This window comes from Rhinolophus hipposideros (genome assembly GCF_964194185.1).
Source record: "Rhinolophus hipposideros genome assembly, chromosome: 21".
NCBI lineage: Eukaryota > Metazoa > Chordata > Mammalia > Chiroptera > Rhinolophidae > Rhinolophus > Rhinolophus hipposideros.
In genome coordinates, this window is record NC_138067.1 from 34,975,148 (window position 1) to 35,097,043 (window position 121,896).

Consider the following 121,896-nt stretch of genomic DNA (forward strand, 5'->3'; position numbering starts at 1 on the left):
GCTGTTTTAACCATATTACCCTGGGTGAGGTGTGGTGAGGCCAGATGCAGATCAAGAGAGAAACTGGCAAGAGTTTCACAACTTTATTACTCCACAGTTCCCTACAGGGGAATGCGGCACACCATGCAGGGCCACTCAGAGAAAGCACCAGCGTCGATCACAAGGCAGAGGGACAAGGGGACCTGTGGGCAAGGACCTCTATTGTGGAAAGGGAAGGATGAGGCAGGGTAGGCAAGCCTAGCTAATTTGAATCATTTCAGGGTGGCCCTGGGGCATTGGGCCTGCCTTTAGTTGTCAAGTATCTCGCCCAGAGTGTGAGAGCCTGATAAGGAAGGTCATTGGATACCTGGACTTAAAGGGTTGTTCAAGAAGAGGAACTGACCTGCCTCTATTCAGGACCTCCAAACTAGATTGACAGCATTTTTAACAACTCTATTAAATCTGCAAAGCCTAAGATATTTACTATCTGGCACTGGACAGAAAAGTTTGCCGACTCCTGGTCTAAAAAGGAAGCCTGGACATCCAGTCTAAGGTGGAGGTCACAACACATACCCTAAATGCGCTCTCCACAAGTGCTTATAGAAATAACTCAGAGAATTTAAAATAGGTAAAAAGCTGAATCCAAAGTGGGAATGAGGGAAATATGCTCTTAGAAGTCATGGGGTCAGTTCTCAGTCCCACGGGCCACAGAGAATCCAAAGACTCAGATCACAATGGGCCCAGGGTAAGAGGGCTAGATGCTGTGACTATCACCATGGCAACAGAGCCAAGAACTTAGGCTCTGAAGTGTAACAGACCAAAGTTCAAATTTTAGCTCCACCACTTATCAATATCAAGAGCGTACTCTTGAACAAGTTACCTATATTGGTTATCTACTGCTATATAACACATTCTGCCGAAACTTAAGCAGCTTAAAATAATTATTCATTATCTCAAACAGTTTCTGAAGATCAGGAATCCAGAAGCAGCTTAACTGGGTGGTTTGGGCTCAGGATCTCAGTATTCCTTACCCCATGGGCCTCTCAATAGGCTGCCTGAGTATCCTTACAACACTTTCCCAGAACATGTGATCTGAGAGAAAGAAAGCAACACAGTGCCCAAGAAGGAAACCACAGTTTTTCATACCCTAATCTCAGAAGACACATACTCTCACTTCCATTGTATATTATTGGTCCCAGGGACCAGCCTTGGTATAAGGTTGCAGGGAACTACCTGAACATATAAATAGCAGGAGGTGGGGATCATTGGGGACTATCTTGGAAGCTGGATACTACATTTACCAAATTTCTCCAAGTTTCAATTCTATCATCCGTAAAGTTGTAATAATAATGGTACTTGGCTCATAAGGTAATTTATAAGGTTTAGGTGAGAGAATGCATTTGAAGCCCTCTTAGCTTGGCAGTCAGTGAAGCACTCAGTAAATGCTAGCAGCAGTTATCAACCTCCTTTTTGTTATTCCTACTGGTGCTACTTCCATAACAATAACAAAAGGGAAAAAACTTTTCCACACCTCACAGGGAAGTTCCCTGACCTTGGCTACTTTCAGGGAAGCTCTCTTCCTACTCCACACTGGCCATTGTAACTCTGTCTGAAAAAATAAACAACCCCAAGCAAATCCAAACTATTCTCTTCTCCTCTCATCTTGACCTGAAATATTTGAAACAGGCACCCATAACATAATAACTCATCAAACCCATTATTATTATTTGAGCATTGCTCAAACACAGTTCCCGCTATAAAGATGAACCAAAAAGTTGTCAGAGAATAAAATATCCAATAGCTTAAAATGAGAGGGATTACCCCCTTTCAAATAAACTCATTGAAGAAATTGGAGAAACTTCAGAAAATATCAACTTGAATATTTAAGACACTTATTTATTTAACAAATATTTATTGATCGATTGCTATGCAATAGGCACTGTTCTAGGAGATATAAAACAACCTGAATAGAACAGACAAAAATTATGGTATTTGCAGGCCAGTGGAAAATAAGCAAATATATAAATAGGTTAAAAAAAAGGGAGGGAGTATGTTAGATGGTAGGTAAGTTAGAATGTAAGGAGGTAAGTGGATATACAAGAGGAGAAGTCTGAAGGGAGGATATAAATTTGGACTTTCCATTTCAGAGATGACATTTAAAACCTTGAGACTGGATGTGATTACCAAAGGAATGAGGGTAGACAGAGAAAAGAACAGGTCCGAGGTCTAATTCCTGGGTCATTTCAGCAGTTACAGATAGGAAAATAAAGAGAAAGCAGCAAAGGATTCTGAGAAGAAGTGGCCAATAAGGTAGAAGGAAACCCAAGAGAGTGGTGTCCCAACCAGAAGCCAGTGAAAAAAGGGTATCAGGGAAATGATTATCTGTGTCAGACACCATTAATAGGTCAAGTACTATGAGGAGGTGAATTCACCAATGGATTTAGCAACACAGAGGTTACTGGTAACTTTGAAATGAGATATATTGATGAAGTGGTGAGAGGAACAACAGACTGGAATGGCTTCAAGAAGGAATGGGTGAACTGGAGATAGTGAATATAATAACTCAAGGATTTGCACTATAAAGAGAAGCAAGAAATGCGTAATAGAGGAGAATATGGGGCAATGAAAGGATTTCACTCATCATAATGGGAATAATCCAGTAGAGAAGAAAAATTTGATGATGCAGGAAAGAAAAAGAGAATTGCTGCAATGAGTCCTTGAGAAGGTGAGACGGGAAAGGATTTAGTGCCCGTGGAAGGCTGGTCTCAGACAAGCGCAGAAAGCCCATCCACAGGAATAGGGGGGAAGGCAGAGTGCATGGGCAGCAAGACAGGAAGTGGGGTAGGTGTGTCCCATAGAGCCCTGCTCCTCCTTATTACACTGCTGAGGGAATAGGGTTGGAATGACCCCTCTGTTTGCCTGCATGCTTCCCTAAGACCTGTGAGAGAGCAACCATGTTGAACAGCATCATACCATCATTGCCTAGAACAAAGCCTGACACGCAACAAAAATATGATTGGCTCAATGAAACAAAATGAGTGAACGTGAATTTTGTTTTAAAGACATAAAAAAACTGCAAAGCTAGAAAATTTAATACAAGTGTGGTAACGGCACAAGACAAAACAGATGGATCAATGAAAATGAATTTAAAAATCTAAAAACAAACCCAAATGTAAGTATGTGTACACACACTCACCATGTGTACACATATCACATATGTACACACACAAATTACAATAAAAGTGGCATTACCAATTACAGTAATAGCATAAAATACTTAATAAATGCTATTACTACAACCTGTTAAATACTCAGGAAAAAATAATATTTGTTATGTTACATACACTACATGCAAAAAGGAATTACAGATGAATTAGAGGTTTCAATTTTTTAAATGAATATATGAATAAATAAATAAATATTTATTTATTTATTTATAAATTTTATTTTAAATATTTATTTATAAATTTATAAATATAAATAAATAAATATATGAATATTTGTACACACTTATATCAAACCAAAGCCCTGGCTATAGCTGCGACTGCAGCTCTGCCTCCAGCTCAGGACCAGGCCACAGCTCCCAGAGGTGCCCAGGCCCCCAGGAAGCCTCCAGAGTAGACGCCTCTGTCTGCCAACGTCAGAACAAAAGGACTCATGTGACCCCTGATTTGCTATCTGCATGAGGCTGGTGTTCTCCTGTACTATTTGTACAAATAAACCCAAGGGAGGATCTGTCAATCAAAAAAAAAAAAAAGAAAGAAAGGAAAAAGAAGACAAATATCATTTAAAAAAAAAACAAGAAAAATTTAAATGCAAATTGTAAAGCGGGAAGGTCACTTCTAATATACATGAGATTCTAACATATTCTCTATTATATATAAAGAATGCTTAAACATGCATACCAAACACATATGTGCATATATGTGTGTATGTGTATGTATACGTGTATGTACATCCACGTTTCCTAGCAAATTAAAAGCAAAACACCCCAGTAGCAATGAGTATACCTAGTGTCCATATCTCGGTCACTAACACCATTCCACATTATAAAGAATCATGGGTCCTTGGAGAAATAAATGAATTCTAGGACTGGGAAGGTTTATAATGCGCCTGGAATATCCTGTTAAACCAGAAAGTAAGGAAGTGCTCGCCAAAAATGATAGAGGCTCAGAAAAACTAGGAGACAGATTGAAGCAGCTACGACAGTCCAAATTTAGGATGATTTGAGCCCCCTAAAAAAAGAAATACAAATGAATTATAAATCGTTGCAAAAAAAAATCCATGAGTGCATATGGAAGATAGATAGATAGATAAGATAGATAGATAGATAGATAGATAGATAGATAGATAGATAGATAGATAGATAGATAGATAGATAGATGAGGAATGGAGAGACAGACAGGAGAGAAGGGAGAATTGTGGCTTACAGTACCAACTATATGCTGAGTACCAACTAGAAAACATGGCGGGAGTGCTACAGTTGGAAAATCATCATTTTAAAACCATAGAAAAGACTTGTTAGGCAAGGATCATCAATGGATGCTAAATCCATGGGGAAATTTTGACAAGGAGCACATATTTGCATAGTCTTAAAGTGTTTCTTCATAGATGGCTTACTAGTTTTAAAGGGAAAAATAGTTACTATCTAGTGAAGAAATAGGACAACAGCTTGATTACATGACCAACAAACATAACGTTGCCGTTGTGGGGCTATGGATATGCTCAGGACACATATTATATAAATGGCATTCCAACCAAGAATGCATTTCCTAATCCAGTCATAAAGAAACTTCAGAGCCATGAAAAATCAGGAACATTCTAATAAAAAAAAAAAGAAACGAGGTATCATATTTGCAATGATCTGAATATTTACATCCACCCCAAATTCCGGTTAGAAATTGAATCCCCCAGGTGATGGTATTAGGCTGTAGGGCCACTGGGAGGTGATTAAGCCACAAGTGCAGAGCCCTCACATGCGGAGACCCCAGAAAGTTGCCTCATCTCTTCCACCAATTGAGGACATAGTAAAGTAAAGAACTCCGCAATCCAGACGAGGGCCCTCACTGGGAATCCAACCATGCACTCACCCTGATCTTAGATTTCCAGCTTCCCAAACTGTGAGCAATAAATAGCTGTTGTTCATAAGCCACCAGTCTGTAGTATTGTGTTATAGCAGCCCGAATGGACTAAGACTCTATTCTTTGAAATTGTCAATGTCATAAAAGACAAAAGCTGTAGAAATGTTCCAGCTTAAAGGAGCCTAAAGAGATATGACACCTAAATACAATATCTGATCTAGACTGAATCTTGAGGAAAGGAAAATAATGCTATAAAGGACATTACTGGGTCATTTGGCAATATTGGGATGCTGACAGTAGATGAGTTGAAAGTGTGACGCAAATTTACGGAAGTTGCTCATTGCACTTTGGTAATGTACAAGAACATTCTTATTCTTAGGTAATATACACAAACATATTTGGAGGTAAAGGGCCATAATGTATGCAACTTTACTCTCAAATGGTTCAGAAACAAAATCAATGTATAGAGATTTAATAATTTAAAAATGGACAAAATATTAATAATATATGAATCTGGATAAAGTGTATACAGGTGTTCTTTGTACTAGATCGAAACTTGCAACTTTTCTATAACTGTGAAATTATTTCTGAATGAAAAGTTGGGGGGGGGGCGTTTGTTTGTTTTTTAAATCAGAACAAAAAACTAACAACCCAATCAGAAAAATTGGCACAGGACATGGACAGACCACGCACATAAGAATAAATATGTGTGCTAAGTGAAATAAATCAGTCAAAGAAAGACAAATATCTTATGATCTCACATATATGTGGAATCTAAAGAACTGAATAAACGAGCAAAGTAAACAGAAATAGTATCAGAGATATAGAGGAAAAACTGATGGTTGCTAAAAGGGAGGAGGGTAGGGATGAGGGAGAAGGGGAAAGGATTAGACAGCATAAATTGGTAACTACAATATTGCCATGGGGATATGAAAGACAGTTTGGGGAATATAATCGATAATGTTGTAATGATTTTGTAGGGTGTCAGATGGGTACCTGTCTTATTAGGGAGACCACTTCAGGGACGGTGTAGATGCCTGACCATGGAACTGTACACCTGAAGCTGACACTGAATATAATTGTATGTCGACTATAATTTAATATATATATAGTCATGGGATGTGGAGTATAGCATAGAGAATAGAGTCAATGGAATTGTAATAGATATATATGATGTCAGAGAGGCAATAGATTGGGGAGAGAGGTTATCACTTTGTGAGGGGTGAAATGTCTAACTATTGCATTGTTTTGTACACCTGAAACTAATAAAAGAGAGAAAGAAAAAAAAAGAAGAAATATATGAAAGAATATTTAGCCTTAGTAAGAATAAAAATGCAAATTAAAATGTCTGTCACTTCATTCAAGTCTAGCAATGTCACCTTATCAGTTAGGCTTACCTCGACTTCTCTAACTAAAACTGCACCCTTTTCATTCCTATCCCTTACCCGCTCTCTTTTTTTCAATAGCACTTAATTGCTTTCTAAACTACTAAATGATTTGCTCATTGATTATATTTATTATGTATGTAATACATACATATCTCCTCCCCTAGAATATAAGTTTCAAGAGGTCAGGGATTGTTTTTCTTCACTAATCGAACTCACGTACTAAGAATAATACCTGGAACGCGGTCAGCAATCAATATATAGCTGTGCACTGAAGGCAGCACATTAACAATGTTTGGGATGGATTGGAAGAATCAACATAGTTAAAATGGCCATATTACCCAAAGCCATATACAGATTTAATGCAATCCCCATTAAAATCCCAATGGCATTTTTTAAAGAAATAGAACAAAAAATCATCAGATTTGTTTGGAACCACAAAAGACCCCGAATAGCCAAAGCAATATTTAAAAAAAAGAACAATACTGGAGGTATCACACTCCCTGATTTTTGCTTGTACTACAGGGCTACAATAATCAAAACAGCTTGGTATTGGCGGAAAAAAAGACACATAGACCAATGGAATAGAATTGAGAACCCAGAAATAAAACCACATAAATATGGACAGATAATTTTTGACAAAGAAGCTAAAAACATACAATGGAGGAAAGACAGCCTCTTCAATAAATGGTGCTGGCAAAATTGGATAGCTACATGCAAAAGAATGAAACTGGACTGCTATCTGTCACCATGAACCAAAATTAATTCAACAAAGTTTGGGGTGTTGTTGTTTTGGGGTTTTTTTTTAGGGGAACAGGACTTTATTGGGGAACAGTGTGTACTTCCAGGTCTTTTTCCAAGTCAAGTTGTTGTCCTTTCAATCTTAGTTGTGGAGGGCGCAGCTCAGCTACACGTCCAGTTGCTGTTGTTAGTTGCAGGGGGCGCAGCCCACCATCCGTTGTGGGACTCGAGGAATCGAACCAGCAACCTTGTGGTTGAGAGTCCACTGACTGGCCCATGTGGGAATCGAACTGGCAGCCTTCGGAATTAGGAGCATGGAACTCTAACCACCTGAGCCACCGGGCCGGCCCAATTTTGGGTTTTTTTTTTAAATAATAATAATGTCCACGGTAAACAAGTGTGTGAATAACCCAGGCTCCCTCAAGTACTGCTGATAGGAGGGCAAACTGATTTTAAATGAACCACATATATTCATACTCATACTATCAAAGGCTAAACAATCATTAAAAGTGTTGATGTGCAATGCAACAAGATGCTCATTACATTGTTATGTGAAAAATACAAATTACAAAATAGCATGAACAGTATGTTTCCACTGTATTTTTGGAAAAGAAAAAAAAATTGAGAAAAGCAGAGAGTGCATATAACAAAATCTTATTTATGAGGTGAGATTACAGGTGTTTTTTTACTTTCTTCTTTTGCCATATTTATTTTCTATAATGAATATGTATTAGACGTGTAGCAAGCCGGGAAAACCTTTTTTAAAAGGAGAAAATAGGAACTACCTAGTCAATATAAATATGCTTTCCTGTTTGAACAAGGATACCAGAAGAGTAAAAAAATATTTTGAAAGCTTCAATATATAGTTATATTAAATGGAAACTAGCAAACAAAAAGAGATGGGGAACCAAATATATACGAAAATGTCTTCACTATTGTCTATTGTTTTTAAACTGTGAGAAGTATAAATGTGCATTAAATAAATTTTACAAAAGTTTCTAAATAAAGAGGCCATCCTCTCTTGATAAGACTAGATACTCTTTTGTAACAAAATTCACAAATTCTGATCATCCCTGAAGCCACACCTAATCTGCTGGCTGAGCACGAATCTGACTTTGGGCCTGGGCTGGGGGCATGTGATGCTGTGTGAAAGCCATTCACCCCTGCCAACCAGGCTAACCACTGGAAACAGCACAGTTTAGTGTGAAAATTAATTCAGGGAGGCTTAACCACAAAACGGAATTGTTAAAAAAAAAAAAAAAAAAGGTCTGCAGTTTATAAAATTATAGATTCATTATGACTCCCAACACCAGGTGCATTATAACAACTAAACATACATAAGACATCTTTTTTAATCTATCAGATAATTACGCAGACTATGAGGACATTTTGGCAACTAATATAAAATACCGCCCTCTGGTGTTGAGGTCATTCCATATTTATTAACATAACGAAAAGAAAAAAGAAAAGCCTTTCTAAGTATAAATACTACTATCTTGAGGAACTTGTGGTTCTGGCTTGCAAAACTCAGAACACAAAATCCCACAGGATTTTACTGGAATATATTGTAGATACCTTCCCTATTGTGTCTGAAAAATATCAAGTAATGTTATTACAAACTGTCTTAGCCAGCTCATATCAGAGCATCTTTCCAGTAATTATATTCAACTATCTCTCTGAAGAAAAAAGAATTCTTAAGAGTTTCTGCTAGGAAGGGGTTTCTGGAAAATAAATCAAAGATTTTTTTAAACAGGAAAATTTCTATTAGTTTTGGTAGAAAGAATAAAAATAAAAAATACATATATGTAATATATGTAACATATTATATATATATATTATATATATGATATATATAATATATATATAATATATAATATTACATATTATATATTATAGAAGTCTTAAAATGTGAGACAATTTTTATGAATAACTTTTAAAAATAAAATCACTTTTAAAAATAAAAGTGATTATATATATTATATTATATATTGTATTATATATTATATATGATATATGATATATGATATATTATATATTATATATTATATATTATATATTATATATTATATATTACATATTACAGAAGTCTTTTACAATGTGAGACAATTTTTATGAATAACAAACAACAACCTTTGTAAAGAAGCTGGATTGACTATCTGTATATTGATCATCCTACTCCTGCCTAAAGGTACTTCAAGAAGATAATTTGGGAAGGAGGTTTTGATAGTTACACATACAGGAAATTACCTGTGCAAATTCAGCAGAAAAATTCAAAACAGTAATGAAATATAAGTAACACTGTTATCATTGAGCTAAACACAAACTTGAAAGAGGTTATTTTAATGATGGGGAAATAATATTCAAGTTTTTTTACGTAAATAGAGTTTACAATGTCTACTCAATCTGGATATATATGTATATAACAAGCTCAAGTAACTACAATTTTTAACTTATCAGATCTGAGACTTAGAATTTATAGATATTGTGATATTTATTTTAAAAAATTATCTGAATTTCACCATTTTTGAAAGAGTTGTATTTTAAGCAAATTATTCCTGTATTCTACTCATTTTGTATTTAAAACTTCTTAATAAAGATTTAACAAAGTGATTGAAATTAATAAAAATAATATCAACCAAACGAATTTTTGACATAAATTTCTGAAAGAAATGATACTAATACTAATTATGGCTAATTTTTATTGAATACTTCATATGTATCAGGCACTAACACGTACTTTGCCAGAATTATCCCATTTAATCATCCCAAACTTCATAAGGTAGGTGTACCCCTATTTTATAGAGGAAAATGAGGATGAATATACAGAAGTTACTAACTTTGCCAATATCATATAGCTAGAAAATGGGAAGTACCCTTAAAACCCAAGAATTCTGACTCCAGGAGCCATGTTCTTAACTCTCTAGGGAAGAGTTGATCACTAGGGAAGAGTGTATTTGTAACAATCTGGTTACCCAAGTTTGAACAATATAAAATGAACTAATTTTCTACACTTGTACCATACATAACAAAAGATTAATACCCAGAATTTGGAAAGAGTTCCTACAAATAAGAAACACAATCCAATACAAAAATAGGGGGCAAATATGCAGTCATCAAGTGTATATCACTTGTCCTAATCTGTCCCCTAAATTCCAAATGCTATATACCCATGCCTACTTGTTACTTCCACTTTGGCACAGCTGCCAAAAACTTATGTAAGGTAGCTGTATTAATTTCCTAAGGCTGCTATAACAAAGTACCAAAAAGTGCGTAGCTTAAATCAACAGAAGTTTACTCTCTCACAGTTCTGGGGGTTAGAAGTTCAAATTAAAGATGTCAGCAAGACCATACTCCCACCATAGTCTCTAGAGAAGAGTCCTTTTTTGCCTCTTCCAGCGTCTGGTTGTTGCTGACAACCCTTGATGGTCTTTGGCTAGGGGAGCATAACTTCAATCTCTACTTTCACCCACATGTGGCCATCTTCTCTCTGTTACTGTCTCTCTGTGTCCAAATTTCCCTCTTATAAGAACACCAGCCATTGGCTCAGGGCCCACCCTAATCCAGTATGATCTCTTCTTAACTTGATTACTTCTGCAAAGATCCTATTTTCAAATAAGGTCAGAGTGGCAGGGTAGGACTTATCTTTTTAAGGGATACAATTAACATATCTTTTTAAGGGATACAATTCAACCCAATAAAGTGTCGTTTCAAGTTCGTAAGAGTTTCTAATTCCACCAATGGGCTGTAAGTGTGTACGTTTCAAACATAAATTTAAATACATTTGCATACATACAACACATAGGCATACATCCACAAATATATACACATATAAACAAACATGTTCAAAAAAAGGACAATTTCTATAAAGGATAGGCTCTAGATTATACTGAATGTTATACTAATTTTAATATTACTTCTATCCATTCATAAAGGAAACCTTTCTAAGAAAACGCATTTAACAAAAAAAGTTTCCTGTAAGATTATTCAAAGTACTAAATTCTCTGGCCAAATGGTTCCTTAAAAAAATATTTTTGAAAACAAGCAATGTGCGAGTTCCACACCCAAACGTGACAGAGTGACTAGAATTAGACTTGACTTCCCACTGTAAACAACTGAAAACTTGGACAAAATATATAAACAAACTGTTTTCAGACATTGAGCAATCAGCAGCACAAGACTGTGACCCCAGAAAACAGAGAAACAAATAGTGTGAGCCTTACAATTATCCTGATTTTTTTGCCTGGAAGTATTTACCAAGACCCTAAAAGCTTATAGCAACCTCGCTGAGGTGAAAAGAAAGATAAGAGTTTTGCAAACATGAGGTAAATGGAATTTATGGGGCAGTGTACCACCAGAGAGGAGGGAGTCATACAGAGAAAGAGCTCCAGATATGTACAGTGTTCCCCTTGAATTGCTGGCTGAATTCCAAGCCATTCAGGCATAAAGTGAGACACAACAAAGCAGAGCAAAGAAAAAGCTCTTGAGAAAGGACAGATACCAGACAGACATATACTGAAAAATTACTGGAATTCACAGTGTTTGGATGTTTGATGTTTGGATACCAATCAACTAGAAGAAAATGACCTTGTTGAAAATTCTGGACATGGAGCAGATATACTAGAAAGGCCACAGATAGGTAGTAAGTGGACTAAACTAGCCCTACTGTAAAGGTTCTTCTAGAGTCACTCTCACAAAGTTTAAAGACAAGATTCAATAAGATCAAGTTAATCCATAGATAAATCATTCAGCTTCCAAAACAAAATAAAATTCAATACAGAATTAAGGAAAATCAAACGAAATCAATACTAAGCAAAATGATATTTACATCATCTAGCATCAAATTAAAAGTTACTAGGCATAAAAAAAAAAAAAACCAGAAAAATGTTACCTATAACCAGGAGAAAAATTAGTCAATAGAAACAGATCTACAAACTATTGAGAGGATAAAACAAGCAAACAAAGAATTTAAAAGAGATTCTATATATGTTCAAAGACTTCAAAGAAAACCTCATCACAATGAAAATAAAATTTAAAAGAACCAAATGGAACATCTATAGATGAAAAATACAATATCTGAAAGGGGAAATTCACTTCATGGCCTTAAGAGCAGACTGGATACTGTAGGAGAAAGGATTGGTAAACTTAGAGACAAAGCAGTAGAAACTTTCCAAATTAAAGGACAGAGAAATTTAAAAGCCGAAAAGAAGAAATTAATAGAGCCTGTCTGATCTTGTCAGAAGTTATGACATGTTCTGACATATCTGTAATAGAAAGGTGGAATGTGGGCAGAAAAAATATAGACTAGTGGAAATTTTTTTAGATTTTTCTGAAACTATAAACTCACAGATACAAGAATCTCACCAAACTCTAAGTATGAAAAACACAGAGAAAACAATGCAAAGAATCATCATAGTCAAATTGCTAAAATCCAAGAAGAGAAAAGCTTAAGAACACCTAGAGAAAAAGAGTCATTAAGGACAGAGAAATAAAGATAAGAATTATCACATGCTTGTCTTCAGAAACAACGCTAAACAACGCTAAGCTGAGAGACAATGGACTAACACCTTTAAAGTGCTAAATATACAGAGGGTGCTGAAAAAATGTATACACATTTTAAGAAAGAAAAAAATTGTATTAAAATTGTAATAGTATATACTGATAACAAAAGATGAATACACGTCATGTGTATACATTTTTTGGCACCTCCATTATATATTCAACCTTAAAAAAAATCATTAAAAATTCCCCCTAAGGCTAATATCCAAAATATACAAGGAACTCATGAAACTCAACAACAAAAAAACAAACAACCCAATTGAAAAATGGACAGAGGACCTGAAGAGACATTTCTCCAAAGAGGACATACAAATGGCAAATAGACATATGAAAAAATGCTCAACATCGCTAATCATCAGAGAAATGCAAATGAAAACCACAATGAGATATCACCTCACCCCAGTCAGAATGGCTTTCATCAACAAGACAAATAGTAACAAGTGTTGGAGAGGCTGTGGAGAAAAAGGAACTCTCATACACTGTTGGTGGGAATGCAGACTGGTGCAGCCGCTATGGAAGGCAGTGTGGAGGTTCCTCAAGAAATTACGAATAGAATTACCATATGACCCAGCAATCGCTCTCCTGGGTATCTACCCCAAAAATATAAAAGCATTTCTCTATAGAGACACGTGTACTCCAATGTTCATTGCAGCTTTGTTTACGGTGGCCAAGACATGGAAACAACCAAAATGTCCTTCGATAGATGAATGGATAAAGAAGTTGTGGTACATATACACAATGGAATACTATTCGGCGTTAAGGAAAGATGATATAGGAGCATTTGTGACAACATGGATGGATCTTGAGAGTATAATGCTAAGTGAAATAAGTCAGACAGAAAAAGCAGAGAACACTATGATTTCACTGATATGTGGTATATAAACCAAAAAGAACAAGACAAACAAATGAGAAACAAAAACTCATAGACACAGACAATAATTTAATGGTTACCAGAGGGTAAGGGGGTGGGGGGTGGGTGATGAGGGTAAAGGGGATCAAATATATGGTGATGGAAGGAGAACTGACTCTGGGTGGTGAACACACAATGGGATTTATAGATGATGTAATACAGAATTGTACACCTGAAATCTATGTAAATTTACTAACAACTGTCACCCCAATAAATTTAATTAAAAAAAAATTCCCCCTAAAATATCATTCAAAAAAGAAGACTTAACACATATTTTTTCATATGAACAAAGCTAAGAGAATTAGTTGCCAGAGACCCACAATATGCAAAATTGTAAAAAAAAAAAAGTTTCTTCAGGATGAAGAAAAATGATTCCAGATGGAAAATCAAATCTACAACACAGATTAGAGATGATCAGAAATGGTAAATATTTGAATAAACATAAAAGACTTTTTCCTGTTAAGTTTCTTTAAAAGATAGTTGACTTTTAAACGCAAAAATAATAACAATATAGTATAAAGTTTATAAAATATATAGAAGTAAAATGTATAATAATAACAATAGCCCAAAAATAAGAGGTACAAGTGGTATAATGTGAAGTGGTATTTGATAAGTGGTATAATAGTTTAAAGTAGTCTGATAAGTCAATGATGTATATTGTAAACTCTAGAGCAAATACTGAAAACAAAACAAAGAGGTAGAGCTTATCAGTCAATAGAGAAGTTAAAATGGAATATTTAAAAATAACCCAAAAGACAGCAGGAAAGAGGAAAAAAGAAAAAGGATAAGAAAACAGATGAGATAATCAGAAAACAATTAGCAAAATAGATTTAAAACAATCACATCAATAATTATATCAAATGAAATGACATAAACACACCAATTAAGTCTGAAAGTGTTAAAAGGAATAAAAAGCAACTGTATGTTATCTACAACACTAAGCATAAGAAAACTGGAATCACAATATTAAAGTAAGATAATGTAGAGATTGGACCTACAGAAAGAAAAGGGGGCCTCTGGTGGGTCAATTAGCAAGTAAGTAAATATATTTGCAGAGTTTATCAGGAATATGTCACATTACATTCGGTAAATCAGAAAGTATGAAATGGTGATGAAGACAGGAAAAACTGCTAAGTACTCTGCCTCCCCAGGCAGCAAGGAAGCGTGAAAACACGAAGCTTGCCATGTCAGAACTTTTAAGGTTTTCCTTATGCTACCAATTACAAATGACAATGAAATTCCTATTGAGACCTGAATAACCTTACCAAAATGTTCAACCCCACTCTTTGTAGCCCTATTCTCAGTTATTTTAGTCAAAGGAACAGCTTTTTATTTCACAAGCTAAGCAAATATTAGCTGGATTAATCTGCATTTTAAGACTTAATATAATCACAAACACAACATTTGGAAAAATGAGTATTTGCAAACCATATTGTTTCATATCAAAGGGATTTTCTAACTCAGAATCAATTAGAAGAACTCAGTTATGTAATACACCACATGTGTGTGGGTGCACACATATGTAGGTATGTTTCTAAATGCTTAAAACTTGAGAGTAAAACTCATTTTATGTAAATAAATTTTTACATACTGGTAAATGGTCTGATTTTTAAATTTGTAAAGTAATTTTTAAAGTTTGAAATCCTTCAGGGGAAGGAAAAAACTAATACTTATTAAGTACCTCTTAAAAGGCAAGCACTGTTTAGAGAGATCCAAGATGGCAGAGTAGATAAATACTGTGTGTGGTTCCTTCCATAAACACATTAAAATTACATTTCAATTATAGAACAACAAACCTGGAAAACCATCTGAAGTCTGGCTGAACAGAAGTTTTATAACTAAGGATATAAAGAAGCCACATCGAGACTAGTAGGAGGGGCCAAGGTGCGAAACGGGCTGGCCCCAGACCTCCGTGTGGTGGTTGGGAATCAGGAGGGATATCTCAGCTGTGAAGGTTCCCACTGAAGGATCCAGGGAGCCCACAGCCAGCCCAGAGTACTGGTGCCAGGAACAGGAGCCCCTATAAATCTGGCTGTGAAAAACCGTGGAGATTCCGACCATCCAACTGGGACAAAAGTCTACGGGAAACCCAGACATTTTCTTAAATATGGGAAACCCAGACATCCTCTTAAACAGTCTGCGCACAGACTCTCACTTCCAGGCATTCACCATGTGCTCCTTTGGAGAGATGGTGACTCGAGGAGTGTCAGAGGCTACAAGGTGGGAGCAGGGGCAGACCGATGTGTGTGGCTTTGAAGCAAGGGCTGGAGAACAGTCGCCGTTTTTTCTGTGTGGGATCCTCCTCCCAAGCAGCCAGCAGGCGGGCAGAGCCTCCCAGATAAGGAAAAGCTAAAGGAGTTCATCACCACCCAACCAGTACTACAAGGAATATTAGAGGGACTTCTTTAAGACGGAAAAAAAAAGATCAAAATTATGAATAATAAAATGGCAATAGCTACATATCTATCAACAAATACTTTCAATGTAAATAGATTAAATACCCTAATCAAAAGGCTGAATGGATAAGAAAACAAAACCCTTACATATGCTACCTACAAGACACTCACTTCAGATTGAAAGACACACACATATGGAAAGTAAAGGGATGGAATAAGCTATTTCATGAAAATGAAAACAACACACACACACACACAAAGGAAAAAAAACACAACTAGGGTAGGAATACTTATACCAGACAAAATAGACTTTAAAACAAAAGCTATAACAAGAGATAAAGAAGGACCCAGTAAGCCCACTTCTGGGTATTTATCCGAAGAAACCCAGAACGCTACTTTGAGGGGACGTGTACATCCATATGTTCACTGCAGTATTGGCCAAGATGCGGAGGCAAGCTGGGTGTCTGTCGATGGATGAATGCATAAAGAGGAGGTGGTACATATTCGTATGTACAATGAAATATTGCATGGCCAGGGAAGGGAATGTGTTCTTGCCATCTGCGTGGCATGAATGGACCTGGAAGGTACTATGCTGAGTGGAGTGTCAGACAGAGAATGACAACTGCAATGTGATTTTTCTTATAGATGGAATCTAAAAACAACATAAACAACAACAACAAATGGAAACAAACTCATAGATCCAGAAAACATTTTGATGGCTGCCAGATGGGACAGGGGTTGAGGGAGTGGGTGAAATATGGGGAAAGAATTAAGAAGTACAAATTGGTTGTTACAAAGTAGTTATGGGGATGTAGTTATGGGGATGTAGGGTATAACATAAGGAATATAGTCAATAATATTGTAATAACTATGTATAGTATCAGATGGGTACTAGATTTGTTGGGGATGATAGATGGGAGGGGGTTGGGGGGGGCAGGATGAAAAAGTTGAAGGGAGTAAGAAGTACCAATTAGTAGTTACAAAATAGTAATTACTAATTGGTAGTTAAAGTAAAGCACAGGGAATATAATCAATAATATGATAACTATGTATAGTGCTAGGTGGGTACTAGAGTAGTCAGGGGGATCACTTCTTAAATTATATAAATGTCTAACCACTATGCTGTACACCTGAAATTAATATAAAATAATATTGAAAGTCAACTATAATTGATAAATTTAAAAAGGGGGGAAAGGGGAAGGGGAATAAGAGGTCCAAATTTCTAGATGTAAAACAAATAAGTCATGGGGATGTGATGTACAGCATGGGGAATATAGTCAATAATATTGTGATAGCGTGGTACAGTGTCAGATGGTTGCTGGACTTGACATGGTGATCACTTCTTCAGGTATGTAAATGTTGAATAACTATGGTATACCCCTGAAACCAATATAATATTGTATGTTAGGTATATTTTAATAAAAATATTTTTAAAAGAAAATATTCACATCTTGATTCAAAAATAAATCAAGCACTGTTTTGTATGTAGTACGTCATTTAACCCTTACAACATCACACAAGCTATGCATTATTTTATATACCACAACTCAGAATGATTCATTGATTTGCCCAAAGGCATACTGGCTAGTAAATGTAGGCCCAGAAACTTGAATCCACATCTCCCTGACTCCAAAGCCTGTAAATACCACCCCTCGAATAACATGCCTCCAGTAAATGTATGAAGAACAAATGTTTAAAAGCCTTAATTTGGAAATTTGGTGATTCCTCCATTCTTTCTCCATGTAACAGGGCTTGTAAGGACATCTAACTTCCCTGCCACACTGCCAGTTCCTCAAGGTTGGGGAGTGTGCCTTCATCACCTATGCTTAACACAGAGTAGGGCTCCTATAGTCATTTACCACTCACACTGTAACCTAAATAAATCCTAAGGAATCCAGTCATATCTGTTTGCTGCTGTGAGTTTAAACGAAGCCCACCGAGAATAGTGAAACAGTAATCCAGTTTTTTGACAAAGTCGCATTTCTGGATGCGATGGGAAATTTTTCTTTTGGGGTTATTTCACTGCAATTTAAGAAATTTTAGGAACTGGACATCCATGTTTTGTCTTTCTTGTCCAATAGATCAAAATGCAATGAATGCATCGACATCCCAACCCAAACCAGCATCCCCTCCCGAGTTCCCTACCTTCCCATCCACACAGTCCCCCAAGACAGAAGACCTGGAGTCAGCTCTGAATGCTGCATTAGGCACCACAGGGCAGCAGACCTCTCCTGACGAGCTATCTGGGCTTTCCTCTGCCCTCACTGACCTCTGGGGCTTGGTCTCCTTCACAGACTTCTGATGCCCACCCCAAAGGCTGGCTAGGGCTTCTTTCTCTCAATCTACATTATCTCTTATAGAGGACAATGCCCAGATCCCCTCAGATTCCTTTATACTGCTTCTTCACACGTATTCAGCTACATGTGTCTTTGATCCCAAAGGTAGCTCCCGTGCCTCTTCTTTAGAGAACTGCCCTTGGTCGCCAGAGGCATGTTGCCCACTGGCACAGAAAACTAGGAATGCCTCGGAGATTATATCAACTTGGACCTTTAATTATGACTGATGAAACAGTAGGAATACCCCCCACTCCCTTGCCTGAGGTTCACACAACTCAGAGGCAAAATGACCTGCACAAATGCCCACTTCAAATCAGGCAGAATTAATTGTGGGGCTCCGGCCTGAGATTGCAGTCTTGCTTGCCTTCCTCCCCTTCCATGTTCTGCTTCCCACAATCTCTCACTCATCTTCCCTGGGAGCAGTTCCTTAGTAACATCTCACTTGCACATAAATCCTTGTCTCAGGATCTGCTGCCAAAGAACCCATTTGGGACCAGGAATGGAGTATTAGGAAGCAGATTCTAAGGTGGGATTTTAGAGTTGGATCATTCACCAGTCAAATGGCAACAGAAACCCCATTATTGGTGATAAGTGGATTACTGATAACACATGACAAGCTGTATAATTGTTTAGCTTATAATAACTAGTACTCTCATGTGTGATAAATTGGATGGGATACAGGTGAAAGAGACACACTGGCTCATGAGCTGTATCTCATGAGTTGTACATCATGTAATATTTGATAGACATAGGGGAATAGTTATGCAGACAGAGCATCTGATAGTTTAGCTTGTTGCCTAGTGCTATTGAAGTGCTGAAGAAAGAAAATGACAGGTTCAGGTCAGCCAACTATCAACTCACAGCATGGTATGAAAGTCATGTGGCCTCCATGACAACAGGTAATGCAGCCATTTTAGCTTTCTTTTCATTGGTGTTACATGGTATATCTTTTTTCATCATTTTAATTTTAATCTATTTATGTCCTTATATTTAAAATGTGTTTCTTGTAAGCAGTATGTAACTGAGTCTTACTTTTCATCTAATCTGACAATCTATGCCTTTTAATTAGAGTGTGCATAACATTTCCATTAAATCTGATTGTTAAAAAAGAGACTGAATTAGTAATTTTAAACTTCCCACAAAGAAAAGCCCAGAATCCAAGGGCTTCACTGATGAATTCTACCCAACATCTAAAGAAGAATTAATATCAATTATTTACAAATCTTCAAAAAAAAATAGCAGAGGGGAAATCCTTCCCAACTCATTCTATGAACCCAGTACTATACTGATAGCAAAACCAGGCAAAAGCATCATAAGAAAAAATATGTGAAATACTAGCAAACAAAATCCAACAACTTATACTACTGATTATACACCATGAACAAGAGGGACGTATCCCAGGAATGCAAAGTTGGTTTAACATCCACAAATAAATCAGTGCAATGCACCATATATCATTAATAGAATAAAGGACACACACATTATCATCTTAATAAATGCATAAAATTTATTTGACATAGTACAATATCCTTTCATTATTAAAAACATCAAAAAACTAAAAATGGAAAGTAACTTCCTCATCCTGACCAAAGGTTTTTATGAGAAACCCATAGCTAACATTATAATTAATGGTGAAAAATTGACTGCTTTCTCCTTAAAACCAAGACCAAGACAAGGACAGTTGTTCTTATCATTATTATTCAACATTTACTGGAGAGTCTAGGCAGGGCAATTAGACTATAAAAAGAAATAAAAGGGAACTAGATTAAAAGAAGTAAAACTACCTCTATTGTCAGATACCATGAGTATACAAAAAATCCTTTCAAATCTGCTTTCAAAATTACTAGAACTAATTTAGCTAGGTTGCAGGATACAAAATGAATATAGATAATCAATCGTATTTCTCTACACTATCAATCAATAATCCAAAACTGAAATTAAAAAAAAATTACATTCATAATACCTTCAAAATGATAAAATTTCTTATGAATAAATTTAACAGAAGTATAATATTTTTACTCTGAAAATATGAATACAAAAAATATAAATATAAAACATGTTGAAAGAAATTAAAGAAGACCTAAATAAATTGAAAGACATCCCATGTTCATGGATCAAAAGACTTAATATTGTTAAGATGACAATACTCCCCCAAATTAGTCTACAGATTGAATGCAGTCCCTCTCCAAACCCCAGCTGCTTTATTTTAGCAAAAATTGACCAGCTATCCTAAAATACATAAGGAAATGGAAAGACCCGGAACACCCAAAGCAATTTTGAAAAAGAACAAAGTTGGAGGACTCACACTTCCCATTTCAAAATTTACTACAAGGCTACACTAATTAGGACAGAGTGGTACTGACATAAGAATAGACGTGTACATCTACTGAGAGTCCAGAAATACAATTAGAGTTCAAAAATAAACCTTCATAATTATGGTGAATTGATATTTGATGAAAGGGCCAAGACAGTTAAAAGGGAAAGAATAGTATTTTCAACAAATGGTGCTGAAACAATTGAATATACACACATAACAATGAATAAAGAGCATCTCAGCCAGTCTGCAAGCGGCCTCAGGTCAACCGGCTGCTTTTCACCAGTCTTCAAGCCTTAAGTCTTTCTTTTAGTCAAAATGATGATAAGCCAGACTTGTCTGAAGTGGAGAAGTTTGACAGGTCAAAACTGAAGAAAACCAATACTGAAAAAAACACAATACTCTCCCTTCAAAGGAAACTATCCAGCAAGAAAAACAGTGTATTCAAACATCATAAAATAAGGGTCTTCTCCCAAGATCAAATTTCAACATTGCCTGAGTGTCTTGGTTTAAAGCTTGTTTTTTTTGTAAACCTATGTGTTTGTAGAGATTTTAGGCATCTTCTGATGTCTTCTCACTCATACTCTCTGGGTAAGAGGTCAGGGAGTAGCCAGTGTCCTCTTACCTTCATTTTTAAACTTTCCATTGGTGAGTAAATTCCAGCTGGCAGATGCTGTCCATAATCTCACCACTGATGAATGACCTTTGTATGTGTGGTCCTTGCATCCCCAAAGACTAAGCCACTTTTAACCTTTACAATTGATGTCTCCATTGTTCTATAATCTTCATAAAGTGGCATGCATTTATAGCTTCTCACAGTTTATTTTCATTTCTTACGCAGAGATAAAATAATAAATATAATCATTATGTTGGAAAAAAATGAATAAGGATGAATCTCTTCTTTATACAGTACACAAAAATTAACTCAAAATGCACCATAGACCTAAATGTAAATGGTAAAATTATAAAACTTTCGGAAGAAAACATAAGTGCAAATCTTCATGATTTGGGGTTAGACGAAGCCTATTTGGATGTGACACTAAAAAAGTACAAGCAACCAAGTGGAAAAAAATAAATAAACTGGATTTCATAAAAATTTAAAACTTTTGTGCTTGAAAGCACACTATCAGGAAAGTAAAAAGACAACCCATGAAATAAGAGAAAAATATCTGCAAATCTGATAAGGGACTTGTATCCAGAATATATATAGATTTAAAAGGTAAACTCTTATAACTCAATAGTAAGAAGGCAACCCAATTTAAAAATGGGCAAAGAACTTGAATGCTAATTTATCCAAAAAAGACCTATAAAGGACCAATAAGTACATGTAAAGATGCTCAACATCATTAGTGATCAGGAAAACGAAACTCAAAAGCACAATGAGATACCACTTGACACCCACTAGGATGGCTATCATAAAAAAAACAACCTAATAATAGCAAGCATTTATGAAGATGTGTAGAAACTGTAACCCTCATAAACTGGGAATGGAAAATGGCACAGCAACCTTGGAAAACAGGTAGTTTCTCAAAATGTTTAATGTAGACTACCCACCCACGATATGACCTAGCAATTCCTAAGCATATATTCAAGAGAAATTAAAATATATATCACACAAAAGCTTGTATATGAATGCTTGGCATTATTCATAATAGCCAAAAAGTAGAAACAACCCAACTTTCCATCAACTGACAAATGGATAAACAAAATGTAGGGTATCCATATAGTAGAATATTATTTGACTATAAAAAGGGGTGAAGTACTCATACATGCTACCACATGGATGAACCTTGAAAACATTATGTTAACTGAAAGAAGCCAGTCACAAAAGCCTACCTAGTACATGACTTCATTTATATGAAATGTACATAGCAGGAAAATCTAAAGACACAGAAAGTAGATTACGGGTTGCCTACAATTGGGGGAGCAGGCTGGAGGGCTAGGGGAGTGATAGCTAAAGGGTACAGGATTTCCTCTGCAGCTGATGAAAAGGTTTTAAAATTGACTGTGATGATGGTTGCACATATCTGTGAGTATACTAAAAACTACTGTATTATTATATACTTTAAATGAGTGAATTGCATGCTCTGAACTATATATCAAAGCTTTAAAAAAAAAAAAAAGAAAGAAAAGCCTGATACCTGATGTTAAAACGTTAAATAAGAAAGCAGTATCCTAATCGCATGTTTGGGGTTTTTTTAAGTACAAAGGTAATTACTAGAACAAAAATATCAACCTTCCTAAACATCCAAATAAATTTAAACAAAAAAAATATCAAGTAGAGAATACAGCAAATATAATACACATAATAATTATAAAATAATATGACAGCATTGAGACCACTAATGTGACCATCACTGTGTATGGGCCTAAGTCCATTGAAAGAATTAATTAACTTATTAAAAGAAAAAGATTTCCAGTTTGGCTCCCAAAGCAAGATTCAACTATATGCTGTATATGAGTGACACACATGAACAAAGTGGTTGAGAAAAGCTAAAAATAAAGGGATGAGCAAAGGTATAACAGGAAAACGAAAACAGTAAGAAAGCAGTGAATTGACAAGGCCTGATTTGCATTTTAAAAGCATGTCTTAGGTTTGTGTATGGAAGATGGATTGAAGGGTGTTATATAAATAGGCCAAAGATGACCTCTGTGCAGTGGCCAGTAGGTTGTTTATTTCTTTACCATAGGCTGAGACTGGTTAGCTCAAAAGCCCACTGGCACCAAGCTCAAATTTGTACAAATCCAATCATATAAAAATAGTCTGATCAAGCAGATTTTCAGCCCTTTGGGGCCTCCCTGCCTTTCATAGTCAACAAAACTATACCCAGCATCTGAAGGCCATTGATAAGACAGAGCCTTATGGTTCTGAGACTTCAAGTTGCTCTGACCCAGAGACTCCCCACTGGGCTGCTGAGGGACACCACTTAGATATGTAATCCCCCCAGCCCCTAGAGGCCCCTTGCCCCACCTCTCTGTCTGAAGAGCAACTCCCAGGTTCTGGCCTCTGGACAGACTCCAGCTGAGAGGGACTTCCTTGGCTGGGAACCATCAAAGAATCGCCCAATAGAGCTTGTGTGTGCCACTGCCACCTTGTGGTCATATCATTTTCCTTGCTCAGCCCCCAAGTCCCCCCAGCTCTCTGTAAGGGACAGTCTCTCAAATGAAAGATGTCATTGGCCGGACTAGAGTGAGGGGATGTGGACGTGGAGAAAGGTGGATGGGCTTGGAGCTCTAGAGGCAAATCTATAAAAGAATCGTAATGTTAGCACAGATAAGGAAATTAGGAAAAGTTGGTCGTGCCCCTCAAAAATCGCTATGTCAGTAGGAGCTGTAGACCACAGGTAAAAAGCGGGGGTTCCGTTTCCGTGGTAAACATGGAAGTCCTACTCAGAGGGCCTAGCACACAGAATAAGCTCTGCACCTTTAAGCCAGTCTGCTTCTCAGACTTCTTTCACATCAATCCCTGGTAAGAAATACATTCTCTATAATGTTCCTGTGTGTGTGTGTGTGTGTGTGTGTGTGTGTGTGTGCGCGCGCACACGCATGCATGTGTACACACATATACCTATAAAAATTCACAAAGCTATAGTTATCTTCATTGTTCCATGTATTTGTATTTTCTATTCACTTCTTTTTCTTTTAATGCAGGTCATGAGCCTTTAAATTGATTTCATGATCTAGGTACCAACGGTAACAGCCTGCAGTTTGAAAAACACTGCATTTAGTGATGATTGTTTATTTTTCTCCTCCTTGACTATTTCCTTGGATTTAAGATGAAAATGAGGAAAAAGTGATTTTTCAGAAGTTTCCCTTCTTTCGTCCATGTTGCTGGTCAGCTCCAGATTTTCCTGGAAGTCCACACGTTGATTTGTGGGGGCCAACAAATGCTAAATTAAAGGAGTGGCTAGAACTTCCTGGCTAGGACAGCCCTGAAACAGAAGGAAAGAGAGTTCTGGATGGGTGTTTCCACCTGGTAATCAGGAGTGCTCCTAGCACCCCACTCACCCCTCAGCCCTGTGATTCCTATCAGACTACATCCACACTTTCTGGGGAGTCTATTATAAATGGAATTTAGGAATAAGGGAAATTGCTTCAAAAAATAAGAGAAGTTTGAGATACATTCATACACTCTTTTGTATGTATGCAATAGCACATAAATGAAATATATGTAAGAACTCTGTAAAAGTTCTTTACTTTAAAAAGATGAGAATCTCACTATTAATTAACGTTACTGAGACCAGAATAAACAAGGATCCAAATGCTTAAAAATGTCCCTTTATTTTTTAGAATAAAAACATTCCATAGAAAAAGAATATTTTATAAATAAATACATCAGAACAAGTGACCTACAGTTTGACTCCTCTACAGCCTGCAGTATCCAGAGTCATTTTTTGAACACAATGTATTTTACGAATAAACTTCTACACTTTTAAAATTGAGTTTTCTCTTTTTGAAGTACAGCTTCAAGCAACTACAAGTTTCCATCCTGCTAACCCCAGGCAGCAGTTGCTTTTAACTTCTATCTTTTATTTAAAAAACTTAATTGGAAGTTTTTGTAGCCAGAAGGAGCACTTCAAAGAAAGGGGGGGGGGGAATGCCAAAAATTAATACTTTATGTCAGAGGTTAGAAGGGAAAGAAACAAAGATTACAGAAACGAGGGGTTAATGGTATATAAGAAAGTGGTGGAAGAAGGAAGAAGACAGGAAATGGACTAAACAAAGAGGGAAAAGGGAAACCCATTACATTGAAACAAGATGTGGGGGGTACCATTATCCTCACCCTGAGCAGGATGAGACAACAGTAGGCTTAGAACAGCATTTATAATTTCCCCCACAGGCCCTGTGCATGGATCCACCCCCCACTCAGTCATTTACCCCTGTCCACAATTACACATCAAGGGACCACAGCTCTCCTATGCTTTAATTTTTAGAAATTCCTATCACTGGAGAGCCTAAATCAACTCTGACAAAACAATATTAAAACTTCAAGCATAATTTAGTGCTCTGCCTTCGAGGAGAGTATGATCAGAGGAAGATGGCTCTGGACTGGGAGAGTTAAAGGACCAGGGTCTTTGTCCCACCTCTGCCACCAGCTGAAGTGAGACTTTGGGCTGGCCCCTTCCCCTTTCTGGAGCTCAGTTATCCTATGGTAAAGTGAGAGGGCTGAAGGACATTTCCTAGATTCCTTCCAGCTCTGATAACCTATCATTAGGTGATTGAAGGTTAGTGAATCTCCCATATCACTCACCAGGCGTCTGACAACAGGTAAATGAGACGAATATCCAAGACTTGCTCACAGAGATCCTTAGACATGAAGTAAATAATAGATTCTAATCATGTCGAATAAGGAAATTTTCCCACACTTGGACAGGTTCTCAAGATCAGAATAGCTATGTAAGAACCTTACTGGTCCCAGACAGGCAAGACTTCTCTTACATTAAAAATCATAAGAGCCTGTTTTCCATGCTCTGCTTTAGAAGACTTTGCCTAGCAGCCAATTTAGGAACCAATTCCCAACATGATCCAATAGGCTCCATCTGTGATAAAAGGAACTTTGGGGCAGGTGACTGGAGTGATGGGGGAGAAGGCCCGATAACGAACACTGAGCTGGCTTGAGAGGCAAGGGCACTGATCAGCCTTTCCTAAACGTGAATCACAAGCCTTCCTCAGAGCCTAGCAAATGCCCCGGCTTCCAGATGGGCTCTGTAAATGCAGGGAGGCACCGTGCTGCAGTGCAATGAGGCAGCAGATTCTGAACAGAATGCTCTTTGCCACAGAAACTGAGGCTAACAACCAAACAAGGACCAGCTCACTAACAGCCCACCGACAGAAAACCAAATTGGCCAGTTTGCCATTCCACAGCCCTCTGGATGTAAAACTGCCCAGCACACAGACCCAGTTAAATTAGCGATGGGCATGTGTCCCAAGGGCCGCTAACTCATAGGCAGGCCAGGTCTCCTATGGTGACATCCGGAGCAAAATGCTAAGCTAGGCCAATCAGGGTCCCCTGCTGGGCAATGTGAATGGGAACTAGAAAAATAATAGAATCATAAAATGAAATGCTATCTAACTACTACTAATAATAAGAATTACTTTTAGAACTCATGTTCTAAAAAATATTTATTAATAAGGAAAAATGCTCATGATACATTGCTAAGTAAACAGCGGGTTATAAAATAGCATTATGATATGTAACAAATATACCCTATTTGATACACACACACACATATATATGTATATATATGTATATTATATCTATATATATATATATATATATTATATTATACAAACACATTCACCAAACATGGGTGGAAGATGGAAGGATACTGATTAAACTATTGAGTCCTTCCATTCTCCCCTCATTGCTGACAAAATCCACCAACGGATTCTAAAACTAATAGGCAAGAGTTTAAAGAGAAACAAGATTTTCATAGTTTCAAAGATATTTACTAATACAAAGGGAAAGGCAACAACTTTACAGTAGAGAAACCCAGCAGACACCACCATAACGAAGCGATCAAGGTGAATAAAGCCAGTAATAAGATATGTTGAGAGGTCACGAACCCTTGGATATGATGCATTATGAAAAGCACATTACTGTGGTATTCTTGCCAATAGTACATAACTTCATTGAAATCATATAGGAACATCTATCAAACTCAAGTGGTTATATTCTACAAAACAACTAGTCAGTATTCATCAAAAGTGTCAAGGTCATGAAAGACTGGGGAACTGTCACAGATTAGAAGAGGTTAAGGAGACATGATGAGTCAATGCACTGTTTAATCCTAGATCAGAGCCTAAAACAGAAAAAGGACATTAGTGGAAACTAAACTAATTATTTGAAATTCAAATAAAGTCTGTAGTTTAGTTAGTAGTATTGTCTCAGTGTCGATGTCCTGGTTCTGATCATTGTACTATCATATGTAAAATGTTAACATTAAGGGAAGCTGGGTGAAGGATATACAGGAACTCTTTGTACTATTGTATTAGTTTTCTATTGCTGCATAATAAACTACAATAAATTTAGCAGCTTACAACTCCCAGTTCCATAGGTCAGGAGTCTGCATGCCATGGCTAGATTCTCTGCTCAGGGTCTCAACAGGCTAAAATCAAGGTACTCATGGAGGCTTTGGCTCTCATCTGGGACTCAGGGAACTTTTTGCTAGCTCACTCGGGCTGTTGGTAGGATTCAGGTCCTTGCAGTTATAGAAAAAATGTTCCATTTCCTTGCTGGCTATCAGCTAGGGGCCACCCTTATCCCCTAAAGTCCTGTCTCCAGTCCTTGCACACGGCCCCCTCCATCGCAACAGCCAGCGAAAATGTGTTGAGTCCTCATGCTTTGAATCTCCCTGACTTCAGCTAGAGAAAGTTCTCTGCTTTTAAGGACTCATATGATTAGATGGACCCACCTGGATATTCCGGGCTAATCTCCCAATTTTAAGGTTCGTAACCTCAAATACATCTGCAAAGTTTCCTTTCCCATATTACATAATATATTAAGAGGCTTCTGAGATTAGGGAATGAATATCTTTGGGGACCAGTTTTCCTACCAACAATTATTTTGCAACGTTTCTCTAAGACTAAATTAGTTCCAAATTTTTAGTTTAAAAAGAGTGATTATCTCTTGGTATTGATATTTGGAAGGATTCGTTTTTCAGTCTTCTAAGTTTTCTGCACTGAGTATATAATATTTCTGCATTCATAAAGGGGGAATTTCTCTGTTGTCTTGAGAATATGTATGCGAGTCAGACAATTAATTTCACAAACTTGTTACAACAATGTTGCTAACCCTTTTTGATATCAGAGGGAACATTCATTATGAATTTGTACCAACTGGACAAACAGTTAACCAAGTTTACTATTTGGAAGTGCTGAAAAGGCTGCGTGAAAAAGACGAAAAAGACCCGAACTTTTCGCCAACAATTCATGGCTCTTGCATCACGACAATGCACCAGCTCACACAGCACTGTCGGTGAGGGAGCTTTTTGCCAGGAAACTAATAACTGTATTGGAACACCCTCCCTACTCACCTGATCTGGCCCCCAGTGACTTCTTTCTTTACCCGAAGATAAAGGAAATATTGAAAGGAAGACATTTTGATGACATTCAGGACATCAAGGGTAATACAATGACAGCTCTGATGGCCATTCCAGAATAAGAGTTCCCAATGGCTTTGAAGGGTGGACTAGACGCTGGCATCGGTGCATAGCTTCCCAAGGGGAGGACTTCGAAGGTGACAGTAGTGATATTCAGCAATGAGGTGTGTAGTACAGTACTTTTTCCAGGCTGAGTTCGCAGACTTAATTGTCACACCTCGTGTGCCTTGAACAATGCTGTGCAAAGTCACACTGCGTGACACAATCCTGCTGACTTCTTCACAACCAGACTGGTTCAAGGAACAGCGAACAGGAATGCTGCCCACCTGTGACTTCCCAAACGGTCCTTTCTTTCTCAGGCAAACACTGCTAAGAATTCAAACAGAATTCTAAAACTCACTTTTCCGGTCACATACGTAAGTCACTTCGTTCTAAGGCCGTATCTGGCACAGAGATTCCCTTCAATATATTTTCTGAAGATAATTTGTCATTTGAGAGGTTGAAGTCACTTGAACTGTTTTTAGTAATAAGTCAAAATGTTTGAATCAGTTGTTATAACCAGGGCTAGAGATGTCATTTTCACTGAGCATTGGATCAATTTAGATGTTGTTATTCATTGAATAATAACAGCATCATGCTGTCTTTCTAAAACTCCAACACAGTGTAATGAGACCAATTACTGGGTAAACAGCCCTGAGGAGGCCAAGAGGGCGGATAGTCTCGGCAGCTGTCCAACTTGAAGAGTCTGGAGAAACAGCAGGTGTTATACAGAGGCTGCTGATGACGCAGGGCTCAGCCGGGAGGTTTGAAGTATGAAGGGTGTCCTGGGAATAAAATAAGGTGTTCGTTTTTCAACAAAAAGGAAGCAGGGGAGGACAGATTTAAAGAATTTGACAAATACAAAGCAATTTCAAACCCTTCTATAATTCTGCAAGGCATTAACTCTTAGTCATTCAATAAATATTTATTGGGCATTGTTGCAGAGCTGGAGATACAGAAGTATAGCGCTTGCAACCTAATGGGAGAGACAGACATTAAATTAATAACCACTCAAATAATTACAAAACCATGACAAACGCTCCAAAGGAAAAGTTCAGGGTTCAACAAGAATGCTAGTCTGGAGGGTCAGAAAAAAGGATGCAATCAAAATATGAAAAATTTTTTTTAATTAAACTTTTTATTTTGAGATAATCATAGATTTACATGCAGTTAAAAAGATAATAGAGATCTCTTTTTTTTAATGTTAAGTTTTTGAGAGTTCTTTATATATTGTAAATACTAGTGCTTTGCTAGATATGTGGTTTGCAACTATCTTCTCCCGGTCTGTAACTTGTTTTTTCATCCTCTTCATATGGGCTTTAGCAGAGCAAATGTTTTTAATTTTCATAAAGTCCAATTTGTCAATTTTTCCTTCTATGGACCATGCTTTTGATATCAAGTCTAGGAACTTTTTGCCTACTTCTAGATACTGAAGTTTTTCTCCTATGGTTTTTCCCTAAAAGCTTTATAATTTTTCATTTTACGTTTTGTGTTACAGGTCAAGATTCATTTTGGGCCTACAGATGTCCAACTGCTCCAACTCTGTTGAAAGCTATGCTTCCTCCATGAAATTGTTTTTGCACTTTTGTCAAAAGGTAAGTTGGGTATATTTGTGTGGGTCTATTTGTGGGTTATCTATTCTGTTTCATTGATTTATGTGTCCATCTCTTCTCCAATACCACACTGTCTTGATTACTGACACTATATAATAGGCCTTAATATTGGGTTAGCGTGATTCCTTCATTATTCTTATTTTTAAAAATTGTTTTTGCTATTCTAGAGCCTGTGGATTTCCATATAAATTTTAAAATAAGAATTATCTGCATCTACAAAATACATTGCTGGGATTTTACTAGATATTGCATTAACCGTATCGACCGATTTAGGAAAACTAACATCTCTCCTATGTTCTGTTCTATGAATACAATATGTCTCTCCATTTATTTAGGTTTTCTTTGATTTACTTTATCAACATTTTACAATTTTCAGTATACGGACTCTGTATGTATTTTACATTTATAGCTAAGCATGTCATTTTTTTCGGAGCAACAGTAAATATAATTGTGCTTTTAATTTTGGTTCCCATTAAATTTCCTAGTATTTTGTTAAGGATGTTTGTATCTAAGTTAATGAAAAATATTGGTCTGTAGTTTTACTTTTTGTGGTATCTGTGTCTGGTTTGGGCATCAAGGTAATCAGCTTCATAAAATGAGTTAATCCCTCTTCTTTTTTTCTGGAAGAGAGTGTATAAAACTGGTGTTAATTATTTTTAAATGTTTGGTAGAATTCTCCATTGAAACCATCTGGGCCTGGAGATTTCTTTTTGGGGAGCTTTTTAATTACAAATTCAATGTATTTAATGGTTATAGGACTATTCCAGTTGTCTATTTCATCTTGGTTGAGTTTGGTTAACTTGTGCTTTTTAAAGAATTGATTCATTTATTCAAAGTCATTCAATTTATGAGATTGTTTGTAGTCTTCCTTTATTATCCTCTTAATGGCTGCATGATCTGTAGTAACGTCCCGTTTCATTCTTGATATTCGTAATGTATGTCTTCTCCTTCAATTTTCCTTGAGATTTATTAATTTTATTGATGTTTTTTTAAAGAACTTGTTTTTGTTTCATTGGCTTTTCCCATAATTTCCTGTTTTCAATTTCACTGATCTCTGCTCATCATTATTTCCTTAATTCTGTTTTCTTTGGGTTTATTTTGCTCTTTTCCTAGTTTCCTGAGATAGAAACTTAGATTATTGGTTTTAAATATTTCCTCTTCTCCAATAAATTTCCCTCTTAACACTGCTTTAGCTACAGTTCACATATTTTGATATGCTATATTTTCATTTTTATTCAGCTCTGTATATTTTTTTTTCATTTCTCTTGAGATAATGATGTGAGATTTAAGCTGCAACTTGGAGGATTAGTTAGTCAAGAGAAGCGGGGAGTAACAGAAGAGGGCATTAGGTTGGTGGATTGAAACGACATCACCAAATCTTCCTCTCTCAATACCGAACAAATTAAATAAAAACTCCAAAAACCATTAATCATAATCTCCATCAGGAAACAAACAGGTATACGCTCCTAATATAACATAATACAGTCACCTATCATGTTTCCCTGAAAATAAGACCTAGCCAGACCATCAGCTCTAATGCGCCTTTTGGAGCAAAAATTAATATAAGACCCAGTCTTGTATCATATTATATTATACTATATAAGACCTGGTCTTTTTTATAGTAAACTAAGACTAGGTCTTAAATTAATTTTTGCTCCAAAATACACATTAAAGCTGATTGTCCGGCTAGGTCTTATTTTCAGGGAAACACTGTAATATACCACAGTAACTTCAAAAGCTAGTGGGCCATGGACATCGAGTCCGGCAGAATACCATCAGTCTGGCAGGCTTCATGGCCATTCAACCTGTGTAGTCACATAGGGCCCGTGCTCAGAAGGACCCCAAGTTTGTTTTAATGCTCTGTTGTCACCCTCATGAAATTCTCAATAATTTTATCTTTGAAAGTGAAGTCAGATGGGACATGAGCAGAGGACTTAATGCAATATGCTTGCTTCCCATTTCTTGCTCTTCATTTACAAATAGTGTTCATGATACCCCGTAATGTTTGAGAATTCAGTGAGAATCAAAGCATGTATGTTATTTCTATATACATACAAGGTAAGTACGTTATTTCTATAACTGAGTAAGCAGGGGCACTAATAACCCTAAGAGGTCACACTTTCCATTCAAATTAGAACTTGCTTCAAATGCAGAGAGACGGCAATGATGTTCTAAAAATATGAATGACCAAGAAACCTTACTGTAACCTTTCTTATTTGTGTAATTACACAAATATTAGCCATTACCCTGTATTAGCCAACCACTTATGCTGAAAATGATGACATAGAAGGAAGAGAAAGATAAGGCAATCCAAAGTTCCTTTTCCTTTTAATCCTCTTTTACTCATCAGCAACCTGAAGGTTGAGAATGTTAGTAGAATGTGCATATAAAGATAAGTGAAGCAAAAACAGTTCAGTTAATTGTGTGCAGTTTTTCCATTGTTCTGGTAAGAACAAAATACATATGCATGTACAAGCTATGAAATATGAATTGTATAGTTTTGGCGATTCCACATTAAATATTTGTATATTTGCATTTAAAACTAGCATTGTACAATATAAAGACGAACAGTAAAATGCACTAATAATTTAAATTTTTTTATTTTCTTTACTTAGTAGATTAAATATTTAACGAAAACAACACCGTAAGTCAAGAAAGAGACCATGGAAGGAAAAAGTGTTATATTTTAGTATGATTAATGGCACTTTTATCCTACTTTTTTTGAACACAGATCCCCATATTTTCATTTTGTGCTGGGCCCTGAAAATTATGCAGCCAGTCCTGGTTGTCACAGCCTATAAACTACTCTTAACAGTTCCAGTAACCACCGCATCAAAAGAAAGCTCTGTCTCAAAACTTGAAATTATCAAACATTATGACACCAAAAAGATTGCTTTCTATCATTTGTAAGTTTATGTTGTTACTCACGTACCACTATTACCCCTATTAGGTGTGATAAGTTATAAAAAAAATTTTAAAGGAAAATACTTTATATTTTGGTACTTTTAGTGGTACATTTTTTTCCTGCTTTTTGAACTAAGGGCCCACATTTGCATTTTGCACTGGGCCCCACAAATTATGTAGTCAGCCTTGTTTGCAGGTCAAGCCCTCAATTGAGCAATTGCCCCAACTCACACCTCCACGACACCTTCATCTGTCACTTCTTCAGGGCACAGAAAAATGGATAACACAGGCAATATCCAGGCCTCACTCTGCCTCCCGAAGGAAAACAGGTTGCCCAGGTACTGTAGAAAGACTGCCAAGAAGTTACTTCCCTTGGGTCACCTCACTGATGGAGGAGCAGGCCTGCCCAAATGCAGAGCTCCCCAAGCATGAACAGGCTGATAAGCATGCAATAAGCAAACACACTCCCAGGAGCTTGGCATACAAAACTAACCCTGAAAAAAAGTAACTCACAGGACACAGGAAGACTTCCCCACAACTACTCCTTACTATAGCAAATCAAAAAGAACATGAATTCAATAAAGCTCAAGGACAAGATGAAAAACAACAGAATGGTATGAAAATGAAGTTCTGCAAACTTAACAAAACTGAGGACTCAAATGACATTGCAGAACTAATCAATACATTAAAGATGGTGAGGAACTGACTCAACCACAGCTGATGATCACATTAATGATGGGGGTTGGAGGTAATGGTTTACAGGAACAACAGTGAACAAAGATTCAAAAGTCAAACAACCAAAGCAATTAGTGGGAAACTTACAGCTATGGGAGTCAGTGGAGATGATCCTATATTAGGATGATTGGTGTCCCTGCAGTGAAAAACCCAACAAATGGAACAGAAGTTTTCCAAGATAAAACACAAGATAATTTCCCTGAATTAGGAAAATTAAATTAAATTAAAAGTCTGCATATTGAAACTATGGATAAATCACAGAACAAGAAATTTGGTATAAAGAGCTCAGTGTTCTACTAAAGCCACTGACTTTCAATTATAAAGACCTCCTCAGATAACCAGGTAGAAGAATCAGGATGAGCTCGGAGTTCCCGCAGCAGCATTTATATCCAGAAGACAACACTGAAATGTCCTCCAATAGTTGAACAACGTGTGTGTGTCTGATTTGATGCTCATTTAATGTGAATGGGAGTTATTCCTGAGCAGTAGAGTTTGTGGAGAGTTACGCAGTTTCCAAATTTTATTATTGCAATTTTTCTGCCTTATTTAAACTCTTTAATAAAATGAACAAATATCATTGTTATCAAACCAATGGTGGTTTTTCTTAAAAAAAAAAAAAATTTAAAGCCAGTAGGCAAAGATGTTAGCAATGGATGACCCTAAGTGATAGGAATGTGGATGATTATTGTTTTCCTCTTTGACTTTATTAATGTTCAAAATTTAATAAATAGATAAATATGAGCAGAGGGAAGCCTGTTCCCAGCTAAAGAACTGGCATATACGCAGAACCTAGGGGAAGGAGGAGCTTGGTATCAGCCAGGAACTAAAAGGCCAGTATGGAAAAGAAAGTCCCACAAAGTGAGGCAGAGGGGAAGGAAGCCACCACCAGAGAGTACCAGCCACGCAGGAGACCTGGAATGTCACATAACAGCTTTGCCCTAATCAAAGTTTAACCCACTCAAAACTGCACTTTCCACCCTCCGCCCATGACTGCAAATATTTTTTAAATACTTAAAATGTACAATATTCAGTGCTGTCTGCACACCTCCATTGCCAAAGCAGTGCACTTCACAGACAACTCTACAGTTCGGTCCACCATAGCACCTTTCTGTCTTCAAATAGCCTTTCCTGTGTTCTAGGATAGTTTGAGTAAGACAGTTATACTGAAGATACTAAACATGTCACACAATTAAAATATTGTTAAAACAACACCAACAAGCTGCAAGTAAAAAATTAGTTTCATCCTACATGTCAGTCTCTGAGTAGTGTTTCAGAATGTTTCTCCAGAAACCATTCCCACTGTCAGCAAAGACAATAGTCAAACATATAAAACTAGATGGCAGCACTTGCCTGCCTTTTCAGGACACAAATGGAAGTCACACTGCTATCATCTTTCAAACATCAAAAATAGGAATCAAAAGAGAAAGTTTTGTGCATTGACAGAAACAATTTAATCTTGGTTATAAATTCCAAATAGTGTACATATTAGTACATAGTTAAGTTTTAGGGGAGTTGAAAGATATATGCAGATTTTTTTACTGCATGGGGGGTCAGCACCCCTAGACCCCCCATGTTGTTCAAGGATCAACTATATACTTTAACTATTCAGTTTGCCTACATGAAGTGTAAGTTCATGAGCTTTTAATAGCAATGTTTGCTTAGATATGAGAGAAAGAAAAGATCCACGAGGCCAAAAGGATTTTTATTAAAACCATTATGGATCTATAACCTCCCAGAGCAGAATGCAGACACTAAATGATGAATTGGTGGCTACTCTCCTCCCACCTTAGAAGTCCCCTTAACCTGACCTCTGTTTCCTGGCTGCTAGGCAGGCAGCTGCCTTCTCAGGACAGACACCCAGAGAATGCCAGTAATCCAGAAGCTCATATGACCCAGGTGTCTGCTTTGAGGTCCCACCAAAGGGGTCTGGTTCGCAAACATCATTACTGCATGAAATCCAAGCAGTCATTTGAGAAATAGAGTTACATCATAATTCTAGAGCTCTCTTGAATTACCAAACATTTCTTTTCATATGCATAATCTCATTTAACTTTCACTACACTATAAGGCAACCATTACTGTCTTCATTGTACAAGTGAGGTACTGAAGTTCAGAGATACTGAGCATTTTACATGCTCATAGAAGCAGAGCTGGATACAGTCCAGGTCTCGTTGGCTCTAAATTCAGGGGGCTCTTCACCTCACAATACGTGACAAAAGTAGTTGACACCCGTTCACTATCCCTACTTCACTCCACCCCATTACTATCCTATCACCCTATTACTTCCTCCCAAAGTTATTTTATATGTTGTTTGTCTCCTTCCTCCCTCAATACTTAACAAAATGGACATATGTTCATTTTGAACGTATCTTCTAGAACATATGAGTATATTCCACCAGGGTAGGGGCTATTCTGTCTTGTCCTCTGCTCAATCCCCAACAACTACAGCAGTGTCCAAAGCATAGCAGGCATGCTTTAAAAATGAAATGAATGCATGAATGAAAGATTGACGAGACGTGTTCAAAGGTCCTAAAACCTAGAGCACACCTAGGATTTACAGTCACATGGGGCATTAGGAAGTGATACTTTTGAGACTCGTGGTTGGATCAAGACATCAACCCAATGTTACTGTCTTCCAGCAAGACTTGTTTTTCAGAAGACATGGCGTCCTCAGTTCTGTACATCACCGTATTACGTCTGGCTCCAGAAAAATTCAGTTCTGTTTTTTCTTATGAAAATCTGGTTTTGTAAGGTACCCTGGATGTTTCCTGGCATATAGTTTCTTTATCTTCATTTTTATGTTAATTAACACACATTCTTATTAAGGACCTATTATTTGCAAACCATTAACTTAATATAATACTGAGACATAAAAAGTAACTTGATTTGTCTAAAAAGTAAAGAGAAAAAGATATAAATAACAGTCTGATATAAAATATCACGTGGTGGCACAAGATTCGTTGCCAAATTGAACATGAACAACTTCTTTCTACGGAAATTCACAGGAAGAAAAACACTTGAAGCTGGGCTGGTAAGAAAAAACTTTAGGGAAAACAGAAAATGAATCTGAATCAGTTCTTGAAGAAGGAGCAGGATTTATAAATGCATAAAGCATGAAAACGTCATGAATGCTCAACTAAACTAGTTTTGCTAAAATAAAGAATATGGTTTAGTGAGCAGTCAGAAAGAAGGCTCACATCAGAATGAGGTCAACTCAGTGAGGACCATTAATGCCAGGATGAGAAGTCTGAAATTTATTTTATAGGTAATAAGAGCCACTTAAAGGTTAAATGCAGGGTTTTCCAAGCTCAACGTGGTATTTTAGGAAGATTATTTATTCTGGCATGGTGTAAAACGAAAGATGAGAGAAAGCTGTCACTAATCCACTCTGCCTCCCTGCAGGGAGCTTTCCCTTTTTTTACATAAACTTTGAGAAGAGAGTTATTCCCCGACCACAGTTTCTGGATGAACACCTCCAGGATGTTAGCTGCTGCACATACCTTGTTTAATTGCAAGAGACTACAGATAGTTAAAGCACAGGCTGACACATTCAAGCTCTGCTTCACAACAAGGCTGAAGAAGACGTCTTTACCCAGCCCGTATCCACTGATCAGGCAAGAGGTGCCCTCCACTCTGCTCCCTCCTCCTCTACACACAGACAAAACTTCAGCATCTCTAGGCCACCTCATTTCATTCCATTCAAGTCCAATTGTTAATTTTTATTTTTATTATTTCAGGTGTACAAAACAATGTAATAATTAGAGATCTATCATTTATACCCCTCACAAAGTGATAATCCTCCTCCCCCCATCAACTACCCCTCTGACATTGCATACAGCTGTTACATTTCCACTGTCTCTATTCCTAACTCTGTACTCCACTTCTTGTAACTAATTACAATTATATGTGTGTGTGTGTGTGTGTGTATAAACATATATATAATTATAGTTGACAATCATTATTATTCAGCTTCAGCTTCAGGTGTATAGCGCAGCGATCAGGCATCTACACCATTTCTGAAGTGGTCTCACTAATAAGACAAGTGTCCATCGGATACCCTACAAAATCTTTACAACAGTGTTGATTATATTCCCCAAACTGACTTTCATATCCCATGGCAATCTTGTGGTTAGCGATTGTGCTTTCTAATCCCCTCACCTTCTTCCTCGTCCCCACCCCCTCCCATCTAGCAACCCTCAGGTTTTCCTCTATATCTCTGAGACTGTTTCTGATTAGTTTGTTCATTTATTCTTTTCTTTAGATTCCACATATAAGTGAGATCATATGGTATTTGTCTTTCCCTGTCTGACTTATTTCACTTAGCATAATGTTCTCTAAGTCCATCCATATCGTTGCAAATGGTAAGATTTCATTCCTCTTTATAGTTGAGTAATACTCTATTGCATAAATGTACCGTGGTTTCTTAATCCAGTCATCTACCAATGGGCATTTCGGTTGTTTCCATGTCTTGGCTATTGTGTATAGTGCTGCAATAAACATAGGGGTACATAAATTTTTTCAAATTAGAGTTTTGGATTTCTCTGGATAGAAACATAGGAGTGGAATTGCTGGGTTATAAGGTAGCTCCATTTTCAGGCTTTTGAGATACCTCCATACTACTTTCCATAGTGGCTGCACCAATCTGCAATCTCACCAACAATGCGTTCCCTTCTCTCCACATCCTCGCCAGCACTTGTTGTTTGTTGATTTATTGACGATAGCCATTTTGACTGGGGTGAGGTGGTATCTCATTGTGTTTTTTATTTGCATTTCTCTAGTGATTAGTGAGGTTGAGCATTTGTTCATATGTCTGTTTTCCATCTGCATGTCCTCTTTAGAAAAATATCTCTTCATGTCCTCTGCCCATTTTTTAATTGGGTTGTTTGTTTTCTTGGAGTTGAGTTGAGTGAGTTTTTTATAAATTTTGGATATTAACCCCTTATTGGATATATCATTGACAAATATCTTCTCCCATTCAGTAGGCTCCCTTTTTGTTTTATTGATGGTTTCCTTTGCTGTGAAAAAACATTTTAGTTTGACGTAATTCCATATGTTGTTTTTTTCTCTTACTTCCCTTGCCCGAAAGAATATGTCAGTAAAATTATTACTCTGGGTAACGTCTGTAAACTTTCTTCCTATATTTTCTTCTAGGAGTTTTTTGGTTTCAGATCTTACATTTAAGTCTTTAATCCATTTTGAATTTATTCTTGTATATGGTGTAAGGAAGTGGTCCAGCTTCACTTTTTGCATGTGTCTGTCCAGGTTTCTCAGCACCATTTATTGAATAGACAGTCTTTACTCCATCATAAATTCTTGCTTCCATTGTCGTAGATTAAATGACCACATAGGCATGGATTTATTTCTGGGCTCTCTATTCTGTTCCATTGATCTATGTGTCTGTTTTTATGCCAGTACCATTCTGTTTTGATTACTGTAGCCTTGTAGTATAATTTGAAGTCAGGTATTGTTATACCTCCCACTTTGTTCTTATTTCTCAAGATTGCCAAGGCTATCCGTGGTTTTTTTATGGTTCCATATAAATTTTAAGATTATATGTTCTATTTCTGGGAAAAATGTCCTTGGTAGTCTGACAGGAATTGTGTTGAATCTGTATATTGCCTTAGGCAATATAGAAATTTTAACGATATTAATTCTTTCCATCCATGAGCATGGTATGTGTTTCCATCTATTTGTATCTTCTTTAGTTTCTCTCTTCAGTGTTTTATAATTTTCTGAGTACAGGTCTTTTACTTCTTTGGTTAAATTTATTCTAGGTATTTTGTAGTCTTTGAAGCAATTGTAAATGGGACTTTTTTCTTAATTTCTACTTCTGATATTTTATTATTGGTATATATAAATGCAACTGATTTCTGAATATTAATTTTATATCCTGCTACTTTACTAAATTCATTTATCCATTCTAACAGTTTTCTGGTAGTGTCTTTAGGGTTCTCTATATATAGTATCATGTCATCTGCATATAATGACAATTTTACTTCCTCCTTACCAATGTGGATGCCTTTTTTCTTTTTTTTCTTGTTTGATTGCTGTGGCTAGAACTTCCACAGAACTATGTTGAATAGAAGTGGAGAAAGTGGGCAACCTTGCCTTGTTCCTGATCTTAAGGTGAATGGTGTTAGCTTTTCCCCATTGAGTGTGATGTTAGCTGTGGGTTTATCATATAAAGCCTTTATTATGTTGAGATAGGGTCTCTCTCTTCCCACTTTCTTAAGAGTTTTTACCATAAATGGCTGCTGGGTTTTGTCAAATGCTTTTTTGCATCTATTAACATGATCATATTATTTTTATTTTTCATTTTGTTAATGTGGTGTATCACATTAATTGATTTGCAGATGTTGAACCAAACTTGCATACCAGGAATGAATCCCACTTGGTCATGGTGTATGATCTTTTTCATGTATTGCTGAATTCTGTTTGTTAATGTTCATTTGTTAATTTTTAAATGAGATCTGTGAGTATAATGTCAAGATCCTAATACTGTTCCTTAACCTCTGCTTGTACCTGCCATCAGGTCAGAAGACTTTGGGGCTTCAGAACCTTTGCTTTGCCTTTCTTTGACTGTGACAACAATGATCATCTCTTTACCCTAAGACAAAGATCAATTTTTTGCATGTTAGTCTCAGCACTTAACCTTTTAGGGCTTCAGCCTCTGGGGCAGATGCTACAGAAAAAAGAATGCAGAAATGCTATTGCTACTAGATGACAATAAGTTGTTTCTACTCTTCAAAGTGCTGTAAATGTGGGGGCAAAGCTGTGCATTTTGCAAAACAGCCTCTTGGGAAAGAAGCTTAAACCGCACTCACTCCCACCCTGCAGGTGGCATAAAATATACCTACCAGCAGAAAACCAGGAGATCGCAACTCAGTCTCAGACTTACCATTATACTATTAAACATTTTAAAGGATACAATAGTTAGTGATATATCTTCTGCTTAACTATTACCAATATCTCCTAATATCTCCAAATAAAATCCTTTGGGAGGAAGGAAACTAATATGTTGGGAGGTGTCTTAGGTACCAGGCTCCCTTCTAAGTAGTTTTCAAACATTATTCATTTAATCTTCAAAACAATCCTTTGAGGTGAGTATTATCCCCATTTTACAGAAGAGGAAGCAAAGGTTGAAGAAGGTTTAAGTGACTTGGCCAAGGTAACACAGAATGTAAGAAGTGGACCTGGGATTCAATCTAACCCCGTCTTCATGGTCTTCCCCGACCCTCCTTGCCTTCACATGGCGTTCAGGCTCTGAACAGTGTTGCCCCAAACTGCCTCTCCAACCTAGTACACATATTCACATCTTTTATTTTGTTATGTGTAAATTAAAGTTGTTTCTCCCATCTAATTTCATTATTTCAAAAAAAAATAACATCATAGAAAACCAACTAGCAGTAGTTGTTAAAGCTGAATATACACGTACTCTGCAACCAGCAATTCTAGTCCTCCGTAAGTGCCAACAGAAATATGTGTATACGTTCATCAAAAAACAGGTACAATATTCATAGCAGCACTACTCATCTGAGCCAAAAACAGAAAATAGGCATAACCCAAATGTGCATCAATAGCAGAAAGAATAAATATTTACACAGGAAAATATAAATAGCAATGAGAATGAACAAACTGGAACAACACACACGTATGAATCTCCCAAACATAATGTTGAGTGAAAGAGGCTGGGTACATAAAAAATACATACTCTATGATTCCATTTTGATGAAGTTCAAAAATAGGCAAAACTTGTCTATCATATTAGAAGTTAGGATAGGGGTTATCTGCCCCTGGGTGGAGGAGAATTGATGAGTGGGAGTGAGCTGATATCTTAGTATAAATCAAGGCAGTGGCACCAAAGGGTCATTGTGTTCTTCACAGCCATGCCTTACATTAGAAGGGGGAAAAGGCTTCAAAAAAAAAAAAAAATCCAGTTTCACTAAAGACTGTGTTTTTTTTTTAAAGACTGTTCTTGATGAAGCAGTAAATACGATTCAACTTTGTTAAATCTTGCCGTCGAAAACACATCTTTTTCACATTTTGATTTAACATGTAATATGAGATAAAATGGGAAATATAAGGAAGCACTTGTTAACATACTGAGCTACAGTGGTTGTCTCAAGGGAAATCACTTGCGGACAATCTGAGTTGCAAGCTGACCTAGCCTTTCTTTTGAGGGAATGTCATCTTTACTTAAAGAACGATTGACAAACAGGTATTCAGTCTTGGGTATTTAGGATACATTTTCTCAAAAATGAACTAAGTGAGCCTATCACTTCAAGGAAAACAACGGACCGTATTTGTTGGCACTGATAAAATTCAAGCTTATAGCAAAAATTATTTTGGAAAACATTCTGAACACAAAATGCTTGACAGCTTCCTACTACTTTTAACGCTCTTCTGATAAGTCAGTGAAAAAGTCTTTAATTAATTTAGGGTTTTTTGCTTTGTTTTGTTTTGCTTTGTTTCATTTTTGTATAATGAAATGTGTCATCATTTGGAAGATCCACAGAACTCAATGAGCAGAGGTCAAGAATGGATAAACCCTTAGAGACAGAATAGTGGTTGCTTCGGGCCGGGTCAAGTCGTGGGGCAGGAATGGAGAGTGACTGCTAATGTGTATGGGGTTTCATTTGGGGGCACTGAAAATATTCTAAAATAAGAATACGGTTGTACAACTCTGTAAATATACTAAGAACTGCATTGTTCAAATGGGTGAACTGTATGGTATGTGAAATAGGTATCAAAAATGTTGTAAAATAAAAACTGTATCACTGTAATATCATAAGATCTGGAGAATTTTTAAAAACAAACAGATTGTGAAAGCATAGGCCATGGTTTGCTGATGCCTCTTTTACTCTAATCATGTACCACTATTTTTGAGTTTCTCATTCTAGACCATCGTTGATGTCCAGTATTTCAAAGTCTAACTTTAATTTACTGTTTTTTATTTTCCCAACACGCTCTCCTTTCATCTGTATATCAAAACAACTTTCTTTAATTATTAGAATTGCCTATATTAGTAAGATGTGCTTACTTGCAACCAATATCCCACAAAGAACAGAGAGAGAGAGAGAGAGAGAGAGAGAGAGAGAGAGAGAGAGAGAGAGAGAGAGAGAGAAAGCAATAAAAGATAACAGATGGGGTACAATCATCTGGAGACTTGACTGGGGCTGAAGGATTAAGCTCACTCGTGTGGATGTTGGCATGAGGTCTCAGTTCCTCAACTCAAGGATTTCTCCATCAGTTTCCTGGGTTTCCTCATGACATGTCAGCTGACTTCTTCCAGAAGAGCGATATGAGAGAGAGCAAGGAACAAGCCAAATGCCTTTTATGACCTAGTTCCTAAAACATACAACATTACTTCCATTTTATTCTATTTGTAACAAATAACTAAGTCTTGCCCACACTCAAGGAGAGAGGAATTAGTCTCCATCTCCTGAAGAGAGGAGTGTCAAAAGATTTGTGTTTCTCTGATGTTGAAAACTCTACCCATTGATAAATCATCCTCTTGCTGGGCAAATGCAGGTTGGAGTAAAACCAAATTCATACTGAGAGGAGAAATTGCTCACTGTTCATGAAAGGGACATGGCATCTGGGCTACAGGCACATATTAATGTTTGGCTGTTTGGTGGGGGGTGGAGCTGCAAAAACAAGAGAATGAACGCAAAAACCCCATGCTTGTGATAGGAGTGCCATCTGATAAAGCAGGTGGAACTGCCAGGTTGACTTCAACTCCATGCAAACTTTAATCTACAGGGAGAAATGTTTGATAGCACCCAAAAGAGCAAAGGGCAAAAGCAGACAAATGGCCAGCAGGTCAAGCAGGGCTACAATGACAACAGTTTAATAGGATTTGGGGTCACCGATGAAAGGTTTAAGAAAGCTCTCCATATGTGTCAATCCCAGGCCAACCCGAGTCAGACAGAAACTGTATATGGACCGAGAGTGCTTCAGTGAATACAAGTCTACACTGGAGCCTGACCAGTGTCCTCTGCTGCCATCTAGTGAAAACTGATGGGAATGCAAACATCTTCTAAACTGCCAGAGGAGATTTTTAAAGCAATTAATTGGTTATTTTAAAGGCCTATTGTCTCCTTCAGACTGAATAAAAACCCTTGATTTACACATGGTATATAGGGAAAAAAGAAAATTTTTTTAAATGGTTAAATAAATTTTACTGTAGTATTTTTGGTTTGCTAAAAACTACTGTGTTATATCATTTGGTGTGAAATGCCAAGAATTCCCAGAATAAAAAGGGTGCTGTAGGCACTATAAAGACAGATGGCCAGAGACTATTCCAGTCACATAGGATATGAAGGGGACATCCTTACTCCACTGGGTAAGGATACAAACTTTGGTGATCGCAAAAATGTACTAACTTGTCATTTTCTACATTAAAAGTATTAACTAAAGTCATGGGGTGGACTATGGGCAAAGGTTTAACAAAACTTCTGCACGAGAATCTAAGCTTAGGTTTTTTCCTCTGAATGTATGTATCAACTATGTTTTTAGGCAACATTGCTTACAGTAAAAATGATCATTGGTAAATTGCATCTGGACTAACAGACCTATAACTACCTGATGGGGAAATCACTGGTTTTGGCTTCCTGAGTTTAGACCTCGTACAACTGGACATGTCCCTAGCAGAAACCCTGGAACTATGCCTATGGAATTATGAGATTGTCTCCTGTGAGACATGGGGCTTTTAAATCAGAGCAGCTCTTGTAAAGGCCCGATATGGACCTCAGCTCTTTGCACCTATTGAGTGAATTGTGGCAAGGATCCTGGCTGCAAAGAATGCCAGAAGCTGCCCTGCTGATTGCTGTGGTTCCTGCTCTATATCCTTCTAAATAGATGGTGTGTGGTCATCTTATAAGCCTGAATAAACCTAAGAACACCACTGATGGACCTTGCGTAGGTAATTACATCAGCTACCAAAAAATGACCATTTTTTTCTTTTCCTTTCCATAACTATACTCATTTCCTTTTCATTTATTATAATTTGTTGAATCATAGCGAAAATAATGGTGGGGGGGAGGGTCCAGTGGGTAAAGATGACAAAGGAAATGCCTTTGTCCCCACATTTTATTTTTTTCACTTTTTATTATGAAATAATTTCGAACTCATAGAAAAGTTTGCAAAAAGAATATAAAGAACTTCTGGAAAGACTTCACAGAGATTCACCAGTTGTTAACATTTTGCCACATTTGCTTTATTTTTATTTTCTATACAAGTATATACAGAGGGTGCCAAAAAAATGTGTATACACCGTGTTTCCCCGAAAATAAGACCTAGCCGGACAATCAGCTTTAATGCGAGTTTTGGAGCAAAAATTAATATAAGACCCGGTATTATATATATTATATTATATTATAGTATAGTATAGTATAGTATAGTATAGTATATTATATTATATTATTACATTACATTACATTACATTATATTATATAAGACCCGGTCTTATATTATAGTAAAATAAGACTGGGTCTTACATTAATTTTTGCTCCAAAAGATGCATTAGAACTGATTGTCTGGCGAGGTCTTATTTTCGGGGAAACAGGGCATTTTAAGAAAGGAAAAAACTGTATTAAAACCACGCTGATGGTAACTACTTTGAGCACCTCTTTTAATTGCAGAAGTCAAATGTGACTTGTATTCATCGTTTGTTACCGGTCTATATTGAGTATTACAATTTTAATATGTTTTTTTCCTTTCTTAAAATGTATATACATTTTTTTGGCCTCCTCTGTATATGCACTGTTGTTGTTGTTGTTGTTATTTAAGAGTAAGTTGCATTCATCCCTTTATCCTTAAATTCTTTATTGTAAATTTCCTAAAAACAAGACATCTACTTACATAATCATAGTATAATTCTCAAATTGGGAATCAACATTAATACAATGTTATTACCTAATTAGCAGACCACTGAAAATGTAATCAGTTGTCCTAATATTGTTCTTTATAGCGTATATTTTCCTCGTCCCCGATGCAATCTTTCAGTCGTCTCATTGTTTTCAGTTGTCATGTCTCTTTAGTCTTATTTAACTAGGAATAGCGCCTTATCCGTTTTTTGCCTTTTGTGACATGGGCATTTTGAAGAGTATAGGCCTTGTTTTAGCAGAATGTCCTTCAGTTTAGATTTGTCTGATGTTTCCTCATGGTTAGATTCAGGTTTGGGGCTCCACACTTTGGGGACTGTCACTCAGGCCCTCCTCTAGCCATATCTCTCCAGTCTAGAGCCACGAGGCAAGCCCACTGGAATCTGCCACTCCTCCCTTCTAGACCAGAGGTCAGCAAACTTTTTCTTTAAAGGGGCAGAGAGTAAATATTTTAGGTTTTGCAGGCCATATGATCTCTGTCACAACTACTCTGCCATTGTAGAAAGAAAACAGCCATAGATAATATGTAAATGAGGGAGCGTGGATATATTCAAATAAAATTTCATTTATAAAAATAGGTGGAAGTCCCAGATTTAGCCCATGAGATGAGTTTGCTGACCCCTATTGTAAGTTATGCCCCAACTACCAAGAACTCCAGAATTCTATGCCCAAACATCCTCAAGCCCATTTCCTGGTGGGCCTGGGTAGGCCTCTCTTCCCCGTCTATCACGCTTGGTATATTGCCACTAAGGTATGCATTTTCCCAGGCTTGAATGTGACAAGAGATGACTGCTTTGAGGAGTACAAACAGATTTGAAGACACAGTTGAGTGTGAGAGTGAGGCTTTCACAGTGTAGGAAAGAGCTGAGAGTGGGAAGAGAGGAAGGATCAGGCCACAGTTGGGGCTAGCTCTCCCCACTTCACCATGTTCTGGTGAGGAATTCTAAAGAGTCCGAGAATTCCACATTTGAACCTGGCCTGCCAGCTCAGTTTGAAAGTATAGTTTATCCAGAGAAAAAGGATGTAACATTTTATTTAACCATTAATTGCTCGAATTACAATTTTTAAACACTTAGATGCATATACGGTATGTGGTCTCCATTTGTAATCTGCCCCTACCCCTCATGCAAGGGGCAGTCTCTGTAAAATCCCAAACACTTCTCAGAATAGCCTCAGCCAGTCTGAGCTGATCCCCACAGCTGTTCACCTGAAAAAGGAACTGAGAACTGGCTCCTCTCTCCACATTGCCCCTGAGAGAGTCAGGAGCAATCTGTGGCAATGCCTCCCAGCCTCCCTTGCCTGCAGCCACTCACCTTGGCAACAGGCCGCAGGTTCAGGGCTCACTTTCTCAACAACAGAACATTTCTCTCAACATTCCACCCTCTACCTCTGGAATGTCTTTTCTTTCTAGGTTACCTAACTAATTTCTTTAATCTTGATATTTGAACAACAAATTTCTTGTGACAGACTTAAGACTTCTGGAGATTTCTTTGACTCCCTCTCTGATTCACTTCACACACCACCACCCCAGCACCATGACTACCGCCACCTCTGCCATCACCACAATGCCCACTACTAGACCAGCGGCACATTTCCCTTACCCAGAACACGTCAAAGCCAGAAGATGTTGTAGGGGGTTGCCATCTTACTGACACTAGTTCATGCTCATGTCCAAGACACGTTGGAATTCCAATAGATCTTGTAAGTAGTGAAGTGCATCTGGAATGACGAGCAATTCTTTAAAATGATACCCCATGAAGTACCTCTAACTTTTCGCAGTTTCTTAGAAGTGGTGTGTATTTGTCTAAATATCACTTTCAATAATACGATACTTTTGGTAAGGCTTCCAATAACTTGCAAATTTAAGAATTACTGTTATGTAATTTACATAATTACTATAATACAGTAATAATTTACTGTTGTTTTCATTATTTTGCTCAATTATCTTTTTACTTTTGTCCCAAAATTGTTTTCTATAAATATACTCTAAAAGTTGTTCCACTGTAATTTGTTTATTTTTATAATGCTTTGAACCTCTAGAAAAAGGCAATTTTTATGGAAGTGTTTTGTAATACCATATTGATTACTTGCTCTATCACTTTTATTTGCCAATAGTTATGCCTATTATCATAATTTACTTATTTATATCTCAATAACTCAGGTCAACCATCAGACAATTTATAATTAGTCAAACTACAAGGTACAGCAAGAACAGGAATTCTGCACACAAAGTAGAGCTGAATTAGTAATTGAGTAGATTACTTTCTCTTCTAGCTGGGTGCTGTAATAGAAAGAGTTGGGGTTTGGACTGAAAAGACGAGTGCAAGTCTTGGCTTAGCCATTGACTGCCTGAGGTCAAAATCATCACCTTCTCTGGCTCTTGGTTTTCCCACTGTAAAGAGAGGAGTATGATAATATTGGTTCTCTGCTCTACAACATAGAACATGCGAAGATCAAAGGATAAAATGCTTTGTTAACAGTACATCAATGTGCTAGTTGTTATCATCTCACAGCGTGCAGTCAATTCATTGGATCATAATCCCTAGTGCTGTATGATATTGCTTTCCTTTCACAGATGTTATCTTGACTTCCCTGAATAGGCAGCAGTGTGGTGGAGCAGTACCTTTAGTAGAACCGCACCTTGACAATGAATGCTTCATTAAATTTTGCACCCTAGGTGCCTACCTTGCCTCACCCTAGCCCCGTCCCTGGAGAGAGATGCTTATAAAGACTGCAGACGCAGAAATATGCCATTGTGATTGTTTCCTGGCCCACTGTGCTCTGGTTACTGAAGTTCCCTCATAGAGGGGTCAGCCCTCTACTTTCCTCTGCATTGGGTTGACAGAGGACCTAGGTCATTGGATTTTAATTTCATATCCCATCTTCTGGCTGCCCACAGAGACTCAGTCCCCTCTCTGAAAACTTTACATCTGCGCATACACTTCAGGAAAAAGTACAAGAGCTGCTGTGAAGCTCTACTATAGATTCTCTTTTGAATCTTGGACCTGTGGGTTAATGTATGTCACTGAATTGGGAAAATGTGGAATGCTGGTCTTTGAAATCATTTTTCTATACCGTTCTTTTTTTTCCCTCCTTTTGGGACTCCGAATACACACATTAAACCACTTGATATTATCCCACAGGTCACTGAGACTCTGTTCATCTTTTTCAATCATTTTTTCCCCTAATTTCATGTAAATAATTTCTACTGACCTGTCTTCAAGTTGACACTCTGGTCTGCTATTAAATCTATCCCATGGATGTTTTTGATTTCTGATAACCCTTAACCCTGGGCTTACTTGTAAGACATGGCCCTTTTGGGTTTCAACAGAAAGCTTTAGGAGTTCACCAAGCCCATCCTATTTGTTAGAACTTAAATTTCAAACTAGTACTGAAATTTCTGCCTAAAATTCTAGCTAATACTCTCAGCTGAGTTCCCTGAGATCTTGCCCCATGCATGTTCCCTTCAGGAGTCAGCCAGAGGTTTGAGAGGAATTTATGTGCATATTTTGTAGCTTCTCCCTGTGACTCTCCCCTTTCTGGGATACCCTCCTCAATTTCCAGCTGTTTTTGCAACCCTAAAATCTAACCTCAGTTTCTTCAGCTAGTCAGACCATCACTTTATATTTTAGCTCTACTGTACCATGTGTCAAGTGTCATGTGTCATGTATTGCCGATAACTGGAAGTGCCCTCAGAGGAAAAGCCTGATAAATTAGAGCTAACCCAGTTTCCTTCCCTTCTTACAAGACTCATGTTCCCTTCAGTTCCTACCTGCTTTAGATTGCTCACCACTGCCTTCAAGCAATAGCATTTAATTTTTATTTATTTATTTTTTTGTCCAGGGTTAATAATTGTTATCAACAGGTAAGTAGGTCCAATATAAGATACTGTCATTCCCAGAATTAAAGCCTCACCTTCCATAACATTTTGAAAGAGCTACCTTTCCTCAGACATTTAATAATAATAAAATTATATACAGTGAAGATAGAAACCTTAAATATGCCCTTTTGTTTAAAATGTTTTTATTGTGGGGCCGGCCCAGTGGCTTAGGCAGTTGGAGTCCATGCTCCTAACTCTGAAGGCTGCCGGTTGGATTCCCACATGGGCCAGTGGGCTCTCAACCACAAGGTTGCCAGTTCAACTCCTCGAGTCCTGCAAGGGATGGTGGGCTGCATCCCCTGCAACTAGCAATGGCAACTGGACCTGGAGCTGAGCTGCGCCTTCCACAACTAAGACTGAAAGGACAACAACTTGACTTGGAAAAAAGTCCTGGAAGTACACACTGTTCCCTAATAAAGTCCTGTTCCCCTTCCCTGATAAAAATAAAAAAATCTTAAAAAAGAAAAAAAGTTTTTATTGTGGTAACATATACATAACATAAAATTTACCATTTTCACTATTTTTAAGTGTACAATTCTGTGGCATTAAATGTATTCACATTGTTGTACAGCCATTACCTCCATCCATCTCCAGAACTTTTTTATCATACCAAACTAAAATTCCATACCCATAAAACAATAGAACTCCCCACTACCCACCTATCCCGAGTCCCTAATAACCACCATTCTACTTTTCTGTCTCTATGAATTCAACTACTCTAGATACCTCATATAAGTGAATCATACTGTATTGTTTTGTTGAAATATTCCTTTTTCAAAATGAGAGAGTTCCTGGTCAAAGATGGCTATTTAACCCTACACTTTTATCTCCATGCCTCCCCCTGCTAAAATAATAGTAAAGGAGGTAAAAGATGCAAATCCATAACGAGAGATAAGAAATTTTAACAGGCTTATTAAAAATGTAAACTAGAGGATGGACACACAAAAAAAACAAATATATAATTTTACTTATGTGATGTATCTAGAGTAACCAAATTCATTGAGACAGAAAGTATTAAGTTGGTGCAAAAGTACTTGCAGTTTTTGCAATTATTTTTAACATTTTAAACCACGATTACTTTTGCACCAACCTAATAGAATGGTGGTTTCCAGAAGCTGTGGGTTGAGGAGAATGAGGAGTTATTGTTTAATAGATACAATTTGTTTCAATTTGGTTTCAATAGGTTTCAATTTGAGTAGATGGAAAAGTTCTGGAGGTGAATGGTGGTGATGGTTGCACAACAATATGAATGTCGTTAATGCCACTGAACTGTATATTTAAAAATGGTAAAATCTGGGGCGGCCGGATGGTTCAGTTGGTTAGAGCGTGAGCTCTGAACAACAGGGTTGCCAGTTCGATTCCCACATGGGCCAGTGAGCTGCGCCCTCCACAACTAGATTGAAGGACAACAACTTGGAGCTGACGGGCCCTAGAGAAACACAATATTCCCCAATAGAAATAATAATAACAATAAACTTAAAAAAATGGTGAAAACTAAATTTCATGTTACATATATTTCATTAGACACACAAAAACAGGGAGGTAACTGATCAATCCAAGTATAGGAAGCCAAGAACTGGAATGCACACAGTTGGGGGGTGGGGAGGGGAACAGCAGCCAAACAGGAGCAAATTACCCTTTGGACCCCTACTAGCGCCTACTACAACAATGGGTAGGAGTAAGACGTGGGGCTGAATCTCACCCTCCTCCCCACCACTCTCACCTAGCAGTCATGTGGTGGCCTGACATGGACCCCCAGAAAAACTGCAGAGGTTCTTCTCTAAAAAAGAATTGAACACCCCAAAACGTCCACAATCTGTCATTTAGAGGTTTACCAATTCAATGTCTAGAGAGTGGCTTCCCACCTGATCTCCCTAAGTGAAGTCCTTCCATCAGCAAGTCCACTGCAAACACAGAGGACCCATCACTGGGATGATTTATGATCTTGTTCTCATATATGCTCTCATGAAAGTCTCCAACGTGAAAGACTCTAAGGTTAGCAAACAAAAGCATAACCAAAAAAGAGACATCTTCATACTGTGGAACTGTCAGTATTGCCAAGGCTATTTGTACGTAGTCAGAAGAGGCACCACCCGGACATAACGAGCCCACTTTATAATGCATAGCCTGGACTTCAGTCCTACATGGAGGAAATAAAGACAACTTGGGAATGGTAAATAACTTAAAATATCGCTAAGTACTTGCCATCTGAGATAAACCTTTATTTATCATAGCTGTAAATTAATAGATAATGTCTAACATGGATGAATCACGAACAGGTGATGTAAGCACATTGTTTAGAGACAGAGAGAACCACCAAGAGAAACTGCTGAAAGAGTTAAAAATGGTGGATGCCATAGACCACAGATGAGGAAAGGTAGGCCGGGAGTAATTGCTATGCATCATAAGCCCTTCTGCATGATTTGATGATTTAACCTTATGCATGTATTAGCAGTACTCTGATTTGTTTTTAATTTTTTTTTCAAAGAAAATGACTGGAAGGTTTTTTCTTGTGTAGCATTGTTTCATTCTGGAATTTTCCAATTAAGCTTTTGGCTAAACACATACATATGATAATGATAATTATTCAGGAATCGGGAGGTTTGCAAAAAACATTGTGTGCCATTAGAGTAATCAAGCTCAGCTCTAACACATCTCAGCTTTTCAAGATAATTAGACCACACTGGAGGCCCAGATGGGGTGTATGAGAAAGCCATGGGTGTCTTCCATATAGTAACAAGAAAACATCACACAAAACTACTCAACTGGCAATTGAAATTTGCATGTTAACTTAGTACACAAGAAATGAATAAAAATGCTTGGATTGGGGAAAACATTTCCCTTTAAAGACCAAACATAGAACATAGGTGCAGTAATGAATGTCCTGCACAACTCATCTTAAGCCCCTTTGAAATACAATCTTTAAAACTGGAAATAGTTTCTTCCATATCTTCCATTTTTAAAAAATGTCACCTCCTACTGGGAACATCTTTGTTGTAAATTCACACACAAAAAAAATTATTAACCTATTAATTCATCTCACAGAGATGTTTTGCATGTCTACTCTGTATGAGGCCCAGAGTTGGTGCTAAGAATGCACTGGTGGAAAGGTACATACAGTCCCTGTTCTCAGCACAACTTATGATCCCGTGTAGAATATGGATAAGTAAATAGGCAATTTCACCACAATGTGACTAGCACAGTGGCATAGTTAATACAGGTTGGATAGGACTGCATGTGGGAGGAACAATTATCTCAGGTGGCCCCTCTCAGGACAGCAGTGAGAAGGCTCCAGGGCAGAAGTGCTATCTAGACTGAGAGTGACAACGGAGAGTCCAGCAGGAGAATCTGAGAGAAGTTAACTATGGCTTCTGGAATGAAGGACTAAGGCTGGGGGGGCGGGGAGGAGGAATAAAATGGGGGAGGGGCAAGAGGTAAGGTAGGAGAGCTAAGCAGGAGCCCATTCATACATTTATGTTTTGTAAACAACATACCCCAGGTTATTTTAAGGACATAGAGCAATAATAAGGCATTTTGGGTGGGGCTTGAGGACCAGCTCTGGTATCATTAGATTTTCACTTTAGAAATTTATAAATTCATTGTAGATTAAATTCTATTATTTTCCTTACTTTCCAATCATCCATACTTTTTACCCATTTCGACTGTTGTTAAGGTCATTCGACAAATATTTGAGGGAAGATAAGAATTATGTAATAATTACAAAGAGTTATTAGATTTACAAAGAACTTTGCCATATGTATTCTCACTGCGTATACTTAGGAGGCAGATGGTATAGACAGAGATTTGGGCCCGGTTTCACCACTCTTCTACCCTGTGCCCACGGAAGATACTGATTACTAACTCATGACACAAGGTCCTGATTGTCTCAGACACAACCTCAAAAATCTCGACACAAAGCTCCAGGCAAGCAGTGCCATCTACTTGAGTTGACACTTAATAAAAAATGTTATCCTAAAATGGTATAAAGCACATACATTATGGAATCATACAGACTTCGTTCAAATTCATGAGTTCCTACCTCAATGCTGGATCTAAATTACGACTTCTCTCAGCCTCAGTTTCATCATTTTAAAATTAGAAATAAAAACATATAACTCAGAGGACTATTGTTAACTAAAAGACAGAAAAACGAAATTATATTATCCGTGCATTTAACTATGTAAATTCAATGGTTATATCCTGAAAAGAGAGAGTGAGACAGAAATCAGCAACAATTCCACACAACGTGCATGCGCCCCAGAGCAAATATGAGATGGGAAACATCCTCCATAGCACCATTAGTTAGTCTCAATTTCAGTGTGTCTCTCATAAATGAGCATCTTGTTACACTGAGAGTGGTTCTGGTGTTTGAAGGGGCAAATTTTCAAAAAAAAACACAACCCTTAAATGCAAGCCAACAATTGTCATGTGTTATTTAACTGAAGGACTAGCAGTCTATCCCAACTCTGGAGGCAAAACTGATTGGGAGGGCCTCTCTAAGGATATAATGGATATAACCCTAACGGATATAAACACGGCCAAAAGAAATCTTCCAAATTCCACTTCCAAGTAAACTGCAAAAGGTCACTACAGACAACCACTTCCACTGTAATGATAGGGGAAAGAGTGGATAAAGTAAAATACATTTATTTTTACAAATATCACAAAGCAGTCTAAAGGAACTAAATTCTAGAGGAGGACAAGACTTCATAAGCAAGAAGAGATTTGCCAAGTCTGAGCATGGGCAAGGCAGATAATGGTGCCTGCCACCGTCAGAGGATTCTGCTTGACTAAGGAGAAACCACTGATACTTTAAACATTTCTATGGATTAAAGCAACAGATGAGAATATATAAGACCCCAAAACACAGAGTTAGTCCTCCTCTTTGGTTCAATGGGTGGCAGTGTGGGAGGGTGGGGCCTGGACTGAAAGACAGAGAAAGATCTCCTTCAACTCCTAATGATGGATCCAAGTCCTACTAGAAAGAGGGGCCCTTAAGAAGCTCACATTAGATCTTGTCCTTAAGACATTTGAAGCTCAGGTGAACTGAAACTAACAAACCACACTCCAGCCCTAATTCAGTTCAGCTCTTGATTGGATCTGAATGATCAGCTGCTCATTCTAGGTGACTGGCATAGGAAAAGGTTTGTCCTCTCTGGAGAAAAACTATTGGCTCCAGTCACCTTGGTTCTTTTAAATACAATGTCAATAAATACAACGTACAATAAAAATTATGAGATGCAAAGAAGCAGAAAAATGGGATCCATAATCAAGAGAAAAAAAATACATGCACATTCTCATATGACCCAGGTGCTGAAATTAGTAGAAAAGAACTTTAAAATAACTTTTTAAAATATGTTAAAGCGCCTCACTCAGATCAAAATACTTTACCTCTGGGACCAGAAAATACTGCACAGAATCATCCAGCAACTTTCCTAGTGTTTATTTCAGAGAAGAAGTAGGACTCATATTGTTCAAACAGATTTGGTTTAAATTGTTCAATAGATCAAGATGTTGATGGTTGGAGGAGATCCAAGATGGCGGAATAGATAAACACTGTGCCTTCCATGAATACATTAAAATTACAACTAAATTTAGAACATTCAACCTGGAAAATCATCTGAAGTCTAGCTGAACAGAAGTTTTATTTTATAACTAAGGATATAAAAAAGAGGCAGCATTGAGACCGGTAGGAGGGGTAGAGATGTGAAACAGTTTGGCCCCTAACGTCCGTGTGGCATTTGAGAATCAGGAGGGACAGCTCGGTTGTGGAGGTTCCCCACAGAGGAGTGTGGGACATCCAACCCCACACCAGTCTCCCGAGGCCAGAGTGCTGGTGCCAGGAAGAGGAGCCCCCATGACATCTATCTGTGAAAGACAGTGGGGATTCTGACCATCTGGATGGGACAGAGAAATGCAGAAACCCACACATCCTCTGAAAGGGTCCATACACAGTCTCACTCATTCACAGGCACTCACCCTGGGCTCCGGTGCGGGAACGGTGACTCAGGGGGTGTCAGAGGCATGCAGAAAGCTGACTTGATATGTGGTGAGAGCTGTAGGACAGTCACCATTTTCCCTCAGAGGGAGCCTTTTCCAGGGCAACCAGCAGGGTAGGCGCCATCTTTCCTCTGTTGAGCCTGCTCCTTGAGTTAACAGTCAGATCTGAAGCTGATTGGTCTGGTGAGCTCCGCTGCTCCACCCTGCTGACTCTGCTGGGACCCTGCCCCAGAGAGAGTCCTAATAGCAGCAAGAGAAAGGAAATCAGTAACTTATGAGGGATCTCCCACAAGATTGTCAGCTGATTTCTCAACACAAACTTTGCAGGCCAGAGGGATTGGCACAAATATTCAACGTGATGAAAAACCAGGACCTATAACCAAGGGTACTCTACCCAGCAAGGTTATCACTTAAAATCGAAGGACAAATAAAGAGCTTCCCAGACAGAAAGCTAAAGGACTTCATCAACATCAAACCAGTATTGCAAGGAATGTTAGAAGGACTCCTTTAAGATGGGGGGCGGGGGGAATCAAAATTATGAACAATCAAATGGCAATAACTACATATCTATCAACAGTTACTTTCAATGTAAATGGATTAAATGCTCCAATCAAAAGACGTAGTAGGGGGCCGCCGGCCCGGTGGCTCTAACCGCAGGGGGCAGGCGGTTAGAGCTCCATACTCCTAACTCCGAAGGCTGCCAGTTCGATTCCCACATGGGCCAGTGGGCTCAACCACAAGGTTGCCAGTTCAACTCCTTGGTTCAACTCCTCGAGTCCCGCAAGGGATGGTGGGCTCCGCCCCCTGAAACTAAGATTGAACACCGCACCTTGAGCTAAGCTGCCAATGAGCTCCCGGATGGCTCAGTTGGTTGGAGCGTGTCCTCTCAACCACAAGGTTGCCGGTTTGACTCCCATAAGGGATGGTGGACTGTGCCCCCTGCAACTGGACCTGGAACTGAGTTGCGCCCTCCACAACTAAGACTGAAAGGACAACAACTTGACTTGGAGAAAAGGCCTGGAAGTACACACTGTTCCCCAATAAAGTCCTGTTCCTCTTCCCCAATAAAATCTTTAAAAAAAAAAAGTCATAGTAGGAGGGCTGAATAAATAAGAAAACAAAACCCTTACATATGCGGCCTACAAGAGACTCACTTCAGATTGAAATACACACACATATGTAAAGTAAAGGGATGGAAAAAGTTCATGAAAATGGAAACAATAAAAAAAAGCTGGGGTAGCAATACTTATACTAGACAAAACAGATTTTAAAAAAGACAAGAGAAAAAGAAGGACCCAGTGATTCCACTCCTGGGTATTTATCCAAAGAAACCCAAAACGCTACTTCAAGGAGACCTCTGCATCTATATGCTCATTGCAGCATTGTTTACAATTGTCAAGATGTGGGAGCAGCCTGGCCTCTACAGAACATAGAGTAGGTGGTAATACTAGGTCTGACAATTAAGTTCATGAACTTGTTGCAATGATGTTGCCAACTTTTTTGATATCAGAGGGATTATTCATTATGAATTTGTACCAACTGGACAAACAGTTAACCAAGTTTACTATTTGGAAATGCTGAAAAGGCTGCATGAAAAAGTTAGATGACCTGGACTTTTCGCCAACAGTTCACGACTCTTGCATCTTGACAATGCGCCAGTTCACACAGCACTGTCTGTGAGGGAGTTTCTAGCCAGTAAACAAATAACTGTATTGGAACACCCTCCCTACTCACCTGATCTGGCCCCCAATGACTTCTTTCTTTACCTGAAGATCAAGGAAATATTGAAAGGAAGACATTTTGATGACATTCAGGATATCAAGGGTAAATACAACAACAGCTTTGATGGCAACTCCAGAAAAAGAGCTCCAAAATTGCTTTGAAAGGTGGACTAGGCGCTGGCGTTGGTGCATAGCTTCCCAAAGGGAGTACTTTGAAGGTGACCATAGTGATATTCAGCAATGAGGTATGTAGCACTTTTTCTAGGATGAGTTAATGAACTTAATTGTCAGACCTCATACCCTGTTTTCCTGAAAATAAGACCTAGCCGGACCATCAGTTCTAATGAGTCTTTTGGAGCAAAAATTAAAAGAATCTGACATGATATAAGACCCGGTCTTCTTTTACTACAATGTAAGATTGGGTCTTGTCTAACATAATATAAGACCGGTTCTTATATTAATTTTTGCTCCAAAAGACACATTAGAGCTTATGGTCCAGCTAGGTCTTATTTTCGGGGAAACATGGTATAAACAGATCTCATATATTGCTAGGCCACGGAAGGGAATGGCATCTTGCCATCTGCAGCTACATGGATGGACCTGGAGGGTATTGTGCTAAGTGGAGTGTCAGATGGAGAAAGATAAATGCAATGTGATTTCGCTTTTATGTGGAATCTAAAGAACAAAATAAACAAAACAGAAACAAACTCATAGATACAGAAAACGTTTTGATGGTTGCCAGATGGGAAGGGGGTTAGGGGTGTGGGTAAAAAAGGGGAAGGGATTAAGTACAAATTGGTTGTTACAAAGTAGTTATGGAGATGTAGGGTGTAGCATAAGGAATATGGTCAAGAATATGGTAATAACTAGGTATGGTGTCAGATGGGTACTAGATTTGTTGGAGTGATAGATGAGAGGGGGTTAGGGAGCAGGGCAAAAAGGGAGCAGGATTAAGAAGTATATACTGGTAGTTACAAAATAATTGTGGAGATGTAAAGTAAAGCATAGGGAATACAGTCAATTATAGGCAATAGCTATGTATAGTGCCAGGTGGGTACTTGACTAGCCAGGAGGATCATTTCTTCAATTATATAAGTGCCTAACCACTACGCTGCACACCTGAAATTAAAATAAAATAATATTGAATATCGTGTAATTGAAAACTTTAAAGAGGAGGGAAAAAGTGAAGGGAATAAGCGGTCCAAATTTCCAGGTATAAAACAAATAAGTCATGGGGATGTAATGTACAGCATAGGGAATATTGTCAATATTGTGATAGTATAGTACAGTGTCAGATGGTTGCTGGACTTATGGTGATCGCTTCTTTAAGTATATAAATGTTGAATAACTATGGTGTACCCCTGAAACTTATATAATATTGTATGTTAGCTATATTATTAATAGAAATCTTGATAAAGAAAGAAAGATGTTGATGGTTGATGTTCAATCATTAATAACAAAACCTAGAATTGGTCAAAATCTAAAAAAAGATTTCATAAACTTTTTTTCTGTCTAAGTAAGATGAACCAGGAGCCTAATACATTTAGGCCTCCTTTAGGGTGGGTCTTCGAGTGAATAGCGAATGAGTCACAGCCCTTAATTCTGATATGTCAGCCATCGCCCCCTTGAGTTTCCACATGGATTCAACAACTGAATATGAAGAACCGAACAGCAGCAGTTTAGTTCTAGTACTACAGGGGTAATCAAAGTCACGTCTACCATACACAGCAATAGATAGTCAGAACGTATCTCCTGACTAATATATAGAGAAAAAATTACCATAAAATCTTATACCTGGTGCTTCAATACAATAGCATTTGAAAGTTATTATTTTTCTGATTCATTTTCATATGCTGCCTATGTTTTTCTTTTAAAAGTCTTTTATACCCATACAATTTTGTATTCAGCTTTTTTATTTAAATATAAGCATGTGCCCATGTTGCTACATAACCTTGGTTTAATAATAGGGTCATAATATGAGGAGACTTTGAATATTTTTATTGAGATACAATTTGCATACCATAAAATTCGTTCTTTCAGAGTGTATAATTTAGTGGGGTTTATCATATTCATAATGTAGTGTAACCATCACCACTATCTAAGTCAAGACATTTTCATCACGCCCCCCAAAAAAACCTGTGCCCATTAGCATTCATTCCCCATTCCTACTTCCCATCCCTACCCCTCAGCCCCTGGCAACCACTAATCTACTAATCTATTTTATGTCTCTATGGATTTTCCTATTCTGCACATTTCCTATCAGTGGAATTATACAATATGTGGTCTTTGTAGCTGATTTCTTTAACTTAATATAACATTTTTAAGGTTCATCCATATTGTAGCATGTATCACTACTTCATTTCTTTTTATGGCCAAATGACATCCCATTGTATGAATATACCATATTTCGTTTATCCATTCATCAGTTGATGGATATTTGGGTTGTTTCCACTTTGGCTATTATAAATAATGTTCTATAAACATCTATGTACAACTTTTTGTGGGAACAGTGTGTTCAGTTCTCTTGGGAATATACTTAGGAATAAAACAGTTGCATTACATGGTAATTCTATGGTGCTATGGAGGAACTCTCAATTTCTTTTTCAGAGTGGATGCATTATTTTTTATTCCCATCAACAATATGTGAGGGTTTCGATTTCTCCACATCCTCACTAACACTTGTTATTGTCTGTCTTTTTACTTACAGCTATCCTAGTAGGTATGAAGTGGTATCTCATCCTGGTTTTGGTTTGCATTTCCCTATTGACTAATGGTGTTAAGCACCTTTTCTATGCTTATTTAGCCATTTATATATCTTCTTTGGAGAAATGTCTATATGAATCCTTTACTCATTTTTAAATTGGGCAACTTAATTTGTGTTTTTATTGTTGATTGTAAGAATTCTTTATATATTCTGGACACAAGTCCCTTCTTAGATTTGCAAATCATCAGATTTTTCTCCCGGTCTGTGGGTTGTCTTTTCACTTTCTTGATAGCGTCCTTTGAAGCACAAAAGTTTTAAATTTTTGTTAAGTCCAACTTATGTATTTTTCCTTTGGTTGCTTAAGATTTTGGTGCCTTATCCCAGAAACCATTGCCTAATCCAGGTCACAAAGATTTACCCCAATGTTTTGCTCTAAGAGTTTTATAGTTTTAGCTCATACATTTAGGTCTTTGATTTATTCTGGGCTAATTTTTATCTATAGTGTGAGGGTGACTTTGAATATTGCCTGTTAAGTGGAGATAGGATCGAGTGTTTTATATCAAACTGGAGATGAAGGAATGAGCAGAGGAGGAAGAGTGAGACATATGTTCTGGGAAGCAACTAATTCAGTGTGGCCAGAGCCTAACGTGTGCAGAGAGTATGTTGGGAGTTACGACGAACAACGGCATCCACAACAAAGGATGGTGAAAGGCAGGAACCTTGTTTTCCTCCTGGTCTCCATCCACCACTCCCCAGCCTCACCAAGCAAAGACAAATGTAAGCAAAAAAACAATTTACTGGCTAGAAATACAGCTTTGAACAAGCCTTCAATCTTCCCTGTCTCCCCATCCAACCAGTGCCTCTCCTTAACCTCTCCAATGTAGAAATTCTAGAGCATTTATTGCTGAAAACATTCAATGAGAGTGAGTAGTTTTCTGTAGGCTACTGGAAGTTTTAATGATTCTGAAGTAAGGAAGCAACATGGGACTTGCGTTTTAGGAAGGTATGGTAGTGAAGAATGTCACAGTTCTCAACGTGTTTTTCTAACATATACATTGAAGAATCACATGCAAAATACACGAAGGGCTACCACACAGATCAGCTGTACTTATGCATAGTATTTGGTGCCCTAGGGTGCAGAAAACCATGAATTACAAAACATAAAGTAGAATCAACAAGATTGGTGGTTGATTGGATGTAGGTAGATAAGGACTCTTGGTTTCAGGATTGGATACCTGGATGAGTCCTGAGGCCAGTTATGGGGATGGGGAGCATGGACAAAGAACAGGTGTATTGTGGGGAAGGAGGGGAGTTGATGTAGATAATTTTGAACTTGTTGAGTTGAAAGTGCCAGTGGGACACCGAAGCAATTGCGTCTAGCAAGTATGTAGTTAGTGTGACCCTGGAAGTCAGGAGATCTGGAATGAAGATGTAAATTTAGGAATTGTCAGTTTATAAATGGAAAAATATGAGCTCACTTAGCAAACATGAAAAGGTAATCTAGGTTCCAGGCCTGGAAGAGGGAAGAAAGAACAGAAATAAGAGTTCAACAACCCAGGCAGCAACTTTGTACTTAAGTATTTCATAGCCTTCCTTTGAAGCCATTGTGTACCAGCCCCAACACGGCGTCTAGTGCTTCCCGTTCTTTCCTGCTTTCCCTTCTCCATGTTGCCAGCCTTCTCACCATTTGTTCACTCAGCTCACCAGACATCCTGCCTGTGCTCTGCCTTCATCTAACTGTTCATGCATGCAGCCATTTACTGAGCAGCTGCCCTGTGCCAGGCACTGTGCTTGGGTCCTGACCATATAGCAGTGACCAAAACGACATCCCTGCCTCAAAAAGTTTACATTATAGTAAAGGAGACAGTCACACAAATAATTAAATGGACATATTGGGGAGAGATACAGTCTTTGAAGAAAAAGCAAGCAGAGTAAGGGGGTGTAGAGTGATGCAGGTGTTTAGGATAGCAAGGAAGGTCAGCTCTTGAAGTGACATTTGAACAGAGATCTGAATGAATTGTGAAAGCTTTGGATAAAAAACGTCTGGCTGGAACAGAATGGAGAAGTGGGGTAACAAGGGGCTAAATCATGTATGTCTTTATAAGACAAAGGAAGGAAGTCTGGCTTTCACTCTGAGTGACAAGGGACCATTGGAGAGAGGAGTATTGAGTAGAGGAGGGACATGAGCTGACTTGGATTTTAACAAGATCCCTTTGGCTGCTGTGTTGAGAATAACTGTTGGGGGCTAGGGCAGAAATGGAGGGATCTTTTAGGAGACCATTGAAATAATCGTGGCCAGGATATTGGTAGCGCGTTATAGAGAAGTAGGAGTGGAGATGGTGAAGAGTGGTCCGATTCAAGTGGTCAGATGGAACAGACAGGATTTGCAGTCAGAACAGATGTGGGGGTGAGACAGAAGTCAAGGAAGACTCCAAGAAGGAGCAGTTGAGTAAATGAGACTAGTTACTTCTGTCAACCTTAAAAATAAAATCATCAGCAAAAATGAGTTCATTCAGGAATAGCCGAGGAATTGCAATTTGGGACATGCAAACTACGGTGACACAGGCAAGTCTGCAGAACAAAGTAAGGACACATTATTTTATAGCGAAAAAAGAGGAAGTGGGGAGGAGCGGTTATACGCAAAAGTCCATTGGAGGACAGCGAACGTTTAGGGTGGCGGTGGCTTCTCATTGGCTGAGCCCTTGCTGGATAAGGAGAAAACCTCCCTTCCTCCCGCTAGGGTGGTAAAGAAAGCTGCTTCGTGCCCAAATTTGTAAAGTAATCTGTGACGGATAGCACCTCTTGAGAATTATCCCTTCAGGGCTTCCCTACCCCACTTTGAATGAGCTTTTCCTTTATTCATGTTCACACCTTAATGGAGCACATTGGAGAAAGGTTAGGTTTAGGGAGGAAGTCGGGATTAGGGCTTTGGACACACAAAAGTGCCAATTATACATCCAACTAGAGAAGGTTGAGGAGACTATCGTTCCTACGAATCCAGGGTTCACAAAAGGGATCAAAGCTGCAAATAGGCAGGATTGGTCTGTGTACAGAGGCACTGAAAGCTACGAGCCTGAACGGGACCATCTGAAAGTGTTGTGCTGAGTCCCAGCGGCAGGAACTGCGCAGGGGGCGGGGGGTTGGCGGTAGGTACCGTGATGGGGCCCGGGAGCTCCATAAGGCGCACAGCTGCCTCCACGCGGAAAGCACCGGGTCTTAAAGGAGCTTGTCAGCAGTTTGGGTGGGCAACTTTCCAGGCAACGGGATCAGCGTTTGCCAAGACACGGGACTCAGGACAAGATACGACGGCCCTGGCAATGGTGGAAGCCACCGCTGAAGTCAAGAGGGCGCCCCGCACGCCCAGTGTCCTGGCGCCAGAAGGCCGTTGCCTGTCCCTAAACTCCTCTCAGCCGGCCCAAGCAGGGTCGCGCTAGACAAGGCCAAGGGGCACCACCGGGACAACCGCGTCCGAGAAGCGCTGAGCCGCCCGCAGCCGGCGGAGTCTCGCGAGAGCGCGGCCTCGCTGGCCCAGCATGCCTCGCGCCGCCGCCGCTGCCGCCGCCGCCGCCGCCGCGCCGCGGCTTGAGGGCGGGAGGCTGGGGGAGGGTAGCGGAGCCGGCGCCGCCGCCATGTTGATTCTGAGGCGGCTGCTGTAGGCACCGACGGAGCGAGCGGGCGTGCGGAGCGGCAACCGCGGCGTGGGATCTGCCTGTCTGCAAGCGGCCGGGAACGGCGGCGGCGGTGGGCGCCATGAGCGGGGGCACCCCTTACATCGGCAGCAAGATCAGCCTTATCTCCAAGGCGGAGATCCGCTACGAGGGCATCCTCTACACCATCGACACCGAGAACTCTACCGTAGCCCTCGCCAAAGGTACTCCAGGGTGGGGCTCCCGGCCGGGCAGCCGCTCGGGACTGCGCCCGGTGCTCGGGTCGCGCGCGCGGCCCCCGCGCTCCCTCCCTGCCCCCTCCGCCGTCTTCCGGGAGGCCTCTCCCTCCCGTCCCTCCGGGCCCCGGCGTCGCGGCCGGGCCGCAGCCTCCCCCCCAGGGCTCCCTGCTTCCACCGCCGAGGTCCGCGCCTTCCATCCGGGAACTACCGGACCGGGAGCGGGGCGGGCGGGCGGGCGGGGCGGCCTGCGCTCCCAGAACGGGCAGGAGAACGCCGACACCCGTGCCTTCCGACTCCGAGATTCGGGGCTTCTGTCGTCTCGCCGCAAAACAAAGCCCGAGTAGCCAAAGAATCTTTTTTCCGCCTCCCTTGAGTGCAGTGCTGATCTGTCGAGTCCCCCGGGCCGTCTTCTCCCGTTCTCCCTTGCCGTTGGTGGTGGGGTCCCTCAGGTGAGCTGGACGCGAGGTGCCGGAACTTCGGGTTTGCTCTGCGACGCAGACGGTCCCGGGCCCATCAGACCCCTCCTGGCTCGTGGGCGGCATTTACCTGTTACACCGGAGCCCGTTGGGCAACCATCTTTCTACCGATGTGTGATGCGCTCACGTGGACCCCGGTTCTGGAAACCCGGCGGGGAGGAGGGTTCGAGCTTGATCCGGGACCCTGGTTCCCGAGGCAGATGTGAGTCGTCCCTGGGCCCCGAGGAGCCCGGCGGAGGCTCGCTGGGACCGGAGGTGTGGGTGTGGAGGAGGAAGGTGTTCCGCCCCGAGTGGTCAGCGTCGCCGCGGTCTGTGTGCGTGTTGTTCCCGTGCCCCACGTGCCGGGCTTCCTTTGCACCGGGAAACCGGGAAGAAAATAAACGCTTCACTCCGGATCCTAAAAGAAGGCTCACAAGTTTGGAGTACTTAGGAGAGGGAGGCGAGATAACTAAAAGTAATTTTCCCAGCACACCCGATAGACTTATAGAATAAATCGCGTGGTCGGGGCAGAGGTCCAGGGAGAAGAAGAAATCTTCTAAATACGTAAATAATAATAATAATCTTTGATTGGTAAGAGAGTCATTTTACGTCGTCAAGCGTCTATTTAATGGTATGATTTTTTTTGGATACTCGGGTAGATCCTTTTTAATAGCACTTGTGTTGGGACAGATTTTATTCCTGGTGAGGGAGTCCTATTTTGTCTTAGCTTCCTTTTCTTTTTTTTTGCCCCCAGGTGGATATTGAGCTGTATAGTGTTTTAGTTATTATGATTTTGTGACATGATGAAAAAGGCTCTCTATAAAGTTCTTGGTGAGAGCCACATACAAGTTGAAAACAGTATTTCTCATTAAAGTGGTTTAATAACTTTAAAAACCAGTTTTACCTAATCTGAATTTTAAGTGTCTTGTTAGCTAGTAACTTAGCAGTGAGTTGACTGTACTACCTTTACTCCTCACAAAGCAAAAAATCCATACTTTTTAAAAGATTGCTAATGTATTAACATAAATCTCTTAAAAATCTGTAAATATACTTTTCTATGTAAGAACCTAAAAAACATCTATGGTTTATTAATGACCCACAGTTTTTAAAAATTTTCTTTTCAACTGCTTCTATAGTTAATTTTATTAGTCTGTAATTAAATTCATGTCAAACATTTGTTCCTTATATCATAGCTTGATAAATATATAAGTACAGCAAGGAAAATATTATTTTAATCACTGGATTTATATGGTCTTGATATTTAATCCCACATACATAATATATGCTTTTTCTTAAGCAGTATGAGTTAATGTGTAACAGGTTTGGGAATTTAATTGTTTTGCAAAAAACTGGAGTTAACCAAATTTTGATATATTATTCTACTTAGAAGTATTTAATCTAAAACTGCTATATAACAACAGTCCAGTCAACATTGGGCACCTACTTCAATTTCAAAATTAAAAGTGGGGTGTTTGATAATAAAAATTTTAAAATTTACATAACTTGATGAGTAATTTGATACCTGAAATTCCACATTTTTTCAAAATTTGGGTGAAGAATGGCAGTCTAACATTAAAGCCAAAAATTTAATCATGGAATTTAAAATACAGTATGTAATTGGACTTAGAGATCCCGGTTACTCTTTTTAAAGGAGATTGAGTTAATCTCTTTGAGTGACATTGTTAGAATTCTCTTTAGGAGATTACTTTTTTTAATCCCTTCTGGGGATAGTATTTTCCTTTTTTTATTGTGAAATATAACCACACATGTTGAAGAGATACATAGATAAAAATGAAATACAGAGATCCTTGTAAATACCACAGACGTCTCCAGCATCTCAGAAGCCTCCCACCCCCTGCATCTTCTCATCATGACTATTACCCTCTTAAGCTAGATATAAACGTTTATTCTGACATTGATAGTTTTATCACTTAAGTTTACATCCCTACATAATAGAGTTTAATTTTGTCCATTTTTGAACTTTATGTAAGTGGAATCATCTTGTATATATTTCATTTTGGCTTTTGTTGTGGCATAGTAGTCCGTTATAATATAACACAGGTTTATCTATTCAGCAGTTGTTTTGGATAGTCTACAGTTGATGTTTACACTTTTTGGCTATTATGAACAATACTTTTATGAAATTTGTATTTAAGTGCACTAATACACATTTCTGTAATTTTCTTGAGGGTATATACTTTAAATTGCAGGATCATGAGGAATGTATGTCTTTATTTTTATTAGGTAATGCCAAGCAGTTTTCCAAAATAGTTGTTTACCTAGTTTTTGTTTCAGTCATTAGTATGTAAGAGTTCTAATTGTTCCACATTCTTACCAACAATACTTAGTATCAGATAGTTTAATTCTAGTCAATCTGGTGGATATGTAGTGCTACCTGGTTTTAATCTTCCTGATTACTAATGAGGTGAATACTTTTTCATATCTTGGTCATTTTGATTTCATCTTTCTTGAAGTGCCTTTGAAATTTTTTACCCATTTTTCTATTGAAAGGTGTGTTCTAGAGTTGGTCTTCTGAAAATGAATCCTTTGCTGGATGTTGCAATTACCTTTTCTCATTTAGCAGTTTCTTCTAGTGAACAGAATTTTTTCATTTTTAACGTAGATATGTTTATCACTTTTTCTTTATGGCTAGTGTTTTTTCTCCTTTTCAAAACTTTTTTGTTTTGCCTTTTCACACTTAGGTCTAATGCACCTGAAATTGATTTTGTGTGTGGTGTGAGGTATTTAAATCTTTAAATTTAGTAAGGGATTCACTTGGTTTCTGTGGTACAGATTATAATTTAGATTCTTTACTTAGATATTACTTACAATTTAAATCCATCTGAAACAATAAAACACTTGAAATTTTGGGTTAGTTACATTTGATGTGTTATATAATTAGGGTGACCATATGGCCTGGTTTGCCCTGCTGGAAAGTCTGTTTATACCTGTGGTTCTGGCATAATTATTAAAATAATCTCTTTTCTCTTTTGACAGTGTTTAAGTTTGGGTAATAAATTTGTATGGTCACACTATATATTAATATAATCAAAAGCCCAATCCCAAAGTTATTGCTAAATGGGTGATGTCCTTTATTTCTGCTAGAAATTTCAGAGATTAGCTCTTAATTCTGTAAAAGTGAAAGTGAGGTAATTTTGATGGACTTTGAAACTCAGAATCTTCTAAATGAATGTCAAGAAGTCTTAAGGCGACCTATTAGATTGGTGCAAAAGTAATTGTGGTTTAAAAGGTTAAAAATAATTGCAAAACCTGCGATTACTTTTGCACCAACCTATTAGATTTTGATGTCAGTCTGTTAAGTATGTTAATCGATAATCTAAATTGCAGTTTGTCTGTCTTTTCCTAGCACTCATGACCTACACTTAATAGTAATCTTTACGTATTTGCATGTGTTTATTGTCTGTGTTGACCTTCTCTCCCACCCTAGTGTCAACTCCTGGGATGAACAAATATTTGTTTAGTGAATGAGTAAATGGAAATTATTTAACATTTTGTTTATTAATCTTGTAGAAATCTCCTGGGGATGTCTCCAAATAATGCTTTTCCATGTTCACAATTGTATTTCTCTTTAAAATACCTAACATATGTTGCCTGCCCAAAACAGTAAGAGGTTTTGGAGAATGGGGATACAAGAGAATAAAATCTTACGACAAAATTGATATTGTTGGGGGGACATTTTTAACTTGTGGCTCAAACTCAATTATAATTTCCATTTAAAGTTTAAAGGAAGAATCAGTTCAGGATATTTGAGAGAATTGCAAAGTTGTGACATGCATGAATAGCTTGTGGAATATTTCTAGCTATATATGTGAATATGATGCCCAAGCACCTACTAGATCCTAGATACCAAGAGATTCTCCACGTGGCAGCTCCATGAAGGCAGGATTTTTGTCTCGTTCATTGTTCTGTGCTCAGTGCCTAGAACAGTGTCTGGCACATAGCAGGTCCTTAGTAACATTTGAATAGCTGAAAGGATATTTGTAGTTACTGAAAGTTTCTAATTGTGGGAATTTCAAAATAAGAGGAAATACACATTTCCTATAAGTATTATATATAAAGATTTAAACACTTTAAAATGGGCAAAAATGAATGAAATTTCTACCATATTTAGTTAGCTATACCTGGATAATACACTACTCAAATGAAAACCTGGTTGCCACTGCATTAAGAAAAGAGACTTTGTGAAGAAGAATGATTAGCCAGCAGCTTTTAAAATGATTTGTCCTTAAGAATCAAGGGATTGGTGGAGGAATATAAAAACAGGTAAATTGGTAATGGAGTATTTCCTTAATCATCTGCTAAGTCTTGCCCATTGGCATAGTTTACTCACTTGATTGTTAACTAGCCACGTAGTCATAAATTCCAGTGAGAGAGTGGGAGAGCTTTGTATGATGGATGAAATACCTATAAAGTGCTTTATTGATTTCTTGTATTCTCACGTGAGTTGAGGACCCAAATCTAGCAATTCACAAAATCACTACCTAGAATGTCATAGATTAGTGAAATGTCAAGCTGTAATTTCTTTTGGTTGCCTAAACTTGGAGCCTTAGAAACAGTTGCTTATTGATGTGTAGTCCACAGAAATACTTGGTTAATTCTGGGACTCTGAAGACAGGTTCCAGAAACTAACTGCATCTTCCAATAGAGTTAAGATAAGCCAGACTTGGTGAATCAAAAGTAGAGAAAATCACGTAAAGCCAGAAGTAAAAAGAAGGAAGTAGGAAGAGTACTTTTCCTTGTCCCACACTCCCCTCATAACTTTACTTCCCTCTTTATCCTGCTTAAATTCAGAACCAAGCATATACTCTCAGCCTCCCTTCTCTTCTGTTTTCTTACACAGCTTGAGAAACCTAGACATGCTGACCAGCTTCACTCTAAATGTATGTTCATTGACCCTAGTAGTCATATTTTCATAGTCCGTTCATTCCACTTTTCTGCATGACTATCCATTCCTTCTGTTTTCCTCAGACCTCCCCATCTTCACTTAGTCTGTGAACCTTGCTTTCTATGTAATTGAGAATAGCAAACAGAATTTTGATCAACTCATCCCACGTGTACCCAGTTACCTGCATCTGTGCTCCAAACCTCTACCTTTTCTCTCAATATAGATAAACCTTTTTCTTCTAAGGCCACCCTTCCACTTGTACAGTAGATTTTACCTCCTCTTGATGATTGAAGGACATTGTTGCAGCTCTCCTATGTGTTCAGTTTTTCCTTCTCTACCAGAGCTTTCCTGTCTACATGGATAGGCTGTTATTTCACCCATCTTAAAAAACAGCAACAAGAAGAACAAAACACTACTATTCTTAACTACATTTCCTCTTTTCTACCCACTGCCCCCTTTCTATCCTTCCCTTTATACCAAGACTCCTTGAAGGGGTTTTGTTTACCACTTGTTTGTTTGTATTATTTTTTGAACACACTTTATTTAGGTTTTTATTTCCACAGATAAAAAAACTTCTTATTAAGGTTACCAAAGACTTCTGTGTTGCTAAATCCAGTGGTTGGTTGTCATCCTCAGTCTAGTTGACTGATCAGCAGCATATGGCACAATTGGTCTTCATGGAACCCTTTCTTCACTTGACGTTATCCTGATTTTCTCTCATACCTCACTGGTTGCATTTCAGTCTCCTTTGTTGATTCATCAACTCTTCAAACTCCAAATGTTGGATCAGCCCCAGGGCTTAGTTTTCTCTCTCTCTCTCTCTCTATCTTTTAAAAAATATTTATTTTATTCATTTACACTCTTGATGATTTCATGTAGTTTATGGCTTCCAATACTATCTATATGTTACTGACTCTCATCTCCAACCTGGACCTCTTCGGACTGCTGACTCATACAGTAAGTCCTCACTTAATGTCTATAGGTCTGCGACTTTAAGTGAAACAACTTATAATGAAACCAGTTTTACCAGAGGCTAACTGATATAAACAAGAGATAAATTCCTATGGCATCTCATCAGTGCTATAATATACCAGGACCTGCTGTATATCCAGCTGCCTCCTTAACGTCTCCACCTGGAGGGATGGATGGCTACTGGGCACCTTCTATTCAGCATGCTCCAAACTTGTTTCTCCATCAGCTTTCTCCGTCTAATTGAATGACAACTTACTCTTTTCGTTGGTGAGACCAAAAACCTTTGAGTCATCCTTAATTCCTCTGTTCATCTCACACCTCATGTGGTTCTTTTCCTGTCAGCTCTACTTTCAAATTAGATCCACAATTTGACCTTACCACCTCTGCTGCTCTACTCTGGTTCGTTATCTCTCACCAGGGATTCCTTTCTTGTTGGCAGTGTTGGCCTCTTACTTGATTCCCATCCCCGTCCCCTCAAAACATTGCTTGAGTGCATCTGTGTAGGTGGCAATTTTTTTTTTTTTTTTTAGATTTTATTGGGAAGGGAAACAACTTTATTGGGGAACAGTGTGTACTTCCAGGCCTTTTTTCCAAGTCAAGTTGTCCTTTCAATCTTAGTTGTGGAGGGTGCTGTTCAGCTTCAAGTTGTTGTCCTTTCAGTCTTAGTTGTGGAGGACGCAGCTCAGCTCCAGGTCCAGTTGCCGTTTCTAGTTTCAGGGGGCGCAGCCCACCATCTCTTGCGGGAGTCGAACCGGCAACCTTGTGGTTAAGAGGATGCGCTCCAACCAACTGAGCTATCTGGGAGCTCAGCGGCAGCTCAGCTCAAGGTGCCAGTGTTCAATCTTAGTTGCAGGGGGCGGAGCCCACCATCCCTTGCGGGAGTCGAGGAATTGAACTGGCAACCTTGTGGTTGAGAGCCCACTGGCCCATGTGGGAATCCACCGGCAGCCTTCAGGGTTAGGAGCATGGAGCTCTAACCACCTGAGCCACTGGGCCGGCCCAGGTGGCAAATTTTCTTAGTGAACCTGTGTTTTTCTTGGTTACTCGATTGATGAGTCAGCTATATTATTTCCAATTCAGAATTCTTTTTCTATAGAACATTGAAATTACTGGTTTGTTGTCTTCTAACAATCTGGTGTCACTGATGCCAATCTGATTCTCAGTCATTTGTCTCTGGAAGTTTTATTTTTGAGATTCAGAAGTTACCACACTGGTGTGTTTTTTTCCTAATGGTTCTCTGTGGACCTTGTAAATCTGAAGACTCATCTCTTTAACCTAATAAATTTACTATCTCTCATGTTAGTTTCTGTTTTGTTTCTGCTCCTCCTCTCCTATCCCTGTGTTTGTTTTGTTTTTTAATTCTTATCGGATGTACTTATCTCTTTTTCCCATTTTTATTTTCATATCTCTGTCTCTTGGTTTTATAGTTTGGGAGATTAAAATATAAAACTAACCACAAGGAAGAATGCCCAGTTGAAAGCAGCTTAGAGTCAAGATTAAATTTAGACTGCAAATTGGCGTGCTTTTTAAATTTTTCCTTCCTGTTAATAAATCCTACTAAAACTACATGAGAGGGACTTCTTTTTAAAAGGCATAAACCCATAAAGAACTAAGTTGATTTTGAAAGGAGACAACAGCAACAGAATTTCGGAGGCTGAAAGGCAAATGGATGCTTTTAAATGACTTCTTAGCAGAATTGAGAAACCTGCAACCTAAGTAGGCAGTGGGGTAAAGTCAATAAGTAACTTGATTTGTACCCAAACTCCTAAAAGGCTCAGGAATTGGCATCACCAGGTGTAACGGAAACTAGAAGACTATGAAGTAATTAGAGGTGAATATAGAACTAAACACTGGAAGATTAACTCAAGATTTGTTTCAACAGTGGTCAGATTTCCAATCCCCTTTTGCATTTCACACAACTGGATAAGCTACTCCTCTCCAACCCTGGAACTCTCTAGAAGGTAAGATAGGGGTTCTGGAGAAAGCTAGACACAATTGAGAGCAGAGGTCTTACCACGCTAAAGACAGCATGGATAAATGGGGCAAATAGGGGAAGCTTGTATTGCCTGGTGCTTATTATTTAGTAAGTTGTTAATTCCGGATTATTACCTCCTATGTGCCTCCTGTGACTACATGCTAGACACTTGGCCAAGTGCTAGGAAACAAAAGAGCAAATGCAGACAAGGTTCTTGATGGCACAGCATCTAAACTAGGGCCTGACAGATAAGTCCCAATTAGCTATATTAGGAGGATATCTAGGAAGAAGTGTCTGGTCCCAGGCCACAAGGTGTTATCCTGACCCACAACACCTTGCAAGTCATTTAAGGTGGGACCACGCTAGCTGTCACTTAGGTCTTCAGGTCAATCAAGGTCTTTCAGATCTGGGGCCTTTTCAGAAGTTTCCCTTGAATTGGAATGCTCTTCCCCTACTCCTTACATGGTTGTTACTGAAGAAACGAGGGAAGAAACAGATTGAGAAGTCACAAAGGAAAGAAAAAAACCTAACAGCTCTGGAAGGCTCAAGTGCCAGTGAAAATATGTCATAACAGACTCAGGGCCACACCCACTCCCTTTTATTTAGCTTCCACTGCTAAATTTATCTTAATTTATTCAGTTTGTCATTTGAATGACAGGCTAACAAGTCTTTTTGTGGTGTATTGTTGGGAGCCGTTGAAAGTGTTTAGCCAATAAAGTGACATACCAGAGTCCAGCTTTAGGAAGTTTATGCTGACAGAATTGTACAAAAATTGATTGGGGGAGGTAGAGAAGTGAGGTCAGTTGGAATCCTTTAAGAGTTTGGGAAAGAGAAAATGTAGGCCTAAACTAGTTAAAATAGGGAGAAAGAAATACGCATGATAAATTAGGAGAATGAGTTGGACTTTTAAAAATTGACTGGAGAAGGACCAGGGAGGAATTGAGTGATGGTCCATATAGTGGTTTCTATCAACCAAAATTGGTAATGGATCAGGAGGGAATCGGGTTTATCCTTTTGGATTCTGCTTGAGCATTATCACCCCTGCAATGTGTTCCGAGTCTCCTAGCCAGGAAATGTTAGGTGCACCTTCTGTGTTCTCAACTTTATCTTCTATTTTCTTTTTGTGCTTATCGAGCTTTTCTTATGTTTCACTACTAGACATCAGCATCTTTTCCTCCCTTGTGTCCCTTGTATATAGCAAGTTAACTATTTGTTGATCACATAAAGGGTTATTATTTCTGAAAATCTTCCTTAGAAAATGTATAAGTAGTTGAAGAACTTAATATTTAATAGGAAAAACAGTGTGATAAATGAAGACTGTATTAAGGATATTGTAGTCTCTCGGATTAGTAATGAGTATAGATCAATTTTCTTTTGCCATCTTGTGCTTTATAGAAATGTCTCAAGATCTTATCTAGTTTCAAAGAAGTCCTTGTAAATGTGTTTTGTATTATTACTGTTGTTATTGCATCACCATCTAAATTTTCAAGTTGCTTTTTTTGGTTCTACAATTCTCTCTTCATGCCACTCTCCTAAATTCTTATTCTCACTAGTAATTATTCCTTTACACTCAGTCTGAAATTCTCGTGGTTGAGGAAAGATATGTCTGAGTAAATCTGCATGTATTAATAATCCAAGGGGAAGAATCCTGCACGGAGGAAGCAAGTGAAGTTGCAAGTGATATGAGCTAATTAACTGAGCAAGGTCTCAAACCTATAATTTTGGGAGATGACTGGGTTAAAAGAAATATAAGTGTCTTTTCTCTCCCCCTCCCCCAAAGACTGCAAGGAAGAGTGATGAACAGGAGTGAAGATGGTGAAATGTATTAATGAAAAGGACAAGATGGGTTTGTCTTTTTAGTCAAACAGGAGGTTACTTCAACCTTTAAAGTTAAATGGTAATGAGTTAGTTTTGAGTTGGTAAGGAGTTGGTTTTAGGAATATGTTTGGAAAGCTGAGAGCAAAGTCACCTGGGTTGTAAATTCTGGAGGTGGAGGTGGTTATTTTTTCTTCTGGTCACCAGTGATTTACAAGTGATACGTGCTGAGGAGATTGAGAATATTGCAGAGGGGGTCAGTAGTAGTGTCTCTAACAGAGGTGACAAGTCTCGAGTAGTACAGGAAAAGATGATAGAGGCTGGGAACAGATGTCTTCACTCGCAGTAATAGTCACTCACAGAAAGAAAGTAGTGTTGATAAGGGTAAAAAACGGGCCAAAGAAGAGAGTGTAGGTGTGCAGAAAGTGGAAGTTTGAGGAGGCCGGCTGTGATATAATTCAAAGAGCAGGCCTGTAGAATCTCTTTTTTTTTTTTTAACTTTTTTTAATTTTGGGGGTGGGGAATAGTGTGTTTCTCCAGGGCCCATCACTTCCAAGTCAAGTTGTCCTCTTTCAATCTATTTGTGGAGGACGCAGTTCAACTGCAAGTCCAGTTGCCATTTTCAATCTTTAGTTGGGGGGGGGGGCGCAGCCCACCATCCCATGTGGGAGTTAATCTGGCAACGTTGTTGTTGAGAGCTCCTGCTCTAACCAACTGAGCCATCCTGCTGCCCCTAGAATCTCATTTTTTAAAGCTCCCCTTCCAAGTAAACAATCCAGAGCTGGTTTACTATCATCCTGCCGTCAGGGCCTGTGTAAGAGTACTGTATTGTAGAGGAGATAGCTTTATAAATGGTGCTCTTTTAGTATTTTAAGTTAATTAAATCTTATATTAAACCCATGTATAACAGCTTATTCCAAATAAGCATTATTTCAGATGGTTTCAGCGAGTTAGTGTATGATACTGGGTATGCAACATGAACTGCACTTATGGATAACTATCAGAAAGAGAGAAAAAAATACCAAGTGCACCTTTTTACCACTTTTCCCCCTGGTTTGATGCTTTTGCCTATGTGCTATTTTTTAAGTGTGCTTGGTTTTGTGTTTTGTTTTATTTTGCGTTTTTTTTCTTTCTGTTTTCCCATCCTATTGATATCCAGTTGTGATTTCTTTTTGCTGTAGTTATTCTCCCATTTTATTCTAAATAGGTTTGTTGTATAATTTAAATTCCCTTGATATTAAACAATGTTCAGTAATTTTAGAAATAGCTAACTTAATAGCTTTTTCCACTGTGAAATTTATTGAAGAAATATTCAAATGTCAGCAATATATAGGGTACTGTGTTAAATACTGTAGGACTTTCAAAGATGATTTCAGTACAGATCTTTCTCCCTGAAGATCTTTTGATTCTAGAAAGGGGAGAATGGTAGAATGCTGTGTGAGTTTTAGAGGAAGAACGTATTACTTCTATTGGTGGAGTTATGACAGTTAATTTTGTGTCAACTTGACTGCATCACAGTGCCCAGATATTTGGTCACATATTCTGGATGTTTCTGTAAAGATGTTTTTTGGATGAGGTTAATATTTAAATCTGTGGATTTAGAGTAAAGCCGATTACCCTCCATGATGTGGGTAGGCCTCATCCAATCAGGTAAAGGCCTTACTAGAACAAAGACTGACTTCCTCTGAATAAGAAGGCATTCTGCCAGCAGACCACCTTTGGACTCTGAACCGTGATTCTTAGGTCTTCAGCCTGCAAGCCTACCCTGCAAATCTTGGGTTTTCACAGCCAGTTCCATAAAATAAGTGTGTGTATGAGCGTGCACGTACACATACATCATGTTGCTTCTGTTTCTCTGGAGAACCCTGACAAATACAAGTAGCATCTAAGCTGAAACTTAGGATCCGTTAGGTGTGGGGAGGAGCTATGATAGAGGACAGAAAACCTGCTTTGTGTATTGAGAATAATGAGCTTGGTTGGAACCCAAGTTTTAGGATAAGTGGGTTGGGACCTCTCCAAGTCTTGCAGTGAATTTTAACTTGAAGACTACATCATAAATCTTATTCGGATTTTTCATTCGAACTTTAGCCTTAGTTTCCTGACTTACTTTTGGCATTTCTTAACTAATTCAGCCTTTGGTTTATTGCTGTCACGTCGTGATATTCAACAGATTTGTTTTTCGTCCTTAATAATTAATAGTAGAGTTTAATTTATAATTTTAAGTTTGTGTAAAAAAAACTACGGCTTTTGGAAAATATTAATGATGTCACTGTAGGATCCTAACTATACTTAACTATGTATATGTTTATCATATTTAAACTTATAAGGCTTTGGTATTTTATAAATGTAGATGCTGTATTGGGAAGTTGGTCGCTACAGCTCTTTCCTATATACAGGTGTTAATATGCTGGTAACCAGGTTTGGCATTAGTGTGATGTTTGAACTTGCCTTGATCTGCAAATCAAGGTTTTTTAGATAAATGATTTTGCCAGAACTTTGACTCTATCTATTAAAAAAACAAAAAAAGGCAATCATGGGGTGAATTTCTATTAATAAACCTGTGCTATTTGTAGCCAGAAACAGGGAGTTGGTTATATTTTTTAAGGCTAATAGAGAAAATTATTTTCCCCTCTCTTTTATTAAACATTGGCCTAAAATGGGGCTTTTCTAGTTTGAGAAATAAGAAAAAGTAGAATGTCTATTAAAGCAATGTGGCAGCATGATGAAGTTCATAAATTATAGAGGATGACCACCTCCAGTTTCAACATTCTAACCCAATTATTATTATCATTTTGTGTATTCTCTTCCAGGCTATATTTGTAGGGGGGATGTGTATGTGTTTATTGAGGTGAAATTCATAAAATACACAGTAACCATTATAGAGTGTATGATTCAGTGGCACTTAGTGTAGGTATAGCACTGTACGACTATCACCTCCCCTTAGTTTCAAATCTTTTTCATCACCTTAGAATACCCCTACCTATTAAGTAATTTCTCTCCACTTACCCTGGCCCCCCATAACCACTAATCTGTTTTCAGTCTTTATGAATTTTCCTGTTCTGGACGTCGTATTTAAGGGATCATACAATATGTGACATTTTGTGTCTGACTTCTTTCACTTAGCGTGCTTTCTTTGGAGCTTCATTCTAGCTTTAACGTGTGTCAGCATTTCATTCTGTTTTATGGCTGAATAATATTCATGTGTGAGAAAGAGAATATTAAAAAACACAATCCATTCATTTATTGATGGGTGTTTGGGTTGTTTCTACCTTTTAGCTATTATGAGTAATACTGCTTTAAACATTCGTGTTCAAGTTTCTCTGTAGACATAGGTTTTCATACATATAAGTGAAATTGTTGAGTCTTTTGGTAATTCTGTGTTTAATTTTTTGAGGAACAATCAACATGATCTCCACAGCAGCTACACCATTTTACATTTCTACCAACAATGTGCAAAGATGCCTATTTCTCCAGATCCTTCATAGTATTTATTTTTGTTTTTATTATTAAAGCCATCCTAGTAATTGTGAAATGTTATTTCATGATGCTTTTGATTTACATTTCCATATTGACCAACGATATTAAACATCTTTTCATGTTTGTTGGCTGTTTGTATATCTTTTTGTGAGAAGTGTTTTTAAGTTTTGGCCATTTTTAATTGGGTTGTTTGTCTTTTTGTTGTTGAGTTCTTCACAATTTCTTATACATTCTAGATGTTAAACCCTTATATATGACTTCCAAATATTTCTCCCGTTCCATAGTTTGTCTTTAACACTTTCAATATTGTTCTTTAGTGCACAGAAGGTTTTAATTTTTATGAAGTCCAATTTATCTATTTTTTTTCTTTTGTTGCTCATGGTTTTGGTGTCCAATCTTAAGAATCTGTTGTCAACTTCAAGGTCATAAAGACTTCTTCCTATGCTTTCTCTTAATAGTTTTATAGTTTGGGCTCTTATATTTAGGTTGTTGACCCATCTAAAAGAAAAATTCTGTGTTTCTCCTCTACTTACCAATTTATTCTCAATATAGCTTTCCACCACCATCCACCAGTTCTCAACTCCCTGGACACCAACTGGGTGTCTTACAGTTTAATTCAATTCTAACACTATGTGAAGTTAGTGTCAGATTCCACAGGTTAAGGGCACAGTCCCACAAGACTGTCCCCATCCCTACCACCTGCTACACACACCAGCACAGTAGTGACCTGTATTGGCTATAAATTGGGGGTTCCCACGACCCCTCCTTGGTTGATCATTTGCTAGAACGGCTCACAGAACTCAGGGAAAAAGTTTGCTTGTTAGATTACCAGTTTATTATAAAAGGATACAACTCAGATACAGTCAGGTGGAAGAGCTGCATAGGGCAAGACCGGTGGGAAGGAGTGCAGAGCTTCCATGACTTCTCCAGTATTTCCACGTGTTCACCAACCTGGAAGCTCTCCAAACCCCGTAGTTCAGGGACTTACAGAGGCTTTATCACATAGGTATGATCAGTATGAACTCTGTCTCCAGTCCCACTTCTCTCCCAGAGGATGGGTGGTGAGGTGAATGTTCCAAGCTTTTAATCATAGCTTCGTCTTTCTGGTGACCAGCCCCTTTCCTGAACCTATCCAGGAGCCCACCAAGAGTCTTCTCATTAGAACAAAAAATGCTCTTGTCATTCAGGATATTCCAAGAGATTTAGGAGCTCTGTGTCAAAGACCAAATATTAGAACAAAAGATGCTCTTAGTACCTTTATCTCTCTGGAAAGGACAAAGGTTTTAGGAACTGGCCAGGAACTGGAGACAAAGACCAAAATATGTATTTCTTATTATATCACAACATCACACCCACTTTGAGTTAATTTTTGTATCTGGAGTAAGGTAGGGTTCCAATCTCATTCTTTTGTATGTGGTTATCCATTTGCCCCAAGACCATCTTTTGAAGAGACTATTCTTTCCCCCATTGGATGGTCTTGGACCATTGTCTAAAATCAATTGGCCATAGATGTTTGGGTTTATTTCTGGACTCTATCCCATTCCTTAAATCTATATAGTCTATTGCTGTACCACTCTGTTTTGACTATAGTAGCTTTGTACTAAGTTTTGAAATCAGGAAGTATGGGTCCTCCAACTTTTCTCAAGATTCTTTTGGCTATTCAGGCTCCCTTGAAGTTACATAAGAATCTGAGGATTGGCTTTTCCATTTTTGATAGGGATTGAAATGAATCTTTAGGTAACTTTATGGAGCACTGTAATCTTAATACCTGTATTAAGTCTTCCAATCCGTGAACATGGGATGACTTTCCATTTATTTAGGTCTTTGTTTCAGCAATGTTTTGTAATTGTCAATGTACAAGTCTTTCACTTCCTTGGTTAAATTTATTCTTAGATATTTTATTCTTTTGGATGCTATTATAAGTGGAATTGTTTTTCTTAATTTCCTTTTTGGATTGATCATTGTTAGTATGTAGACACACAGCTAAATTTTGTGTGTTGGTGTTGTATCTATAACTTTGCCAAATTCATTTATTAGCTCTTGTAGTTTTTAATGTGTATGGGATTTTCTATGTATGGAATCATGTCATCTTCAAAAAGATAGTTTTACTTCTTCTGATTTGGAAGCTTTTTATTTCTCTTGCCTAAGTATGCTGGTTAGGACTTCTAATACATTGTTGAATAGCAGTGGTGAATGTGGCCTTCCTTCTCTTATTTCTGATCTTAGGGGAAAGTTTTCAGTCTTTTACCATTGAATATGATGTTAGCTGTGGGCTTTTCATATATACCCTTCATCTTAAGGAAGTTCCCTTCTTTTCCTAGTTTGCTAAATACATTTTTTTTTATCACAAAAGGGTGTTAGATTTTGTCAAATATTTTCTGTGTCTATGAAGGTGATCGTGTAGAGTTCCCCTCTTTCAGTCTATTAATGTGTGTTACACTGATTTTTTTTTTTTTTTATGAACCACCCCTGCATTCTTAGGATAAAATCCCAATTAGTCATGGTGTATAATCTTTTTAATGTACTGTGGGATTCAGTTTGCTAGCATTTTAAGAATTTTTGTGTCTGTATTCATAAGAAAGATGGATCTGTAGTTTTCTTGTAGTAGCTTTGTCTAACTTTGGTATCGATAATAATGCTCCCTCTTAAAATGTGTGAGAAAGTCTTTTTTTTTTTTTTTTTGGAGTAGTTTGAGTAGGATTCATGTTAATTCTTTTTTAAAATATTTGGTAAAATTCACCAGTGAAACCATCTGGTCCTGGTTCTTTGGAGCTTTTTGATGACTGGTGTAGTCTCTTTACTTATTATAGATCTGTTGAGATTTTCTACGTCTTCTGGAGTCACTTTTGGTAATTTGTATGTTTCTAGGAGTTTTTCTATTTCATCTAGATTATCCAGTTTGTTGGCGTACAATTGTTTGTAATATTATTTTATACACCTTTTAATTTCCATAAGGTTTGGTAGTAGTGTCCTTGTTTTCATTTCTGATTTTAGTTATTTGCACCTTCTCACCTTTATCCTTAGTCAATCTAGCTAAAGGTTTGTCTGTTTTGTTGATCTTTTCAACGAACCAACTTTTTTTTTTTTTTTTAATTGGGGCCAGGCCTTTTTTCCAAGTCAAGTTGTTGTCCTTTCAGTCTTAGTTGTGGAGGGCGCAGCTCAGCTCCAGGTCCAGTTGCCGTTGTTAGTTGCAGGGGGCGCAGCCCACCATCCCTTGCAGGAGTCGAACCAACAACCTTGTGGTTGAGAGGACACTCTCCAACCATCTATGCCATCTGGGAGCTCGCAGCCTTGTGATTGAGAGCCCACTGGCCCATGTGGGAATTGAACCGGCAGCCTTCAGAGTTAGGAGCATGGAGCTCCAACCTCCTGAGCCACGGGGCCGGCCCCTCAAAGAGCCAACTTTTGTTGACTGTTCTTCTGTACTCTGTGTTGCTTATCTCTGCTTTAATCTGTATTATTTCCTTCTGGATTTGGGGTTTAGTTTGCTCTTTTTCTGGTTTCTCAAGGTGTAAAGTTTACTTTTTTAAATGTAGCATTTACAAATACAAATCTCCCTATTGAGTATGGCATTCCCTGTGTCCCATAATTTTGGCATGTTGTGTTTTCTTTTTCTTTGTCTTGTCTCAAAATTTTTCTTGATTTCCCTAATGATTTCTTCTTTGATCGGTTGTTTAAGAGTATGTTGTTTAATTTCCATGTACTTGTGAATTTTCAAATACTCCTCCTATTATTTATTTCTAGCTTCATTCCATTGTGGTTGGAGGAGATACTCTGTAAAATTTTGATCTTTTTCAGTCTATTTGAGAAGTTGATATTGGCCTAACATACGGTCTACTCTAAAGAGAGTTCCATGTGCAATTGAGAATAATGTAAATTCTGCTGCTGTTGAGGGGAAAAGCGTTTTCTATCTCCTTTAAATGCTTTCACCGACACCATGGGGAAGCTGCTTTCGCTCGTAAGGGTTGAAAAAACAACCATCCTCTGTGCAGATCCCTTAGTGAATTGTCAGGCAGGTCAGATCATATAACCCCGATTTTTAGAGGACAAAGTACCTATTGCCCACCTGTCACCAACAGGCTGTACCTGGGAACATGGGCCACTATGCAAAATGCCAAAAGTCACCAGCCTTTCTCTTTAAGTACTCCCACAGACACTCCAATGTTTGACTAGACTCTGTAGTTCCAAAATGATTTATTCAGACTGTGCTTGCCAGCTCAATAGTTGTTTCTGTTCTGCCATTTTCATGATGTCACTCACGTTTTTATTTTACATAGTTGTAATCTTTGGAAAGTAAGTTTTGTAATCTGCCTCATGTACATGACATGTTGAGCGTTATTGTATATTCACTTAACTTTATGATGTTGCAAATAATATAGCAGTCTATTGGGAAGGGGAGATGTGGCCAGAGTTGTAGAATTTTAAGAAATTGCGTTCAATAGAGCATGTCATTTTGGTGAGCTTGAATCTCTTTTTAAAACTTACCCCTTTCTTTAAGTACCTCTTCGTCATCACTTGCCCAGTAACGACCAAACTGGTCTTCTGCTTCCGTTTTTATTTTCCACAGTCACAGAAGGACAAATACTGTAGAATGGTGGTTGCCAGGGGCTGGGGATGGGAGGAATAAAGAGTTGCAGTTCAACAGGTATAAAGTTTCAGTTAAGCAAGATGATAAAGTTCTATCTAGAGCTCTGCTTTCAACATTTTGCTTGTAGTTAACAGTACTGTACTGTACACTTAAAAATTTAAGAGGGTAGATATCATGTTATGTGTTCTTTACCACAATTGAAAAAAATAATTGATATGATAGTATTAACAAAAATGCTGGTGAAATACACCCAACAATTAAGTTGTTGGTCAGCTTAAAAGAAGAAATTGAAGGTAGCCTGTAGCTTGATGGAAGAAGGTATAAGAAGGAGTTGGGGCTGCTGCTGGAGACAAAGGAAACAGTGTGTCAAGATCAGGGAGAACCATGCAATAAGCACTTCTAAGACTGAGTATGTAGCCAAATTGAGCCAAGAGGAACCAATGTGATTTCTGACTATACTGACATAATTTTTATCAAGTAACTTCCTACTATAAAGATAAGAGTATTAGTTTATGTATTTCCTTTTGGTTTTTTTCCTCTCTTCATCCCCCAATTTTTGTCAGAATACTATGTGATACAGATAACTGTTGACTTATTTTGTCACACTTTATAACTTTGTAGAATTTTTTTCAGAACTATTAAATTTGTTCTAGGACCACCTAGTAAATTGTCACATACATTTATGTGTTTAAGTGAATTTATTGTCCATCTCTTCTTTGGATACCACTGTGAGTTATTTTAATATAGCAAAGGATAAGTCTCTGTATGTCTTACAGTACACTCAGTTTTGTTCTGGAAGTATAATGAAACCTTTTGATCAAATTTAGGTCTCCATGTCAGGAAATTTCTGTTGTATCTTTCATTACATTTTTTCTTATTTATTTGTTTTGTTGTCTTTCTCAGAGACAGCAATTAACTAACTTAGATATGCATAACAGGCATCTTCTCTCTAACCATGTGATTGCTGTACTTTACATCTTGTTTGCTTTTTGTCAAAATTGTTCTCTATTAATGACTTGGTTTTACTGCTTTGAACTTGTTGATGTAGTGAGTAGTTCTGCTACTATATTTGTCTTGTCTATTTTTCTCTTTCCTTAACTCTTTTCAGTGTTATTTTGATCATAAGAGTTTTGTTTTTCTTGAGAACGTAAAGCAACTCTTTCTGAATTTTTCTGTTTCCTGTGATAAATATTAATTCCAAATGGATTTTTCCTCTGTCTTTTAATTGCATGGGTATAGTTAGGAGGGTTTTGTTAGGCCTTGGAAAGCCCAGTGGAAGCTTCTCTATGATATTATAGAAAGGGCCTTTGACTTTTCCCCTCCTCTGCTTCAGGATAAAGCTAATCTGTTACTGGCTGGGAAGTTATATAATAGATTGTGCGCAGCTGAGGTCAGGGGTGAGATTGATTGATTTGTAACTTTCTTAGCCCTGCTTTTTCTTTAGCCTTCCTTTTGGATAAAGGACAAAATGTAGAACTTTGTCGCTTACTCCTACCCTGATAAAGTACTGTTTGGCTACCAGGGGAAAGGGAGTTTCAACTGTTTTTCCACATCTTTTTTCCCTTAACACATTTGTTTCTGTACCCCCATTTACCAAGTTGATGAGTGCCGGTGAAAATTTCTCAGGGCATGCTACATTTGGATTCTGGGGTTGGTCTTCCAGTTTGGACTAACTCATTCAGTATCTGAATGATACTTTTTAATAAAATTTCATGGTATGAGTTTGAGATCTTTTCCTGGCTTAGGGATATTTAAACTTTAATTTTGTTTAGTTTTAGGGAGGGATACTGTTATGTGGGTCAGCCTGCGGGGTCTCTGGTCCCGCTTCCCACATAAGAACACAGGATATGGTGAGGCCAAAAAGGAACACCCACGGAGCCATAGGTAGGGGAGTCATATCACTATAGTCTTGCTAGCAGCTGGGTTGGAGACACAGGAAGCAGGAGCCACACTGTCTGCAACCTGCTGTCCACTTCTCTGCAATCTGCAACCCGCACTCCGCTGTGCTAACTGCAGTTAGCTTGCCAGCCACCATCTTCTTGCTAGCCCCCATTTTTCCTTCTGGCGAAGGCATGGCAGTTATATTAGTGGCCAATGGCTCACTGGTTACAGCTGACAGCCAGCTAGCCACAGCTGATGGCCATCCAATCACAGTTGATGGCCATTTACTAGCTGAGCCAGCACCTTTCTATGTGAGGCCGAAAGCCTGGAAACTGCACTCCTGGCTCTGTCCCCACAGATACTCTTCTGCAAACCTACACCTATGCCTCCATCTTTCCTTAAAATCTCATAGAAAGAATTTTTAGGATTAAAAAAAGGTCATCATTTAAACTAAATACTCATCTTCAGTCTAGCTCTGGATTAATTCTGCAGAAAAATATGTACATTAAAAAAATTGCACAATGTTGAGGAGTTTACTTCCTCTAGGATACTGTTTAAATGGACAATATGTGATCTTTCAATCTTTCTTATTTGGAACTTCTGTATGGATGCAGACATTTCCAGAAGTCTCCTAAGACAGTGAACATGAAACTTTAATATTCATAAGAAACTCTTGGGGAATTGGTTTAAAATGCAGGTTTGTAGACCTTCTCCCTAGAAAGTCTGACTCAGTGTATTTGAATAGGATCCCAGAAATCTTTTCTTACCCTGATGCCTGCAGGTGGTCCATAGTTTAACTTTGAGTAATGCTATCTTAAGTGTTTGAATAATCAGATTTAATTATGAGAGAGATAATTTAGGTAACCCGGGCACTTTACGCTGTCCCATAGGGCTGAATAGCTAATAACTGCGTGGCTCGGTTTCTAGAGGACCTATTACCAAGATAGATGTCACTTCATTGTCTTCTCTTAATCCTGAAGTTCAGTTTCACAGACTTTGGAATTTTGTGAACTGAGTAAATGTTCACTCACTGCCCCCCACTGAGAAATATCAGTTTTCCAATGTTTTATTTTGTTGCATTAGGACATGAAAAATAAATCAACGGTGAAATAAAGGACATTCTTAACACTTCCTCTTACCACAACCACCAAAGATATAAGTAAATAAAAATGTGGGAAGAACACAACCTCATCATACAGTCTTTTAAATTGAATACATTTAGTTCTAGGCAAAACTCACTGTGTTTTCTTTTTAAAAATATCATTTAGCTACAGATTAATGAGTACTTTCTCATGAATGGCATTTAAGAACTGCTTAATACTTGGAACAGTATACTTACAGGAGGCACTGTCTGAAATGATGAGTAGACACATATCTCATATCCTCTTTTTCTCACCAGTTCGGTCCTTTGGTACAGAAGACAGACCGACAGATCGTCCAATACCACCTCGAGATGAAGTCTTTGAATACATTATATTCCGAGGAAGTGATATTAAAGACCTCACTGTTTGTGAGCCACCAAAACCACAATGTTCTTTGCCTCAGGACCCAGCTATCGTTCAGGTAACTGATAGTAAATTTGTCTTGGAATACAAGTGAATTTGATGCACATGGCTAGCTTGGCTTTTGCCCCACCTGGGTTTGGGGGTTTTTGTTTTTGTTTTTAATTTTCCTCAGTTGAATGTTCATATAGCTTACCATTTTCTAGTTCCCTCAATTACCTAAAATACCTGGGTAATATTTTTCACCTAGTTTTTTCTCCTTAGGTTATAAGGGACTAAATAAAATAAGAAATAACTGAGAAATTTGGTTTTGTCATAAAATGTTTTTTAATTTCAAAAACAGTTAAAATAGCTAATATTTGTTGAGGTCCTGTTCAGGTATGCATATATAAGTAAATCCTCTCAACACCCTCTGAGTTTGTTACTGTGATTATTGTCATTTTCACAAGTGAGATTGAGGTAGAGCCACAATTGGAACAGACCCAGGCAGTCTGTCTCTGGATCCAGGACGCATGCTACTGTGTTATTCTCAGGAGGTTCATACTACAACCCCGGCTACTGTTGGCCACTCTTCGGTGAGGTTATTAGGTTCAATGGGCAAAAAAACCTGAATCACATTATATATTCTATAATATACACACAATGTTATATAATAAGATAGCCAAACATAAAAGAATTTTAACATACAGATATGTTGTTCAGCTCCCTAAATAAGACCCTAAGTATTCTCAGTAAGAGAAATTTTAAAAACCTGTGTATTTTATTAAAAACAGACACACGTGATGTCTAAAAATTTTTGAATTGTGAATTAAAGATGTCCATTCCAATACCTGTTTACATGTTAATTGGAAGCATATAGAAACTGAATGTCAGCTATAATAATAGCAAGGTTCACCTACGAGTATTTTTACTTGAGGGCATAACTGACTAAGAGTTTGTATTCCCCTTGTTTTTCTTCCTGAATCCATTTTTTTCTCAACCTTATTTCTTGTTGGAAGTCTTTGTTTAGTCATCTGCACTAAAATAATGCCTACTGATTTATCAGTGTAATACTTTTAAATTAATTTTCCTTTTATTGTGCTGTGAGTGATAAAATCTTAGTTTGTCGCAAAACAAATTCTTAAAATATATATTATCTTGCATAGGATTTGTCTTCCAGCTTTTAAAAGAAAACACCTTATGAACTCTTCTAATAAACTAGAGAGTAGAGAAATTCTCTGTTCTCACTCATCCTCTCCTAAGTCTGAAGGAATCCTGAGAAAATCTGAACTTAAATTTAGGGAGAAGAGACATTCTAATAGAGATAGCTGCCTACACTAAAGAGTGGTACTATCTGTCATTCTCTCTCCCCATCTCTCTCTCTCACACACACACACTGACACTCACACCTTTTAATAAATCTCCAGGGAACCACTTATTTAAGGAATCGACTGTATGGAATGAGCAAAACCAAGAAAGCACAAATCAAAATGGTATTGAATAACTTCTTCTAACTACTATAAATTTTGACTTTTGATTTTTTGATTCATTCATTCAGTAGTATTTATTGGGCATCTGCCACATGCCTGACATTAGCACAGACAAGGTCCTGCCATCAGTGTGAGCTTATGTCCCCAGTAGCTGTTAGTATGTATGCTTCATCTTCATATTATGAAATATTTTATATTAAAATAAGTTAATATATAACATTTGCGTATATACATATTAAAATATATTTTAGATTTAGTAAGTTAAGTTTTTCAAATTTTTTCTTTAATGATAACTATATTTTAAAATGTAAATGGTTGTGTGGGATAGTTTGTTTCTCCATCTCTTTCCTGTAAAGTGAATAGTACACTTCAAATGATTGAAAAGAGTAAAATCAAAAGTGAGATGCCTTATTTATGTCAGTGCCAGACTAAAACCCAGTATAACCAAATGTGATTTTTTTCTCATAGTTTTTCTCTAAGCAAAGTTACTTCACTTATTCAAGAAACTTTTCTTCCATTCTTCCCTAAATCTGCTATAAAACTCTACTCAAAGGAGGAGTTTATTGTAGGAAAAAGTATAAGTCACACTGGTATAATTGCCACATATAGTTGATCTTTGAACAATGTGGAGCTTAAGGGCACCCCCACCCCACCCCCCATAGCCCCCACATATAACTTTTTGACTCCCCAAAAACTTAACCATCCCTCAGATTCTGCAGGAGGGTTGGTTCCAGGACCTCCTGCAGATACCCAAATCCATAGATGCTCATCCCTACGTAAAATGGTGTAGAACAATGGATGCAGTCAGCCCTCTGCATCTGTGGATGTCCAACCCCAGATGGAAAATTTGATCCATGGTTAGTTGAATCCAGAAATGCCAAACGAAAAAAATCCACACACAAGTGGACCCTCACAGTTCAAACCCATGTTCAAGGGTCAACTGTATATATAAATAAATGAAATCAGAAGGTTATTTGACTGTTGTAATATTAAATGCAAGTTGTAAGTTATTATAATTGCTTTTGTGTCTAGTAGTTACAATTTAATAATTGTCTTAAAAATGTAAACATCTGAATTTCTTTCCATTATGTGCATGTTGTTTATAGCATGGAAAAATAACCTACAGTCTTTCTTCAGTCTTCACTAGGCTCTTCTACTTCTTCATTCCAGTCAGTGGGTTCCTATGGACCTTTTGGCAGGATGTCGACATACAGTCAGTTCAGTCCAAGTTCATTAGTCGGGCAGCAGTTTGGTGCTGTTGGTGTTGGTACGTTTTGCTTTTTTCTTTTTAACCTTTTCTTTTTCTTACCACAAATTTTCAGATCCATTGTTTGGTATTTTTTTTGTAACCTGTTGTTTCAAAGGCTTTATTTAATGTTCTCGTTGACTAGTGTTTCTAAAAAAGTCCTCTCTCAGAATAGTCACTTTTTAAAAAAACGTAGCTATACCCAGTTACCCAATTTCATTGATTGTTATTTTAAATTTACATAAGATATATCCATTTAAAATAAATATTTTACCCAACAGGATGGGTTTTCAAAAAGGGGATTGAAGATAATGCCATTGTTATTACGGAATAATAATGCCATTAAGGAGTATTTCTTTTATGTTGAATATGGATGATTATCCCATTTAACACCACCTATGAGATATTCTCAGATATATATAGATGTTTGGAGGCTTGGTGCTTTGTTTATTATAACAATCTTTTAGAAATATAACACTATAAGAATGTGTAAGAGGGCTGGGCTAATAACAGTCCTACTTATGGTTGAAAGACACAAGCCATCCATTGTGTGCAAAAGCTAGATTTAATCAGAGCAGCTCAGTGTTGTTTTGTTTTTATAGTTGTGCATTTTTGTCTTAAATATACTTTTATTAAAATTCCCACAGTACAGAATAACTTTTTAAGTCTCAAACTCTAGCCTTTAATCTCTTTTTAGTTTCATTGCAATAACCATTTATCAGTTTATTTTGTTCCACTGATTCATGAATCCACTTTTAAATGTATCTTGAAACTCATTATTATGCTAACAAATTTTGTTAAAATTAATTCCTTTCTATGAATATACTTTCTTATATAGTTGTAACTTTTCAGATATGTAAATGTTTGGCTTATGCATAAAATGAAAAAGGATGGGGGGAAAATGAATCCCCAGAATTGAATGAATATAAGCTGAACCAACTGGTGCTGAGTATATATCAAATTGATAACATAGTCACGTAGAAAAAAATTAATTCAAGTAACTTTTACGCTCTTAAGATATATTGTAAGAACAAATAGAACTATAAAAGAAAAACTTGACTTAGGGTTTGTAGTTGGTAGTGGTGTTAATTTTGAAACTGTTTTGGGATATGGCAAATTAGTAATATATTGATACTGTTTGGAAATGGTGTTCTTACTGTGGAGAAGGGAGATACAAATAAGGAATAGGAAAAGGTAAGGAAGAACCCTGTGGTGTTGAATGTGAATTGGAAGTATGAGTGTGAACTTATTTTTTAAAAACTGGGTATTTCCTGACTCTGTCAGAAGGGCCTAGAAGCAGTGATATCCAGTAGCAAAGAACACATGTAGACCCAGTTCTTGGTTTCTAAATACCATTTTACCACTAAAAGGAGCCTTGAAAAAAGAAGTAAGAGAAACTGCTATTTTTTAACCGAAAAATGCCAAATAATAAATCGAAGGAGTGATGGATATAGGAAATCACCATTTTATAATCTCTGGTGTAATAATTAGCAAGAATTATCAGTGGATCTAAAATCATTGGGTGAACAGTATTGGAATACGGTATTAAAATATCCCACAGTTATTAAAAATTACAAAGGGGGGACATGTGCCTTTATAATGGAGTGATCTGATTAATTCATTAAGATGGTCACCATTTTAAGCAATTCATCAAGTTTGGCATTGCTGTGGTTAAATAATTATATGTCTCCTGATGTGATAATGTAGGGAGGAGGGTGGTATTCTTTCTGAAAATGCATATTCTAATTGTGAAGAAATGGACCATCCAGAAGGCCAAAGTCTTCAAAGGACTCAGTCGGCAGCAGGGCTATTTTAGACTTGAGGAGACTGAAGAACATAGCATCCAAATATAATATGTGATTGGATTTGGGTGTTTTTAAAAAGTTCATATAAAGAACGTTTTAGGGACTACTGAGGAACTTGAGCATGGACTAAATGTTGGATGGTGTTATTGTTGTTGATTTTCGTGGATGTGGTAATGGTGTTGTGATTAACCATACAGGGGAATGTCTTTGTTTGGGGGAGATGGTTTTGGAGTATTTAAGGGTGAAGGGTCAAATTGTACCTTATCTAGGCAAAAGAGAAGTGTGTATATCAGGATATACAGAAATGAAGAAACAGAATAGGCCTGGCAAGACGTTAGCAGTTGATGAGTCTAGATAAGGAATATATCAGTATTCAAGTGTGCTCTTTCAATTTGACATTTTTGAAAATTAAAAACTAAATATTTAATTCCTTTTTTATTCTTAGATAGGTGAAATAGTGTGACTTTGGTCCATGTACTTCCCAAACCTATTCATGTAGTAAGACTAATGTTAATTATGCATGTTATGGGCAACCGGATGGCTTGGTTGGTTGAAGCGCGAGCTCTGAACAACAGGGCTGCCAGTTCGATTCCCACATGGGCCAGTGAGCTGTGCCCTCCACAGCTAGATTGAAGACAGTGAGCTGCCGCTGATCTTCCAGAGGGGTGGCGGGATGGCTCAGTTGGTTAGAACGTGAGCTCTTAACAGCAAGGTTGCCAGTTCAATTCCTGCATGGGATGGTGGGCTACGCCTCCTGCAACTGAAGATTGAAAACTGGCGACAACTTGGAGCTGAGCTGCGCCCTCCACAACTAGATTGAAGGACGACTTGGAGCTGATGGGCCCTGGAGAAACACAGTCTTCCAATATTCCCCAATAAAATTTATAGGAAAAAAGAATTACACATGTTAAATTCAGATATACCCTATGTTAGCTATACTGTCAGAATCTTATTCTGAGAATTCAAATAAGGAACAATTGCAAATTATATTATCCTTTTGAGACTCCTTCCACTAAATCAAATAGTTGGCCAACATGGGGATTATTATTGTACTTATGTCCTACTTTGCTGTGGAGTTCGCATTTGAACAGGATCTAGCACATACCGCATGTTTCCCCCAAAATAAGACCTTGCCGGACAGTCATCTCTAATGCATCTTTTGGAGCAAAAATTAATACAAGACAGGGTCTTATATAAGACCGGGTATTATATTATATGTTATGTTATATTATAGACCCAGGTTTATATTATAGTAAAATAAGACCGGGTCTTATAATTAATTTTTGCTCCAAAAGATGTATTAGAGCTGATGGTCCAGTTAGGTCTTATTTTCAGGGAAACACGGTAGTATCTTACATAATAAATACTGCCTATCCCATTCTTCAGAGCCTGCTCCTCTAATCAAAGTAGTTGTGATAGTAAGATGTATATTTATAAATGCTTCTATCTAATTTTAATGTTACTGGAGGTTGCTGGTTTTGTGTTCTTTAGGTATCACAAAAGTAGAAAAGGTTTTTTACTTGTGTTTTCCATGTTGGTAAGGTAATTTTTACAGTAGCAGATCCTTTTTGATTTTTTTATTTCCATATTGATAGGATAATTTGTAGAGTGGCTAATTAGAGAACCTCTATATAATTAAAGGTTAAATGAGGAGGAGGAAAACTGCAATGTTGATTAACTCAAATATAGTTTGTGTTGCACAAATGAAGCCAGATTTTAATCTATGCCCCTTGTTTTCATTTTTGGTCTTTAGTACTGTTTTTCCCCGAAAATAAGATATAGCTGGACCATCAGCTCTAATGCGTCTTTTGGAGCAAAAATTCATATGAGACCCGATATAATATAATTAATATAATATACCAGGTCTTATATTAATTTTTGCTCCAAAAGATGCATTAGAGCTGATGGTCCGGCTAAGTATTATTTTCGGGGAAACACGGTATTCTGATTTAAAAAGGAAGTTTAACGAAATTAGGATTACACTATTGCTATTTTATTGGGGGGGGAGGGGATTTCCACTTTACTTTTCATATGTTGTTATAGTCTTTTCACATTTGCAATTTATATGATGAAGAATTAATATCCTTAATATCTATAGAGCTTTCAAAATAAAGATGTACAGCCCAGCAGAAAAATAAGCAAGTGTTAGGCACTAACTTTGCCTTTCTCTGGAAAAAAAAAGAAATACAAATGTTCGTTAAACATAGAAAAATGCTTAAATATTGCTTACAATGAGATACAAATTAATCCACACCAAGACACCATTTCTTGCTATCAATTTGGCAAAAACCGAAAGTTTGAGTATATTCTCTTTTGAAAAGATTGTGGGAAACAGATAACTCTTCATACGTTGAAAGGAATGATGTACCAGACGGAATCAAAGTACTGTTTTTTAAGCTGATGCTGACATAATTCTTATGTATAAAGATGAGGTCATTATTGACTTTAATTTGTGGACCCTTAGGAAAAATTATCTCACAATAAATCAAGCAGTAAAATAGCCTTGGCATGCTAAGTCTCAGTATTCTTATGGGCAAGATGGAGGGATATTGACTGAACAGACAGACAAATGGATACTTTTTAGCTGGTGAAATAATCAAACTATATTGCTCAATGCTTCTCTTAGGTCTCCAGTGTTTTATACAGATTAATTTTTAGTCACTGAGTTTGACGAATACTTACAAGTCATGCTTATGAACTTGACAGTTGGCATAAAGCGGGAAAATATTTCATGCAGTAGGGAGGACAGACGAAGGACTGTTAAAGATGTACTTTAGTAAAGTGTAAAGGAATTAAACATTCTAGTTAAAAGGCAGAAATCATCAAACTGAATTTAAAAAAAGAAAAACAGCATCCAAATATATGATGTGTATAGGAGATGCACTGAAAGAAAGTCAAAAAATAGAAAAAGACATGACATACCATATAAACACTGATAACAAGAAAACTATGTTAGATAAATGAACATCAGGCAAAGCAGCTTAAAGATCAGGAGCACTACCAGAGATAAAAGGGGTTCTTAAGATGGCACAGAGGGCAGTTCATCAGGAAGCTATAACAATCCTAAATGTGTATGTAACTTTTATAAAATAGTATACCGAACTATTGCAAAATATAGATTCTTTTCAAGTAAACATGGACTGCTCAAGGGGCTAGATCAAATCATAAAGCAAGTTACATTAAATTCAGAAGGATTGAAGGCACACAAGTACATGGAATCTTCTCAAACCACAAAGAAACTAAATTTGGAATTAATAATAAAGATAACTTGAAAATGTCTGAATGGTAATTGAGCAAACTTGTAAATTATTAATGAATCAAAAATGGAAATTAGGATATATTTTTTAATTTAATGATTATAAATTGCAACATAGCAAAATTTTAGTGGAGCTTAAGAATTGCTTAGACAAATTTTCATACCTTTAAGTACATGTATTAGAAAAATAAGAATGTTTTAAAATTCAGTGCTCTGAGCTGCCATCTTAAGCTAGAAAAAAAGGAAGGAAAATTAGTCCAAAAGTAGTAGAAGAAAGAAAAATTTTAAAAGCAGAAATCAACGAAATAGAAACAAGCTAAAATAACCTATATAACATCAACAAAACCAGGAATTGTTCCTTTGAAAAATTTTATAACATTAATAAGCCCCTAGCAAAACTGATCAGGGGAAAAAAGAAGACCCAAATTACCAATACCAAAAATGAAAGAGTAGATATCACTATAGATCTAAACAAATGCTATGAAAATATTGAACAATTTTATGTCAATACATTTGACATCTTGGATGAAATAGACCAGTTCTTTGAAAAAATACAACTTTCCCAGTCCAACACAAGAGGAAATAAAATCTCACTATCCCTGTATCTGTTAAAGAAGTTAGAACTATAGACTGTTTGATTTACTGATAAATTCTACCATTTAAAGAAGAAATAATTTTACCAGTCTTATAAAAACTCTTTGAGAGAATAGAGGAAGCCGAACACTTCAGAACCAGGTAACTAAGGCAAGTTGAGATAACTAAAATCTAATGCAGTCATTACAAGAAAATTACAGCTCACTATCTCCCGTAAACATATATGTAAAAATCCTTGATACAGTATTAGCAGTGGAAGCCAGCAGTTCATAAAAAGGATAGCACATAATAGCAAAGTGAGGTTTCTCTCAGGAATGAAAGCTGTTTTAACATTTGACAATCATTAGTGATTTACCACGTTAACAGAATAAAGGAGAAAAACTGCAATCCCAAGAGAGACAATATAGAACAGGCATTTGATAAAATTCAGCGCCCATTTATCCACTACTAAAGAATCGGAGGAAATATCCTAAATTAGATCAGTGAAATGAAAAGTTTGCATGCATAATGATGAAATAATGAATGTTTCCCTTAAGGTAAGAAACAAAGCAAAGGCAAAATTGTTTCAACATTTCATTTAGAGTTGTAGAGGTCCTAGTGAATTCAGTAAGGCAAAAAATATGTATACATACATATATATATATATATATGTATATATATATACATATGTATATATAAATATATATAAAATATATATATATATATAAAAGATTTGAAGAACAGAAAAGAACTAAAAATGTCTTTATTTGGAGGTGACATGACCATGCATAGAAAATGCAAAGGAACGTTCAGACCACTGGAATGAATAAGTAAATTTAGTGTGGTAAGGAGATATGTGGTAAATACAAAAATCAACTGTATTTTTGAATGCTGGAATGGACAGGTTGGCAAACTATGGCCTGTAGGCCAAATCCAGCCTCCTGTTTTTGTAAATAGTTTTTTTGGAACACAGCCACACTCATTTATTTACATGTTGTCTATGGCTGCTTCTACACTATGAGGACAGAGGTAAGTAGTTAAAACAGATATCATATGGTCTAAAAAGGCTAAAATACTATATTTACCGTATGGCCATTTACAGATAAAGTTGCTGATACCTGATGTAGAATAGACTATTGGAAAACAAAATGTAACATGCAACACAGCGTATTATACAATAGCATGAATAACATCAGAAACCAGGAATGCAAAAGGTATTTTAGAACTTCTATCACAGTGGTTCTCGATGGAGGGGGATTAATTTTAACCCCCTCCCCCAGGGCGCTTTTGGTAATGTATGGAGACATTTGGTTGTCACAACTGGCGGCTACTACTAGTATCTAGAGGGTAGAAGCGGGGGATGCTACTTAACATCGCACAGTGCATAGGACAGCCCCTCACAACAAATAGTTATCTGACCCAAAATGTCAGTAGTGCTAAAGTTAAGAAAACTGCTCTACAACGAAAACCACAAAACATTGCTGAGAGAAATTAAAGCTCTAAATCAGTGGAGAGTTAATCCGTGCTTAATGGGTTTGAAGGTTCGATATTTTTAGGATGACTTTTATCCCAAAATTGTTTTACAGTTTGAACATAACCCTGATCAAAATCCCATCAGACATTTAAAAGAAAATAGAAATTGACATGCTGATACTAATATTTCTATGGAAATACAAAACCCAGAATAACCAAAATAATCTTGAAGAAGAAAGTTTGAGGTTTTTACCTGGTTTCAAGATTTATTATAAAGTTATAGTAATCAGAACAGTGAATTATTGGTAGATATATAGCACCAGGAGTACAGAATAGGGAGTACAGAAATACTAATTTATAACAAAAATGCCAGCTCAATACAATGAAGAGGGGAAATACTGATTAGACGTTTACACTCCTCACAGAGTGATAACCCCAACAAGTCCACTGCCCATATGACACCCTACAGGCTCGTAGCTACTACAATACCATTGACTATGTTCTCTATGCTGTACTTTACATCCTGTGGGAATATATATGTATATATTAGTTTATTAGTTGACCTTGACTATTAGTTTCAGGTTGAAAGCACAGTGGGTAGGCATCTATGTAATCTATGAAGTGATCCCCCCGGTAAATCCAGTACCCATCTGACACCCTACATAGTCTTTACAACGTTATTGACTGTATTTCACTATTTGACTATTTTGTGACTACCAATTTGTACTTCCTAATCTGAGAAATCATTTTAACAAATGATATTGCAGTAGCTGGGTATCTATTTGGAAAAAATTAACCTTGACCCCTGCCTCATAACATACATGAAAAATAAATTGAGATAAATTAATACAGTTGGGGTCAGGAGGTGGGTGTGATATGACCAGGAACTCAGAGAATAGATGAAGGGTATAGAAGAGTTTGCTAACCAGGGGCGAGTGGTGAGAGGTTGAGTCAGGTGAGGAAACACAGAACAGCATGGAGATATATAAATGCATGTCATCAGAGTGGGTTATGTCTTGGTCATTGCCCAGAAATAGTAGGGATAGTGGGATGCATTCAGTTTCCCACAGAATTATTGAGAGCACTAGTCCCAACATTTCTGGGGGTGTTATGGGAGGTTATGTTAGGCCTCTCCAGAGCCAGCTGGGGTTCCAGCCTGACTGGATGGCACCTCTAAGAGAGTCCCATTAGTTGTCATCTGAGATACTGTGTTAGGCTCTGATGCCCCATTTTAAGATGGATATAAACAACTAGAATTCATTAAATTAGGACTCGAAGTGGAGGTAAATGCAATGTGAAGGTGAAGAATGGTTGAAGGAACTGGAGTTGCTTAGTTTAGAAATGAGAAGATTGTGATGGATATGATCATAGTCTTCAAATATTTTAAGAGTAGATGGGTAAACTACTATGGAGTAGTTTCCTTAATATAAAAATAAGGAAAGTGGTGCGGGAAGAGGTAGGCAGATAAGGGGAGGGCCAAATAAACCGAGGTGTAGGTGGTTTGGACTTTTATCTTGAGGGCAGGGGAAAACTCAGAGGTTCTAAGACTTGTAGTAATGAGATTATATTTGTATTTCATAAAAGATTATTCTGACTACTATCTTTAGATTGGATTTGGTGTTGGGAGAAGGACTATGGAAATAGTTCCTGCTGGAGAAAACCTACAGAAATAGTAAGAGGAGAAAAGTAAGCATGTGAAAAGTGAATGATAGGACGCTGGAGTATATCTATCGGCTTGCTTTCTTCCTATACAGTATTGTCCAAGTTTTCTCAAACTAATTTTTTATGTACTTTCATTAATTTCCAGGATTATTAATTGGCACAAGTGTTAGGGGGTGGTGAAAATTATCATCATTAAAATGGTATATTGCTTTTATATAATTGAAAGGTTTAAAATTCTTTTTAAAATATTTTTTGTCATTAAAAAAAATCTCTTAAAGCTGGAAGCTCCTTGACATCCTTTGGAACAGAAACATCCAACAGCGGTACCCTGTCCCAAAGTAGTGCCGTTGGTTCTGCCTTTACACAGGAGACGAGATCTTTAAAAACACAGTTATCTCAAGGTAAGCTGTTTTTTCCTTCAAATATTTCCATACTACACTTCTATAGTGCTTTGTGTCTTTCTCTGAATATAAGAGCTTTTGCAGCTCGTAAATCACGTGTATAACTTCTATTTGGTTCTTTATAATTTTTTCTCCTAATTGCCATTGCAATAAGTATATTATTGAATTACTTCCACTATTTAGACTTTTTAACAATTCTTAGAGTCTAAAACTGAAGCATTTTTGGGGCAAGTATATAAATTGTATATAATACTTGAATCCCGGACTCACCCCTGAAGATGAACGCTCCCTGATGAATTTGAAACAGCAGCGGAAAAAACCACACTGTCATTGTGCTGTTGCACCTTTCCTAGCCAGCATCCTCGCAGGAGCCAGAGCAGTGGTTCTCAGACTGGACCACCCACAGCCGAAGCCTCTAGAGTGCTTAAAAATGTAGATCCTGACAACTACTACATCACAATCCCTGGAGCTTAGGGATCTACATTTTAATAAGCTTCTTAAACTGTCCTGTTTCATTTTTTTAAATTATATTTTTCCACCACCCAGTTTAATAACCTTCAGTGGTCCCAAGATCCCGTATCTGTTTTTATCTGCTGTCAAAGTGAATGTTACTGGCTCACTACTTCATATGGATGTTTACTTTTAAATGCAACAATGAGAAGTCATTTCCAAAGGTTGCTATAATCTCAGCACAGTGTTTTTAAAAGCTATTGAGGGTAAAATCAAGCTAATGCTAAACATAATTCTATTTCACTTTAGATATTTTGAAATAGTTGTAGTTACTGTTATTCATACTGATTTAAAATAACTTAGTTTTTGAACATTCTAATGATTGTTGTAGATGAATTAGAAATGCAGTAAGCATAAGGAATCTCGCTACCCAGAAATAACAAATATTTATATTTTGTTGTGTTCTAGACTTTTTTTCCAGGTTAAGTGTATATGTGCATTGGGTTTTTATTTAATTTTTTAAAAGAATTCTTTTTTAGAGAAAATACTTCATCTTTTTAAAGCATTAGTTTTCTAAACTATAAAATAGGACTTTATTGGTAACTAACAGTCTTGTTGTGATGATTAAATTTTTAAATGTACGCAGTGCCCTTAGCATAGTGCCTAGTATGTGGAACGCGATCAGTAGGTGTTAGCTGTCTTAATCGGTAGCCAACATTAACCTTAATATGGAAGCACCAGAAGAATTCTTAATAAAATCATAAACAAGGATGCTTATCATTGCTATTCAGCATTGTTCTGGAATTTTTAGCTTAATTAGGAACACCTGAAAAAGAAATAAGAGGCATAGATAATAGAATTAGCATTGTTTGTCAATGCTGTGAATCTGCTTGGAATTGAGAATTCACTGAAAAACCTAGAACTAATAAGAGACTTAAATTAGATAGAGATAATATGTAAAGTAAACGTACAAAAATCAATAGTTGCTCTAACACCTAACCCACTAATTATATAATGGGGATAAAAGAAGATGTTCACAATAGTGAGCAATAGAAATTATATGTAAAATACATAATAAGAAATAAGACCAATCCCAATGATGAAAATACAAAATAATAGGACATAAAAGATAATATAATCAGAGAAACATTGCTAGATACAAAGATAAAGTATTGGCAAGGTTTTACTTCTCATATTAATTAAATTTACTGTACTTTCAATAAATCCCAATGGAATGGTATAAGAACTTAATGAAACAGATACATAAACTATATTAAAAATAAACATGTCAGTATAGCTAGACATTTTAAAAGTAAAAGTAATGTGATAGGCTTACCTATTCAATAATAAAGTATGCATAAAATAAAGCAGTGCAGGAATAAGTTTAGATATGAACAGAACAAAAGTCAGAAACATCCAAGTATTAATAAGTAATTAGTATATGATGAAGACATTTTAAAATTAGAGAAAGGCTAGCTATGCAGTAAATGATGTTGAGATAGACAACTGCCTTATCATTTGGGGAAAATAACTAGTTCCTTCCCTCATACTTAGGACTAAACTAAATTTTAAGTAAAGTTTAAAAATTTTAAGTATATATTAGAAGAAAGAGGTGTGTTTATATAAAGCAATGGCAGAGGCGGCCTGGGGATCTGCATTTTAATTTCACCAACTAAAATTGCTGAACTTTACAAAATTAAAACACCTAGAGTTTTAACTGTGATAAAAATGTGAAGATGGCTCAAGAGGTTGAAAAAGCTTTTGTGTTTATTTCTAATAATGTCCAATATCACTTATATTTCCCTATTTATGATAAAATTGCCATCATGCCTAGTAGATTTGAATTGCAAAGGTTTTTAAAGTGCACAACAAATGAGTTCTTACTTGCTGTGATTGCCCTATCACTTGTGGTTCTGTAATACCTGGGAGTCATGGGATCTTTTCTCAAAGGAAAGCCTAATGAAATAAGTTTTATAAACTTATAAGATCATTTAATGTATTCTTAGTATTGTAAAATTAACTAAACAATAGGCTTTTCAAAAAACTTAGCATTTGTTTTGTAAATTACATCCCTTTATAAGCTGGTGATTGCAAAATGTCTTCTCACGGGCCAAAACTTATATAAACCACCATGCTTTCCCATTATAATCAATATAAACTTTGGGATTAATGGGTGGAAATGGTGATACACATTTGCAACTGCATACCGTAGACAGCCATAAACTTGGGGAGTCTTACTAATAAACGGTCCCTGAAGCATCTGGTGCACAACAATCAATGCTTTGTCAGCACTTACTAGATCACCAGTTGTTTGGAGCCTGTGCAGATGTGCACAGGTGGATAGTGACATTTGCAGCATATTTGGGTTTTTTTGTTTGTTTGTTTTTACATAAAATGAGCATAAATTTTTTTAAGCAAAACGATTGGGTGTGATGTCATGGGATATGAGACATTTGAACAGTTACCACAAACATAGGAACAAAAAGTATGATGGGAGCACACAATGTTACATACTATGAGCAGGCACTGACCCTCATAAAAGGAAAAATGGAATTTGTAAGTACAAAAACCTGTATTGAGCAAAAACTTGCTAAGACACTTTTCAAATGGCAAGGAATGAGTATCACTACTGTGTTACTATCTGAAGGATTTATTATGTTGCTGGCCTTTTAGTCTTGATGTTTAATTACCCAAGCCCATAAGATATTAGAGAACTGCAGCTAACTTTCTAGGTTTTTACTTCATAAAAGAAATTTAGTGGCGGTAATATCTATAGCTATAAAGGTATCACTTTAGACATAGCTTCAGAAAGTAGCCATGTGAAAAATGTTAAAGCCTCTGGAAATAATGGCTAAAGTATCAGTAGAATATTATGGTGGTGGTTGTTGGGGAAAGCCTGCATCTCACCTACAGCATGATCTTTGATAATATTGCTGGAGAATCTTGTACCAGGCAGTAATTTTTGAAAAACTTACTTTAAACTTTATTTCACTGGGTAGAAATAAAGATAAAATTCCACAGTTTTTTTCTTTGTTTAGGGTTTTTTGTTTTGTTTTTATATTTTATTTTACTAAACTAGTGACCAGCCCAGTAAAGATAATCAGTTTTAAATTCTGGTCTAATAAGTAGATGAATTCAAATTTGTGCTAAGGATTTTTAATTGGTAGAAATAAAGCTAGACTTTTTTTTTAGGGTCTAGGTTATTTTGAAATTCCCAAAGGATAGGGTAGTGTCTTATCTTTTGGTTACATTTTAGGTCGTTCAAGCCCTCAGTTAGACTCTTTGAGAAAAAGCCCAACCATGGAACAAGCAGTACAGACCGCCTCGGCCCACTTACCTGCTCCAGCACCTGTTGGGAGAAGGAGCCCTGTATCAACCAGGCCTTTACCATCTACCAGCCAAAAAGCAATAGAGAATCAAGAGCACAGGCGAGGTAGAACTTTAGCTACTTACTATTCCTTAATTGACTCATCAACATTTTCCATTCACCTTATTTTCATTAAAAAGGTATTTTACCTGAACGATCCTAGAAGGTTTAAACTGAACTTGATAGTATGTTCAGTCTTTCAAATTTGGCTCAAAGTAGTGATGGTGGTGGGGGTATAGATTTTGGGGGATTTGTTTTGGGATTTTTTTTTTTCTCATTTTTTAACTTCACAGAAGTTTTTGATTGTATGTCCCGAATTAATTTGTCACTTTGTATATCTTCTATAGCTGAAGTACATAAAGTTTCGAGACCAGAAAATGAGCAACTCAGAAATGATAGCAAGAGACAGATAGGTAAGTTACTTATATCTGAAAGCTGTATTTTATGCTTCTCCAGAAAGAGAATATTTGAAATGTGTGGTACATTAATTACTATAAAAAATGAATGGCAAGTGTTGGTGACTGTAAAGGAGTAGCACAGGAGAGTTTCATTATGGTAACAGAACAGTTTTTTTATCTTATTTTTTGGTAGTAGTTGTGCAGATCTATAGAGGGTGCCAAAAAAATGTATACACATTTTAGGAAAGGAAAAAACTATTAAAATTGTAATACTCAGTATAGACCGATAGCAAAAGATGAATACAAGTCACATTTGACTTCTGCGATTACAAGAGGTGCTCAAAGTGATTACCATCAGCATAATTTTGATATAATTTTTTCCTTTCTTAAAATGTGTATCGATTTTTTTGGCACCCTCTGTATATGTGGCAAAATGTCATAGAACTATACATAAAGACTACCAAACACTGAGTACAGGCAAGAACTATTGAAATCTGAATGAGATCTCTAGTGTAGTTAATTATATTGTGTCAGTGTGAATTTCCTGGTTTTGATAATGTACAGTAGTTAAATAAAATGTAAGCTTTGGAAGGGAAGCTAGGTGGTGGGCAAAAAGGACCACTCAGTACTGTACTTTCAGTTTGTGTATGTGTGACTAATTATTTTAAAAGTTCTTTCTAATCATTGCATTTTTGGAATAAACCCTACTTGATGGTAAGCAATTGTCTCAATATATTTTTGAATATTACCAGCTGGTAGGATTTGTACACTTACATTTACATAGCTGTATGTCTTCCTGTTTTGTACTATTTTTTGCATTCTTTTTTGTTTTTGTGTCAGTTTCATGGTAGCATTATAAAATTTTCGTTGTTTTCTATGTTTCTAAGAATGGAATTATCTGTACCTTAAAATTTTGAAGTTTTCTCATTAAAATTATTTAAGCCCTCAGCCTTTTTTTGAAATAATTGTCTAAGAACTTTAACTTTCTTTCATGGTTATTGATTCAATAAGATTGTATACTTTATCTGTTTTGTAATCTATAATACTTATCCCAAACTCATCCATTTTATTAATGTTTTCTAATTTATCAGTAGAGAATAAATTATAATTTAAAACTCTTCCAAATTAAAAAATAAAGGCAATGTGTAACCACCTTATTTAGATAATAATTGGAAAGTGATCTTTCACTTAATTTTAGAAAACTACACACATTTTAAATGTAGAAATACTTTATTTGTCCTATACATTTTTATATGTATTTTTCTATGTGCTGTGTGCCATAGAATACAGAATTTCTGGTTTATTTTTTTTCACCTTTTTTAATTTGGAAAAAGAACCCCTGTCTCAAAATTTAAAATTACCATATTTCCCATCATTTAAAAATCACATAAAATAGTAAATAAAAGTATCTTTCACTGCCCTTTAAAATTCATACTTCAGAGGTTCACTAACAGAAAATTTCAGATTTTTTCCTTAATGATTTTACAGATACAGACTATGTTCAAACTCTTTTTTTTTTTTCGTAAAAACAGGAAGATTGTGCTGTACTTCCTGGCTGTGGCCAAGGCCTTTTTAATAGTAAAGTTTAATATTTTAAATTTTTAAACATCCTGCCTCTTTAGATATAAGTGTCTGGATATGTTGCTATGGATTTTTGTGTTTTCTCAGACTTGGGCATTTTGCCAAACTTGAGTGACCAAAAACTTGTCTGTTACTCTGTAGTCACGTCTGATCTTATAATCATTGAATTCATACTATTTTGTGCTCTGTGTGTTTCTGTTAACACACACCAAATACTATTCAATGTACCTCTTTTATTTTTTTATTAGCTATTACTTTCACATTGGATATTTGGGTTCTCAAATTTTCACTATAATTTATGCTGCTTTGGTACTGCTTTATCATATTTTATAAATCCTATTATATATTGTAGAGAAAGAATAGATACAAGAAGACTTGAATAATATAAAGCCATTTAGAGGGAGACACAGAAATGGAGCAGGAAGTGGTTGGAGTGGTTGAGACCTGGTGCTTCTTACCTTGTGTTATCTGTGATGTGGAAATAACACCTCCTACCTTGCAGTTTGTTCTGATAGGTGTTCATTTAATTTTCTTAATATAAATCTCAGTTCCTGTGATCCTTTCCATGAAAGGCTTCCTAGATTTTGAGAACCCACTATGTGTTTGGCACTTTGTAGGTATTAAGGATGTATGCAATACAAAGCCCCTGCCCTCAAAGAGTATACAGTAATTTAGTACAGAAGTCTCCCCAAATTGTTTGGTTGTATACTCTATCAGTTACATATATGAGTGTGGACCCCATAAATACAACTTTCATGTGGCTGTTTATAAATTTCATGTATGCTATTCTTAGTGTGTTATATATTAAATGGTCGTGAAACTTCATTTCTCTTTTATATAAAAAATAGAAATATAGTAATGTATAGAGACTTGTAAGCATTTCTGTTGACCATTTAATATAAAAACCACAATAATAGTTCTGTCCTAAATCAGCTTATTCTTTGTAACATAGTTCCAGGTGCTCCTTCAGCTCCAAGGAGAGGGCGTGGGGGTCATCGAGGTGGCAGAGGACGATTTGGTATTCGACGAGATGGTCCTATGAAATTTGAGAAAGACTTTGACTTTGAAAGTGCGAATGCACAATTTAACAAGGAGGAAATCGACAGAGAGTTTCATAATAAACTCAAATTGAAAGGTGAATTTTCATTTTGCTACTCAGAAAATTCTTTCGCTTGACTTGTGAATTATCAATGTTTATTACAAGTCTTGACTTTTATGGTATGTGCTTGTTTTTCATTAGAAGATAAACTTGAGAAACAGGAGAAACCTGTAAATGGTGACGATAAAGGAGACTCGGGAGTTGATACCCAAAACAGTGAAGGAAACGCGGATGACGAAGACCCACTTGGACCTAATTGCTATTATGACAAAACTAAATCCTTCTTTGATAATATTTCTTGTGATGATAATAGGTACAGTCTTTTAAGCTGCTCTTAAGCTCTTAGGAAGTTGAAGTATGAAATGATTTATAAATTCACCATGTTTAATGAATACTTAAAAATATGTCATGGCAATTTTTTAATGTTTCATTTTGCTAAAAGAAAATAATTATGCTAAAATATGATTCCTTGAAAAGAAGAAATAACCACATACTTTGGTTTAGGACTGCATTCACATTTGAAAATTAAGAATTAAAACAGAAGCATTCATTGAACATCTAAATAAGACCTTTTACTTTAACCCCTCTACAATATAGTTTAAATAAAGGCAGGGCCAAGAGTGCTAATATCACTTTGAAGTTTGCTGATATAGTAGAACGCTGCCACATTGAAGTAAATGTGGATCCAGAAATTGTCAGGTGAATTAAAGGACCCACCTGGTGTAGCAAACTAAAAAGTTCCTGGGTTTCTGCTGCCCAGTCCAAATTGTCCTTCTCCTGGCTGCAGTTTAGTGCCACCTGGTGGCAGTTGTGTACTTCAATTTAAACATGGATGGGGATTCTGAGCGTGAGGATTGTCTGGGCTCTAGGACAGTAGCAGTAGCAGCAGCAGCAGCAATGTAGACACTTGCTTTAGGCATCAGGTCCAGAAATTGGGCCAAGATCATGCTGGGAACTCAGGGACCTACCTTCCACCTCCCAGTTTCCTGAGACAGGGTTTCCCTGCCTGACTGCCTTCTCTTCCACTGGGGCCGAGTGGAGGGCGGAGTTCATTGCCAATCCCATTATATCTGAGTCCCTATTATATTGGGGCTGTTACTGTGTTTCTTTGTTTTATCAACTATATTTGCAAGAATCTGATACCAATCATATTTTCACATGAAGTTTGACAGAATATTATAGGAACATATTGCCATGGACAGCATGTGATGAATTAGATAAGGTACTTATTTTTATTTGATCTTTTGGAATTACTTTGCTTTAATTTGGGAATTAGTGCTACATAGTTTTGCTATGTAGATTACTGAGTGTAGATTACTGACGATTACTTGTTCTCATAACAGAGAACGAAGACCAACCTGGGCTGAAGAAAGAAGACTGAATGCTGAGACATTTGGAATCCCACTTCGTCCAAACCGTGGCCGGGGCGGGTACAGAGGCAGAGGAGGTCTTGGTTTCCGTGGTGGCCGAGGGCGTGGTGGTGGCAGAGGTGGCACCTTTACCAGCCCTCGGGGATTTCGGGGCGGATACAGAGGCCGTGGGGGCAGGGAGTTTGCAGATTTTGAATATCGGGTGAGTATTACATGCTTTTCCTCAAACTGCACACCAGGCAGCATGCCTTCAAGTGAAACTCACAGTGTTTTTACTTTTATCTATTTGGGGTGAATATTTTTAGGTCATTTGTATAACTTCCATTTTGACCCAGTTAGGATATTTATATAATTTTAAGTAGTTGTAACTTCTTGGCTAATAAGTCCTTTTTTTTTTTTTTTAACTATTTTCAATTGGAGGAATTACAAGATAGAAATTAGATATTCTTTTTTTGTCTTTTTATTATTGAACCATGGTTTTAGATTTTATGGACTGGTAAAAAATTTTCCCCAAAACTATTAGAGATTGACTTAGGATTATTTATTTTTCTGTTTCTTTTAAAATTATTTTTTGTTGTTGGAGACACAGGGGATCACTAAAAGCATTATCCAAAAAAGAATTATATAATACCACCTTTATTTCAGATTACAAAGTATACTTTAACACCAAAAGAGTCTTGGGAGGACATACTTCAGAATGGAAAGCAAACCTATACATTTAATAGCAGCTAACATTTTTTAGTATTTTGCGTGTACTAGATACTGTTCTAAATGTTTTTCACATGCTAACTCAGTTAAACCTCACAGCAGCTCTATAGTGTAGGTTCTTTTTTTAAGAACCTACCCATTTTACAAATGAGAAAATAGGTATAGAGATTTTTTTTTTTTTCTAAGTGTGTTTTTCCAGGACCCATCAGCTCCAAGTCAAGTAGTTGTTTCAATCTAGTTGTGGAGGACACAGCTCACAGTGGCCCATGCTGGGATCGAACCGGCAACCTTGTTGTTAAGAGCACTGCTCTCTAACCATCGAGCTAACCGGCCTCCCGAGATATTAAATAACTTGTCCTAGGTCAGCTAGTAAGTGATGATGCGGGGTCTTGAACCTAGTCAAGTTGTTCCTGAGTCAGTGCTCTTAATTAGTTTTGTGGAAAACTCAGCTACATTTTTCCTGGCTTTCTTATTTTGCCATGTTCTTTAAAAATCTCAAGATATGTTGACATTTGGGGTCTGCTGCTAGAAAATTGTATAGCTCTGTATAGTATGTTTATATGTATTTATTTAAAGGAGTCTATAAATTAAGTCCATGTCAGTATCCTAGTTTATTGATTTTCAGGGAAAGGGGAGAGAGGTGTATATAGTCACAGAAAAGATCAAAATCCCCTTGTAAAGAGGTCTGCCTGGAATTGCAAAGGGCACCTAGAAACAAAACTATCTGCTGGCAGGAATTTCATTGTCCAGTATTTAAAACTGGCCACTCTTGCGATTCCTCTTGAAGGGTCAGTGTCAGTGGCTTCTGGGTCTGGTCTCTTAATTTTGATGCCTTTGATACTGTCTCATCACAGCCAAGACTGCTAAAAACTAGCCTCAAGTTATTAGTTCAGACTGTCCAGCCATGGTGGCCTGATGGAGCTGCAGGCTCTGACTCGCAGAATCGCCATTCCAGCTGGGAGACTGAGTCTTAGAAACTAGAAAATGCCTTTTGCTTATCACTATTATTGCTCTTATTATTGCTCTTGCCACTGATTTTGTTTGTTTGTTTATTTGTTTATAGAATTCAGTAGCCTTTCACAAATATTTGCTCTTAACTCCTGTGCAATATTTGACACTGATGACCATCCACCCAACTTAGAGTATTTCTTCCTAGGTTGTTTTTTGTTGTTGTTTTTTTTTAAATATATATAAGGCACCTCATGATCTGCCTGCTTCTCTAAGTTAGAAGTCTAGTGCTGTCTCTAGCGTTTTTTGCCAATGGGACTCCCCTTTTCTTCATTCATTCTGCCACAGATATGTGGGCCTCTTGCTCTTATTTAGTAACAAGCTTATTCCTATCTCAGGATCGTTTTACCCATTCCTTCTGCCTGGAATGTTCACAGTTTCTTGCAAGCATTCATGCTCGTGTTTGCACTCTTGCATATGCTCAAGCTTACCTGTGTGCACTCACACATTCTCTCTCTCTCTCCCTCTCCCCCCTCTCCCTTCCTCTTCCTCCATCTCTCCCTCTTTCCCCTCTTCACCTTTTCCCTCTCCCCTCTCCTCCCCCCTTCCTTTTGTGAGCTTATCAATTCATAGCTTCTGGTCAGTTTTTCAGCTTGGACCTTGTATGCTTCCACCTGCATTTCTGTCTTCACCTGCATTGTATCCTGTGATCAACTGAACCTTCCTCAGAATTATCTCATCATCTGCTTGCCTTCCCATTATCTCACCCTTCTCCCCATGTTTGCATTGGCTAATCGTACGCCATTCTTTCTGTTTCCCAGGAAGTGCGGATATCAGTAATCATGGCCATTTCCACATCACCACATTCTTCCCTTTGACATATCCCTGCTGACTACCACAGGAACCCCTTGATTGGTCTTCAGACCTTCAGACTCCCTTTACCTCACTTCCGGCATATCTGCTACCTGTTGAAAAACCTATGACAACTAGTTGAAGATTACATTGCGTCAACTCAGTTTGAGAAAAAGTACATTTAAATTAGACTTGGATCCCAATGAGAATTTTAATAATTGTTGGTAGTATGACCTCAATTGAGTCATTAAACCTTTTAGGCTCAGTTTTGGGGGGGTTTTTTATTTAATTATTTTTTTATTAGTTTCAGGTGTACAAGACAAGGTACTACTTAGACGTTCATCATTCACATCCCTCACACTGTGACGCCCCCCTCCCCCCACCCACCACCACCCCCGACCCCACATCGAGCCACCACACCACATATATAAAATTATAGTTGGCATTCATCAATGCCCAGCCTCTGTAGGCTCAGTTTTGACAGTGGTGGAAAAAAGAGTTGGAAGGCATCTGAGAGGTCTGACCTGGCCAAACTGGAAACCTTCTGTAGTCTCCCTCCCAGGGGCTGGGAGCTTACTCCTCCTGAGAACATGCATCCCATCCCAGGGGTGCTCTGATGATTTGAATTTCACAGACATGCACACAATTTGAGTGAAAAAATTTCTTTTCAAGCTATTAGTTTACCTTTGTAAACACAGAATATGTATGCTCTTCATAATTTTTCAGATATTTGAAAAAATAGCTGTCGTGTTGTCTGTATAAGACTGGACTGTTACTTCACTTTACCTGATCTTTGAGTAACCACTATATGCACTTTATTAATGCAAACATTTTTTTGAAGCCACGTCTCACTGTTCAGTTATTTTTAGCCTTTATTTGAAACCCGTATCACGTATATGGCAGAATTAGAATGCATTGTAGAGGTGGTCTGCATGAGTTTTTATCTGCAAGTGTATCGCTAACAGGTAACCCAACCCCTGCCTGGGTGTTTCTAGGAGTGGTAGATTCACTGGACCCTTGGGCATTGCCCTGGTGGTAAAAGGTTCTAATATGACATTGCACTGCCTCCTTGTCTTACTAGGAGGGTCCGACTTGACATGGCCAGCCCCGTTTCTCACCACCCTTTCACTTATCTGGTTCAAGCAAGTGGACTCAGGTCACTTCTTATATGCACTGTGCTTGATTCCAACTCTAACCTCATTCATCGACCAAACATAGTGCATTTTTCATACATGCCAAGCACGATTGTGACATTGGCGGTGAGCAGAACAGGTGCAGCCCCAGCCTTCTGGGTGTTGCTAGTCGTAGTCCGGTGGGAAGTCAGACACAGCTCACAGTCAGGCTCCCGTTCACTGACCCGTCACAGTCTTGCCCAGGATTTACTCTGTCCTCAGAAACTTCTCTTCCTTCCTCCACTGATTTCTTCTGTTTCTTACCTCCTGTGGTATCTGCTTTCATCACACATCTTAAATACATTCATTTTCCCTATCGCATGGGTTTTGTTCTATATCGCCGGCTAGGTGGGAACCCCTTGCTTGGCATTAGCGAATATATATTCTACTTTTCTTTCCACCGAAACTCCTTGCTCAGCATGGAGCCACACAGGCTTGAAGTAAGTGCTTAGCGTGCTGAGTAGGAATACACTCCTTTAGCCTTCAGGGAGGACACAAGTTCATCAGTGTGCCTAGCCCTTGATTGTCCGTTCCAAAGTTGAAGGACCCTTCTGTTTGCCATGAGAGCCCTGACCTTCTCAGGAGACTGCCTTCTAAATCGTATCATCTGACACCTTTAAAGGTAGCAGTAATGAGTGATCACTTTTACATAAAGGAGATTTACTTTCAGGGGTTAAACTCATTTCTGAAACAACATCTCATACTTCTCAGAGGTGGATGTCAATGGCATTTGCAGCAGCCTTCGTATAATGGTTGGCTTTGTTCTCTATGCTCTATTGGCAGGAATCATTCCAGTTTGGGGGTGAGCATCAGCAATCTGGTTGTTTAGTGAAAACATGGGTAAGATAGGATCACTAATTTTTAGGACTCTTTAAAAATATTAGCCAAACTAGAACCTCTATCCCACCCTACCCCCAGTATATACTTAGGAAACCAAGGACCCAGAGCAGTTAACTATCTTGATCCAGGTACAAGCTAATAAAGCCAAAACTCACTCTTTTTGACTTCCAGACCACTTTAAGGACAATGTTAGAATCATAGACTTGGGTTGAGTTTGGTACTATGGTCCGTTCTTCTTTGGCTGGGAGCAGATCAGACCAGGATAACACGAGGGCAGCCAGCTCCTATTTTCTGTGCTGCTGCTAAGAGATTAAGCCGCCGGGGTCAGTGAAACAGATTGCTTTCCGTTTGAGTCTCTCCCCTGAGGTCCAGGCACAATGAGGTTTCTGAAATGACTCAGCATGGTTCTCTCTCTCCCCTTTTCACCCTTTTCTTTTCTCTTTCCCGCTACCTCTGTCTCCCCCTTCTTTCTCCTCCCTTCTCTCCCTCTTTCCCTCTCTCCCTCTCTTTCTTGTCCCCCCCCCCTTTTTTTTTAACCTTTCAGAAAACCACAGCTTTTGGACCCTAAAAGGTCTGGACTGATTGAACAGCTTTCTGAAAGGTAAAAAAAAAAAAAAAAAATCAAGGCATGTGACGGTTGGCTTTGGTAGGGGACAGAAGGATTATCTTCGGCTTAATTCTTTCAGCACCAACTGACACCAGGCCATATGTATTCCAACTTAATAACATCGTATGAATGGTTTGGTGTCGTATGCACAGATAAGTGCAGTCTTTAACATAGGAAATGTGTGTTTCTAACAGGGCGAGAATCAGCAGGAAAAGTCAGGTGTGTGGTCAGAGCTAGTCCTGAGGAAGATGAATCCCCTGGCTCCCCGATGCTGGGTACAGGCCTTTAGCTGACGATTAGTCTCACAGCAACACCAGAGACTCCTTGAGATGTTTTACTGCTTCCTCCCTCGTTACTTTTTAAAATTTCCCAGTCACCTCTGTGATTTTCAGAACTTACTTTAAATTTAAAAGTTATCCTTTAAAATGAATTTGTAAACCATGCTTTCTCCTCGCATAAAACTTTGGAGAAAAATGTTATTTTACTGTCTAGATACTTTATTACTTAGTAAAGACATCAAAGACTTAGGGATTTTTAATTAATCTTCCAAAGTATGTTGTTGGTTGTATTTAATGAGTTTGACTAGTATGTTGAAGGTTTGCTGAGGTTCTATCATTGTTTTTAAAGATAAAAACAAAGATAGTGGGGTTTACCTATATCTTGGGGAGAGGGGTACGTTCTTGCTGAGACCAGCCCACAGCACCACTGCTTTAAACTCCACTAACTAGAAAAATGCAGTTAACAAATAATGAGCTCCTGCTGGGTGGGGAAGTTGTAAAAAGCGTTTCCTAGAAATCAGTGGTACAGATTTGTACGTGAAAGTAAAAGGAGGGTATATTTAAATGTGATGGACAATATACTTAAGCAAATTAGAAGTACCTATTAACCAATATTTTGAAACATGAACTAATTTTTTTTTCCTTTTTAGAAAGACAACAAAGTTGCTGCGTAGTCTACAAACAAGTCTTTGAAAATAGGTGAATTTCTAGCTCTTCATGGTCCTGAGAATTGGTTTCAGTCTTTACCAAGAATGAAGAAGTGAATTCGCTGTATATTTGTCACCAGCACTGGGTTTTTTTGTTTGTTTGTTTTTCTGCTTAATTTCAAAGATACGATGCAGTTACTTTGGGGGTGGGGGGGATGGCTCATCTTCAAAAATGAGCATTAAATATATTTGGAATAGCAGAAGGTTAAGTAATTTCTTATGTATAGTTAAAGTAAAGCAGTAAGTACTTCAATGAGACTTATAAGTATTTTTTCATCACTGAAAGGATTTTTCTTATCACTAAATTGTATTTGGCAATTATTGCAAGTTGCCTGCAGATAGGGCCGTGATACTGTGTTTTGAGCCACAGAAGGTTTTGTGTGTATGTGTGTGTGTCTGTGTGTGTGTGTGTGTGTGTCTGTGTGTCTTTCACCCTTTCTTTCTTTTTGGAAATCCTGTAATATCCCTTTTGAGGTAGCTTATTTCGTTAGTTAGGGTGCTGGATGGTAGAGAATTTTGTCAGTCAACTATGTATACACAGTAAATACTGTTTCTTAGGCAAAGGTAACTTTTTTATATAGTTGTAAAATTCCATTATATTCCATTGCCAAAGAAACATTAAGAACTTTGTATAGCTGTATAAAAAGCAACTAATTTTTTAAAGAATAAACATTTTAAAGTCAGCAAACATCCTGTGTCCTTGCAGACGTTGATGTGCTGAGGAGCAGAGCTATGGGTGGGTCTTTTATTCATAGCTTTCCAGGATTCAGATTTTTTATTTTATTTTGTTTTTTAATGTTTGGAACACAGCTAAAGATTTGATACATTCTTTTGTTACCTAAAAAGGATAAATTACTCATGCTCATTATAAGAACTTCATTTTGTAGTATATGGCACATCACAGGATTTGTCCAAATAATAGATATTTTCAGTATAAAAATGTAAATAATCATAGATAAGAACATACTTAGCTGTATTTTCACATAAGTTACCTCCCTCCCCCTTTTAAGACAGTAAAACAAGGCATCAGTTAACCTGTTCTTCCTGATACGCCTGGAATTTTGTAGTGATATAAGTTGACTCATTCCATTATATTTCGGGAGGATTCAGAGTGTTAGAGATTATTTTGGCAACCTATGATATCTAGCACTGGTCCTTGGGCCTACGACCCACAGGTGACTCAGTACAGAGCTCATTGCTAATTATAAATTACTAGTAAATCTTTTTGATATTTTAAGCTATAGTGAAAATAAAAAGTCTGGCCACTTTCGTGTTTTTGTGAAGGCCATGGAATAAAGGGATCCAAAGATTGAAATATTTTTATCTCTTGATTTTTATTAACTTTCTCCTTAAACTACTCAGTAGTGATAAAGATATGGAAAGCTGCACTGTGAGAGAATTGGAATATTTAAGGATGGCTGATATTTTTCATTTTAATTTTATATCTTTTGTATAGCTCGACAAGAAAATGTTTTGTAATTTGGTTTCATTATTAAGTTTGAGTACTTTGCAGCCATAATTTAGATAATATTGTTTAATACTGTTTGCTTGCATGTTAACAAAACCTTTTAGAGGACCCACAAATCATGATATTCGACACATTTCTGAGCCATTCTGAACATCAAAGCAAGTGCTATGGCTATTCCTGTGTAGACTGAGATGTCCTGGGCTGATTTCAAGAAGAAAAACTGTAAATACCAGTTCTACACGCTCTGAAAGTATGAATTCACGCATTTTCCAAGCCCTCTGGGTCAACCTGACTAGGGCATTTGGTGCCCCAATAATAACTGGCAGCATGGCATACCTGCAGTGCACCTTATAATATTAAAGCAAGGTTTTTATTCTGAGACAGAATAAAACTCTTCAATAAAAAAATGTTCGTCAAAGTTCTTTCTCTTTAAACAGTAATATAACAGAAGCATAATGAAAGGCATCTTTTAAATGTCAGGTGGAATTTTGATCATGCTTATATTCCCTAAAATAACCAAATTTCTCTTTTTCTGAGATTTATTTATTGTTATATGTGTTTAGGTAAAGGTGGAAAGCCCTGGTCTCCCCCTCTAGAGTGCATACACACCTAAGTGAAAATCTGTGACGGGAGATAGCCAGGCGGGAAACCCCAGGCCAGAATGAGCACTCTGTGGGCAGGAAGGTGCAAAAGAGGAGAGAGGGAAGGGCTGACTCCTCCTCAATTCACCTATTGAATGGACCATTTCTCCCTCCAAAACGGAACTTAATGTGAGGTGTAGGGAGAGAGGTCAGGAATGTTAATCCAGCTCAGTGGCTCCTACACGGGTTGAACTGACATCCTGGGAACATTGAGGAATGTGAGGGGATGTGTTTTGGGTTATCACAATGACTAGGGACCACCATTGGCATTTAAGAGTACGGTCAGGGGTGGTAAATGTCCTACACTCTGCTGGACAGTGCCACATAATCAGTTATCCAGCCCAAAGTGCAGCAATGGCCCTTCCCCTTTGAGAAATACTAGCTGAACATGCTCCACATGGAAAGACGTTGAGTGGGAATTAATTCTCCCCTCCCCCCAAAGTTTTTAAAAACACTAAACTTTACATGGGACATGAAAGAACGGGTATAAAGGGGACCTTACTTCTAGTAGCATTGTCAACATTTTGGAAACCCATTACCACAGGAGTTACTGCTCCATCCAGTTCTCTCTTGGTGGTCCACAGGTGTCTTATCAGAGTCATCCAAGGAGTATTAAAGTACAGATTCTTATGCCCCACATCTAGTGAATCTGATTCTGAAGTTCTGTACTTGAACCTGGGAATCAGTCTGAGTCCCACAGCTGATGGGCCAGGCTTAGAAAGACAATTTAAAGCCTCACGGCTGGTTCATCTAGTCCAGCGCCCTCCCTTTGAGGACCTTGGAGTTGCCTCAGTAGGAGGACTTTTTCATTTCCCCATCCTTCCAAATCCAGTATATCCAAGTTGTGACTGGGACATGAAGAGAGGAAAAGAATTAAGTGGAAGGAGGGGGATTTCTACAGGACAGAATCTGGGGAACAGAGATTGAGACTGAAGTTTCCTCCGGGGTTTGCTTTGCGTCTTGAGTGAGTTTTTATTCCTAATTTACAGGAAGTGGGTGTGTGTTGTGTCTGTGTCTCAGTTTTACATGGCTGTTGTCCCTGCCTCTGGGTTAGAGACCTGACAGAAGCTGCTCCTTCTGCAAGCCCGTGTTAGTAGCTCAGATCTAAGCATGTCTGGATTCCATCTTGCAGGATGCCCCTGCCTTACTAGTTTAGAGACTATGAGCTGATTTAAACTGACAGAGTGTCAACAGTACAAAGTAATCAAGGTGAGTGATCTCTTAAAGGAGCTCAGATGTCACCAATTTGCTTAGGTTGCCTGTTTTGACTATGTTTTTTAAAGATGACAAGTATTAGTACAAGTGGAATCAAACTTAGGGAAGTAAAGTAGCGCCATTTATCCCTGAATCAGAGGAAGCTAAATGGGGATTTGCTCAGAGCAGACTGCCCTAGCTTCTCCCAAGATGGAGACACAGGGACAATTTCTTGGAAGAGATATCCCGTAAGTAGGAGTTGGTCAAGTGAGGGAAGTAAGGGAGAGTGTAGCTTTGAGTAGCAGAGGCTTGGAGAGGCCAGAGGCAGCCAGCCTGTGCACTAAGAAGCAGATGCAGGTCCCAGTCCCTGCTCCTGGGGTAATCCCAGCCGTCTGAGGATGAGTGATGCAAACCCTGTTTTTCAGAGTCAGTGTTAGTAAAAGCAAGCTTGTGGTTTGGAGACATTTATTATAACTGGCTCCAAGAGCACGTGGTGAGACTGAATGTAATGTGGTTTCTGTTCTGTGATGGTGCAGAGCCATGAGCCAGAGGTATGGGTGTCCTTTATATTCCAGCTGGGTTCACATTTAACAAACTTGGCTGACTGATAAAAATATTCTTAGGTTTAGCTCATAAACATATCAAAATAGACCTGAATCTGATTCCAGTTCATAATGAATGTTGGTTTTAAGGAAATGCTTTAAAATGTGCTGTTGTCCAATGTTGTGGTTTATAAAGAAACAAAGCAGCTCTGTGAGACCAAAGCATATTTCGGTTCAATAATGAGGTTTTTGTAGGGTGACTCATACTTGAGGTGCACAGAAACAACAGAGACAGCCAGCAAGGAGCTCATAGCCCAGAAAGTTTCGCCTTTGCCTCCAGACTTGTAGAGCAGTCTGGGAGTAAGAGAGCAGAGTGCCAGCCTTGAGGGCGGATGAGAAGCCTGGGCCCAGGCAAGATCGTTATGAATTCCAGTAAACGGTCTGCAGTCATCCCAGTACAGAGGACAGGGACATGTTTACTAGAAGTCTGGAGTATGCTTCTGTAATCGTGGTCCTCACCTAATCCTGATAATCCTTGGGTGTTAGCCTCATGAAGGATTGTTGATGAGAATGCAGATCCCAACATGGCAATTCAGGATTTTGCTTGTGCCGAAATTGTTCTGTAAATGTTTTCTTTAGGGGTTGGTTGGATCATGGTTATCCCTTGTTCCATTCCCAGTGTTAAATTGCATTTCTTTGTCCCAAAGTGAGCGCTGAGCCTTCCAGGTTGCAGTTTATGGTATTAGGTATAGTTTTGTTTTGTTTCTGTAAAAGTAATACATTATAAAAAGAATACAGGCAGTACTGAAGATGGTTTTTAAAAATAAATAAAAGAAGAAAGAAGAAAATCGTCTACAATTTCACCACCCAGACTTAACACTATTTGAGTGGATATTCTACCTGGCATTCTGTACAGGCATGTGCTTGTCAACCAAAATGGGTTCATGGTATATGTACTGTTGTGAAGCTTGCGTTTTTCACATACATTGAGCAGCACCGTTTTGTTTTGAAATATAATATGCATACAGAAAAGTAAACATATCACAATTACCTATGTAACAAGCACCCAGATCAGAATCAACATTAACGGTATCCCCAGAAGCGCCACACATACACACAACTAACTTCCAGTAGCCCCCTGCATGCTCAAAGGTAACTACTATCCTCACTCCTAACAGCACAGGTTCCTTTTCTTTGTTCTTTATATAAATGGAATTATATACTTTTTTGTGTTTAGCGTCTTTGCTCAATATTATGTTTGTGGGAGTCGGCCATGTTGTTGCATTTGGCTGTGGGCTTCATTTTCGTTGCAGTATATTTTGTTAATAGACCACAATTTATCCATTCTGTTGATGTCACATTTGCGTAATTTCTAGCTTTTGGCTGTTAAAATAATGCTGGCAATGTCTTTTCCTCCACAAGAGAAGCCAGAGCTAGAGCGGGTGAGAGGAACAGATTGACACTTTTTGGGGTACGGTGAAAGACAGTGCCCAGCTATGGTGCCACTCTACACCAGTGTGCTACTGCAAGTAATTTGTTGCTAACCATAAAGTACCAGAAAACCCTGATGTACTATCATAGATGTATATAGTAGAGCAGATTCAGGGTTAATCCTCTGTAAGGACATTGCTCCCACCACCATTCTCCCAGTGGTAGCATTTTCTTGCCCTACAAACCTATGTTTCAGATGTGGGCTTGGAATCCTTGCTTCCTCCCCTCTTCTGATAAAACCTCTATTACCCTGTTGAGTTTCATGTGATCCTCTCACCTGATTTGATCTTATTACTGCCCGTCAACTTGAAAAACCTACCTGCCTTCGTCTTCCTCTACACTTCTATCTTCCCAAATGACTTCAGCTTCTGTGTTGGGAGCCCCCAAGATAACCATACTCGTGGCTATGATTTTTTACAGCAAAAAGATGACAAAGCAAGCTTGGCAAAGGGAAAAGATGAATAAGCAAAGTCGGAAGAAAACCAGACTCAAACTTTCAGGTGGATTTTCAAAGGAGTCACACAAATGTATTTCATTACCCCAACAATGAGTTGTTACAACGTGTAGAATGTTGTGTACCAGAGAAGTTCATTAGAGACTCCCTTCCCAGGGTTGTGATTTGGGGCTGGTTATGTAGGCACTCTTGGCTTGGCACAGACCAAAATCCCAGACTTCCAGAAGTAATGCACAAGTAAACCACATTGTTTGTACAAACACTTTAGCATAGTGAGCCGCTTTTATCAGTTCTGGGAATGGTGGGAACCCTCCTGAATTCCAAGTTTCCAGATGTCAACCAAGGGCCCAACTTGTAAGCAGGCCTTATAAAGAATAGCACTCAGGCCTGCTATGTACCCATCCCACACCCTGGTTCCTCCCGTTCCTGATCCTGTGATCTTTTCCTCTCATCCCCTTCCACCCAAAGCTGTGGACACAGTTGGACCTTATCCATCAACCTCAAGTGCATCACCTCTGAATCATGAATTCAGTCACCCCACACTTTGATCTTCCAACTGGCTTGCTCAAGAAATGACTTTTTTTAAAAGTACAGTGAAAAAAAACAGTTATCTAACCACTCCCTTGCTCAGTAACTCTTTTTAGCCTGGTGCAGACCTCCAGGTCAGGGATCTTTCTATTTTGGATTCATTAGCTCCCTCCTTTCTTTTGCTTTCCCCACCACCATCTCCAACCAGCCTAGATTCCATGACCCTCTATCCTGCAAATACCCTAAACTCTTCTCGAGCTTCTTGTGCTCCTGCCTGAAAGCATCGCCCCATCCACTTTGTCAGTGTTCACCCAGAGAGCCGAGTCCTGTGGATGAGAATCAAATCACAGCTGAGTAACTTAGTACCACTGTAAATCTGATGACTACTCTCTGCCGGGCCCTCGACAGTTGCCAACAAAACTTAGTACTTTTCTGTAATCCCTTCTTTGCTGTCAGCAGCAAATGGCTTTGCCATCTATTTCAAAGAGAACTAGAGGACATTGGAAAAGAAACTGCCTCAAGCACTTATACCACACTATAAACCAACCTCATCTACATCCAGCCTTTTCCTGGTGACCCTATAAAAGTAGAGGGGAAAAACATCAAAAAACTGCATGTGCCCCAGCTCCCTAACTCCCACCATTCCCAGACTTAACCAATTTACCTCTTTTTCTACCTATATCTTCAACTTCTTAATAATGGGTCCTTTCTAGTTTTGTTTATGCTGAAATATAACATATTGGATTAATCATATATTAATATACACTTGTAATCATGTAGCATATTTACTCCTATTATTTATGTAGCACACGAACTATTATTTTAAAATGCTTGAATCCAGTTCCCATGTTGCTCTTTACCTGTCAAGATGCCTTATCTCCCCTTCACTTCTTAACCCACTTGATCTACGCCTTTTGGTCAGTTTACCAATGATCTCCAGTGAGCCATTCCAGTTTTCCTCCCTAGGTTGCTTTACAGAAGCATTCTGTACAATTGACCACTTCCTTCTTAAAATACTCTTAATGTCCCTGGCTGCCATATTCATCTGGTTTTCCTGCTGCCCTCTAGCTGCTGTTACTCAGTCTGTTTACCTGATTGTTCCACCACCCCATCTTGAAATGATTGTGTTCCTTAGACTTCTGCTTCAGCTCTTTTCTCTTGTAAGCTGCATTCTTTCTGGCATCAGTCCCTATGACCTTAACTATATGGTGTTATTTTCAAATTCATAAACCTGGCACAGATCTCTTCTGAGCCTCGATCTGACTTCTTGGTAGCTGTATTTGGAGGTCTTACAGTAGTTTCTGAAGTTGAATGTTTCCCAAACTGAAGTAATCTCCCCTCTACTTTTCTTCCAGTGTTCTTGATCCCAGTGTGTGGCAGCACACATCTACTCGCCTGAGTATGCCCGAAATCCGGAAGTCGTCTTTGACACTCCGTTTCCTTCAACTGCACCAGCATCACACCTGTTACCAAGTGCTGTCAATTCCACTTCCTAAATATATCAATGTCTCTTTTATTTTAAAAAAAAATGTTTAATTAGTTTCATAGGAGATATGTGTGCACGTATGTGTTCTACTTTAAATCCCTCAGATAGGTTTATAAATGAAAGCCAGCAGTCGTGCTGATAATCTTATCCGTTCCCACCCCTAGTCTTCTGTTTTTCGTTTTGCTGATTTTCTATGGGAAAGGGGAAATAGTTGATTCAACAAATATTTGAGCCCTTACTGTGGAAGAGGTAAAGTTCCAATTGCAAAGTAGCAGCAGTGAACAAAACAAACCCAGCCTTTATGGAAGCTTGTATTCTGGAGACAAATGGGTAAAATATGTTGATACTTATACCATGTTTCCCCGAAAACAAGACCTGGCCGGACAATCCGCTCTAATGTGTCTTTTGGAGCTAAAATTAATATAAGACCCTGTCTTATTTTACTGTACTATAAGGCTGGGATCATGTAAGACTGGGTCTTAACATTAATTTTTGCTCCAAAAGATGCATTAGAGCTGATTGTTCGGCTAGGTCTTATTTTCGGGGAAACTTGGTACTGCTCTGGAGAAAAAGCCAGGAAGGAGAACAAGAAAGAATGTTTGGCCTGGAGAGGAGATTGCTGCTTCCAATTTAAAATAAATTAGGGAAGCTGACATTGGAGAAATAACTCAAGAAGGTGATTGGATATTCAAACAGAAGAAATGATATCTGCAACGTTCCTGATACAGGAGTGAAGCTAGCGTGGCTGGAGTGGAGTGAGGGAGGAGGTGACAGAATATGAGGTTAGAGAGTAAGTGGAGGTCAGGCAGGGAGTGGAGGCAAGTGTCGTGATCGTTGTTTATTCTGAAGTGGAAGCAATTGGATTTGGAACAGAGGAGTGACAATCTGACTTATTTTAAAAAGAATCTCGAGCTACTGGGTTGAGAATAAACTACATGTCGAAGGGCAAGAAGCAGGGAGTCCAGCATGGTTCTCCCTGCGCCCTGGCAGTTGGAACGTGGAGCCTGGACTTCCAATCCTGAATCTGTTGCAGAGGCCTTTGTGGTGGAACCCTCTGGTAGAGGGGCCAGTGGTGTCCTCAGGAGATTGACCCTCCGGCCGAGGCCTTAATGTACGCATTCACACAGGTAAACAATAAATAATAGGATACAGTCAAAAGTCTTCCTCTTCTCAGTGTCCCTCAGACTGCGTATAGATACCCTCTCCATGTGGAGCTAGGGTGGTCCCAGTTTTTGCTAGTACAAACAGTGCTGAAATGAACCTTCATGAGACACTTCACAAATAGGTGAATTTATCTGTAAAATAAATCCAATAACTGGAAATTCTGGATAACAGGAGACATAGCTTTGTAATTCTAATGTTTCTGTATCCACCTCAACAAAGATTGTAGCAATTTAAACTTTAACCAGTCTTTAGAGGTACCTATTGCCCCATATCGCCACCAGTACGGTGTTATCAAACTTTCGAAAATCTTTGCCAGTCTGATAAATGAAAAATGTTATCTCAGTACCCCATGCATGTCACTTTGTGTGAGGTTGAACATTTTTTCATAAATTTGAGTTATTAGTACTTGGTTTTCTGTGAACTTTATATAAATTTGTTTGATTATTTTTCTCCTCAGATGTTAGTCTTTTTCTTAGTTATTTACAGTTCTTATTAGGGAAAAAAAATTTTTATTAATTAAAGTTTATTGGGGTGACAATTGTTAGTAAAGTTACATACATTTCAGGTGTACAATTCTGTATGACATCATCTATGAATCCCGGGGGGGGAAAAATTTTAATTTAATAATAACTATACATTACTGCAAATGAAACAAAATAGCATAGTACTTGTCTTCCTTAAAGGCATATGCTTTTAACTGTTTATCTGTATTCTGGAAAGAATTCCTCTCCAAATTGTGTGTGCGTGTGCAGGCGCATGTGTGTGTGTGTGAGAGAGAGAGAGATACCCACATCCCACTTTTACTAATATGTCAGTAGGAAGAGCCTGTACAAACTATTCTTTACTTTTTTTTCCACCAGTTTGTCAACTACAAACCACCAGATATGAAGATACACTGTCTTCGTACACATAGACACGTACACACAGA

General features: G+C 37.8%; 1 protein-coding gene and 1 pseudogene across 6 annotated transcripts; both read left to right on the forward strand.

Annotated features, from left to right (window-relative positions):
* Positions 1 to 15,822: 15,822 nt before the first annotated feature.
* On the forward strand, positions 15,823 to 21,155 carry LOC308489854 (thymosin beta-15C-like; annotated as a pseudogene). Its single transcript has 2 exons — positions 15,823 to 15,872; positions 21,012 to 21,155. The product of its transcript is annotated as a thymosin beta-15C-like (transcript).
* A 42,692-nt stretch (positions 21,156 to 63,847) lies between these two features.
* LSM14A (LSM14A mRNA processing body assembly factor) lies at positions 63,848 to 121,418 on the forward strand. Of its 5 annotated transcripts, none has more exons than XM_081031069.1 (12): positions 63,848 to 64,152; positions 85,636 to 85,799; positions 88,345 to 88,474; positions 97,501 to 97,623; positions 101,330 to 101,506; positions 101,788 to 101,853; positions 104,372 to 104,554; positions 104,660 to 104,831; positions 105,862 to 106,090; positions 110,953 to 111,009; positions 111,944 to 111,992; positions 119,674 to 121,418. In XM_081031069.1, exons 1-10 carry the CDS (start codon positions 64,032 to 64,034, stop codon positions 110,974 to 110,976), a joined length of 1,389 nt encoding a protein of 462 aa, XP_080887195.1. In that variant the 5' UTR covers positions 63,848 to 64,031; the 3' UTR covers positions 110,977 to 111,009; positions 111,944 to 111,992; positions 119,674 to 121,418. The 5 variants fall into 5 exon arrangements, with proteins under 5 accessions (XP_080887195.1, XP_080887194.1, XP_080887193.1 ...); XM_081031068.1 differs by lacking the exon at positions 110,953 to 111,009 and having other exon boundaries at positions 119,674 to 120,115; positions 120,336 to 121,418; XM_081031067.1 differs by lacking the exon at positions 110,953 to 111,009.
* The last annotated feature ends 478 nt before the right edge of the window (positions 121,419 to 121,896 follow it).

What these genes read in the sequence shown, in the direction of transcription:
- LSM14A (XM_081031069.1), top strand. Translation starts at nt 64,032, where the DNA reads ATGAGCGGGGGCACCCCTTACATCGGCAGCAAGATCAGCCTTATCTCC. An exon ending in GTTTGGTGCTGTTGGTGTTG is followed by an intron (nt 88,475 to 97,500) that starts GTACGTTTTGCT and finishes AATCTCTTAAAG; the next exon opens with CTGGAAGCTCCTTGACATCC. An exon ending in AAAAACACAGTTATCTCAAG is followed by an intron (nt 97,624 to 101,329) that starts GTAAGCTGTTTT and finishes GTTACATTTTAG; the next exon opens with GTCGTTCAAGCCCTCAGTTA.